Below are 144,179 nucleotides of genomic sequence, written 5' to 3' on the forward strand. Positions count from 1 at the left end.
CCATGTTTTCGTCTTTCTTAAAGAATTGGCGTCGTTGAAGCCAAATTTTTCGTCATACTCATCACCTGACTTATACGGCATTGCGTCCTACATGTTGTCACGAAGCCAAAGATGACGCAGCTGTCTTGAAGGAAGAACAAGTTTATTGGAGCGAACTTGTGATCCCCTAACAACTGAAAGAATACAGAGGCGGCGAAACAGCAGTCAACAAAATGACGTGCGCAGGCGAGTGTCGGCGAATCGAATACGGCGGTGTCTGCTCTGCAAGCATTTATCTCTTGGCGCGAGTGTTTCTCGAACTGCCGAATTAACTGCAGACCACTGTAAATAAAAGATTATTCTACGCTGGTGACGTTAGTTCGAAACACACTCCCCATAAAAGCCGATAACACGTGCGGCATAAAAAATAGAGTGGAACCCGCGTTTCACTCAGCCCTCGGATAACAGAGATAACACAGCCCGGGGAAGCCGGTCGGCAAAAACAAAACAAATAAACAAACCCAATGGATGGTTCGCGGCAATAGAGTAGTAGTCTTAAAAACGTATTCCAGGCTTGAGACACTCTTGGGTGACTTTGTCGGGTCAGGAGATATCACCGTGTTACAACGTGATTCTTATAAACAACGAAGTGGATTTATCAATGATGAATGAACAGATGGCCCGACAAAAATTGGCCTCGTAAGTTTGAGGATTGCTGCAATGTAATATGGCTGAATTGCGGTTTGCAGTGAAGGTCCTACTGCTTGTTCAAAACGCGTGTAATGAAGGGGAGGGGAAACCGAATCCCACTACACCTAGGGGACCATCACCGGTAATAAGACCGTAGAGGAAGGTGACACGGCGTGGAGACCTGCGGAGGTGACGGTTAATGCTTAGCTCCAGTCATTTTGCCCTACATGCGTAATCTTGCGAACGGGAAATAAACTTCGCATTTCTATATCAAGGAGTCAGAACAAACTGTGTAGCGCAAATAACAGCAGACAAAAAAGAAGACACAGACAGGAGCCTGTCCGTGTCTTCTTTCTTGTGTGTCATTTATTTGCGCTACTCAGTACGTTCTTAGACCTAAACCAAAACGCCCAGCAACAGGTTTTCGCGGTGTGCTATGCCAGGAGGCCCGAGATTGAGCGGAACTAGGGAGACACGAGCTCTAGCGACGCCAACGTAACGTCATAATAATATTTCGAGGCGGAGTTCAAGCGCTCTAAAAATGCGATTCATGCTATTTGCTGATTATTGGGATGAAGTAACCGGTCCAGAGCAGCGCGTTCCAAGGAGGTGCGAATAGGGCGTGGCGCATTTTCACCGCGTTCTCTCGCTCCACTGCTGCACTGGTGGCTACTGGGGGCAAGTAAATGCAGCTACTTTACTCTATCGCGCTTTTATTTTATTAATATGTATCTCACTACAAAGTTGCTTTATTTTTTTTATTTGAAGCGTTCATATGAGCTTTTTGTTTGAAACTTGCCGTCCTAAGAAGCAATTTCTGCCCATTTCTGCCGTCAGTGGCAAACAATGCGATTACGTGATTGCTGCTTGGTGCTGCTTGGTGTTATCGAAACCCTCCGTTCGCATTTCGATACAAAATTTTCTACGGGCACTTAAGTCTACTTACATGATTTGAAGGCGAAGATACTTATTACAACTGATACATTGTACTTGCGATAATTCTTACCTGATATACTGCTCTTGCATATTTTTTGTCACTTTCATTTCTTTGTCTTCCGGCATGAATTTTGGCATTACTTCGACCGGTTTCTTTTCATCTATGCTGTTTTTGCGTCGGAATCTTTTCTTTCATTTCGTAGTGAACTCGTCAGCAAGAAGACTGGCACACACAACAGCATCCCTATAATCGGGCTTCTGTGGGGCTGGTGTGAACTGGTCCTTTTCATGTGTCATCACATTCAGGTGTCATACGGCACGCACTTTTCTACAACTTTTACTTTTCCAATTCACAGTTTTGTTGAATTTTCAAAACCAGGCCCATTAGCTCACCAAACCTCCCTATTGCCGGCAAGTCCCCCAAGTGGGCATGCGCTGCCACGAAAGGAATAGCAACAACCACAGCTGTTCAAATTTGTTTCCTTTATTTCACTTTGCCCTTCGCAGCTTTTGTTCGATGAAGCTCTCTACAGTCCTTGGTTTTTTTTATGGAGTCCAATCCCCTCACCCCACTCCATCTCTTCACTCTCCTTCAGGCGTCACGCTGTTACTTTCTGATTGATTGATTGATTGGCTGATTGATTGGTTGATTGATTGATTGATTGATTGGTTGATTATTTGATTGATTGATTGATTGATTGATTGATTGATTGATTGATTGATTGATTGATTGATTGATTGATTGATTGATTGATTGATTGATTGATTGATTGTAGGGTTTAATGCACCGAGTCAACACAGGCGATGAGGCGCGCCGTAGTGGAGGGCTGTAGATTAATTTTGATCCCCTGCAAGGATCTTTAACGTGCACGGAAATCTGGCACACACACGCTGCTACTTTCGGTCTCAACTCTCCCCTTAACAAGCTTTGCATGCTCCGCTTCCTGCAAGACGACAAAGGCGCTGGACAAAACCCCTTGAATGAGTAGAGATCTCCGATAATAGATACACGCGGTTGATTACATCCTATTGTGCCAGTGACGTTTTCGCCAGAATGGTGTGACACGCAACGCCTCAAGAGAAATTGTCTGCCGCGCTGAAATGAATGAAGCGCACGGTCATGCCACGGCACGTTCGAAAATTTAGCTAGCAGGCGATAACTTAAGAACAGCCACTAGATGTAAATTTTTTTTCCATCGAACTGCCGCGACTGAAGCGCATGCTCCGGCTGTAGACGGATAAGTGCATGGCAGAACGTGTCAAAGCCATGTCCGGCTTACCACTTAAAAAGACGAAAAACATGTCTTCATTAATCCTATTGCGAAAATACCGGCAGGTAGCGGTCGCTACCAGTGCGGTAGGTACCAATACAGTAAGCTCTCGATAAACTGAACTTCAACGGACCGGTAAAATTAGCTCCGTTTAACAGGAGTTCCGTTTACTGAGAAGATTTGCGAAAATGCAAATTTGTGTTTGGACACACTCGGTATTACTATTTCATGAAACTCTAAGCACTAGAAGGTGAATGTAGCTGATAGTTTTTCAGAATTCAAGAAAGCTACAACAGGTTTAGGCACAGCATTGGCAGAGTTGATTTCGCAACAATGAGTCGCTGTGCACTACAAAATGCATCTATTATTTTTGTTTCAGTCCTTGCAACTGCACTTTCACGGAGGCCAGAGGCCTCAACTTCGCGAGTGCTTACGAACCACCGAATCTTCAAGACGGCATCTCCGTAATTATGCGCGAATAGCACCACGATGAGACGAACGAGGCGGCAGGAGCTGAGCCCTGTAACTTCGGTGTCTTGAATCTAGACCGAACTACTGAAACAAGAACTGCTATGTTGCATTCGTTGCGCTAACACGGCTGACCACTAACGAGACGAAGTTTACGAAGACAACGAGGCTAAAAAAGCCATGGAGGGAAAAAAAACGAAACAGCCGCACCGTAAAATGCTGATTCTCATGCCAATGCGTTTCACAAGTTCCATTTCTGGTTCCGTTTAGACGGTGATGCGGAAATTTTAGTTCCGATTACCGAGAGTTTTGTTACATTATCTGAATACAAGACCAACCAAGTTACGGGCTAGTGTTCCGTTTAAGCGGCAATTCCGTTTAAGCGATTTCCGTTTATGGAGATTCTACTGTACTTGTGTGGAAGGTGCCCGTCACATAAAACTGCAGCGCACACACCACTTGCTCCTCGGCAGTCATGAAGCGACAGCTGCCTCATAGTCGCCGCAAAGGGGTTGGGGCACCAGATGACCGCACAGTCAATGCATAGTACTTTGCAGAGATGAAAACGAGCTCGAAATTCCCCCTCTGCTCAAGAGAAACATCTGTCAGGATAGATATATGCCTGCTACGGCGACCTCGAACGATGATCCAAGCCGCAGCAGCCGTCACCACGAGCATCATGAGTTCAACTCAGCCGTGCTATATCAATAACGAGTCTCCTCCGGGTTTTCGTGTCAATCAAACACACCCAGCCAATACGTGGCCGCGGCGTCCCCACCGAAGCCCCACCCAACCATGGCGTTCACTTCGCTGATAGGATAGCCTCGCAACCCACAGTCGCTGGGTGTTCGGTCCGAACAAAGAGTTGTCACTAGTATGAACGATAGGAGCGGCCAAAACGACAAGATGTTCCCACGGCAGCAGTATTCATACAGGTTCAAACACAATCGATGACAGATAACACGACTGCAATGTATAAAACGCACTCTTCAATGTTGAAACATAGTCGTGACATGCTGAATATGGGTGATTTCTGATACTACGCCCGCCGTCCGCACAGAAGCAAAGTCGGTCAAGTTTGACAGAGTCGCAACGGTGAACTCCTTCGCTTACTTGGTTTTGGTTTGCGCTGAGCTGCACTGGAGCCACCCTGAAACCACGCAGCAAACAATTCAGTGCATGAACCGAACACCGAAAATATCGGAGCTGCCCCGCGCGCTTTTCGAGGGCGGAGCTTTGAAAGAAGGTTGTGGCCAGGCTGGAGGTTTGAAAGAAATAGCTGCGTTATCTACTTTACGCAACGAAGTGAATATTTTAACTCGATTCTAGAAGGGGCTGCACGCGTATGTTCGCACAAGCGGTGCTTTTTCAACGTGAGTGGCCTCAACTGGGCGCGCTGATAATGCCACGAATGCTCCGTGAGACCACGCCGGTGTCAATCGAGGTATATCGAATGCTCTACAATCACTACTTTGTCAACTCGAGCACCTGAAACTCGGAAGCGAGCTACCTCGGGCCTTCTGGAATCATCATCATTATCATTATCACCAGCCTATCTACGCCCACTGCAGGACAAAGGCCTCTCCCATTAATCTCCAATTACCCTGGTCCTGTGCTCACTGCGACCAATTTATGCGCAAACTTTTTGATATGCCCATCTAACTTTCTGCCGCCCCCTCTAACGCTTGTCTCTAGGGATCCACTCTGTTACCCTTAATGACCAACGGTTATCTTGCCTTCGCATTACATGCCCTGCCCACGTCCATTTCTTCTTCTTAATTTCTACTATGTCCTTAACACGCGTCTGTTTCCTGACCCACTCCGCTCTCTTCTTGTGCCTCAATGTTAGAACTATCATCTTTCTCTCCATTGCCCACTGAGTCGTTCTCAATTTAAGTTGAACCCTCTTAGTGAGCCTCCAAGTTTCTGCCCCGTGTGTGAGTACCGGTAAGATGCAGCCGTGATACACTTTCTTCTTAAGGAACAATGGTAGGCTGCCATTCATTATCTGAGAATGCCTGCGGAATGCCTTCTGGAGTAGTGCCCCTGATATAGGAGTAAGGATTAGCTAGAGGAATTCCAGTTTAAACTGTGTAGAAACACAATTGCGGCGAACTTTTCAAAACAATTGCGGCGAACTTTTCAATCCAAGCATATCTGCTCACGTTAGCGACTAAAACATAATTATTATATTTCAGTCAACTAATCTCCACACAAAAACAATTACCATATCATTTTGTGTCCCCCTAGTCGCATATTCTTACAGTACAGGTGGGATTCACGAAGATATAAGAGCCTAATTTGAAAAAAAAAACCTGTCGAGTTAACTTTGTCACCCTGTAAATTCTTTTTACCTGAACACTGTCCTGTAGAGCGCATAATTCAGGCGAACGTTTTGCACCTTTAAGTTATCTGAAGCTCCACGCATACTTTCGTGCCTTTGCTTTGAAAAATCGCTAAAAAGGTGAAACATGAGGGCACTCAGAAGAACTGCGAGCTGGGCGTGTTGGTACATGTCCATGGCGGGAAAAGCGCTACAGCAACAAGGACAAGTGAGTACACGGGACAAAGAGCTTTGTCCCGTGTACTCACTTGTCCTTGTTGCTGTAGCGCTTTTCCCACCATGAGGGCACTGTTGTAAACAAAACAAAAATTAGAAGTGGCTTAGCTTGGCTATGTAAGGATATACGTAGAGTTAGCTCAAGTTTAGTAATCCAATCCAATCCAATCCAATCCAATCCGATCCAATCCAGTCCGGTCCGGGCCGGCCCAGTCCAGTCCAGTCGAGTCACTGCTCTCCCGCATTCACAGCACGGCTCTCCAGCAGCCACGCGAAACGGCTATCAAGTGGCGCCGGCGCAGAGTCAGACTTGGCTACTCCGCAACGGAGGCGCACAGCTTGAAAAGCGCCGGTGCGAGTGCGTCTGCCGCGGCTATGACGTCACTCCTCTGGAGTGCGCAAACCGGCGAATGTGCAGGCCCAATTCACTACACACCCGTACTCCGATTGCATTGGATTTCCAGTTCAATCCAATACAATCTAATGTAATCCAATCCAGTCCAATGCTCCAGCGCTTGCGCAGCACGGCCCTTCAAGGTCCACGCGAAACTGCTCGACCTCGGCCAGTGTACCTTACGCTACAAAATTCCTCGGGCAAATAAGTCTGCTTAGGGGAACTCAAGGCGAAGGCCAAGAACTGTCACTCTCCACTACTACATCGTGCTTGCCGCTCTCTCTTCTCTTTCGTTTCGTCACCGTGCGAATTTTCAACATGTAGACTCGCCGAAATACACGCGGCAGTGTCCCCACAGGGAAGAGCTCTCCTCCACGTGCAGATGTTTTACTCCCGTGCCGTCCCATTCAGCTATCCCGGAGCGCAAACATTTTTCATTCTTGTTCCCCTTAACGGAGCCATGAGGACAAAACACAAGTTTGTGTTATTTGAAAAAGTTCGTGTTTCATAGTGCCCCCAGCGCTTGTTCGAATGCAAACGATGCTTTATTCACTGAGAAAAAATAATTTAGGTTAAAATTCTGATTTTCCTGCTAAATCATGCGTTTTCGCGGTCTGCAATGACATCACAGGGCCATGTTTACAGTTCGTGAACCTAGATAGCGCCACCACACCGTGGCAAGCCGTTTTCTGCCTTTGGTTTGTTTGTGAAGGTATATTTACCTGGCTTGTTTTGCTCATGGAGACAATCGTTTCGTGAAACATGATGCGCGCTCGACAAATACGGTCACGTAAGACATCGTCGCTTGCGTCAATCGGCCAGTGTCGTCTGAAACAACCCCAAAGCCTGGCAGTCCTGTGCAGCTAAACCAAGCATAGTGCACGCACTGCCAACAGCAGTACGCATCGACACTTCTATGTTTGTGTGTGCTTTCGGAACTTCCACTATTTTACCCACCATTCTTAGGGCTTAAAAAATTATGTGCCCTAAATTTAAGCGCCAATATCTCGTTCGGTAAGCTTATAACCTCTGCCAAATTTGCGTTTGCTTTTGCCGCCCTCCGGCAATCACAGAGCTGTCTGGTATGGCATCATAGGTTCTGTTGCAGGGAATGAGCTAGTGGGTCACATGGGCATATCCCTTTTGCCTAATTATGTAGCTTATTTGAGCGAAGCTTACGTTGAAAGTGGTGTCAGTAAGATTCTAACGAGCCAATGTTTTGTATGAACCAAAGTGGTTTTCTCTTCGTGGCTCCTTTAAAGGAGTGTTCACACGAAATTTCAAAGCTGAAATAACTATGTAAAATGCTCCCTCTTTACCAGGAGATATCCCCTACAAAATTTCAACAGCAACCGTCCGGCGTAACATATTTTAAATCCATTTTAATCTTCTCCCCCACCGGAAGCCCGGAGCCGGCCGACATGACATCATGTACTACTTCCCCATGCCGCCGACCTTGGGGCTCCCGTGCGTCGGCACTGAGCAGGAAGGTGGTGGAATGGCATCATGCTCGCTGCGACCAGCCTGCTGCCCGCTTGACTCCCGAATGGAGTACATAACAGGCTGCTCAGTGGCGACAGAGCATAAAAAGACGCCTCAAAATAAATGACCTGCGTCGCTTCTCTATCAAGCATTTCCCCCAACAGTAGGCCACACTCTCAAACTCTATGAAAGAACTACGCATGTGCGCAGTTTTCTGACGTGCAACCAGACGGCAGAGAATGTGTCATAGGCAGTGCGCTCAGTTGTTCGCATTTCTTTGAATCTCCCCTGCACGGTGCGGGTTAGCCCACTGGTAATATATTCACCTCCACTCTTCAAATCCCAGGTTCAAATAGCAGGTTCTTCAAACAACGGGTTCAATTATGGCACAAACGCAAATGTGTTTTTTTGCAGTGGCGGCCATTCCCGTACATTTCGTCTTGATTCCAACGACAACGACTACGGTCACGCTTCACGTTGGTGATACACCTAAGGCTTGTGCCCCCCAAACTCCAAGACGGCAGGTTAGAATACTAAGGGGAGCGATCTGAAGCAACAGCAAAGTCGTCGTATTTTGTAGCGTGAGCAACACTGGCTGAGGTTGAGCCGCTTCGGGTTGATCTTGAAGGGCCGTGCTGCGCAAGCATGAGGAGAATTGGTTTGGATTGGGTTGAATAGGATTGGACTGGATTGTATTGTATTGTATTGGGCCTCTAATTGGATTGGATTGGAAATCCAGGCCAATTGGAGTATGGGTGTGTAGAGAATCGGGTCTGCACCTTCGCCGGTCTGCGCATTCCAGAGGAGTTAAATCATAGCCGCGGCCGACAGGGCGCCGGAGCCGGTTGATAGCCGTTTCACTTGGCTCCTGGAGAGCCGTGCTGCGCATGCGCGAGGAACAGTAACTGGACAGGACTGGACTGGACTGGACTGGACTGGACTGGACTGGACCGGATTGGACCGGAATGCACTGGACTGGACTGGACTGGTCTGGACTGGACTGGACTGGACTGGACTGGACTGGACTGGACGGGACGGGACGGGACGGGACGGGACGGGACGGGACGGGACTGGACTGGACTGGACCGGACAGGACTGGGCTGGTCTGGACTGGGCTGGATTGGACCGGACTGGACTGGTTGGATTGCATTTGATTGGATTGGAAATTGTTTTAGCAGCAGAACGCATGATTAATAAGCTAATCCTAGACAACCAGGAAAGCTAAAATTAACCAGCTGAACCTCAGCTCACGCAACGTATATCCTGGCGTAGCCGAGCTAACCCACTACTAAGTTTTTTTAAGAGAAGTGTCAGCTTCAAAGGTTTTCCTCTTCGTGGCCCCAGCAAGGGTGAGTGTTTAAATTTTCGACATTTTGAAATTCCTTAGCATGTTTCAGGTCCTCAAAGGCATCACCATCGGTACCACTGGAAAATTTAACGCGGCAGGGGGAGCCCAAAACATTCCTTGGGAGGTTACGTTGTTGCTCCCTCTCTTCTTCCCGTAAAATGCGGATGTTGTAATTAAGCTGGCTGAATAGGTGTTGACCAATTTTAACCTTTCATGACTTCTGTAGGCTTGAACTCGGCACTACTGTGTTTCAGCGATACACGACCCTTAGTTGGATGTAAATACAGTGCTTTGTCCAAGTTTTCCTTCTATAGGAACGTTACAGCTTTGTTTTTAGGCGCAGCGCGAAGCATAGAACAGGTGAGCGGGCCTAAAGGTAATATTTTCTAAAGTATCCTAGTACCCATCCAAGTTGGAATGCTCGGCTGATATTTATTCGTACGACATGGGCAAGGCGCCTTTACGTATACAGCTTCTAGTGGTCCCGTCATGGCACTAACTACCATTGTGCTCTAACGACAATAACAAACCTGGAAGACCTGTGTCAAATCTGAGCCTGCGGTCAGAGCAGCACAACTGTCCTAAATAAAGAAAATGATGTGAAGTAAAAAATCTCAGGAACGTTTTCAGCTCTACAGGATTGACAGTAACCAATGCGTATTTCGTTTTCCTGGGGGACAATTTCAGGTGACCGTAACGGGAGTAATCATGTGCACTCAAGTCCCTTGCCTCGGCAACTAAAAGAGCTGTTAAAGAGCTGTTATTGAAGTGGGTGTTAAACCATACGCAAACAAGCACGTGGTTTGCGATAACCCGTGATGAACTAAATGACTTTTCTACTCAAACCGCGGCATTGCAACACTACGTCAATAATGGCACAAAACGGGAGTGGTCGACGCAGAGAAATGCAGTGCGTAATTGATGCATTCCAAAACGTAACACACTTTTTCGTACATTGTGGAACTACAAGGTACACTGAATACGTACAGAAATTCCTCACGTAAACAAGGTGTAAACGAATTATTTTAGATAAATTAGTAAACAGAAATGGTACAAATAATTCCTCTTGGCAGTCTCAAGATGAATAAACAGAGTCATATGTCCTCCACTGCGTCGGTCGGTCTTGTGTACTGCGCTCGTCAGGATCGCTTATTATTCCATAAAGGGTGCTTGTAGGGCTCGCCTGCGCTGCTGCCGTCAGCGTGGACAACATCAGCGGGAGCCATCCACGAGTTTCGTGCAGTGGTCATGATGGCCGTGGCAGTCTGCTGGAAGGGCTCCTTTAATACTGTGTTGTTACGCTTAATGAGCATGTGATCCTGGAAAGGGAAAACATGGGAATTGAAGCCTGTTAAAGCCCAACTGCACTCGATATTTCCACCTCTTGAAACACTATTCCGTATTGTCTGCTCAAAAAAAAAAGCAAGATGCAAAATACAACAGCTGAAATACGTGCGTGGAGGCCGCAAGCGGTCAGCAAAAATTGACGATTTGGAAACCGAAAACGAGGAAAGCGCGGCCATTAAATTGACGTTGCAGCTGGTAAACGAGCGGCCGGACAGTTAGCAGCTCGGGAGCAAGCCTGCGCGCAAGCTCTACGCGCACACGGCGCAGCAAATGGGTGACGCGTTCGAAGCAGAGCTCGACCGGTCTCCAGCTGCGGGTCTGGCCAGAGGAAGAAGCCCCCGTCGGCTGGAGCGTCACAGGCGTGTCATGACGTTTTACGTGATCCGCCGGCAGGTGCAGCATAGTTTGCGGCTGGACTTTTTTAAACGCTTCTAACTGATTAACAAGGGATCCACTGGGCTACCACTCGTGTCCCAGCTGATTTGGTGTTACTTACAACACATTAAATATGAATTCCGTCGTGGTGATATTTCAGTGCAGTTAGCCTATAAGTCCAGTTGGGTGATGAGTTACGGACCACCTAATAGGGTGGTTCGTAACTATGATAACGCGCAACAATTCTGTGCCTGCCTTTATGAAGCGCAGGTCTAATAGCGATTATGTGTGAAATAGTTTTGTGCCCAGCTCCATAGGCAACATAATGCTCTTCTCGCGCTGCAGCCGAGGCGTCTCCGGGGTGGATGGATCTCGTACCATAGCATCCCCTTTAGAGCATTGTTCGATAACAGACCGAGTCCTTTAGCTCTGCGTGCATGAAATTCCCGTACAGGGAAGGTGCTAAAAAGGAAACATATTTTCACATGCGGACACGAAAACAAAAGTACCTAACCGATAACTGAGGCTATTTTGAGTTTATGAAAAGAACCACTAAATGTGGCCAGTATTTGACCACCTGGTGTCTTGTTCCCGGGGTCATAGCACGCTGTTAACGCTCTTTAAAAGACAAAGCGACACCACCAGAAAGTATTGCGAAAAAATCCCGCCATCTCCATGAAGTGAATGATGATGAGAGGGGCGAAGCTTAAATGCTTCTCGGTACAACCGTGAAACATTCGCCCACACATCATATAAAGACACGACACGTCAAGCTTTCCACCGCTCCGTTGACAAGCCCGTCGACGACGTCGATGTTCGTGGTGATTATGTAGGGCTTGTTTGGTACGATCAGAATCTCCATGTCTAAGTTGCGAATTCGGTGTGTGACATTTTAGCCACCTTGGCCGTCGGGTTCTGCAGAGCGTCTTGTGTCGCGTACCCCCGGTACGTCTCTTGAGCTCGCAGGCGACGAACGACAACCTCTTCTTCTTCCTTTCCTCCTTGTTGGGTAGCAACGAACGCGTTGAACGTTTTGACCTCTTCGTCCAATCTTTGGCTGGCCAGTCCCTCGGGGATCCTGCCATAATCATCATCAGTCTGCTCTGTACGGCCGGGACAGAGCCCGAGCAAGAGGAGCTTCGCCCCTAAAATTCAAGGCCATTCGCACTGCGAACGTACGTCACTAGCGGAGCTGTATAGCTTCGTGGTGTGGGAGGGATACAAATAGAGGCCGTTGCTTCCATCCGAGCCGGGACAACACCCGCGAAGTTGTTCCACCACCAGTTGTTGTTCCACCATCAGGAGCGTACAAGTACAGAATCCCTGTCGTCAAGCGCACTTTGAACGTTATACGACAGCCTCATTTTATAGTGGTTGTGTTATGGTCCTGCTTGGTATACTTCAACGAGGAACTTTTGGTCAGTATATCTGTCTTGCCTTCCGCCCGCCGATTCAGCCGTTCGGCCAAAGTTAAAGGGACAATGACGTGAATTTGTCCAAAATTTCTTTTTCTTAGCGGTGCATAGACTGGCTAAAATAAACACACTTATCATCGTGTATCCGGACAAGAAAGAAGTATTAATTTACAAAGCCTGAAAGAAGACCAAATGTCGTGCGACGTTTGCGGTGGCCGCAATACTAACAGCAGTGAGGCGTATTGGAGTGGCGATGTGATCATAGTATTTCTTTCTCTGTGATGTGATTGCGTGATGTCCAAGATCGAAATTCAAACCAGTTTCGGTTTCGTTTCTGTGCAACGACATGCTTGCCATCCGACATTATTTTTGGCTGGGCCTTCTCGATTTATCAGGAATCGGTATACCGTGATTCTGCCTTGTTTCTGCTGTGCTTCTGCTTCGGCCTTGTTCACTAGCCGAGGCGGACGCAGTGGTTCAACGCCTCCCGCGTCACCGGAGACGCTTAACTGCGACGCGCTTCGCCCCAACCTTGGGGCTTGCCTGTCTTCTCCCTAGACGGTAAGAGGCGTTTTCGCACCAGCGGAGAGTCGGCTGTTTTGGCATTGTGCCCCCAAGCGCTCGGTGCTTATGTGAGCACCACGCCAGCAAGAATTCGCCAACATGACAGTGTCAAGATCGTTCTACATGGTGCGAATTTCGCATGCGAATTCGCAGATGCGGCACCGCTTCTGCGGCAAAATGATCTACTCCCGTTGCTGTGACAAATTTTCAAGTGTTTGAAACAGTCAAAATACTCCTGTGAACGCCGCTTGGAATTTGGCTATCGGTCGCACAAATGAAAATAAAAAATAGACCGTTTTGCCACAAGAGCGACGCCGTATCTGCGAATTCGCAGGCGAAATTCGCGCCATGCGGAATGGGCTTCAGTCTGCACGCAGTCTGCGAATTCGGTCGTGGAGCAAAAAAGCTTGCAGCGCCAAATGGTAAATTCGGCATAAAACTACTAAGTACAAAAAATTGGCGCCAATCCACGCTTTGAAGGTAATTGGAAAACAAAGCTTTGAACGACACCCACAACCACCCCACAACAATTGCCCGTGTGGTGTCACTGGAATTCACACACGTGGCTCTACAAAAACTGAATCCAGAGGTTCTGCCAACCTTTACCTTGAATTCGTTGTGGCGGCGGCCTGAACGAAGCGCCGTCGGCACGGCCGGGCTAGAGCGGCGGACGCCGCCGCTGTAGCCCGCCGTGCGTCGGCAGAAAGAAAACGAAGAGGAGCGTGTTTCGAAGGGTGAGACAGCGGAATCTAGCCATTCTGATGTGCTAGCTCGGGGCTACCAGCGCGCGACACAAGCGCAGACACCGAAACTACATGGCATATGCGCTTAGTGACTTCCATTTGTACCAATTTAAACTAGCTAGTTTTGCAAGTTTGAGCTTTGCGAGAGAGCTGAGGGAACTTTTATAATCGTTATTTATCGGAACCAGTTGCTCTTTTCGCCTTTTGTAATACCTCTTGAAACACAACCGAGTTGGTATTCCCTAATTTAGAAAACGGAGTTCCAATCATTGCAAGCAGTGCGCAAAAGGTAGCGTTTCGCTAGCGGCCAGATGTCTCTATGTGGTCTCTAGATTTTGTTTACCCGGCATGCTAACCAATCCTTAACTATCACTTAATTCCGTCGGGCGCGGGTTACCCAGGAGGTGCTGTCGAACAAGTTAATGAATCCGTGTGAAGGAAGCACGCAATGGGCGCGAACCTGCGCCAAAACAGGCCCACACGCATCCGCCCGCGAGCAGGCACCTCCGCCCGGGGAACGATGGGTAAATTTGCCGTGATATTACAGTGTGCTCCGTGAGTGACACCCTCCGCCATTACGACACCACCTCCGCCGCGTTGGGAGTTTATTGTCCCGCACGCCGCGAAGGAACCGTTGGGTGGTAGAGGTAGAAAGCTTTGCTTTAAAAAATAGGCAAGTCTTATCGGGGATTCGAAATTGCGGAACACTGCACCCAGTGATTCAGACCCCTCGGACTAAGACAAAGCGTTTTCGCCAGTGGAAATATAAATTATACAGGTATAGCCTGTTTCGTGTTTAGCGTCAGCCTTCCCAGCCGCTTAGATGACTCTTTCTTGAACAACGCTTGTGCTTTAAGTTTCCGCGAAATTCCCACAACTATATCTATCTCTACCGGCTTCTGGCTCCATCCTCGGTATTCCCTTCGTTCTGTCGGATAAAACAAGGCCAACGGCGCCAGATGACGCGTATCCACAGGAGCTGCCGCTTAGGACTTGTGCTCAAAAAGATAAGCTAAATTTGATTTAGACAGCCGTAGTATGGCTGCCGCATTGCGTTGTTTTGCACACAGAAACCGGGTTTCGGCCCTTGCGTGGGCTCCCTGATTACGCGAATTTCATGAAAGGGACCGTTACATATCCTTAGATTAGACGCACGAAACGCTACATAGCAAATTATGTAGGAAATGTCGTACACCTCATGCGGAGCGATTTCTACGTATATGATAGTCCCTGAATATTCACTTACATGTATATGTGCAGTCTATCTCTTGTGTTCGTGAAGCCTGTTTGGCGGTGATTATTTGCCTCGTACCAGGTCTGAAGGTTGAAACAATTTAAACAATGTTTTTTTGCAGAGTTTCTTTAACTACAGGAAGATATTTATTGATGTTTCAAATGTTATCTCACGTTCATTTTTCTGGCCAAGGGGTAAGAAAACACTCGTCTCGAGCATAAAACACACATTTACAAAACCACAAATTAATAGGCTTATAGACCACATGCCACGGAGGCGTTAAAACAAAGACGACTAGACCACGCAGAAAGGTCGGTTTTTTTCGGAACGCCGTGGGGTTTCTATCTACTGATGCCAGGGGCGCGCGAGCCCTCCGCCGGGTGAGCGCGCCCGTGTGCCTGCGTCACGCTGCTGCCGCTGGCACTGTGGCTTGCCGCTACAGGGCTCCCCCCCCCCTGGCTTGCCGCTACAGGGCTCCCCCCCCCAAGAGAGGAGCTGGTGTGACGCTCTGATGAACTCAACGTACATGATGGTCACGGTGGTGTGCAGCCTCAGTGGGAAGACTCGTATGGTTGATGTCGGCGGCGGTGACGTATGCCGGCTTCAGGCGCTCTAGGGCTATGGTGTCGTGAGAGCCATTGATGTCGATGACATATGTTGACGAGTGTCGTTCTACTACAGGGAAAGGACTAACGTAGTGTGGTTGCAATGGGCGGCGCACGGGTCCGTACCGCACAAACACATGTGTTGCCTGTTCAAGGTCCGGAAGCACATAAGGTCCTCTGGGTTTTCGTTCCCGTGTAGGCTGCGGTCGAAGGTGAGCGAGGATCAATCTCAGCGATTTCAAGTAGTCCGTGGCGGATGATGCTTGAGACGGTACCTCGAACAGGTCGGCTGGTAGTCGAAGCTGGGTTCCAAAAACGAGTTCTGCCGAAGAACACGTCAGGTCAGTTTTGAAGGCGGTGCGTATGCCCACAAGTGTGAGGGGCAAGCGCTGGACCCACTGTGTTGGGCAGTCGTGTGCTGTGAGCGCGGCCTTAAGTTGGCAGTGAAAGCGTTCGACGAGCCCATTTGTTTGTGGCCGGTACGCTGCCGTGCGCAAACGAGTCGTGCCGAGGAGGTGAAGGAGCTCGGCGAACAAAGCAGACTCGAACTGCCGTCCGCGGTCGGTGACGATGGATGATGGGCATCCGAGGCACGCTACCCATGTCGACACGAATGCTGACGCTACCATGGGTGCGGAGATGTCGGGTAGCGGTGTGGCTTCAGGCTAGCGTGTGAATCGGTCCACACAAGTCATTAGGTAGCGGTAGCCTTGGCAAGGGGGAAGGGACCGACGAGGTCGATGTGCACGACGGCGAAGCGCTCATCCGTTTGTAGGAACGTCTTTGCCGGTGGAAGTGGGTGCCGGTGAACCTTTGCTTGTTGGCATGGTGCACACGCGCGGACCCAGTCGCGAACATCAGCGTTTATTCGAGGCCAGACAAAACGAGCCGCCATGACTTTCTGCGTGGCTCGAATCCCAGGATGGGCCATGTTGTGCAGGGCATCGAAGAGCTCGCGACGGCAGGTTTTGGGTGCGAATGGTCCTGGCTTTCCGGTCGACAAGTCGCAAACGATCTGCTGTCCATCGAGTGCCATGTCTTCGAGCTAGAGCGCAGTTGGAGATGTGCCAAGACGCAGCAGCTCCGTGTCGTCTGCTTGATCAGCAGCCAGCCCGTGGAGGTCGGGTGACATTAAAAGCGGCGAAGTGGAGGCAAAGGTGTCGACGCGGCTTAGAACATCCGCAGCGGTGTTGTCAACGCCACGGACATGCTTGATATCCATCGTGTACTCGGACAGGTAGGCAAGCTGCCGCACTTCTCGTAGCCTATAATGTGTGTCGGGCCGGCTGATGGCATACGTCAAGGTTTGTGGTCAGTGAAGATGGTGAACTGACGACCCTCCACGTAAGCATAGACCATAGATCGTCCACGTAAGCAAAGACGAAGGGCAGCGACGCGTGGACTACCCTTCGTCTATGCTTACGTGGACGATCTGCTGGTAGCAAGTACGTCCCCAGAGGAGCATCTTCACCATTTCCGCATTCTCCTCAAGCGCTTATCTGCCCATGGCGTTGTGATCAATGCAACGAAGAGCGAGTTCGGTGTTCCCGCCTTCGACTTTCTGGTACATCGACTGGATGCGACAGGCATTCGGCCTCTCTCCAACAAGGTCCAGGCCATTCTTGACTTCCCAACACCAACGTCGGTCACCAACTGTAGAGCGCGTGCCACGCAGGCGTTGAAACAGAGACGACCAGACCACGTAGCAAGGCCGGTTTTTTAAATTCAGAGCGTTTCAGTAACTCACGATGTCACCCGCGTTGACGTCCGTAGTCGTAGTCCGCACCCCTCCCCCTACACTATATAAAAAAAATACTATCTGGCACCTGGTTTCGATCCCTCGACCCTGCGGGCGGAACGCAATGTACATGGTGTTCTAGCCACTTCGCCACAAAGCCGACACAGAATGGGAGGCTACGAACGCGCCTTATATCCTTGACTCATTCAAACTACGTCAAGAAGCTCCTGATACACGCATTCACTACCACCAACTCCCCAAACACTAAACGTTAACGCAATGCACCCACCCCCTATGCGACGCATTTACTCGAGTCCCCCTCGCGGGGAGATGGGCCCAATTTTTTCGGAACGCCGTGGGGTCTCTATCTACTGATGCCAAGGGCGCGCGAGCTCTCCGGCGGGTGAGCGCGCCCGTGGGCCTGCGTCACGCTGCTGCAGCTGGCACTGTGGTTTGCCGCTACAGGCTTAATATACGTTTAATGTGGCAAATTGGGTGTGTTGGCTCACAACTCAAAGATAGCAGCTCGATAAACAGGGCGGAGATACGACGAACAGGACAGCGCTGACCTTCCAACTGATGTCATCGTGAATAAAACATCATATATACATGCCGCTTCCATACGAGTGCATAGTTAAACGTACATCTGATCAAATTTAATTTTACGGAAAAGCTGGTCTTGTAAGTTCTACTCCCACTCCTTTTGTGGGTACCGCCTTTTCAGAGGGGAGGCGAGTTGCCTAGAACAGCTTTAAATCACCTGCTGGTATAGGCGTTCTAAACCAAAGCAATGTTTCATCGCTCAGACGTCTTCAACTATGACCATTTCGTCTGCCCTAGTTGGGTAGCTAAAAGACAGCAAGGGTTTCCAAAGAATTTAATCCCACACCCCTCTTTTCCGCTGTTGGGGTTTCGGAATTATACACGCCCCAAAAACAGGTTTTATTGCAAACCTGCCCAAAAAACTTTGGGCGAAATTCACTGCTAGAGAAATAATGGACGTAAATATTTTTTATATAGTATATAAATTGCTTGGTGAGTAAATATATGCCGGTAATATGGTAATCTGCTCATCCAAACATTGCATAAGCGGCTCCTCTTAAGAGGTAGCGCAGTGTCTCCTAGTGGCAATTTTGACCAGTTTACAACGACAAGAGCCACTAGTAGCTTGGAATATCTTGGAGGATCCGTTAATTACTGCCTTATCAACCCACACCGCAAGGGCGCCGGTTACTGACCGCTGATAGACACATGCAACTGCCGGACACGCCGCTTATACAGAAGCACATACGGCTATGGGAGGACACGCTTGTTACGGCGCAACAACCGCCACCCTTTAAAAATCAGCATTCGAGGCAGGCACTGCTGCGGACCTCACTGATTATAGCCTGTGCTACTTCCCGGCACAATCCAACATTTGAGATTTCTGTGGACGCGTCTTGGCGGCCCGAGACGAGCACAGCGGCACTGGCTGCAGCGTCCAACCCAGGCGACCATCACAGCATCCGAATTATTTCTCTGGACGCCGACCCCATATTACAGAACATGAGCTTTGTGCTATAAAGGAAGGTTTTCACCTTGCAGGCCAAGTGCCTTGTCAGTCCACCGAGGCGCAATAGCACTACCCACGCTATCAAACAGACATGCGAGGAACTGATTGTGGGCTCTGAGGCACTGGTAATGGTACGCTGGATTCCTGAACATCAATGACACCCAGGAAACGAGAAGGCTCATCGTATTCCCTTCATTACACCGCTCCCAGTTGGTGATGCCTGTGAGACCAATTGCACTCCCCACTGATCCAGATGTGCAGCGCCGCCGTCGACGTAATCTACGAGGGAGGAATTATCAGCTGCCATTCCACCCTGCGACGACCCCACACTCTCTGGTCTACCCCGAGGTGCTCAGGTGGTTTCCAACCAAACACGGTCGGGTACGCTTATACAGACGACATGGTTGCTCGATGGCGGAATTACCCACACCAGCCGACACCCGACTATGGCAGCCTCCTCAACGCTGATTCCGCCGATGCGCTACGCAGACCAGTCCGATGGTGCGCTTTCGAAACCGACGTGACACCAACAATCCGCCATTTTTTTGGAACTGCGGCGCACTAGTCTTGCTTTGCGCAGAATACCGTCCGAAGTATGTCCTCTCGTATGACGACTGGCTCAGGCCGACAACAAGATGCGTTCGCCGCGCGTGGCCCTTTGTGTGTGAGGCAGCCATGGCCGGACATTATTAACCCACTTTAACCCATGCGGTCTCGGGCCATCCGCAATGGCAAATGTCTGTCTGTCTGTCTGTCTGTCTGTCGGTCAACTTTCCACATGAAATTATACGCGAAAGTTTCAGTATCCGTGCGCAACACTAATACGCATTCGATGTTCATTTTGTTTTCTGTTCATCGTATAGCTCCCCTAAAAGGGTGCATTCCCCATAGCTTTATTTGGCAGCGAGCGGAGACGCATCAAAAGTGCAAACTAAAACTCAGCACCATCACAAAAAGAAATAATAGACCGCTTCCTTGGCGTCAAATGGTTTTTCTTAAGACACGTATAGAGTTTTCAGCAGGGCAATTTTGCACGTACCGGATTGAATTCTTCAGTGGATCCTTCTGTTTTCACGTCGAAGTTTCTGCCACGTTTTGTTACGGTGACAGTGACGCCGACATTGTTGTTGACGCATCTGAACAGGGGGAAGGCGCTTGAGCAGGCTGCAAGCTGAAAACAAATTACCCCCAGCGGGTCACAGGAAGAACCTATTCGTAGCGCTCAAACAAGTCTAGCGTGCAAATGGCAAACACTAACAGACCTCCGCCTCTTTTAGTTGCACGGAATAATTGGCCAGGTGTACGAACAATGGAACTTGTACTGCACACCAACGATGGGATGAAAGCTCTCTGTTCGTTCCTTTAAATAGTTTCGTTGGAACTCTGGCTACAGATTACAGAGGGCGGGTATTTTATTTGTGATTTAATGGTCTTAGCCATTCCATCTTGCCCTATTTGACAGGTAATTTCGACTTACCTTTCTCATCGAAATGCACGACCGTCACCACGATAGCGATTTTATCAGAGCATGCAGGTGTAGCGAGAGTCCGGCTAGACTTGGCGTTTTTAAGCATGAGTGAGAATAGCCTCAGACCCAGTGGCACAAACATAAAAAATTACACTCAATTACGGTTCGCGCAGCGTAATAAATAGCTGATTGATTTATTGATTGATTGATTGTAGGGTTTAACGCGCCGACGCAACGCAGGCGATGAGGCGCCCTGTAGTGAAGGGCTCCGGATTAATTTTGACCACCTTGGTATCTTTAACGTGCGCCGAAATCTCGTACACACGGGCGTTTTAGATGCAAAGCATCTCTTGCTCGGGGCTATGTCCTGCGTCCGTCGGTAGTCCGCACCTCTCCCCCTCTCCCCACCAGCTCTGCGATAGCTCGCGAGCGCTGCTCCTCCTCTCCTCCACTCCGCGCGCCGTTCCATCAGTTGCTGCTTGTCCGATTGAACTGAATGGACGCCAACAATTCTGTCAGAGAACTGGCGAAATTGAAGCCGCTTCGAAACGCCAGCGTCGAGCAGCGGATCCCACACTTCGAGAAAGCGAAGCTTACCCGAGATAAAAAGGTCATAGAAGATGCTTTTGTACAACTTTACACTACACTTCACTCTTCAGTCTTGCCGTTGCTAACATCGTAGACTTGAAACAAGACTTCCTTCGCTTCATGCCACGTCTGCATGACGATGCTAAAAATACATTAGAAGAACCCATAACGTTAGGCGAAGTAGAGAGAGCCATAGGCAATTTAAAGGGAGGCACGTCTCCTGGCCCGGACGGCTTGGGTGCCGTTTTTTTCCAAGAGGTTTTCAAACATCTTAGCACCATTTTTGTATAGAGTGTTATGCGAAGCGTTCGAGGCGGGCGCTCTGCCGCTTTCTTTTTCGCGAACGCATACTGTCTTAATCCCAAAGTCAGATGACCCGGCAAAACTTCAGTCTGTAACTGGGTGCAGGCCAAGGCCAATCCCCTTAGCCAATGCAGACTACAAAGTACTGATGAAGATTATAGCAAATAGATTACAGCAAATAGTAACCACACTAGTAGGGCCGCATCAGACATGCGGTATACGAGGTAGAAGCATACTAAACAATGTTCATGTCGCACGCAGTGTTTTACAGTGTTGTGATGTATTCTGTAGAAGAGTAGCAATGGTTCAGATTGATTATGAGAAGGCCTTCGATAAAGTGTGTCACGAAATGTTGTTCTGCATTCTGGACTATGTTAATGTTGGCGATGTTGTGAAGGAGAGTGGACGTATGGCGTATCGTGAATGTTTCGCAAAATTGATTGTAAACAAGCATGTATCCAAAAGTATTCCAGTTTTATCTTCTGTGAGACAGGGATGCCCTGTCCCTCCGTTGTTGTTTTGCATTTTTTTGGAACCTTTTTGTTTGCGTATAATCAATAATGATGGTTTGCGCGGGTTTCGTCTCCACTCGAGTGAGGTCAGGCTATTAACATATGCGGATGACGTGACGAAAAGGAGAGCATCAGCAAAGCAATAATGATAACAAAAGAATTTTGTCGCGTTACAACGAGTTCTGTTAACTGGGCAAAGTGTGTGGGTTTTTTTCATGGGGAGTGGGCGGCAGCACCATCAGATTTTGAAAACGTGTCATGGTTACGCACACCAGTGCGTTATCTCTGAGTTCCCCTTTACAGCTATCAGGATAGCCGCGATTACTGGGAATCCAAAACAGTGAGGCTGCGCGTAAAGACAACCAAGTGGGGAGGTCGAGCTTTGTCTGTTTTCGCACGTGCCACAGTTTGAAACCTTTTTCTGGTAGCAAAGCTGTGGTATGTGATGCAAGTCATTCATGGTTCGAAAGTTCAAGTTAAGAAAATACATCGGGTGTTCCCCGTGACTAAGCGACTAAGGCTTCCGGACTAAGGCTTCCCTATACTGGTCCCATTGGAAACAGGCCGACGCGACAGGCGCAGTTATATAAGCTGCGTTGTTTGGGTAGGGCACGCAGCTTTTTGGGGCAAAGCATTTTGGCCGCAAGCAAGCTTATAAAGAAAGAGTGATGGTATAAAGCCCCGCGCATATAAGGATTTGCTATAGAAGCGCTGCTAAATATACTGAAGAATTTTCCAGCCGTTCTTAGGGGCTAAGTTGCGGTATTACGCGTGTGAACTGAGCAGCTTAGGAACTAGGAGTCCGTCCACTGTCGTTATAAGCTACAGCCCTGGTGTCCCGAAGGCAACCTTCGGTGTACATTCTTTTGTCAGCGTCTCGAAAACGTTCAAAACAGCGCGAAATTGCGATGACAAATGTTTTTACGGGTACGCATGAGTTAAAACTCGGTCTGTTTATGCAGAATACTGTTTCGCAATGTTCATGCATACACCCGGCAAGACGGTGTCCTGACACGATGTACGCTGTATGCTGTACGCGATGTACCGTATATAATCGCATAATGAACGCAGTCGCACAATCGCCGCACCAAAATTTTTTCCCGCGTAATAAAGGCACCCCCAACTTATCAACCCTGTAGTACCAGGAATGACCGTAGTGCAGCTTTCCAACTTTACTCGCTCTCGCTTGTGATGATGACGCAAACAGCCTAGAGCCATCTCGAAGTAAAAACGAACAAACACCCCAGCGCGGTGTCATGGGACAGCCAATCACAACAACGCCCAGTCGGCTCAGTCCACTGAGCGTTTAGCCCTACTTTTCAAGCGTAAGCTACACTGGCCGAGGTTGAGCAGTTTCGCGTAGACCTTGAAGGGCCGTGCTGCGGAAGCGCAAGGAACATTGGATTAGATTGGATTAAATTGGTTTGGATTGGATTTCGGTTGGATGGGATTGTATTGGATTGTATTAGATTGCATTGTACTGGATCGGATTGGCAATCCAATTCAATTAGAGTAGGGGGTGTAGAGAATTGGGTCTGCACATTCGCCGCTCTGCGCATTCCAGAGGAGTGACGTCATAGCCGTGGCAGACGCAATGGTGCCGGCGGGTTCCCAGCTGCGCGCTTCTGTTGCGCAGCAGACAAGTCTGACGGTGCGCTGAAGCCGCTTGATAGCCGTTTCGCGGGCTCCTGGAGAGCCGTGCTGCGTATGCGCGAGGAGCAGTGACGGAACTGGACTGGACCGGACTGGTTGAATTGAACTGGGCAGGATTGGATTGAATTGGATTGGATTGGATTGGATTGGATTGGATGGGAAATCGTTTTAGCAGCAGTAAGCATGATAATCAGGTAATCCTAGACAACCAGGAAACCTGAGAATAACCAGCTGAACCTTAGTTCACGCTACGTATATCCTGGCATAGCTGAGCCATGCCATAGCCACTGCTAATTTTTTTCGCAATAGCTTTGTTACTTGCTTGCTTTTCCACTCGTCTTTCACTTTTCAGTCGACGATGGACCGAAATGTCGCTTACACGGCCAGTTTTCAGTTAAAGGTTGTGGTGTACCCAGTTGAGCATGGGAACCGTGCTCAGAATTGGCGAATTTTAGAATTGACGAAGTGAAGCCTTGACAAACGAGGACGAGTGTAGTTCAATAACAACGCTGCGTGATTGCTAATTTTGTACGCGTATATATCTGCGAAAGGTAGGTTATCTAATGCAATCTTTTGTTTTGTGGTGGCCTTCTTGTGTCACTCCTGAAGAGCTTCCGGAAAATTACCTCGCATAATACACGCAACCCCAACTTTTCTTTGGTTTCTGAGAAAAAAAAAAGTGCGTTCATTACGCTGTGCAGGGCCTGCGCCCTTAACAAGAACGCGAACCCAGATATTCGCATATCCTGGTTTGCGTTCATTCCGCTACGACAGCGGAAGCCTCAGTCACGTCGGAATAATTACAGCAAAGGGAAGCTTCGGTGCGTCAAAAGCGGCGCTCCTTATGTATAATAGTGCCTGTCGCGTCAGTGGAAAATGGTGAAAAAGCTACTATCCTTTTCCTCTTTACTGCCCTTCGCCGCTAGCCAGTCTTTCCGCCTGCTGCGGTGTAATGTTAAAAGCATGGTCTAAAGTCACTGGAACTAGGTACGTACCGCCATCAGCGTGCGGCACATGGGAGACATCAAGAAGTTCTTTCCACGTTTGGTGTAGCGCTGCGGGCGCATCGTCTGCTTCGCATGAAAATCGCCGCTCGCGGGATGGGAACTTTTCTACAGCTGCCGGATTAGCCCTTTCGGGGATGTTATTTCTGAATTCCGTGTAATATAAGAACCAAATAACAAACTGGCTTCCAGTGGTACTTTTGTTTGCACGGTAACGCTATTTACGCCAACAGCAAGTAACACGCATTCCAGCGCGCAGTCTTTCGAGCCCTGAAAATTGCACTCACTGTTTGGGTGAACATCATCTTTATCCCAAGCTGGTTGCCTTTGCCGAATGGGGCCAAAGTATATTGTCACAACACTTTTTTCGGGACAGTTTTCGAACATGCAGTGGTGCGTACGTCGGCTAACAAACAAACATCTTCGTTATGAGTATGTGCCAGGCGTACAGCGAATTTTCTTGAAGGTTTACCGGGAAATGGGTGCGGACAAAAATGAGATAATATAACGAACCCAAACGTAACAATTGAAATGAAAAAATGATTTTAAAGTTTCAAACTTAGAGAAGTGATATCCATCATATACGGCCGCAGTGGAAACGACGTAAGCGACATTACCTTGCCTATCTGCATACCGAGTAACAAAATAATTATGGCGGATACTGCGAGGGGAAATCATAGTTTCTCCCGAAGAATATCCTTGCAATCACTCAAATAATTCCTTTCGCCACAAATGAATGAAGCTGATCCTCCTTTCCAATTAAAATGCAAGGTATAACGCTATTTTAACGTAGAAATAAGGGTTGGCACTCAAGAAAACCTCGGAAAGCAAAGGGGAGAGTTTGGTAATAGATAAACAATTTGTAAAGACAGAAAAAAAGTGGAGGAAAAAAATGCCTTTTTTGGGGTATACCATTTTTTGGGGTATAAGTATGAAACAGTAAAAAATTTTGTGGGGGTCTTTAGACGTCTGTAAAAAAATTAGCAGTGGCTGGGCTATGCAATGATACCATAGCGTGAGCTAGGGCTCAGCTGGTTATTCTTAGGTTTCCTGGTCATGTAACATTAGCTGATTATTACGCTTACTACTGCAAAAAAATTTAATGGTAATTCCCTGTTTAATGAACGTCGCGAGAGTCCGGCAGACAAAATTTATACACAAAAATAGGAAGAGCTCCACGGTGTCTGTAGAGAAATATGGAATCACGTGTGCGGAATTGGGTCCACCTCACGGTCGTGGTTTCAAAATGTCAAATTGTAGTAGTCGTGCGATTACTTTCTGTTTTGTGTGGGATTTTACTAAGCGCACTTTTTAAGCTGGTTATAGATGTCCTGTAGGGTGCCGACCTCTATATGCCTTCAAAGTGTCCAAAAAACATTACGTCATATCCACGGAATGAATGATGATAAGTGGGGCGAAGCTCGAGAGGGGGAGATCATCAGTAACCGTAACTCTCCCGTGAAAGTTCGCCCATTACATCATTAAGAAAGACGTAAGACTGTGTGCGTACATTGTACAAATCAACTTTTATTTTCGGAGTCAATGCTCCTAGGCCCAGACCTGGTGAAAGACCCCGCGCCATCGAGGACTACCCCGCACCTCCACCACAATGTCACGTAGGATGGGACACAACGGTAAAGAAAGAACTTTTATTTAGGGCGAACTTGTGCCCGAACAAGACGAGAGGAAACGAGCAAAGGTCCTTGCGTCTCGTTCTATCTCCGAGAACGACTGCCTGCATTCGTGGCGTGATCTCTTGCGTGATCTCCCCGTCGCAGTGCACGTGCGCTCGTGCCTCCGTTGGCGAACACAGACAAGCTCACGCTCCCGGTGCCCAGTTTGCGCTGCCGGTTGCAGCCGGTTCTTGCGCGTGCAACGCGGCCCACTTTGGGACATCTCAAAAAGCATGCGGCGGTCACGTACCACGAGATACAAGGGATGCACAGACCCATGCCTTAAGGAGCTTCGCCCCTAAAAGTGTGTTTCCTGGGTAAGCACCAGTGGTGCTGACCACGAGTAAACTGGTTGCCCGTCTCTTGAGTTTCCTCATACCATGCCGAATCTTGCTTGTGTCGTTAACGAAAATAATGGATAATGCGAACGACCAGAAGCTAGTGTAAAGTTGGGCTTGTTGGCGATGCATTCTTGTAGGCAAAACGCGAGGCAGACACAGGATGAGAGAAGAGATGGGACGAAGACGAGCGCTCGTCTTCGTCCTATCTCTTCTCTCGTCCTGTGTCTGCCTCGCGTTTTGCCTACATGACCTGAAGCTGTTGGTGTTTGCTTCTCGGCGAGTGCGCCTTCGCATTTCTTGGGCCAGTTTGTTAACGACGATGCCACACGCAGAGGTGGCGAAACGTGTTATGAATATTTTACGCTCTTGAGTAGAGTCAGTGTGTCTGGAACTTAAGAATAAGGTTTCACCCGCCGTGGGGGCTCAGTGGCTAAGGCGTTGCGCTGCTGAGCACGAGTTTGCGGGTTCGATTCCCGGCCGTGGCGGCCGCTTTTCTGATGGAGCCGAAAAGCAAAAACGCCCGTGTGTACGAGATATCGGCGCACGTTGAAGATCCCCTGGTGGTCAAAATTAATCCGGAGCCCTCCACTACGGCGCGCCTCATCGCCTGCGTTGCGTCAATCAATCAAGAATAAGGTTTCAAAACGATGGGGTTTTCTGCTGTGCTGTACCACCGAAACAAATCGCAGGTCTTATTCTGAATTAGTCGTTCTTGTCGACGTTTCCCATTCCACCAAGGCGTTGCAAAGTTTCAGATGACACCAAGAGGTTGAACGGGCTTTTTGGCAGCGCCATAAATATACGGAGTAATGGTTGTACAAGTTTCTTTAGCGCGTAAGTGTATTATGAAGGCGTGTGAAAGCTTTCATTCCTCTTCGTATTTTGTCCTGATTGCATTGACTGCATTATGGTTTCTGTAGAAATTCGGACTGTAGGGCATTTATCTCCACATTAAAGGGTGACTGGGAAGTCGTTACTTCCACAAGAGTTGGTGCCTACGTTCAGGTTATAAATAAAAAGAATTTCGCCGTTTGCCTAATCGACTCATACGTGTTCCATGTTGCGCTGCAGTACGTTTGCTGCTCCTTAATAAAAAGATATGCTTCGGGCAACAATAAAGATCTTTCAATCTTATTAACGCCCCGCGCTTCCCTGCGCCCAGGGAACATTTTCATGAGTGAGCATTAAAGTCGCCTATTACTATGGAGGTATCTGGAGGCTAGTAGAATGGGGGCTCAAATTCTGAACTAGAAACGAGGCAGAATATTATTATTCTAACGTTGACGGCTTCAAGGGCGCACAGTTAGAAAATTGACTAACAAAGGACAACTGTCTGCGTGCCCATTGCTGCACCGATTGGGACTAACGGCAACTGTCCCTGTCGCTCCTAAATACCAGGTACCAACTCGTGAAATTTGCTTAGAGTGTAGCCGTATTTTCTAGAGACAAAAATACTTGATCCACTTTGATGAAGAATTGCGTACACATCATCTGAAGATGTGTTAGGCCGCTGCCTTTTTGTTGTACACTGCTGTGAATCGTACATCATGTGGCGGATAACATACTGGTTGATGCGTCTGGTGGTGCGAATATCAGTTGTGCTTTAGTGCTGTTAATTGCAGGCTGACGGGTTTTTTTTTTTCTGGTGGGAGTGCCGTCTCTGTATTATCATTTCTGATTCCGGCTAGGAAGCTGTTGCATTCTTGTTGTGGTCAGATGCCCTTGCAGTTGACAAGAGGTCGGGTTTTTGTTTTTCAGCAAACCCAACGTAGGTCGCCATATGGCCGGGATTCATGACCAAGGCGGAGCGGCCACGCTGTGGAAGTGATCACCCCTCCGCCCACATCCATGGCTCGCACGCTCTCAAAACTACCGGAAACGACTCAGGTAGCAACAGGAGATGTTACACATCTTGGCGTAATTGTCAACATTGTTGCCGAAGGCAGTCTGAGGGTACACCAGTGGACAGCGCGGGAGGCGCGAAGTAAGCAGTGCTGTACGGGGTAGCCACAGGCGCTTGGTGGTGCTTCGATCCCCGCCACAAGCAAACTGCACTGGCGCAAATTCCTGAAAAAAATTATTGGGTGTACGTAACACGGTACCAGGTATTATATTTACGAGTTTAATATTTTATACTTGTTTTCGAACCTTGCGGTATACGATTACAACGCCTGAACTGTGTGGTTGTGCACTCGTTTATTATGTGTGCGTGTTGTGGCATTTTTCACTTGTTTCTTGTTATTGACAGTGCGGCTACCACGGCCGTACCTACGACATTCGAAGCAACATCCCGGTTTGTGGATGTCCGTCCTCAAAAGAGAGTGAGGAAAGTACACTTTAGCGATCATGGTAGCTCTCTACGATAATTTTCAGACGACTTCTTTGGATATAACATTTTTGTCATCCCGGCTAATTCATATTCGCGTAATTGGGGTCGCTCTACATTCGCTCAGGGTTCAAGGACACCGCCATTACCTTTATTTCGAAGTTCATCTTCGGAGATCACGCCTCGAGAGCTCTTGAGTGCATATAGTGAGGTGTTATAATGATCGGCAGTTGGCCTTGGGTTCCTTGCGTTTGAAGTAATGTTCTTCAGTTGTAAAATCAGTAGGCATGTAGCAAGAAATCTGGTTTTTGCTTCTTAGATAGTTGTAACCCGTGTTTCGACATAGTTTGCGATATTGAACACAGGGCTACTGCTAATTGGCGTTTCGTTGTCCAATGAGTGCATGAGCAAAGCCGAGAGAGGTTAGAATCACAGAAAGCTGTAGGATTTGAAACGGATTCATGATTAAAATCTAACTACGCAACAGGACGGGGAAAATAGAGTGCAAAAACTCTGCGCGTTTGTGCCCTTTCTTGTCCTCGTCCCGTAGCGCAGTTACAACTTAATCATGAATCCGAGAGAGGTTGTCTTGAGGCTTGAAACCGTCTTAAAACTAGCTTCACTGCTGGCCCTTCTCGAGGACCGATCAGTTTGAAAACGAGATCTAGAGAATACAATGAGCCGCACTATAACAGAAGGCGATCGGAGTAGACTCCAAGTGGTCTGTCTGTCCTTCTCCCAGCAATATCACGGAGTTCCCTGCCTGGTAGAAAAACAGGGAGCACATCGACCGGAGCGCGACGAGGGTCCCGACAGCTGCCGTTGAGACGCCTTGTTATCACCTTTCTACTGTCGGCAATGGTTCGTACCGAGGCGAGCGAGAGGGGTGGGGGAGTGGCTGGGGTCCACGGTTTTGCGCTTAACATCACCAAGGTCCCTCAAGGTGTCCTGTGCGAGAGATTGCTTTCCATCGTCTTTGTTGTTTTCATTTGTAGTGTTTTTTGGCGCGATATTGTAACACGAAATGTTTCATTCCGGGATTCACGAACATTTCACTTACGTCATATCCGTCACGGAAGTGACGCAGGTACAACTAAGCAAGCGGCCTGTAAAGGATGCTCCCCTGCACACACGGTGTTCTTGCGGGGAAGTAACGTATCGTATTAAAGAGTACGTCATACTTCGGGTTGTTCGTTTTCGGGCTTTATATTTTAACACGAAAGTGTTTTATGCCGGGAGACACCAAGATTTCTTTGGCGTCATATCCGTCACGGAAATGACGCCAGTACAGCTTTGCCGAAGCGACCCGCCAGCAGGGCGTCGCTCGCCAAGCCCACCCACAAGACAGCCTTCGACCCGCAAATAATGCTTAGCTGCAGATTTTGGTGCACATTTCACTTTCGTGTTTTACCAATTCCAATGACAGAGGAATCAACCACAGTTTTATTGGTTGCTGAATGTCGAGCATCTCGGCTAGTAAATTGCCGTCCTGTGGACGTATTCCACACTGTGCTCATGGGCGCTATTAAAGCTTCAGTACAGCCTACACTGCCCTCAAGGGTGAGACAAAAGCTGCTTAAAAACTATCTGGTGACGAGGCAAAAAAGCGTCCGTAATATAAATATGAGCGCACACTCACCTGGGCTAGGGCAGAGATTGCGGCCAAGCCCCCTGTAGCACCCATCACAGCATGCAGTCTGGGGCCTTTCTGGTTCCCGTTGAGGATGATGGTTGGCATCAAGGACGTTAGGGGTCGCATGTCCTTCCCTGGGGGGTTCTTTGTGATGGGATCCTGTTCAGCTGAGAAAAATCTGCCTTTTTGGGGGAAGGCGTCCATATAGCTGTTCATAAGAATGCCATTGGATGTCCAGAACTTGCTCCCAAACCTGTAAAAAACGCAACACAGACTGATGCAAGCGCCTAGAACGTTTCTACTAGTAGCTGGTAGGGCAGTTAAAATGAAGCTATTAAGTCTGGAATGCTGTGTGAAGATCATGGATTCGAAACATTTTAGACAATGTTGCCCCGACACAGCCAAAAGGCTTTTGTATCCTCCATTTTGAAATCATTATTTATGAAACCGAGAAATAAGTTATAAGGAGGATTGTTGTTGCTCAATTTGAGCTACAGTTGAACCTAGATGTAACGATCCTCTATGTAACGAGTTCCTGGATTCAACGAATGTTTAATTCCCCATCACCAGCCCTATACAGACCTATGTGTTCGCGACCACTATGTAACAAAACGTCGCCGCGGTTAACCGTGATATAACGACGTCGGTGAACTCATCAGTCATTGTTTTCTGCTTTTTTGCTGAAAAATCTGCCGGAAAAATGCACTATTTTAACGAATAATAGCACTACCGTAAGGAGCTAGCACCAACGAAAACGTCTGGAATCGTCTTAATACGACATTCATGATGATGATGATGATGATGAACCGAGGGGCTAGCACCATCCCGTCGCTAATGTAGCAGTCACTTCTGGTTCTGCTTCTGTTGCGTGAAACCGTACCACCTCGAAGGACTAACTAACGTTCACGGTTTTTTTCTCCCGCACCGCGAACTACTGTGCGTTTCCACGTGGGAATACGGTTTCGGTTCCAGATTGAAGTTTTCAGGTGCTAGGCCGTCCTGTCGGTGTGCACTCGCGTCTCAACTTTTACCCGTGGTATCAGTTCGTTGGTTATTACTGCTGCTGCTAGAAACTGAAAATTTTGTCTTTTCTAGAAAAAAAGCACAATTTTAAATGCCGTTTCCGCTGGCGAGAAAGAAGAATATTGCTGCCTGGTATAGTATCCTAGCTAGCACCCTCTCAACAATCTTGAGTCCGGTAAACAGCATCAGGTTCGCAAAAAGGGACCCTGTCAGAAAAGTTTGGTTCTTGTAACGCGTTAAGGTGCCGAAAGTGACCAAAGGAAACGCGGTACTTCAGCTACGTTTGTCAATACGGGGTTAAGTGACCTAGAACGCCGTGCAGTGCCTAAGCTAGTGCGAAAGCAGGAGCCGCAGCTCACGCAGTTTTTCTCGGTGAAATAAATCCATGAAGGGCGAGTTCACCTTCACGGATTTCTCGCATTTTGGCTTCGTTTCTGTTTCATTCCCGCGATCCCTAACTCGAAACCTGCCTGTAACGAAAACCTGGATATAACAAAAAATTGCGAACTTTTGTCAACTTCGTTACGTAGAGGTTTAATTGTATATGGAAGTTTGCAGGCGAAGGATGAATGAAGTGAGTCCGAAAAGAAGCCGGGAAAGTTGAAGAATGAACGAAATCAATTCGAGTAACCTAATGAGATGTAAAGAGGAGAAGAATGAACGAGAACGAGAAAGCCACGGGGAGGACAAAGGGTGAGTAGACAGATGATCAAAAGGAAGGGAAGCCTAGGAGAAGGATAAAAGTTGGAGGGGGCTTCAGAAGAGATACCTTGGCCGGACGTCGTTTGAAGTTCGAGAGGCTGGGAGTAATATAGGTTATCAGGACATGTTAAGAGAAATGAATCCACGTAGACGGACAGGTATTTCAGCAGAAATCGTTGGCTGGCCGTGAGAAACGAGGCCAGAAAGCGAGGGATGAATTATGTAAAGTGCCGTGGAGAACCAAACACATCCGGGGTAGCTAAGAAAAACGAAGTAGGCAAAAGACTAAGTACGGGAAGAAATGGAATCAAAAGGGTGGGCAGAGACGTACAGGTCAAAGAAGTATGACATAACAAAGTCGAGGCAGCTCTTTTTTTCTCCGGTATACATGCACACAAACAGATGCAGAAGAAACTCAAAAAGCCTTACATCGTGCTCTGCATAAGCGAACGCACTCAACTCCGTGTGCTCACCCAAGTTAAGCATGTAAGAAAGCTGGGGAGCATTAGACGTATTTTTCGAGAAACAGCCTAAGCTGACCGTCTTTGAATACGGGAGGAAGGGGCTAGGTAGCAGTGTCCCCCTCTACCGTGGTAAAGAGGGCACATGGATTCCGGCAAATAGGAAACCACCTCCACAAGGTCTTCGAGTCAGTGTCTTTGATAGAAGTCGTTCCCCGTCTCGAATACGGACTCTAGTTGAGGAGTTTGTGCTGCGCTGCCTGTAGACGCGTGTAATTGGTGACGGTGTCTATATCCCACGCCGATGGTCAGGGCCGGGTGCGAACGGAAAAAGTTCACCTGCCTGATTATCAAGGAATATGCTGTAATCTAGACGGAATGGAGGGTGCCACCTGGTATTTTTACTTCGCATCTATGAAACCTCTTAAGGACTAAGCTGTTTTTGTTGACGCTTTTAATGGACCGAAATGGGGTACCGTGGTCGCACCGATGTGGAGAGGCAATAGCCTAGGGAGGAGGATAGCAAACGCCAAGCACACATGCAGCAAGTGGAAGAAGACGCTCATATAGGCAAAGGTTTTTCTGATCTACTAAATATGGTGTCCATGTGTATACTTGTCAACATTGTTGAATAAACAGAAAACATTAAGCATACCTAAGGCAAGGCATTAATATATAGGTGTATTGGCATTGTTCTTTTAAATGCGAATACGTGACTGCTTCATTTTTTGCCATACCAAATAAAACGTACGCCTTAAAAAACAAAAAGCGCGAGCGGCGCCCGCTTGTGGCAGTGTTCAGTAAATAAAATGTTCCAGTGGGTGGTGTGTGCAGTTAAGACGGCGAAAATGAATGGGCGCGAACCGGAATCGATCTGCTGGATTTGAAAATTTTTATGAAGCTTAGCCTTGCGATTTTTATTTATTTATTTATTTATTTATTTATTTATTTATTTATTTATTTATTTATTTATTTATTTATTTATTTATTTATTTATTTATTTATTTATTACTGCAGGCCATAGGAGGCCCAAGCAGGAGTGGGGGTGTGCAGAAACTGTTACATTTACAGTAAAAATAGGCATCAAGGGTAAACATATAGAACTGCATTGCACAAAAATGCAAAGGTTATAAAAAAACAGCAAAAGATGCAAGTGTGCTAAAACAGGTCAGAGAAAAAAGAAAAAGGTGGGGTTGGGGTAAGGGATCTTAATACAAATCTAGTAAAAGAACTAATCTTTTAACCGTTCAATAAAGGAACGTGCATGTCTTGAGATAAACGTTTCGGAAGCACCGTATTCCAGTCCCTTAAGTGACTAAAATGCGCTGCCTCTATAGTTCCTCCCTTAGTGCTACCTCCGTCAGTTACTTATAGTGACTGGAATGAAAGTACCATGGGGCAGCTTCGCTGTTTTGCATTAGCGTTAGTGATTTTAAGTCGGTAAAAATGGGTTAGTTTTTTGGCCCTCCTAATATTTTAACATGGTTTTTGCAAATATCATTGGGGTCAATCCCGACCCCGATGAAACGCGACAAAAATGTTTTACCTGTTACTGTGGACCTAATCGCGTTCAGTGGTCCAAGAATTGACTCGTTTGGCGTGAGCCGCCTAAACGTTCACAATTTTCTTCGGCTTTCAGCAGACTCATTCATTCCTCGCTTAATATTTCGAATTGCAAACGGCAATGACAGTTTTGCCCAAGCTACCCACAACCATCGCGAAAAAGCAGCGTCCCAACAGTTGATCGAAAAAATTTCTGAAAGCGTTCCTTGAAATACAAACATCCAAGAATTTGGAAACAAACTAGCAAAAGCTTGATGCGAATTCACTGCGCTGCCTCCAATAATGAACTCCGTCGATGCAGGCAGTAATTTCTATTCTACAGTGGTGACCACGTTACAAGAATTCATAAACGTAAGATCGGCTAACGCATTTTATTCGGTTCTGAGTTAAAGGAGACACCAAGGGCTCCTTCTCCGGCTTGAGCAGATCGAAAGAATATCGGTTTCTCCTTCTTTTCTTGTACTTAAAGCATTGGTGTGACCTTCGGGGCGGACCGCCCGTGCATGTTGAAAAACGGCATGGTAGCGCCATTTCTGTTAAACCATTTATACTCCTATATTGAGCAAAGCGTGCGAGAAAAAATACCCAAGGCGGCCCAATACTAGTATTTGTTAGCTTTGTAGCGAGCTCCCGGACATCGCGTTGCCTGCTTCGATGGGCGAGCTCTCGTTCCTCACCACCGCCTTGTCGCCTTCGTTGTCGGAGGAGGGAGAGGGTCCACATATTGAACACGCCGGCATTCTCAGTGTCCAATCAACGATAAGGTAAGCAACAACACGTGTATGCTGAGCTGTCCCGCCGAATCTCGGCAATTTCAAAATAGCCGTTACTGCCCCGGCGTGTTCTTCTGCCTACCAGGAATGCCGGAAACTGTAACGTGTCTGCAGCAGTGTCTACCCCAACCTCAGCGGTTAAAATTACCCGCCAATCTCTCGGCGGCTACTGACGATTGCAATGTGGTAACTCTATTGGGAGAACAACGCGTTTCCTATCTGGACGCGAACGCACAAAATGAAACCACTTTCGCCAATTGCACGACCCGGATCCCCACTGATTTAAAACAGAAGATCGGAATCACGATACTAAGCCTCAGTTTACCTGGCTGTGCCCCTACCCTACCATCGTGCACCTGTAATAAAGGTTTATCGCTGACAGCTTACTGGCGCCACTGAATGACAGTATTACTGTTGTCTAGGCTCAACGGCGTCGCGTCATGACAACAAAGCGTAGTTTGCGGCACTCCCACAGTTCAAGAAAGTCTCATGTCTTGACTTCTTGTATTTTTAACTTAGCCCTGGTCGTATTCTTTCATCAGGACGGTCGAACAGTAACATCTGCACATATTGTAGGAAAAAAACCAACGCAGAATTTATAATACCTGTCTTAATTTTGTGCACAAACCTCCCAGTTCCCTGTGCTGGTGCCGCTCTTCAACCACTCACAACACTCACATAACATTTTTTTTTGGATGCACACAGACCACGCACAACACAATCACTCGCGCTATGACAATCAATAGCCCGACTGCCCGCAGTTCTCCTCGCGCCCCTCGCCATACCACTCGAAATTCGGCGACGTACATACAGGCACCGTTTTGGCTGTTCTATAAACAAGGCATGCCAGAACAATGAACGCGCTATGGCAAGCCAGCGCAGAAGATTCCTGGGGGGAAAATGCTCGGGCAGCACAACGTTAGGCACGCCGAACTATAGAAGTAGAAAGACCACCGCGGAAGAACAAATGTAAGACATCAAGAAAGCGTAAAGAAAGGAGGGAGGGGAAACGAATCGTCCGCCTACAGTACCTATCGCAAGGTATGTCCAAATTTGCAATATGTAAGAGCACATCCGCTGATTCGGAATCGTTACTTAAACTGGGGAGTTTCGGTACCCGACTGTACTGAAAACTAGCTCCCTTTTCTCCGCTTTTCGCACTTATCTTGCACTTATTGCACACTCATTCCGTACTTAACCCAGAAGACACAGTCCTAAAGGGCAGTGCCTTTTGCTGTAACCATTATACCAAGTAATAACAGCTTGAGTTCGAAGCCTGCCAAGGAAAACGACGCTTCGGTATTTTGACGAATTCATAGCGCAAAGAGCGAGGGCAAGAAAGAGGACACACAACGCAGCGCTAACTTCCAACTCAGGCATTATAGCGGTAAGAACGCAGCAACAAATACTGACACTTTCATGCTTAGCGAAGGAAATATACAGACGACTGCTAGTGTCCCTGGTGCGGTGAAAGAAATGTTAGTGGCACTTCTTAAGTTAAAACGGCTTTTTTATACGAAAGTGAGCAAATTCATTCTTTGTCCACAAATTTGCAACGGAAAGTGAGATTGCGCGAAAAAATCTGAATTTCAAATTTACCGCGTTTCACCTGAATTCAATTTTTAAAAGCAGTGAAGCCACGAGCTCATTAGCCTAGGTAAGAAAAAGCCGCTCATGCACAGTTAATGCTCATGCTCATGCACATGGTGACCCAAAAGCCCCTGGCTCCGTTTTCTGCAACATCAAAGAAATGCTGCATCGCAGGCCTTGATCTTCTCGTTCCCGTTAGCAGCTTGCATGAACCATCATAAAAGCACGTTGCGGAAGAAAAAGTTGATGGGTGCAAAATCTTTGTAAGAAACAAAAAGCACTTACTCGTGGTTAAGTCCTGAAGTTATAGAAAGTGCGTTGCCTTGAGCGTCCCGTATCGATAATTGCGCCCCCCCATAGTCCGGGATCAGGCCCAAGTCTAGGTTGTAGTCCTTGAAACTTTTGCGGCTGGCCCACTCGAGGAAGTCTTGTTTGAAGCTTCCTGATATTTTATCGTACAGGCGGTCTTCTACCTGTGGACCCGAAATGTTATTTATTGTTTAGTCTTCCGCGTGCACGTTCCGTGTAAACCATAAACTCTAGGGAAAAAAATAATGCAGCGACAATTTTAATTTATATGTGGCCGGGTGCGGCACGGAAGCACCCGCGAACATTTATGTTTAGGTAAGGAAGGTGTGCCCTTCTGATTTTTCCGTCTCCGCGCTGACCCACTTATGCTGTAGTACTGAATAGGACCCGCCTTCCTACCGAACATAAAGCCGTGACCATAATGATGGTAGAAACATTGACAGCTATGAACAGGCAGTACCTACCGACTTCACGTCAACGCAAGGAGATTTCTCCAAACATGGCCTCGGCACTCCACACTTTATTCTGTACAAGTAATCTCATTATGTTCGCAAATCACTTCAACGTCCCTTAAAGGCAGGCTTTACATGCGCACAGAAGCAACATCGAAGTTCTAAGCCATGAAACACTTGTATCTCACCCCACATCACGTTCTGAATCGATTACGTGAAAAGCGTTCTCGTTTTTCTATTTTATGTGCATAAAAGATAGCGAAATCCTTTTCTGTAACCGACATGGTTTGCGCAGATCTGATAGTAGTGTAGTTGCTGGGTTCGAGGTATAATGCGTGGACTTACAAATGTGTTATCTTCGATGGTCTGTCTTTTCGCCAAGGCGAACTTCACCTTCTCCACGAGCCTGTGAGCAAGAAAACGATATTTGGCCGTGAGCGATATACGTTACGGCGATATCCGTGAATACGGATATACGTTACAATATGTTTTGTCTTGTGCTACGCAAATGAGCTAACGTTTTCCCTATAAACTTTCAATGTCAAACTTTGTTTCTGGAGCGCTAATTTTTGTATTCCTAAATGCAATTCTGATGTTTAGGCTTTCGAATTATTCCTCTCTTTTTGTGCATGCAGCCAATGTGAAAGCGCTCCGTCGTATTGAGCATTGTGGCGTACCATTATGCAGGCATAAATTGCGCTCGCATAGTTAATAGGAATCAGCAAAGATAGGTTCACTGTAACCCGGTAGCGCAGAAGCATAACCATTATAACTAACTACAACACGCTGATACACGCACATATCAGCATGGCTAAGTGGGCAGAGCGGCGACATCATCGTCATCATCATCACCAACGGCAGCCTACTCAGGCCCACTGCAGGAAGAAGGCGTCTCCCATTGACCTCCAGCTGCTGCTGTCCAGCCCACTCAAGTCCACTGTTGGCCACCGAATTTCCCTATTTCCTTCCTTCATCGTGTTACTGACCTTCTCCTTCGTATAGACCCATCTCTTGGTATCCGTTCTGTTACCCTAATTGTCCACCGGTTCTCGGTTCGTCTCACTACATGGCCAGCCCAAGTCCATTTCTTTTTCTATACTTGAACTATGATATCATCTACTCGAGTTTGTTCCCTGATCCATTCAGCTCGTTTCCTGACCCTTAGTGTTACTCCTATCATTATTCCTTCCATTGCCCGTTGAGCCGATCTACGTTTACTTTCAAGAGGTGTAGTAAGGTGCCACGCGTCAGTTCCGTATGTCCTAACCGGCAGTATGCACTGGTTGTCGATTTTTTTAGTGACAGACGTAGCTCTTTTTTCGTTATTGGATAGTGTTTGCCGAGTGCTCCCCAACGCATACCTATTCTGCACCGGATTTCTCTCTCGTGGTTGGGGTCAGCACTAACCATCTGCCCAAGACAGTTCTATTCTTGTACTTTTTTGGGCGTTTCGTACCATAGGCTGAAGAATGCGTTTACGGCATGCCTATTCGTCAATACTGCAGATTTATTCATATTTATTTTTCGTCCATGACCACGCTTCGTCTTTGTAGTCCCTCAAGCATTTTTTGCAGGCCTTCTGTGGTCCCACTCAGCAATACTGTGTGGTTTGCAACCCTGAAATGAGTGTAGTATTCTCCATTTATCCTTAATCATGTGTTTTCACCATCAAGCTTTCATCCTTAATCATGTGTTTTCCCAGTCAAGCTTTCTAAATACCCCCTTCAGACATGCTGTGAACAGTTTTGGCGAGAGTGTATCTCCCTGTCTTACTCCCTTTTGAATGGCGATTTATTCATTGCTTGTGAAGTGTTATCCTGCCCCTACATCCCTCACATATGCCGTCAAGAAGTCTCATGTAGTTCTCTTTTATCCTTGGTCGTTTAAAGCTTTTAGCACGGCTGCGGTGCGTACGGATTCAAACGATTTCTCATAACCTAAAAACACCATAAAAAGGGCTTAGTGTACTCTGGGAATTTTTCTATTGCCCGATTGAAGACATGGATGTGATCCATGGTTGAGTACCCTCTCGTAAACACAGCCTGCTCTCCGCGTTGTTGGCAATCCAGGCTGCAACCAATGTGACTGACTAACTTTGGTAAACGTCTTGCAATCAAGTAAGAGTAGGCTGATGAGTGTTTTCGTAAGATCCTTGAAATCTCCCTCCTTATGAATCACAAACATTTTGGCGTTTTTTCAAGCTATGGGCACTTTTTTGGGTCTTGAAGTATTCTGAAAATAGTGCAGCAAGCTCTTGTAGTACCACATCTCGTCGCTCCTTAAAAAAATTCATGGTTACGCCATCGTCACCAGCAGATTTCCCTCTTTTCATGTCTTTGAGAGCCGTTCCTACTTCCTCTTCAGTAACTAGTGAGGCAACGCAAGTTAAGCCTGTACTCTTAGTGGTTTCTCCTGATCGAACGTCGCTGACATACTGTCTGGTGTAGAATCATTCTGCTGCCTTTATTATCTCGTCCATGTTGTGCATGTTACCCACCTCGTCTCTGATTGCACACATTTTCTCTTTGCCAATGGGAAGCTTCCCCTTAGTTTCAGCGTTTCCTGGATCGCGGCCATGTTGTATGAACCAATGTTGTTTATTTTACTTTCGTTAATTTAGACAGTTTTGCTAACTCGGTCGAATGAACCGCACCTGACACCTTCATGTCCTTACGTTTCGGAATTAGTTCCTGTGTTTTCTTAGTCAGTTTCCCCATTCATTTCCTTCATGTTGCTTCTCCCACAGCTGCTGCAGATTCTGTGATTGCCGTTGTTAGGTTGTCGTTTAGCCGTTATACCGTGCCCTCATTTTCCTCGTTTAGAAGCGCAAACTTGTTTTGGAAAGTTACTTTTAACTCCTCCGTCCTGGCTCTCACTGACCCGATATTGGTTTCTTATATTTCACGAGTTTCCTTTGTCTTTTGAGATTCAGGCTTACCTTGCATCTAACCATCCTACGATCGCTGCTTCGAACCTTACTTGAAACTCTACGTCCTGCAGAATACCTGGGCTGTCACTTAAGATGAAGTAAATAAAAATTTTTGTTGCACACTTAGGACTTTTATTGTCCATTTCCTACTCTTTCGCTGCAGAAGAATGCGTTCATCAACCGCAGTTTGTCCCCATGCCATGACGTGGGAGCAAATCACAAAAACAGGGTAAGGACCTGTCGTATAAAAAAATTGGCACAGCTTCCACTATTGGTTCAAGGCTGCAGAAACAGCAGAGATGATGGTCGACCTAGCTTCTACCTACACTGGCCGCGGATCTAGGAGAGAGGGAGCTGCCGGACCCTAGCAGTGCAAAGCCATTTCGGGCGGTACTGTAAAGCAAAGACTAATAAAGTATGTGGAGTGTTTTATTCAGCACCAACCATTGTCATTCTTTTCGTCGTCGTCTTCCGACGGCAATGGCATGTAGGGCAAATCCTCTTGTACAGAGTACTCGCATGGGTAGACCTACACTTCGTCAGCTAGCCCAGTGGCCGTTTTCACGTTTAGATTGTGAAGGCATGGCTTGACAGATTCGCCGTCGTCGCCTTTGGCGCGGCGTGGCGCACCCGTCGCTACACGACGACGAAGGCGTGAGCTCCTCAGGTGGGGCTAACCCACGAGCAAGCCTGGACGACGCCGGGCGGTCGCAGTGAGGCATGTGCTCACGTGCGCTCTGGGTTTCTGTCAGCACTGGACGCATCTGTGTCCGCCTAAACAGCTCTGCTGTTAAAATGCATAGCAGCTTCCGGTTGTAGGAATTCCCTGCGCGTGTTTGGCCATGGTATGTGCCGGGTGCTGGTGAACATGAAACCCTTATTCAAAGTTTTGGTGGGAGACGAGAGCGTATACCCTAACAGTGTCTGGACAACAGCTACTTTAACAGCAGTCTCCATTCTACGTCCTGACAGCAGCCAAGCAGCTCAGATCAGTAAACACCGTCGTACAAGTTATATAAACTATCATGAAATTGGGAAGGACTGGGTCGTTGAATGAACTGAGGAAGTAAAGAGTGCAGCCAAGAACCCAGAACGGGGAATTGCGGAATGAGTTCGTGGATTGTGGGTGTCGAACTACGTTCACTTTTTGATAAAATATAGAGGAAGTGGAGACCACGAAGTCACCCCAGTATGAACCAAACACACTGCAGGCCGAAGACGCATAACATGCATTACGAAGTACGCTACCTCGTATACTGGGCTCTCCTTCACGTTCTCTAGCATTAAGCTGAAGCGATCATATCTTACGCCTGTGTTATAGGAGGCTCATTTGCTAGTTGCAAGCTCCCAGCGTGCCGTCTCAGACTCTGGAGTCACAGGCGGGGGGTTAACAGAGCTGTACGGGATATAAATAATAGAACAGGGGATGTCTTTGTCGATGGTAGCGGCAAAGCAACATATCGTACAATAGCTAATTTAGTGATCCCTGGACGGACAACTTGATCTCGTCGAGGGCCCATGTGGTGATTTCAAGAAACCGAAAGACGAATTCCCCATTCCAGGATCAGGCCTATTGGCAATCGGCAACTTAACTCCTAAAAACGCTACTTCATTTTCGGTTGCGTATTTACCGTTAACGGTTTTATTCATGAATCTTTTTACCTATATGTGTATTGTATTCCTGCATCAGATGGCCAAAAACTCAATGAGAAATAATTTGTGTGCTTTAGCCTACTTACGTGCGTTGAACTAAAAAGCAATACGGCAATGACAACTGGTGAACTGGGCGCGAGCGTCTAAGGTATCTGCTATTAGCACTGAGAAATCCTCCTGAGTGCGGAAAAAACTTTATGCACTCGCTAATCCCCTTTAGTGGGAAGCAACACTTTCTGTTGTCCATTTCCGAAGCATACTCTACCTGAACAGGTGTTTCTACTAAGCGCATAGATGGCGCAACGTAAGGCTGTGTGGTGCATTGGGGACGTGCTGTATCAACTTCATTCACGGTAAATGCCAAGCTTTCTCTCAGGGCTTCCCGACATTCGAAGTTCTAAATGTAAGACTGGAGAGTTAATTGCTGATGAGCTACATGTCATCGCTATTGTTTTTCCTCCCTCTGCCACGCATGCAGAGTCTACAGGTGATTACGTTGATCGCGGTGTTTCAGTGAACAGAGAGAAGTCCCTGATTAACCGTTATGTGTTACACATACACAGATCCACGAGTCTTTCGGTAAGTGGATTGGCTACCAATAGCTGTGCCACTCACCACTCTGTGCTCTTCCACGCTGTAGAAATCCCATCATTCTCTAAAAAGACCACTGTAAACTGCGTATCTGCATTCGTAGATAGAAATAACCCTGTCTTGCCTGATGGAAATTCATGCTTAGCGCAAAAGCCGAATAAAGAAAACTACCACAAGCATGAACAGATCAGTTCCTGCGTGTAGATGCCTTCTACTAGTAAATTGCCCAGGGAATTTTTTTTAGTAAAAGCACATGTCAACAACGTGTACACCGTGTTCAATTGCGAAACTTTGTGTTCCATTTAGCAGGATTCTCTGCCAAGTAGCTGGCTGTTTATTAGTTTTTTGAGAAAACGTGATATGGCACTCTAACTTTTCCGAGTGTCTGAACTCGGAGCGTCACAATATGTGACACTTTTTGCAGCTACCACCATCTAGCCTACTGCGCGCGTTTTTTCTTGCCGTTATCAGCGGGTGCGGTGCCTTTATCATTTTGTCATTCACACAGACACACACACAAAGCCAGAGAGAGAGAGAGAGGGGGAGAGAGAGAATAACAATTATTTAGCGTAGGGGCTAATGGCAGGGCACTGGCCTGGTGTAGGGCATCCTTATTTCGGGATACCCAGGCTGACTACAAAGGGTGAGCACTAAACGAACTTCTTCCTCGGTATCAAGATAACTGTGGGCAATTTCCTCCGTGGTTCAAAACAAAACTGGTCACTTCAATCATGCACCGCAGGCACACTTGGATTCGATTGGATTGGAAAACATTTATTGAGCACAAAAGTGGCTGGCTTTCTCAGTCCAGATAGCAGCGAGCTAGAGCAGATGCTTGGGCGCGAGTGATGACGCGTTCTTGGTCCTTGCCCTCACGCCTACGGGTCGCACGGTACTGCATAAACTAGGCTAGCCCACTCCTCTTCCTTTAGACACCCCCCAGCGTATCCCTCCGTCACTCCGCGCTTGTATCTTCGTGTCTCCCATCCCCAAACACGTGCACCCTACCTTCAATCAAGGCAGAAGACAGGCAGCCTCACCCGCCTCCGAGCCGAATATCACAAAAAAACCGGACACCCGATACACGGACGTCGCTCCGTATACATCCGGCCCTGCTCACGTACTGGTTTTCGTCGACTCCAAATCTGTCTATGTTACCTTGCTAAGCCTTCTCCACGCAAGCACCACGACGGCTGAAGAGACAGCCATCGCTCTAGCAGCGACCATGGCTTCCTCTAACTACGTGGCAATCCTGACAGTTTCGCAACCGGCTTTCCGCAACTACTGTACAGGCCGCGTCTCTCCCTCAGCGCTGAAGATACTATCCTCAATCAAGGATCCCCCCCCCACCCCCACATCCAAATTGTATGGACACCAGGCCATTCTTCCCTCGAGGGAAACGAGGCGGCACCGCCGCTGCCCGCGCGCTTACATTCCGCAGGCACATTAACATTTGTAAATAACGTTCTCTCCAAAAAATCATAGCAGAGCTCGACATAAATCACTAGAATATTCCACGTGATGGTTGCAAGGATGTTTCAGCATTGGTTCTCTGTGCTATTCTTGCCCATTTATTTGGAAGTGCCCACCAACAGCACTAGGCCGTATTGGGTAGAGCACTAAATAGTACGTACCTACAGGCAAAAACAATGTAATAAGGGCACTAGTTGCGGCGTTCACTGAATCGCGAATTGCAGCGTAGCCCTACACCACCCCCCCTCCTACACACACGCGTAAATACATATACACACACATTACACATGTACATAAACATTACGGTCGGTTAGATCGGCACTTAAAAAGATGGGGTTCATACAAAATTGCAGGCATCTGCATAAACTGACCTTCTGTAGACTTGCATTGAGCGAATGTATAACGCGTTGCCGAACTAACGTAGAAACTCGTGGATATTTTCTATCGGCAATGCTGTATCTGTTTCTGCTTTACTGGATGACATGTGACCTAGCAAAAGAAGGCACTTAGTTACCTGTGCAGCTCTTTCTCGCCCATTGTAGGATATGATATCGAATTTCTGCCTTCAAGCACTGACGGCCTGCAATAAAAGATATCAAACATATCAATTCATATATTCCTCGTCTACAATTACGCAACTTGCTCGGTTGATTAACAAATACAGTACAGTTTTAGGCAGACTTCACCCCAAATTGGCTGCAAATTCTCTGAAAGAACACTTCTTAAAGCTGATCCCTTCAATAACAACACGCTGAAGTAAATCCCCTTGGTTACAATGCAATACAAGAAGGACTTTTCGTGCTGCTGTAGAAAGTTCCCACTTGTGCGCAAGGTAACAACACAGAATCAACTGCAGTGCAAACAAGAAATACCGAAATACCCCGAGGAAAAATTTTTTAAGGAAGCTTTGTATTGCTAGGCGAAAAGAAAATCCTGAGGTTTCATTTACGAAGAAAACTCCTAAAACACGTTGGAGAGGAGTTAGAAGTAAGGAAGAGAGATTGGTTGGGTTTAAAGATGACGTAGCCACAGTCCTGCATACACCGACACTGGTTAGTAATAATGGCGCACAGGAGGGAGCAAAAAATTGGCCGCGTACCTGCTCCTTTCGTTGAAAATGCCGACGCAAGACGATAGTCTACTCGCGCCCTTGGCAAGTAAATGCATCTCGTCTCTTTCCCCCTCGCCTGTCATGGCGTTCCTCCCCAGTCTCGTTCCTTCCAAGCTAACACGCTACAGGCTTGCTCAAGTCAATTTAAATTTACCGAGTTCCACTGCTCCAAGTCGGGTGCTCGATGCCAGCACTGCCGTACGGCGGAGACGCGCGTGAATCGAAGCACCCCACTAAACATTCATAGAACCACGATGCCCCACTCCATGAGCGTTCCAAGCGGAACGCGCAACCTATCTTGTGTAGCCTTTCTTTGCTGTTGCCGTTTGATTTTTCACGATTCCACAAGGTAGCGCTGGAAACAGCAGGCGACCGTTGTCTGGAGTTGATGTAGTATTTTATTTGCTATCGCAAAAAGCAAGCATGCGTAAATTTCCTAATAAAGGAACACTACTGTCATGAATGAAGGTTAATCCCCGGAATGACGCCCAATGAAGAAGATGGAAGAAAAGAAGAGGGGGAGAAAGAGACAGGTGCGGGAGGAAGACCCCGGGGTTCGGAAACAGCCCGGGGTGCCGCGACCCAAGCTACCGACGTCGCCACACAAGCCTGGGCGGGAGCGGGCCGACGACACTTCGGCTCCGATCTCCCAACGTTCCGCCAACCCATGTCTTGGCGGCTCCAGCGGCGACGGGCGTGTGTCTGCGGTCAGCATCGTATCGTCGTCCTGTGCTACGACGGTCCCGATAATGGGAAGGTCCTCTGGAGTACCAGCCTCTCCACGCTAGCCACCCAACATCGCGACGACGGCACGCGGGTACCAGCTCTTCGTGGCTGCTTACGTCAACCACCAGATCCATAAGTCAACACCCCCGAAATATGTAAGCCTCACCTGGTGCAGCGTTCCGGGACATAGTTGTGGCTGTTAGGGAGAGGTGTTTTCGGACAGTCTATATATTTCATCGTGGACAGTTCGATAGCTTTATCTCGTGTATGGTTTTATTAACTCGGTTTTGTTTGCTTCGAGCTTTCCAGTGTCATAACTGTCTTTTGTTAACCTGGCCTTGTTTCCCATTTCCTTCTTCTCTGCCGGTCGAGACGCGTGACAACTACAAATATCACTCATGTATCTATTTTCGGGTTTATATTTGCGTAATGTCTGGTTCTTGTTCAGCAATGTTGACAAGTATGAACATTAACACCGGACTTAGGCGCTTAGATTTGGCTGTGAGTGTATAAGACTATTGCGCAGGTATGTTTCACTTTGGTCGGCTGGCGCAATCGAGTGACAGACGGACAGACATACAGAAAGACCAAAATTTTCCCGTTCAAGTAGCTAAGTTTCTCTCGCCGCAGAGCGGGCGCGCAGCGAGCTAGTGCGGGAGGCACAGCTCAAGTCACAACAGCGGGCAGAACGGAATCGCTGCAGGCAAGTCAGCGTCAACGTCGCAGCGGCAGACACCACCCGCGCGTTGGTTTCAAGTGGACAGGCCACACGTCATACGCAGAACACCGGCCGCATGCTACCGCTTCGCTTGTTAGCCATATTTACGGAGTGCATAGCCACAGTGTTGAAAAATGAAGTCTGTCTTGGTATATCTTTATAGGAAAATTGTATTTTGTCTATCTGTCTCTAAGTCCCTCGGTTAGGCATCCGGCCATTTAAAAGAATATTTGAACGAGAAAATGATGAGTGGAATCTTTTGCAAACTACAAAATCTGAACATACAATTTAGTTGTCAACATTGTTCAGCAACAAAAATACATTAGGCCCATTTGAGGTAAAATAATACAGGTGGTATTTGCAGTGTTCTTGTTACTAAAAGTACTAGGGCGCTTGATCTTTGCGATAGTAAATAGAAAAATAGGCGTGTAAAATAATGTTTTGACCCAAAAATACAAGAAAGCCCTCGCGCCCAACCCTACAGCACGGAGCGGCATTCGAAGAAGTTGAGCAGTAACGAACGGCTTCGGTAGATGACGCATGAGCAGCGGGACGCGGTAACATTGAATTGACTTGAGCAAACTCCACTGTGTTATACGGGAAACGATGAGCATCACAGCAGAGAGGGAAAGAGAAGAGGGGCATTTACGGGGCAGGAATGGCAGAAGACTATTCGAGGGCATTTGCAAAAAGGTAAGCAGAAGCCCGCCAGTGCTATTTTAATGCGAAGCTCGTAGCTTGCACTGACGCCAGTGTAGCTGCCTGATTCGGGCACGAGTGCGTGATAGACGGCGGTTAACCCATGAGCCGCGTTTATCTAGAACAGCGCCGCGAAAGTTGAGAATTGCAGCAAAACGTACCATGGTGAGGTTAAATGGAAGCCATTTTATGCTCCTGAAGTAGCTGTTTTTTTTACCCAGACGCTAACGCCGTATGCCAGCCTTCCGGCACAATGTCATTTATGGCTTCCGCTTTATTAGTTGGCCCACAATTACCCTTAACGCAACTCTAACGTTGCTACACAAATAGTCAGCGAAATCAGCACCATGTATTCATGGTGTTCTCGAATATATCACGAGAAGGGCGCAATTTTTTTCACAGGCTGCATAATGAGATTATAGCGCCGCTTTTTTCTTTATTCCACCGTACGGGTAGCAGGGCTGTTTTCACGTGCAGTTAACCGGATGTCTACTATATTTTTTTCCTTGAAGCATGGTAAAACAGTTTTAGAAACTATATAAAACGTCTTTTTATTTTGTATAAAACAAAACGTGTTTAATATTCCTAACTTATGCGCGTTTGGATTACTGTACGTAGGTGTTTTCTTGCACGTACTAGTATTAACAATGAAATTTTTCAGACATCATGCTGGCAAAATTTTCTTCGTGTACATGAAAGAGGCGCCTTCTTGCATTCCTACACAGCAATAGTATTTTCATTGCCGCGCGTTGGTCTCTGGCGCAGGGGCTCATTGCAACAGTGCGAAAGAACGCGCTCTTACGGTTTCGAATCATAAGTTGTTTGCATGTATGTACTTAGGTGTGACGTCTTCATAGAACGTGGCGTATTGCTATGTTACGAAAACGAACATTTGTTTACGGGAAATCGAATTAACAGGAACGCGGCGGCACTCTGTGTTTGCAACTAATAATTTTATTCAATGATAAAGATCTTCCTGTATAGATATTGCGCTGTTGAGATAAACAAGGTGCACCTGATGTGCGTAAGCCCACAGCATCCCCCTCGTAACAGAGCCCGGTATCGAGGACGTCCGACATGAAATGATATTGTTACGTGGCGGCAGTACCGATTACACGAACGATGGCTGATGGTGAACTGTTTTGTTTGCATGGTGCTAATAGCGCACAGCGAAGCGACCTATTTACAAGCGGCTAGGATAGCTCTAGCAATGTACCTGTGCCATACAATGCTTCATCGTCACCTCTGGTCGGCCCCCAGCGCTATGCGCCAGTGTCCGCTCCTGCTTCTTGCAAAAATATGTAAAATCCAACAAAAGACAAGCACCTGAAAAAGTGTTCATAGGAAGACATGCGTTCTGTAGGCAAAGAAGTGTGCGAGTATTGGTGTGTGATTAAGCAGTGTTTGGGGAATGCTTGAGTCCATGTCAGGTTGCCCGAGAGGAAAGTGAGCCATCTTCTACATCTCCTACAGCGCCGTTTTCTGTTCCGTTCAAAAGCTTTTAAGTTCCGTGTGTTGAGGTTGGCAAAATAAATCTTGACTAACCTCAGTCAGTCTCATTTGGTTTCAAACAGTCATTGGTTTGGTCGGTGTAACTGTGAGACTAGCATTGCGTTGTGAGGTTAAGCCCGAGGAATCGCGAGACTGCGTGCGACTGAACCGTCGTGAGCACTTGAGACTGGGAAAGCCTGAGGCTGCGTGAGACTGCTTGGAAAACCAGGGTAAATGAACTGGGTCCGTGTAGATCCTATACTCTATCGTGACTGGGAGAGACAATAGTCTGCAGAGAACGTGCCGCAAACCCGGCCTGATTAGTTCTCGCAAAAGGTAACGCCCCTTTACAAATTGTCAGCATTGTCTAAAGACCTGGTCTTAATTCTGTACATGGGTACCGACGAGGTGGGGATTCTCATGTCTGGCGGCTGACAGGGGAGCCTTCATTAAGGTTACCTTTCTCTACCATTCTTGCGACCCGATAGAGGCAAATGAAAAATGCTGGCTGAAGGTACATGTAATCATTAGGCTCCCGCCTAATTGGAGAAGAAAAGCACCATTAGAGCTTCGGTGGCAGCTTGGAAATGTGGCCGATAAATCTAAGCGGATGACCCCCGGGGCCGTGGGTGTGAACACCACTGTCTTCAGGCTACAAGGCGTTCTTCCACACAACGCACGTACCTCGAATAGAGGCCTCACGACGTGGATACTCCAGACGCGCGGTACATGCCATAAGATGGGGATGTATATAGTTCCATGCGGCCACGCAATAATATGATTCCCGCGTGTAGCTTTTGAACGCCTGCTCCCTCCAGATCAGAGGAACTAAACTTGTCGTTTATATGGCAACGACGTGTGGTTCAGCGTGATTTGACGGGCCCAACATAGAGTTAAACGTATGGCTCCCCAGGAAGCTTGGCAATTTCTTCATCATGTCCACTCACACGAACAGTTTTTGGAATGAAATTTTCGACACGGGATCAAAAAATAACAGGCAGTTCTCTGCTAGGTTGAAGCAGCCTAATCCCCGTCTCAGTTCAGATGAGAAGTAAGAAACATCAAAAGCTTGGCAAAGGTACTTACGTGAACTTGAGGCCGTCCAAAACAGCTCCCACCATGGCGCCGCTGCCTGGAAAGCCAACGGAGTAGATGCTCATGTTGGAGTCAATTTCTGTTTTTACTGGGCTGTCCTCTTTGGGTTTGTAGTCTGTGATGTCACCTATTGTCATGATTCCTCCACCTACCAACATAATGACAAATTAAGCAAATAGCGTTTGATTCCTCGGTACGATGATTGGTGAAGCACAGAAATTAATGATAAGGCTAACACTAAACGTGCCCGAGAACCGCCTGAATGTAGGTTTTGTGTTAGTGAGGAGGAATAAACTTTATTGCAGTACGCAATTTAGGGGCGGGCGGTGACCACTCGGAGAAGACTAGCGGTCAGAGTTTGCTAGACCCCGGGGTCAGAGCCGCCCAACGCCACCTCAGATTGATCAACCGAGGGTATTAAGGGTACGGGGTTTTGATGGCCCGCCCACATACTGTGGCCGATGGTGTCGACATCTCCGCAGTGCGAGCGTAGGGATGATGGGTAGTGGGGCAGTGACAAGCGCTTGACACCGGGCACTCTTTTAGGCTTCAAGATCACGATTTATTCTTTAAGATCATGATTATATTCCCCATTCTGATATTGTACTCTTCTTGCTACACCTTCGGATTTACTCCCGAAAAAATATTGTTCTTCATTTCAAACAAGCACAATCAAGCAGGCCAAGAGAAATTGAAAAAAAAACAAGTGTCGTCAATGCAAAGGCGTGTAAATGCACGCCTAACTTACGTAAACCATAACCTGATCAAACACATTCAGTTTTGATCACTGCGAAATCAGCGTATGCTACTTCACCATAGCTGTTCTCACTAAAAGACAACTCCAAAACGTCGGCGACACGCACTAACTCTCCCCATTGAATGTTCGGCACGCTACTAGGCAATGACATTCCCCATATCCTTAAAACTCCTACCGGACTTTCACAACATACGCCCTAAACCTTCATGCTGGCTTCAACTTCAGCGATGTAGCGGTTAGCATGCGCACAGGTTTAGCAGGGACACCTGCAAGATCGCTTTTCGCAAGTGCGCGTACCGTGCAAGTTTTCGCAAGCAAATGCAGACAGAAGAAGGTAGCCGGATGGCCTCACGACGAAATCACACTTGTTGGAACATGAATTAACGTAACGCCAAATACATATGTACCAGTGACAACCAGTCAAGGAGGCAGTTTTAGTTATGAATTTCCTAGCCGAACCAATTTTCAATAGTAATCATACTGCACACACCGCAGATTGTACACGCATTTGTCCTCTTCACTGTGCAATCCCGTATGCGGCATACTCTCCCGAAGTCAAATTCTGCAACCTGTGTCTCGCCACCACGCAGACCACCGACCACCTCCTACGAATCGGCGTAGAAAACACTGAACAAGCTGGTAGAAGCCATCCTTTCAATCAGTAGGGTCATCTAGCGACCATCAAAACGGACGTCATCAACTAACTGGTCTACTACACAATACTGGAAGAGAATGATGCAATCTAGACTCTTACATACTCCAAAGTATCGGGCTTAACATCGTTGTGGCTCTCATCATCCGCAGCATGCAACTGCAGTCGCATAGCTAAAACGCGTGGTATGAACAAAACCGCCACAGAGAACCCGCAGACCTAACGTTTTGCCGCGTACACAGGCGTTGCAGACTAGGCCGGCATCAACACCCTGAAGGTGTCGTCACAGCGGAAGTTAAACGCATCGCCTGTGTTACCATCATTCACATCAACACTCTCCGAGCATTGGAATCAGCTATCGCTTCTCATCGCCCACATCTCTGTACAGAAATTCATCACGGGCTAATGAAGAGAATCTCGAATCTGCTCTAACCGGTGAGTGTTGCGACTGACTGCAAAGATTCGCCAGTGACACGCGTAATGCCGATCCCCCGGTTTGGAAACGTGCGTGCTCGTCCCATCCCGGCGGTGTCAAGGCCCACTCGAGCACCCGAGAATCAACTAACTGGTCTACTACACAATACTGGAAGAGAATGATGCAATCTAGACTCTTACATACTCCAAAGTATCGGGCTTAACATCGTTGTGGCTCTCATCATCCGCAGCATGCAACTGCAGTCGCATAGCTAAAACGCGTGGTATGAACAAAACCGCCACAGAGAACCCGCAGACCTAACGTTTTGCCGCGTACACAGGCGTTGCAGACTAGGCCGGCATCAACACCCTGAAGGTGTCGTCACAGTGGAAGTTAAACGCATCGCCTGTGTTACCATCATTCACATCAACACTCTCCGAGCATTGGAATCAGCTATCGCTTCTCATCACCCTGTAGTTACCTATGAAAACTTGACTGAGCACTGCAAGTTCGATAGACGGCAGTGACGACATAGCGAAAACTTGCTCGTCGAGGATAACACGCAAAAAACTGTAGCTGACACAAAGTACCCATCCTCACTGTTGTAAAAAGTGGGGGGAGCCCACACGTAGGTGGTAGACGACTAAAGTTGAAGCGAAGCTTTGTGCCTGCGCTTGTGCACTGGAACACCCAGCGGAATATTTCTACGGTGAACGTAGACTACTTTATTTTCGGAAACTTCGCGCCCAGGAGTCGTAACTATGTGGCCCATCTAGACCGTTGCGTTTACATTTGGGGTTTGCATTGGCAAGACGCTCTTGCAGGTGCGCACGCTGTTGATACAGCCCCAGATGCAAGCGTAGACAACAAGACACACTCATGCATTGGGGATCACCGCCGCCTGTGGCTTCCTGGACCCGTGGGAGCGATACGCGAAGTGCGGTCTTATCCCGTTATTTGGTGCAAATTGATTCACCAGAAACTCGCCCCCCCCCCCCCCCGTCACTTCCCTGGCCCCGCGGTCACGGTACGCGCAGGCCAGCGTCATGTGCTGTATAATGAATCTCAGCAGCGCGCCCTGCTGGAAAGCAGCAGCAGCTCCCAGAAAACACGGAGGGGCAGAAACGGAGGCTTCGCTTCAGAACCCTACTCCACTGGGCCCACCCTCGGCCACCTACAGCAGTGGAAGTAAACCTTACCGCACGGGGGGCTCCCCCGGCCAGGACATCAACTTCACAGATCTCAAGTCTTTCTTGTGGGGAGGGTGAAAGACTACAGGTAACATTCCCGGCTATACTCATCTTGGACTGATGGAGTGTGAGAAAAAGTTAATACGCTGCAATGCGAAGCTGAATTAAGAAAACCGGTCACGTAACGATTTTTTCACTGATTGAAGGTCGCCGTCTCCCCGCCACTACCTGCTTATCCTACTCTCGCGAGAAATTTGATTTTTACGCCAGTGGAAACTTTGTACGCACTCGTGAAGAGCAGAATAACGTTCACTGCTTACACCTGCGTGGTATTGATTGAGAACATTCTTCCGCAACCCCATGTTTGTCAGGAACCCGACAACCTGGTTTTGTCTAGTGAACCATTTGTCGTTACTGTAAGGCGTCCACTTGAGCTTTTCACTTGAAAGGTGTGCAGAACTGGTGTAAGCAACAAGATTGATAACCATTGGCCCCTGCTTTTTGCTAAGCCTTTCGCAATTATAGCAGCTTGCAGTGCACTACCACAAAATTTATTGAGGACCCAAATAAAATTCTTCAAGCTCTTATTCCTCCTGCTAATTTCTTGGGCTTCGTTGGTTTCTCTTAACGTCCATATAGCGCCGTTCAATCTTTCGGCACAAATTTATTTCGAAGAAGAAAAGCACACTATCTTACAATGTCATTGCGCATTTTTATTTCAATATTCCTTGTTTTTCTCTGGCGCCAGTTAGAACTCATCGCCTACAGTTTTGCGTTGAACACTCACCGCTACTGATGTCACTGGCAATTTCGTCGCCGATCTCTCCCCCGTAAAAGATATCCCCGTTCTTCGACGTATCTGCTGATAGCCTCCGTAGCGTCTCAGCGAGAGTTTTCTGCAGCAACGTGTCATTCGCCTTTAAAAATTGTCCTTTTTTGTCCATGAAGATCTCCCTGTAAGAAAACTTGACATCAGTTTTATGCTAGAAAGACACAATTTTGGCGTGTTTGGCTCTGCCAACGATGACGCAACTTAAAACAAGAAAAGGGTTGACTACTCCGTCAAAAGCGCCCGTATTACCGTGAACATTTCGAACCCTGCACGGTTACAAAAAAAAAAAAAAACTGAGCGCGTAAGTTAGATGCTACACGACAAAACACATCATGCAGAAATGTAACACTGTCCACGGCTGACACCGCTATGAAACCTCCAGAAGATAAAAATGAGAATGCAGTAAGACATTACGTTGAATGAGTAGCGCTTATCCCGCAACGACAAAGAGGCCATGTTTTCGGTGTCGGGGTGATGGAAAGTTGCCTTATCACCGCGCTAAAATGCGAAAATTCTCGGTGTCGAAGAGGGACACCGGATACGACATGGCTCCAGCGCCTTTTATTTACTGCAACAGCTATGTCTGCACCGTTTAGACGCAAGAAAATAACCACCTTGTTTAACGCAAAATTTTAAATGTTCATGGCTACGACAAGATGCTAAAGAGTGAAACGTAAATTAAATGGACAGAAGTTGTACGCAATACCTGTGATATTTTTTTACTGCATATCCATAGGTTTCAACGCGAATGTTTACAGCCGTGGTTGAAAATGTGTTTTTCTTGAATTTAAACTGATTTTCATAATACGTCAAGCAAATTGCTTATTTCGGCCTTCTGAGATGAAGGGCCCTAGAAGAGCGCCCGTAGAGGCTGTTGGTGTTGAAAACTGATTTGATTGATTGTAGGGTTTAACGCGCCGGCGCAACACTGGCCACCAGGCGCGCCGTAGTGGGAGGCTCCGGATTAATTTTGACCACCTGGGTATCTTAAATGTGCGCCGAATTCTCGTGCACACGGCCTTTTTCCTATTCGCCTCAATCAGAAAAGCAGCCGCCGCGGCCGGGATTCGAACCTGCGTCCTCGTGCTCAGCAGCACAACACCTTAGCCTCTGAGCCACCGCGGCGGGTAGGTGTTGAAAACTGAAGCAAACATCGTTCGAAACAGCGACTGAAGGCGGTATAAGGATGCACCCAAATTCCTTTATGCTAACAGTACATTCTTCGCAGACAATATCTATTTAATACGTTATCGATGGCCCCCATAAATTCGACTACTACCTTTTTCTCGGAAGAACTATGAAGTTAAATCTGGTTGTTACGAACATTTATGTAACGAATTCCTGCATTTAACGAAGTACTACAATTCCCCATTGCCAGCCCCATTGAAACCCATGTTTTTGCGACCTCTCTGTAATGAAGGTGCTGCGTCTCTTCACCTGGATGTAACTAAATTGCTACGCCAATGAGCCATTGTTTTGTTAACTCTTTCTGAAAAATCGACTGGAAAAATACACTAATTTAGCGAATATAGCCAGGACCACAAACTAAAGTGTGGTTCCACATGCGAGTGTCGTGTCGGTTAGGCGCTAGGCCTGCCTGTCGGCGTGTAGTCGCGCGTCTGCGCTGCTGTCTGTGGTGTCGGTTCGTTGATAATGAATTCTGCTGCCAGAAAATGAAAACTTGACTTTTGAACGCAAGCTCGCAATTTAAAATGCCGGCTCTGCCAGCGAGAAAGAAAAATGTCGCCGTCCGGTACAGTATCGTAGCTGGCGCCCTCTCACCAATTTTGAGCGCGTAAAAGAGCATCAAGTTCGTTAATAGGCGCCGTTGCAGCGCACGTTTTGTCCTTGAAATACTTTAGGGCACCGAAAATCGTCAAAAGCAAAAGATACATTATGTTACGTTTGTGACTACAGGGATAAGTGACCTTGTTTCTTTGGAGTACTGTGTAGAGACTAAGTGCGGGGGAAAGGAGCAGGCGGAAACTGTGAAATAAATTCTTCAAGGGTGACTTCACCATCACTGACATAAAGTTAAGTTTGTGACTACAGGGGTAAGTGACCTTGCTTCTTTGGAGTACTGTGTAGTGACAAAGTGCGGGTGAAAGGAGCAGGCGGAAACTGTGAAATAAATTCTTGAAGGGTCACTTCAGTGTCACTGACATTAAGTTACGTTTGTGACTACAGGGATAAGTGACCTTGCTTCTTTGGAGTACTGTGTAGTGACTAAGTGCGGGGGAAAGGAGCAGGCGGAAACTGTGAAATAAATTCTTGAAGGGTGACTTCACCGTCACTGACATTAAGTTACGTTTGTGACGATAGGGATAAGTGACCTTGTTTCTTTGGAATACTCTGTAGTGGCTAAGTGCGGGGGAAGGGAGCAGGCAGAAACTGTGAAATAAATTCTTGAAGGGTCACTTCAGTGTCACTGACATTAAGTTACGTTTGTGACTACAGGGATAAGTGACCTTGCTTCTTTGGAGTACTCTGTAGTGACAAAGTGCGGGTGAAAGGAGCAGGCGGAAACTGAAATAAATTCTTGAAGGGTGACTTCACCGTCACTGACATTAAGTTACGTTTGTGACTACAGGGATAAGTGACCTTGCTTCTTTGGAGTACTGTGTAGTGACTAAGCACGGGGAAAGGAGCAGGCGGAAACTGTAAAATAAATTCTTGAAGGGTGATTTCACCGTCACTGACATTTGGTTACGTCTGTGACTACAGGGATAAGTGACCTTGCTTCTTTCGAGTACTGTGTAGTGACAAAGTGCAGGGGGAAGGAGCAGGCGGAAACTCTGAAATAGGTTCTTGAAGGGTGATTTAACCGTCACTGACGTTACGCTACGTTTGGGACTACAGGGGTAAGTGACCTTGCTTCTTTGGAGTACCGTGTAATGACTAAGCGCAGGGGGAAGGAGCAGGCGGAAACTGTGAAATAAATTCTTGAAGGGTGACTTCACCGTCACTGACTTTAAGTTACGTTTGTGAACACAGGGGTAAGTGACCTTGCTTCTTTGGAGTACTGTGTAGTGACTAAGTGCGGGGGAAAGGAGCAGGCGGAAACTGTAAAATAAATTCTTGAAGGGTGACTTCACCATCACTGACTTTAAGTTACGTTTGTGAATACAGGGGTAAGTGACCTTGCTTCTTTGGAGTACTGTGTAGTGAATAAGTGCGGGGAAAGGAACAGGCAGAAACTGTGAAATAAATTCTTGAAGCGTGACTTCACCGTCACGGACATTAAGTTACGTTTGTGACTACAGGGATAAGTGACCTTGCTTCTTTGGAGTACTGTGTAGTGACTAAGTGCGGGAGGAAAGGAGCAGGCTGAAACTGTAAAATAAATTCTTGAAGGGTGATTTCACCTTCACTGACATTTGGTTACGTCTGTGACTACAGGGATAAGTGACCTTGCTTCTTTGGAGTACTGTGTAGTGACAAAGTGCAGGGGGAAGGAGCAGGCGGAAACTCTGAAATAGGTTCTTGAAGGGTGATTTAACCGTCACTGACATTAAGCTACGTTTGTGACTACAGGGGTAAGTGACCTTGCTTCTTTGGAGCACCGTGTAATGACTAAGCACGGGGAAAGGAGCAGGCGGAAACTGTAAAATAAATTCTTGAAGGGTGATTTCACCGTCACTGACATTTGGTTACGTCTGTGACTACAGGGATAAGTGACCTTGCTTCTTTCGAGTACTGTATAGTGACAAAGTGCAGGGGGAAGGAGCAGGCGGAAACTCTGAAATAGGTTCTTGAAGGGTGATTTAACCGTCACTGACGTTACGCTACGTTTGGGACTACAGGGGTAAGTGACCTTGCTTCTTTGGAGTACCGTGTAATGACTAAGCGCAGGGGGAAGGAGCAGGCGGAAACTGTGAAATAAATTCTTGAAGGGTGACTTCACCGTCACTGACTTTAAGTTACGTTTGTGAACACAGGGGTAAGTGACCTTGCTTCTTTGGAGTACTGTGTAGTGACTAAGTGCGGGGGAAAGGAGCAGGCGGAAACTGTAAAATAAATTCTTGAAGGGTGACTTCACCATCACTGACTTTAAGTTACGTTTGTGAATACAGGGGTAAGTGACCTTGCTTCTTTGGAGTACTGTGTAGTGAATAAGTGCGGGGAAAGGAACAGGCAGAAACTGTGAAATAAATTCTTGAAGCGTGACTTCACCGTCACGGACATTAAGTTACGTTTGTGACTACAGGGATAAGTGACCTTGCTTCTTTGGAGTACTGTGTAGTGACTAAGTGCGGGAGGAAAGGAGCAGGCTGAAACTGTAAAATAAATTCTTGAAGGGTGATTTCACCTTCACTGACATTTGGTTACGTCTGTGACTACAGGGATAAGTGACCTTGCTTCTTTGGAGTACTGTGTAGTGACAAAGTGCAGGGGGAAGGAGCAGGCGGAAACTCTGAAATAGGTTCTTGAAGGGTGATTTAACCGTCACTGACATTAAGCTACGTTTGTGACTACAGGGGTAAGTGACCTTGCTTCTTTGGAGCACCGTGTAATGACTAAGCGCCGGGGAAAGGAGCAGGCGGAAACTGTGAAATAAATTCTTGAAGGGTGACTTCACCGTCACTGACATTAAGTTACGTTTGCGAATACAAATCGCGGCGTTCGTCTAGTACGACTGCTGAAGACTGAGCAAGAACGACTTCAGTACGCCTAGTATATGCATTGTTAGCAGCCTCTACCGCCTCTCCCCTAAAACAACTTGAATGCAGCAAATACAACGAAGCCGTCATGCGTTCCCAGGCCGCGTAAACAAAAATAACTGCGGCAATCAACACGTGCCGTAGGAGTAGAGAAACTGTGGCCGCGTAGCCCGCCCGGCCGTCACCCCCTCTTTTTTCTCTTTTCACCGTAACCCCTTAGCAAGTGACCGATGAAAAACGCTAACAGCGCCAAACAAGGACCGGAGAAGTTCACTCTGTTGTAGAGTGTACATATGTTTTTCTCTGAAGGAAGTGCTAATTCCCTTCATTATTGAATTATTTTTCGAGGACTGTGCAGGAGAATTATTTTGGACTGTGCAATAGAAAAGTGCCGTTTTCGTTGTCTGATATTACCATCCTTGAGAGTTAAGCGGCACAACGGCACCCCTAAATGTTTGCGACTCGTACACGCTCTTTTGAACTCCAGTTTCTGATAAAACTTCTTTGAACTACTGTACTCACGAGTGTAAGCACTCGTAAATACAGCACTCATGATTCTTTGATTGATTGTAGGGTTTAACGCGCTGACACAACGAAGGCGATGGGGCGCGCCGTTGTGGTCGGCTGCGGATTAATTTTGACCAGCCGGAGATCTTTAACGTGCGCCGAAATCTCGTACACACGGGCGTTTTTGCTTCTCGCCTCCGTCAGAAAAGCGGCCGCCACGCCCGGGAATCGAACCCGCGACCTCGTGATAAGCAGCGCAACGCCTTAGCCACTGAGCCACCGCGGCGGGTACAGCACTCATGAGTATTATACTGCTGAATACTATGTACTCACGAGTACTGTACTCATGAATACTCTGCGCTCATGGGTACTGCATACTCATGAGTAATGTGTACACACGAGTACCATACTCATCAGTACTCATACTCATGCGTACTATATACTCATGAGTACTGTGTACTCAAGAGTACTCTACTCGTAAGTACATATTCTAATGGGTACTGTACCCATGGGTACTCACACTCATTATTACTACACTCATGAGTACTGTACTCACGAGTACTGCACTTGCGTCATCGTACTCACTTTTTAATCTGGGTGTTTACTCACGCGTCATCGCACTCACTCGTGAGTTTGAGTAAAAATCAGTATACTCATGAATGAGTACGCCGACCTATGATCATGCATGAGGGAGATGACGACATTGGTGGATATGACGATGACTGCTACTACAACAGCCAGTAAGCGGCAACGGAACATGTAAAAAACTAACTCGAAACATTATGCTATGCATGGGGGTGTGTCCTTCACTGCTTATATAAAAATAAATCCTCAAGCTCCACTATTTTTCAAGTCCTACGCGACTTAGTGCGAGCTCCGCCAATTGTATCTTGGTATTTTTTGCTGAAACCAAAGCCCTTATATTCGAAGACGGCAGCTGTGATAGCGGATAAATATATTGAGTTATGTGGGGTGACCTACGATATTTCTGAAATGCACAAAAATATTTTGTTAAAATTATGTCTTAAATAATTTACATGCATTTCTTTCGGGTCAGTTTTTATAAAGCAAGAGTTAGGGCCGTCTTCCGCATCCTTACCACCTCCATAGACGGTCACGTGTTTACAGCAGAATTATGCAAAGTTTCCAACTTCACTATAAACAAGCTAATGGCAAGTAAGAATTCTGTGCTCTGTCAGAGTCATGTTAGCGGACAATTTCAATACACCTTTTACAAAATACCTACATTAGATTGAGCGCTTCACAGCATTTTACGTTAGCTCCACAGCGAGCGCGTGCGATTCTTTGTCGACGTGACCTGACAGACCCACCCAATTTAACATACGCAAGACAGCTTGGATGTTAAACGAAGGGTGAGCCAGCAGAACCTAGTCATCCTGATGTACTATCTCGGGCTACACCACCGCGCGACACAAGCGCAGACACCAAAACAATTCGGCATTGGAGCTTTGTGATTCCCATTTATACCGATTTAAACTAGTTTAGCAAGCTTGAGAATTCAGAGAAAGTTGAGGCAACTCTTATAAAAGCTGTTTATCAGAATGAGTTGCTCCTTTCGCCTTTTGTATTGCCTCTTAAAACACAGACGAATTTAGAAAATGCAGTCCTATTCGTGACAAGCAGTGCGCAAAAGATAGCGATTGTGTCTGTACGTGGTCTCTACATTTTGTTTTCCCGCCCTGCAAACCAATCCTAAGCCTATCTCTGCAGTGCGACCACTTAATTCCGTCGGGTCCGGGTTACCCAGGAGGTGCTGTCCAACAAGTTCATCAAGCCGTGCGAAGGAAGCGCGCAACGGACGCGAAGCTGCGCCAAAACAGGCCCAAAACAACCGTCACTAAAGCAGACGACAAAGCTGACGAAATGGTTCCCACCGCCGCACCGGCAACCGCGCAGGGAACGCTGGGTAATAGCTCGCGTTCACCGCGCCATCTACACTGTGCTCCGTGAGTTAAAACAACCCTTCCCCTCTTAAGCCGCGTTGGGAGTTTCTTCTCCCGCACGCAACGAAGGAACCGTCGGCTGGTAGAGGCAAAAAGCTTGGCTTGAAAAAATGGCCCTTCAAATGACTGCCTAGACAAGGGCGCGGCAGAGGCTCACTTAGCTTTGTCCACGCTCCCGAGGTCGCCTTGGTTAACCTGCAGGGCGAAGGCGAGGTGTGCGCCGATTTTAAACCCGGACTGCGCAAGCTTGATGGCGGGTTCGAACAGGTCTTTCCACTTCATCTTCCCGTACTTCTTGTGCAGGAGCTTGTACCCCGCGTATGCGCCGGGAACAATTGGGGCCTTGGCACCTGAAAAAGAACACGCACGGCAGATTTATTGTGGCAACATTTAGGCAGAGACCCCACTGTTCAGGAGCGAGCAGTTGTTTGCAGAACTTCAAGTGCATTGAAGGCACAACATACTTTTTGGCAAATTATGCGGGGATTGCAACCTTAGCATGAATTTCCATGCATCAGGGTTTAGAAATCCATACAAATTCACGCAAGCATTTGAAGCTTGAAGGTACTGGTAATTATAGATATCAGCATTGATTGCGTGGTTTTGTACAAAGGGGATTAGAAACAATATCCCACTCAGTAAACCAAGCGCAAAACTTTACGGGACCCGGGCTAATTTCGCTGCCTTGAACACACCGCGTGCGTTCTTTCACATCTTCTTTCTTTCTTTTCACGCTACCGCTCGACCATTCTTGGCCATAATTTAGGTGCCTAACTCAAACCTACGCTCATACGTACGTTAAAAAAACAAGAAAAGCACCACTCTTCTGATTTGTTTTCCAATAACTAAACCTCTGGCTGTAAAAAAAATGAAGTGAGGCTATCACACCTTAGGAACATCGGGGCGATGTGATGTGTATTCGTTGAACGCGCGTAAGCCCGATAAAAATTGTTTATTTCCGTAATCAAGAGAACTGAGACTGCTGCCCCCTGCTTTTATACCGTGTACATCACACTCTGTACAAGGTTTTGCTGTAGGATTACTTTTCATTATTTTTTGTGCGCCGTCGCATGGCACTACCAGTGCGCTCTGCGCCTATTTTATACCGCACTATCCGTCCTCTATTTCATCCGTTACCGTCACTTTTCTGTGTCTTAGTGCCGTCAATGTTATGTTTTTGCACCCACATTTGTAACCGCTTCCTTCAGGGCAAAACCCAGAGGATTCACGAGATTCTGATGTTCCGGAAAGCGCACAGATCTCCACTCCAGAACACTGACCGCATTCACACTTGCAAGAGAGGGGGCAGAAGAGAAAAGGCTGAGATTTCCAGACAAAGGTGTAACTTTATGCTGCCACGTGTTTCTGAAATATGCAAGCATATCTCATAAAAAGCTCATGCTGCCGAAATCGGCCACTGAAAGCCTGCATAACTTGGCCTTTCCCTTTCCAGCCTTTGCAGCCGTGGCAAAAGCTTTACAAAGCGTTACCACAGACGAAGACAAATCTGCATTTGCAGCGAAGGAGCAGAGCAGCAGCCAAGTGAGCCTTCTCGGATGGTCGGGCAATCGTGTTCCTTCCCTGAGCAGGACGGCCGAAGTAGTTTGGAGACGGGTGATTTGCTACATCGACAGAAAATGGTCAAAAGAAATAGTCAACGGCCGCCTGAGTGTCGTTTCTTATGTGTGCAGGATTTCGTACCTGCTGAACTAGATCGAAGACAAGGCAGGCATGCGGGCTGTTCTTTTTTAGCGCGAAAGAAATCTTCTTCGTGCGCCGGGATAAAGAGTGGAAGCTACTACGAGGTAAATACGGGGATAGAAGACATTTTTTTAAAAGCCAATTTGCAGGGTAAAAAAAAATACTAATTTCTATGTTTTATATTCTTGTGCAGCAGGTACATAGAGAGTAATAAGAGAGTCAGGAATTAAGGATACGATTGAAAATAAATAAAGAAAAAGAGCTAGCAAAATGTCCTTATTGCGAAGTGCACTACAAAGAAACTCTGGTTAACAACGTGGAAAAAGGAAGGAACAACCGGATAGGAAGCAGAGAAGAAAAAAACAAATACAGAAGGTGCTTCAAATATAAACGTTCGTCACAAATGTCCGTCTGGAAGTAGCTGTTTCAGAATGAATATCCAGTTGGGGTATTTCCGTTCACGAGAATACCTAACTGCAAGGCCCTGCTGGAACACCGCACACATTATGTTCACTATTTACAAAATACAACGGGAGACACCGCAGAGGCACTCTAATGTTAACAAATAGAAGGTCACTCGGTCCAGCGTGAACAATGAAATTATCACTGCCACGCATTGTCAACATGGTACACACAAAAGAAAAATAAACGAGACCACGTTGAAGAAACCGCGTGGTCAGGCAGTTTTTTTTAAAACACGGAATTCTTAAAAGGTAAATGTGGCAGCAAACACGATAAGGGAGTCGGGAAGTGTGTGAACTGCCGATCGCATAGAATTCCACACAATTAGGACAACTACATGAAGGCCAGAGTGGCAAGTGCCTCAGCGAACGTCTTCGAGAACACGAGGCGCCTACGGCACCCGGAGAGGCGGCAATATTGCTACTCAGGTGTGCATGGGCTCGTGGCGACCAATTAACTTTTCCCGCGGGAACGGCACGGACCCGTGCCTAAATAATTATGCCTAGGTAGAGCCGGACCGGGCTGACTGTTCTGGTTGGGCCCGGTAAAATGAAGCGATACTAAGGTTCGAACAAAACTTGTTGCTTCAGTTTTCTACAATAGCACACAACGAACACGCTGATGACGCAAGCTAAACACCGTCCACATTTCTGACGTTGTTTGATACTTACCGCTCGGTCCTGCGACACATATTGGTGCTTGACAGGACGGTAACTATTCAGCATATTTTGAAAAAAAAATGATCACGAGAGCCATCTGCAGGTGCACTTCTTGAAAAGAACTGAGCGACACGCAGCCTCGAGAATTAGAATGAACGCAAGCTCAACTAGACTTGTTTCCGGCTGCAAGATAGTCGCGAAAAAATGTCCGAAGATGGAACACTTGAAACATCAAGCACTGTAGTCAAAACCTGCCGCTTCATCTGTTTCCTGTCGCAACGCTCTATTCATAGTTGCGCGCCCTCCCGTCAGTCAACAACAGCGATTACGTCAAAAGGTGCGGTAACAATTCGCATTTAGGGTTTGCTGTTGATGCTCGGCCGGGCTCGGCTGGGCCTATAGCGGTAACCAGCGGGCACAGGCCTGGACGGGGGCCTTCCCGCGCGCAGGTTTCTGACCCATGAGTAGCTCTAATGGCCATCCACTGCGAGAAATGCAATGGCTACACCAAGCTTATCATTATTATTCTTCTACTTTACTTTTAAAGGTAGCCCAGCTAAATAAAACCTGCCCCTTGACACGATATAGTGAAGCCTGCACCCTTAAAGAATCTCTGCCACACTTTTTTCAACTTTTTCTTGAAATCCTAAATCCTTGCAGAACGTAGCCACCAAACACACCCAGTACTTAGATTAGGGGATAGCAAAGCACCACAGCTAAAAATTACTGCTCCATGTCTATCAGATAACTTGTAAACTCTCTCAAAACATTTTTCTCTTTTCCCCGGTCTTGACGTTCTTCGACGGCTCGAATTACGTCACTAAGGCCATGTAGCGGCTGTTGGCCGGTTTTTCTTCAGTTGCAGCAATGAACTCTTTACGATAACAACATTAAAAAGTTACAAAAACAAAGCAGGAATGGAAGGCGTATCTGCTACGACGAACAAATCACGCAGTGCCGCTCCGTGCTGGCGATAACTACAGCTTTCGCAGTGCTTCCAGACACGAAGGAAAGAGAGAAAGCGCTTATCGAAAGGGTTGCAGGGTCCCTTTAAAATCTAAGGATTCTGCTACTGAAATGTACGGTGAGGAAGTGTCAGTTTGCCTAGAGTGGCAGTCTGTCAGCAAGAAACCGCGTATGTCCTCCAAGTAAAAGGAAAAGAAAGTGGAGTTGTTTCAGATGGCAGCCTCCGTATCTCAGTTTTCTCGCGGACTCTGGATTGTTTCGCCACTGTTGCGCACTTTCGCTTTCTGGCACCGACGCACGCTGAAGTTTCGCATACGTCGTGTAGTTCAGCGCCACTAACCTTTCAAGCAAACTTTCGTCAGCGCTCGTGTATGTCTGCTCTGCCACCCTTGTTTTTTGCACCGATTGTGTAGAAATGCGTACCCCGCCAACCTCTCGCCGCGACTTCCTGCAGTTTGGCGCCCATTAGAACATGGTGGTGACGACGGTTTGGACGCATACCCGCAGTTTCAAACAGCCCTCAGGGATAAAGGTGACGCTGAAGTGCAGTGCTCTGGATGAGTACAGCCGCAATGTGTGGCTGAACTCCCACAATCGTTCACATGCCTATGAACGGAAGTCTCCCATATTAGCTTACTTGTAAAGCCACGAAGAGGACAAAGCACACTTCGTACGCCCCCCGCCCTCCACAAACCAATGCATTCTCGCCACGCTAAATTGCAACATTCTGGTTTCCCATGCAATTGCACTCTACGATAGCTTTGAGGTAATGTCGACAGCCTTGTGCCACGAACAGTTCTGGCTGGCAAAACGCGCTCTTAGTCGTGGCTATTAGTTCAGTAAATTCTGTTTAGCCTTAGTGTCTGTACCCTCACAGTCGAAAACGCCATATGGGCACGGGGAACGCTGCGAAGTGTCCGCGTTATGACGGCATTTTTTCAAACAAAAAGTACACAAAAATTTGCCGACGTAACTGTAAATACTGGCAAACTGAATAGAATAACTTAACCGATATAAACTGCCGGGAACAGATGTCTGGTTTGTAGTGTTAACTTAATAAAAAATTAACTTTGCCTTGGTAACGTAACCACACAGTGCTTCTAAATCGCCCGTCACTTCAGCAGTTTTTTTTTTCTTTGAGGCTTCTTTCCTTACGCTGCTTACGCTTTCCAGTTCATAAAATAATACTAACCAATTTCGGACCCGGACTTGTTATTCGTGTACGTGTCTACAGTCGCCGCTGCCGGAGATGCTCCCAGGGCGTCCAGGCCTTCGATTTCACCTGTTGATCTGTAAAAATTATACGCCTTTAAAGCGGAAGTACGAAACAGCTCATTGATCAGAAATACCGAACATATGACATCTAACCCCCACTGAATCTAACGTTTTCGATAACTCGTTTAACAAAAAAAAATTCAGTCATCTCCACGACGTGAATCATCACGAGTTGGTGAAGCACTGGGGATCATTCTTAGCGTAAATCACCCGTGTGAGTGCTAGCTGCTGCTAAAACAATTTTCTAACCAATCAAATGCACTACAATTCAATTTAATTTAATCCAATCCAATCCAATCCAATTCATTTCAATGCAACCCAATTCAAAGCAATCCAATCCAATGCAATGCTGCTCACGCATGAGCAGCACGGCTCTGTAGGAGCACTCTCACTCTCTCTCTCTCTCTCTCTCTCTCTCTCTCTCTCTCTCTCTCTCTCTCTCTTTCTCTCTCAGACACATACACACGCACCTTTTGTGAACCCTTTATTTCAGTCTTGTTAATGGAGAATACCTCAGTAACCTCAGATTTGCTGATGACATTGCCTTGCTAAATAACTCGGGGTACGAATTGCAAAGCATGCTTTCCGCACTGAACAAACAGAGTAGAATCGTGGGCCTGAAAATTAATATGCAGAAAACCAAAGTAGTGATCAATAACCTCGGGACAGCACAGCGCTCTGAGATAGGTGGCGAGGCAGTGCAAGTGGTAAGCGAATATATCTACTTAGGCCAAGTTGTGACCCCGGATCCCCACCATGAGGCAGAGGCAATTAGAAGGATAAGAATGGGGTGGAGTGCATACGGCAGACATTCTCAGATAATGAATGGCAGCCTACCATTGTCCCTGAAGAAAGTGTATGACAGCTGCATCTTACCGGTACTCACCTACGGGGCAGAAACTTGGAGGCTCACTAAGAGGATTCAACCTACATTGAGAACGACTCAGCGGGCAATGGAGAAGATGATAAGTGTAAAATTAAGGGACAAGAAGAGAGCGGAGTGGGTCAAGGAACAAACGCGTGTTAAAGACATATTAGTAAAAATTAAGAAGAATAAATGGAGGTGGGCAGGGCATGTAATGCGAAGGAAAGATAACCACTGGTCATTAAGGGTAGCACAGTAGATCCCCAGATAAGCTAAGCGTTGCAGGTGGCGGCAGAAAGTTACATGGGCAGATGATATCAAGAAGTTTGCGGGGATAAATTGGTCGCTGTTAGCACAGGATCGGGATAATTGGAAATTAATGGGAGAGGCCTTTGCCCTGCAGTGGGCGTAGATAGGCTGGTGATGATGATGATGGTGATGATGAAGCTTTTGTGAACCTTCGTACACAGATGTTTCGATTTGCATGGTCCTGTGCGTCCCTCTCTCTCTCTCTCTTTCTCTCTCTCACTCTAACCGTTTGTGAACCTTTTATTTTATTCTTGTTAACCAGTTGTGAACCTTTTCTTCATACATGTTTCGATTTACACGGTGCTGTGCGTCTCTCTCTCTCTCTCTCTCTCTCTCTCTCTCTCTCTCTCTCTCTCTCTCTTTTTTTTTTTCTTTCTCCCTCTCTCTCTCTCTCTCTCTCTAACCTTTTGTGAACTTTTATTTTTTTCTTGTTAACCTTTTGTGAGCCTTTTGTTCACAGATGTCGCGATTTACACGTAGCTGTGCCCTGAGCACGGACGCCGGACGGACGCCGTACGGAGAAGCCTCGGCGCTAAGGTGCTTCGACCCTAAAAAATTAAAGTCAGAACCACCCACATATTGGTTGGAGCGATTCTTTCTTTAGTGGGTTGCACGCGTTACCGAGTTGCGACTTCGAAAGAAAGCAGATGCGCCCTGCTTTGATGACCGAAACGCCTTGCTTGTCGCGTCACGTCGTGCTGCGGAAACTTGGGTAATCTGGGGCCTGAGATGCTTTGCCTTGCGAACCACCTAACTTCTCCAGAATGGCTTCAATGTGCCTTGTTCAAGCTGAGCCGCTTTGCGTTTCTGCCGCGTCCGATGAAACATTCGACGAGGAGGACCAATGTTGCAGCTTTTCTTGGCCCGTTTGGCTGCGTTCCTGCGCTCCGTTTAACTACGGTGTAATGACGCGGACGGCCGGGTATCGCTACTGCCGAGTTCAGGGCTCACGCTGTGGAACGTATTATGCTATGGAACGCGCGAAACAATTTGTCGCGCATTCCCTTGTTACCACTGCATCCGAATACGCATTTCCTGGCTTAGTAAATGCGTACTCCGAAAGTGCATACCCTCCCCTACTAAAACGCATGCATACCGCGGTATCAAAATACAATCCCTGCAAGAGCACAAAGAATTGCAACCCGCCCATCTCTTGGAAACTTGGCTATGGGCCATCTTGACGTCCTTATTCTCTAGGAACGCTGCGCAAAGGAGCTCGGTCTGGAGTGGACATTCAGCAGGTGGGCTTCCCCGCGCGCAGAGCTTAGCCAACATGCCGCTGCCCCACGCATTGGGGCAGTTCTTAACCAGTTCTTAGCCAGTTAGGTAGGGGACTATGCGCGGTGCGGTCAGGCGCAAGCAGCGCCGCATACCTCTTCGGTAATTGTACGTGAATGGGAGCACTTGGGTCTAGTTGAACGCAAGTTCAAAAGTTCAAATCGCCGTGAACTACTTAGCGGCGTCGACTTAGCGTGTCCGCCAAGCGGCGTAAACATGCTCTGCGCCCAGCTTCGCACTGCAGCTAGTGCTTCAGACAGCGTCCCACCTAGTGAAAGCGCCGAAATACCGTGTTTTCGCGATTATAAGCAATACCCGGTTCTAATACCCCCTACTTTCAGGACAAAAAATTGGAAAAAGTCTGTATGCGAATCTATGCACCCCCTTTTCCGCGAGGAAGCGAGCTTTGCCAAGGCTATAATACGGCCCATACGGCCCATGCCGCCAACAGCACTTTCCTGCTTTGTTCTAGAGCCTTCCATTGCACTTGAGTCATTTAAAATAAATATTTGAGAGAAAAAAAGACAACATGCTGTGAGATAGTAAGAGCAGCCGCTCACGCGGTGCTACACACTCGAGTGGTATTGAGAGTGACTGATTATGAGACATAACCGTGTGAATTCGCTGTCTGTGCGTGGATATTTTTCTTAATGTTCGCTGTATAAATCATATACTTCGCGCCTGTCTCATCCAGCTTCCGCAGCGTATGTGTGGGTGTGTGTTGGGGGGGCGGGGGTGCATTTTAGATTTTTAGAATTTAAGCACCCCCCTCACTTTTGGCATTGCGATCTTGGAAAAAAGCGGGTGCTTAGAATCGAGTAAATACAGGTCTCGCATATCGATTCGCCATTCGGAACTGATTTTTTTTCGCATTCACCACTTTTAAGAGCATCTTAGTCCGGTAAGTTTTTAGTTGGACATTTTGACGATCATCTATAACACCGTCGACTATAAGCGAGAGACCAAACGCGCGCTTCCTCGATAAATTTTGCAAACGTAAACAGAAAAGCGTAGTAGCTCCACCGATTTTCTTGTAATAAATTGATACGGCAGATGGTTAAATCTGCGGATAAATTAGGGCCGTTACTGACGTCGTTTGCCGCTAAGCCACCATTGCGTGAGTTAGTTACCCTTCTACAAAAAAAAAACAAAAATACCCGAACGACTTAAACAAAAGCGTCACAGCACTGTTTTGCCTTTTTCTGGCCGGGGAACATGCAACAGTAAAGTTGTATTCAGAGGAAATTGAAAAAAAAAATGAAGCACTAACACGTAAGACTTCAGGGTAGCGAAGCTGTACGCAACCTTCACGACCATCACTAACATCAAAGTCTAAGATTGCAGTCGATGTGTTTCTTCTTCGCTGCCGCAGTGACTTATCTTTATAATTGTTGGTATAAGTGTGACCTTTTATTTAATTTTTGGAAATGAAAATGATTTGACATCATCTTGGACGGGCGTTCGCTATGACGCGTCTTTCTCGTTTTGACCAAGTGTTGCCACGATTATGGCGAACGCTGGAGCATTTTTCTTTTTGGCCAATCTTGGCCCATCTACTTAAGCGGGTATGCTTGGCTTGAAAACGTGCGCCCGGGACGATGGGCGGTCGCCGCGAGGTAGGCACACACGAGCTCTAGGCATTTTCTTGATTTGGTTAACTGTCGGGCGGTCGCCGTGGCGGCCACGCTCGCGTGCGCGCGCTCCAAAATTTCTTGGCATTTTTAACTGTTACACGGGAAATTATGATTTGCTAAACAGCTTCACTCTTGATAATAGGCTGGATGTTCGGGCCTTTTAGGCTAAATTTCTGCAGGGCGTATTGGTAACCCCTAGGGCCACCCTCATAAAAATGGACATAAAGTTTTAATATACCCCCTATTGAGTTCCTATAGAGTCAATAAAAAGTCAATTAAAACTCATCGCTTATAGACTGTGCTCTTTAAAAAGTCAACAAAATTTGTATTGCGCAAACTCAACCAACATTTTATTGCCTTCAAGACACTGAGTTATAATACACTTCATATTGCGTTTCTTTTGAGTAAACCAAATCTCCCATCTTAAGGACTGCGGCCAATATAAAATCAATTAACTGTTTATTGCAAAAATGCAACATGAATTTTATTGCCTTCGCTATATTGAGTTTTAACATACTCTGTATTGCCTTTCTATAAGGCCGATCGAACTCGTAATATGTGGACTGTGGTCATTAGACAGGTAATAAACTTTTTATAACGAAGACGCAGCGAGCATCTTATTGCCTTTATTATGTTGAGTTTCAATAGACTCTGTATTGGGTTTTTATAGCCCACCCACGGAGGTCTGGTAGCTTATCGGTGCATATATGCGCGGTGCTATAGCACCGCCTGCCCCGCCTCACCAACCGAGATCGCGTGATGGACGTCTCATCACTACGTCTTGGGAGCAATTGGTAGCGGTGGCGCCTGGTATGGTGGACATCACCGCCGGACTGTTCGAGCCCCTACAAGGCTCCTCTGTTAAAACTTGCCAGAAAACCTGACTCACAGGCAACAGGATATTACGACTATCCTCAATAAGAATTTTATAGAAAGCTAACAGAGATATATTTGATAAAACACTATCAGATATTCTGTTCAGACTTCGCTCATATGCAACAGGTTGTGATGACTGGGCACTATAAGAATTTTATAGAAATCTAATTCACATAAATTTAATAGAAACCCATCAGAAACTCTACTCAAAGCTGACTCACACGCAACAGGTTGTTACGACCATACTCAAACCTAATTTTAAGAAAGCTAATGCAGGAAATTTATTAAAAACTCATCAAAAAGTCCATTCAAACTTCATTCACACGCAACAGGATGTTACAACTATACTGAAAAAGAATTTTATAAAAATTAATTGCCATAAATTTAATAAAAATCTGCCAGAAACTGTATTCAAACCTGACTCCCATGCAACAGGCTGTTGCGACTGCACTCAGTAAGAATTGCATAAAAAACGTATTGAATTTATTTTCAATGAGTTTCTCAACCCCATAAGAAACTCATAAGGAACTAAATTCAGAACCGATAAGGTCTACTGACTTAGCTCTATAGACTTAATTAAAACGCGGTGGCTAATTTGTAATGGAAACTCAATAGAGATATTCTATAGAATGTTGCCAAAAAGTTTATAAAAATCTTTTGAGCAATCCCTATAACAAGTTTATTAAATCCTGGTAACCATTTTTATGAGGTCACTGCACTGTGTGCTATGTTTTCCACTCTCCTCACAGAAATTAAGGCCGGCAGTTCAAAGTTGAAATACCGCTGATATGGTGGCAAAGTTTAGTAATGGCATCGCCGAACGCTTTTAACGCGAAGCTTTCTAGGCCTAAATGGCGCCATATATATAAAACCAAAACTCACTGCATGAAATCCAACTTCACACAATGGGTGTCCACAAAAATCACCTGATTATGATAAGAATAGCGGTTATGGTGGTGATTATGCTGATGATGATAATGATTAACATGATGATGCTAAAACGCTCGAGCCTGGGTCTCTTGCGTTATGAAGCTGGCGTCTATCCGTTTGCGCCATTCGGGCACGATCGAAGCAGTTTCGATTTTGGGCTTCGACTTTGACATGGCACAAAGCTTCGCGTTTTAACCATCTTTCTTTTAACAAAAAGGCTGTAATTTTATTATGTAATGCCGCAAAGTCGCATGAGAATGCTCCCATTTTTATTCGAAGTGATTAAGGCCGCGTGACCTAATCGGTCGCTCTTCATAGCTTGGAAGAACCGAGCATTATTGCCCTGGTTGGAAAAGTGGATAGAGTGGACGGACGTTCTGCGCTCAGCCCCCATAACGCCTCCACTCACTCTACGCATGTCGGTGCCAGAGGGTAGATAAGAAAGGCCATTCCTGAATTAGCTACAGAGGCCAACATTACTTTGGCCTTCCTATATACTGGGGGCTTTATCACAAAGCTCTATCACCAGGGCCGACATATTCGCAGTAAGAACCTAATTTTCTCGTAGCGTCCCAAGTACGGAAGCTACGATTCCCAAGATCCAAGAGGTGTAATCACATGACCGAATGGAGTTCCAGCGCATTTCATCCTGTTCATCACCCAGAGGGCGAATCGCCGCTATCGCTAAAGACTACCGAAATGCATCATTCTTAGATTTGTCAAGTAGTATGTTATGTGCACTTTTGCGATTCAGGAGGATGCTATTTCTCTCGTGCTATGAGTAGTTTTAGACTATTTTGTCATCGAGTTTTTACTATCATGTCTTCTGACATTCCCCGTTCTATCCCGCCAGTGTTTGGCCGTGTGTTTGTCCGCCATGTTTCTCGTCTCCAAAGAAGCCGGCCGAGAGTTTCTAATCTTCCCATTTCGACTCACTTTTCTGCGCCAAAACACTCTAAACACATAGTTCTACATTGTGGTTATCGGAAGAGTGGCTAAACTACACGGCTCTGTGCATGGAATTCCGGTCAGCGCAGGGACAGAAAACGAAAAATCCCGGCGCTGTACGAAGAATCTTGAGAAGGACAAAAAAGGGGGAATTCTTTGACAATAACCGAAATGAGGAGAAAAAACTGCTGGGAGGAAATTTGGAGAAGAGCTTAACACGCAAGCCAGGAAGAGCACGGTAGACCAGGTGCCGTGAACACACAAACAAGTGCCAGGTGAAGAGGCAGAGGCGGTCAAAGCCTTCCATTTGGTCACTTCAGTTCTCTATCCCGCCTGCCAAGAATTGCGTGACGACGTTTAGCTCTGGTTCGGCCGCAATGCTGGACACGAATAAGGTCACGTGATAACACATTTCTAGGGAGGTTCCGTTAATGGTCTGTCCCTGAGAAATGTCCGCAAACTCGTTATTTATATTAAATTGGTTCTCCCGATTGTGTTTTTCTATCTTAATGAGTCGGTATTAAAACAATGGGCTAATCAAGAAAGGTCCGCAATAAAAAACACAAGCCTGGTGGATCTTCTGCCGCATATATCCAGCAAAAAGCGGGCACGGTATACAGGCTTTCACAGCATGTTCTACTCACTGGTTGTAGTAAAGGGCCATGAACCCTCCGCCGAGGCCGGCCAAGTGTGGAGCTGTGACGCCCATGCAGAGGAGCGCAGCCACGGCTATGTCGCCAATGAGGCCGCCTTTGTCGTATATTTGCCTGCAAGGTCACAAGGACAAGCTGCAACTGGAACTGCGCTTACTTATAACGGAAATGTGATGATAAATATCGAGCCAGTGGCGCGCGAAAGATTTTGTCTTGTGAGGTGAGAAGAAAACGAACGAACACAAGACAGGAAAATTTACACCATCTTCCCGCGAGGGGGACCATGGGGTTGATGCGACGCATCGGGGGCTGCCGTTGCGTTTCCGTTATGTTAGCGATGTCAGCGTGTGGATTGCTGTTGTTGTGTATCCTATTTACGCAACATGTTCACCCCCGATGCGTCGCATCTACCCCATACTTCCCCTCGCGGGAAGATGGCGTAAATCTTTATCGAGCGCAAGCTGCGTGCTAACGCACAGCAGGCACGGCGACGGGAGCGAGCGCAGCCGAGCGCAAGCTGCGCGCTGACCGCGCTGACGCACAGATGGCGCTGCGGTGAGAGCGGCGGAGCGCGCAGCTGCCGCGGCGAGGAGAATGGGGGAGGGATGCGGACGACGACGCGACAACGACGCGGGACAAGGCGAGTTAAAGAGATGCGTTGCATCTAAAAGAAAACAATCAAAATGAAAAATTATAAACGTAAAGAAATAAAAATATGAATGAAGTTACACGCTTGCAAAATTGCTGAAATAGCGGAGCTGACTCCGGCACGCTAGCGGCCGCCTACCGCACAGGCGGCGATCGCCGACAATGCCACTCTCCGCGATATGTACGCACTAAAGCTCACCTTCGGAAGTGTGATAATTTATGAGTGCGTATATAGGGTACCTGCCGCCGCACAAGCCGAGTTCGCGCACTGGACAGATGGCGCCACCGCCGTCGAGGCGCTAGCACAATCTGTAGGTGGCGCCATCGGTCGGCCTAGCCGGGTACCTTCGCATGGCGTCATTGGCATCAACGGACATAGTCAGACCATAAACAGCTAAACTCTTTAAAAGCCTTAACAGAAATCCCTCCGAAATTTCAAGAACAACTTGGGAATGGCGCGGGCTTTCCGTGATGTGACCTTTGAGTTAATTATTTACTTCGCGGGCAATAAGCCTGTTGATCCTCCTTGTGCTACCAGACCTAGAAATCGCGTAAGCCTGCGGTTAAAATGTTATGGGAAGTCATTTCTTAGGTAGTGTTGATGACCTTGTCCATACCTACTCCCCATAATGAGCTGGAAAGTTGCGGGAGTGGGGGGCGGCCCGTACTTCCCTGAATACCCTTGCGTTCGTCAGGTCACCGGCACATTACCCTGTTAATTACACACCGAGAGAGATAAAACATGCGCTCCCCTTCCTCCAATTTGCTTTGCATAGGCTGCAGCTGTCTCCGAAATGGTGCCGGACTTTAAAAATACATCGTGACACTATGAACTAGCTTATATCGCAAATCTGCAATTCGGATCCGGCTGTGAGCAGGAGAGCATGATGGTGTTCTTGATTCACGCGTGGCAAGACGTTTCGATCGACGCCTCACACGTGCAACGACATGATTTTCGTCCACGCCAGCTATCACTACACGATTTTGGAATGACGTGCCACACACTGCGCAGCCATATATCCTCGACATGAAACATTCCCGATTGGCGCTCGAGCGCGTTATTCTTGAGGTCACTCGCGCCAGCTGGGAACTACCTTCCTGCTCGCAGGGGTCGTTTTGTGACAACCTGCTGAAGCTTGTCAAGGATTTACCATTTTTATATTAAACCTCACCCCCTATGCTATCGAGTTCCGCATCACGGTCATGGCATGATGGGGGCTTACAGTTTATAGAATTCGATTGTGCAACAGGCCCGATCAGAGTGGTATATTCTTTTGTAGCGTAAGCTGCACTGGCCGAGGTTGAACAGTTTAGTGTGCACCATGAAGGGCCATGCTGCGAAAGCGCGAGGAGCATTGGAATGGATTGGATTGGATTTGGATTGAATTGAATAGGGTTGGATTTGAAATCCTATTCAATTGGAGTGCGGGTATGTAGCGAATTGGGTCTGCACATTCGCGGGTCTGCGCATTCCAGAGGAGTGACGTCAGAGCCACGGCAGACACACTGGCACCGGCGCGTGCCCAGCTGTGCGTCTCCGTTGCGCAGTAGACAAGTCTGACGCTGCGCCGGAGCCGCTTCATAGCCGTTTCGCGTGGCTCCTTGAGAGCGTGTTGCGCATGGGCGAGGAGCAGTGACTGGACTGAGCTGGACCGGTCCGGACTGGATTTGATTGAATTGGATTGGATTGGATTGGATTGGATTGGATTAGATTGGATTGGATTGGACTGGACTGGACTGGACTGGACTGGACTGGACTAGACTAGACTGAACTGAACAGAACTGGATTGGATTGGATTGCTGAACATTAGCTCACGTTACGTATATCCTGGCATAGCCGAGCTAAGCCACTGCTAATTTTTTCTAACCATATTTGTAGCATCATTATCATTACACTTGCGTTCATTTCTCCCTTAAAACTCTTGAAATTACCGTGTTCACGAAACGTGTGTCCTCGCTAAAAATATCTTCCACCCATGTGACTTTCCTTTCGTTTCACGCCTCATAAAGTTACAACTATTACACGTATGTACGATCCAGCTCCATGCCTCACTGGGGTAATAAAGCCGGGGTCATTTTCTTGATCCCCAAGATATTGCTCAGGGTATTTGTGCAATAGGACGATAGTCTTGCTTCGCTTTCCGCATTTTGACAATATGCCGCCATGCATTATCACTTGCACCAAGGCAACTTTCAGAAACATCGATACTGGATCTATCCATTGTTGAAACGTTAGCGTGGAAACTACGATGGCTATTAAAGGGGTCCTGAAATAACTTCCGCCGATGCATGGATGTACAATGACCCAAATAAAGCAATGTATTTGCAATCTCCTCCCGCAAGAATTTTGTTAAAGCGATGAGTATTAGCTGAGAAATCGTAAATCAAAAACCGCGCATTATCGTCGCTCCGCGTTTCCTCCTCCTTTCGACTTACTCTCCGCTGTTGACGGCGCGCGAGCCTTGCCTCCATGGAGGAAAGAAAAGTTTAGGAGGGAGCGTCACGTGACAATCGTGAAGCCTAGTCATAAAAAATAAAAAGGAAAGACTGATGGGAGGTGTTCTATTCACGTGACAGGCAAGCGGTAGTTCTTTGCGCCTCATGTGGCCCTTCGCCGACGCTGCGTGCGTGCGTCTATACGTTTGATTGTCGGGCCGTCCGCGTATTCGAGTTTCGGCGACGAGCCGTTGCGCGCAGCTCTGCCTGCAACCCGAAACGCGCAGCGGCCTTATCGCGCGGGCAAAGTGGTCGGACGGGAGAGGCAGAAAACATCTTTGTTTACTGAGCTTTCGGACCCGTCGAAGTTCACGCCGCAGTCGGAGAGTTTTGTGCCGCCGCCGCCGCGTGCAGAAGTGGAAATGATCTTTTCACTTGCCGCTCAGGCAAAGTTGAAAAGATCAACCATTTCAACCGTTTCTTTAACCATTTATTGGCAAGGCGCAGTCAGTCCACAATTCAGCAAGGTCTCTCCCAGGCGTAATCTAGCATTCGCTTTTTTTGTTTTTTTTTTTTCATATACGTATCGCACCGATCGAGCGGTCCTCAACGGACAAACAGCCGAAGTACTGCTTGCGGCGCGAGGTGGTCACACCCAACATAAGGGTACTGAACCCTTTGTTTTCCAGTGCACTGAAGTAGATAAAAACGTACCATCACGCCGGAGCACCGGAAAGGCAAACGTATGCAAAGGCGCGCGCGAAACCAAAGCTAGTCTCACCACCTCCCCGCCAACACGACACTCGTTACGCGCGATAACTCAGCAGAATGCCAAACGCAATCGTCACAGCACACCTGGCAAACACCGCGCAGCTGTAGGCCGCTCCATGCTTGTGAATGTTTACGGCGGCGCGTTCGAGCGATCCAACGTCAGAAGTGAAATTCGGCTTGCAGCTCGTGAGGGTGCTTTGTAAGAAGGCGATCGAAGTTTCGCCTTGCTTTGAACAGCGACAGCGGCAGTAGTTCCACGATACGAAGCTTGGAGCGCAACGCTGGTGAACAATCTTGTACGGCGCCTTCGGCGACAGCGCTCGCCTCCATCTCCACCGGCAGCCAGCCGGAGCCACTAAATGCTACCGCGGGCCTGAGAGTAGTGCTTTTTCCATAATGCATTGCGCGGGAGGAGCCCGAGGAGAGGAGAATGCGGCGTCAGAGGAGGTTGGCTTGCCAAAGCTGTGCCGCCTGACGTCATGCTCCCTCCTAACATTTTCTTCCTCCATGCTTGCCTCCCATGATGCTGCGCTCCGCAGCGGTGACGTACTTCCGCTATTGCGCTGCTCAGACTGTCGTCTGCTACGGGCAAGCTGTGTTGACACCATGAATCCCTCAAGGCTGGAAAAGCGAACGAAAAATCTGGCCGCATGTATGCGGCGGCCTGGCCTTGCCCTTTCGCGGTGTACGTTGCTGGCGGCACATGACTTTTTATCGGCGGCGATCTCGCAGCCGCACAGGGAGGGTCGTGCGCTCGTTCCCTTGATGCACCGCGCACTGTTTATCCAAAAAGCGCCGTATCAGATGTGGCCCCGCTGGTGCCGGGTCTTATTTTGCGGCGGTGGTAATTCCTGCCGGCGGCATGTGAAAAAGAAATATTAAACCGATACAGCACCCGTGCACAAAACGCTTCAATCATGTGACCAGTTTAAGGTCCCTAAAATTGACCAGTTCAGCTTGGGGCGACGCGTGGTGGAGAGCGGCAACGTTGGCAAAACAAGCTCCGCCGTGGCTCTGAGCTTTCTAGCGCAGGAGCGAGCGCCATTTCTTTGACAATCTCAAACATCGGTTGCCTTGGCAACAAGGCACAAACCGCTCCAGAAGTCAGTTACGGTTGCGTGATCCCGGTTCAGATTGGGGACCCACTTCGCGACATGTGGGCACTGCAGGCGTACCACTCACTCCCATTGGGAAGTGCGAGATGCGTTTGGCATTACAGGAGGCGATGGTGTGTGTGTTGTGGACGCCTTTGTTTCGCGATGAAATGCGACGTTGTGCTTCTGCGGGTCGATAGTGCTTCCCATGGTCTGGATTATCTTTCTCGAGCGACGTACAACTGAACCTCGCATGGGGTATGTGCAGTGTGCGTGGCTAAAAGCCATCTCGGCTTGTGCGCCAGAGTTAAGTGACTTGCTGTTCGTCCCCGCAAAGCCCGCGCGAGGTGAGTACCGAATTTACGACGGGCAGGAGGCAACCCATCCTCTGTCAATCGTGGTTCAGGCTTTCAACGCATGTTGTGACGTTGTGTTCGTTAGAAACGCATCTCTGGATTGTTTTAAAGTTGAATAAAATGTATGCGTCAAACCCGGGCGTTCGGCTCAGGGCGTTCTCTGCGATTGCACGAAAGAAGTGCCACGGGGCTTCAACGCTTTCTTTATGGAACGTACTCAGGTAACAGAATATCCATGTCGTGTTATGGCCGTGTTTCATTCAATACAAACGGTTAAGCGTTTGTTTTACACTTGTTTCGTTTGTCGTAAAATGCCCAAGCACTCCGGCACTCCGCTGGCAGATCAGCCGGCGAGCCGACGCTGAGCAGACGACTCATCTCTTTGCCGGAAGTGCGTGAAAAAGCCGCCCAAAAGCAGGATGTCTAGCTCATGACGAACATCTGGGAATCGATGATGTAGACATGTGAAGATGGCGGCGTCCAAAAACACGAAGGAAAGGGTGAGAAAAAAACGACAAACTTTGCAACAAAAGTGTGAGCTTTCCGCTGCGCGTAAAAGAGTAATACTTGGCACAGAGGACGTTGACGACCCAATCTAACGGTTGCACTAGTTCATTTAGTGTGCTCAAAATGCCTTTCAGGGCCCCTTTAAGACCATATTTCTTCATAAGCATCCAAGGGCATTGCTGTGTGGCGCGGATGGTTCTTTCCTACAAGTTTTAGGCATTCTGACGAGTTCGTGCCATTCGAAGGGAACAAACGTGTGTTTTAGTATAGGGCGCCAGCAATATACCCATTGGCCAAATGCAAGGTGTGGCTACTTTTGAAGGAGAGCAAAATGTACTGGCATTCCGCGCTTGATGGCTGCTTTACTTTTTTACGTTTTTTTCTACCAATATTCCCGACGCAATTGTATTATATAAATCTGTCAACGGGGGCACGTACCCTTTTCTGTGATGATAAATGGCGTTATATATGTACACTGGGCGCTCTTCCAAATTTTTAATCGTGTTCCCGTTTGCGCCTACGGGGTTGTTCACATTTATATTGGTGGTGAAAGTCCAGTGTATGAGATAGACAGGTTTACATGCGGTATTTCTATTGTGTATTTTTATTTTTATATGTCTTCTTGTTATTGTCATGAAAAAATAGTCTCTAAACGTTTGCAATATTTAAATGTGTTTACTTTGTCAATTACACATTTTTGCGCAAATATTGGGCCTTATAAGGACTGCGAGGTACATGGTCGTTTGTTTCAGTTGATAATTTCGTATTTTTAAAGCAAAAGGTTTCTAGCTCTACCAGCCAACGTTTCTTTCGTGGCGCGCGCAACACAATCTTAACGCGTCGGAGGCGCGGCGGGGGAGCGAGGAGGGGCGTAGGGTTTCACTCACGCAGCACACTAGAGATGGCGCCGCGAATTTACACAGCGTTCTTCTAGAGGGAGTGCCGGCTCGTTAGTGGCGGCGTCCACGGTACAACTTTGTCGTCTGCTTCAGCGGCGGCTGTTTTGGGTCGGTTTTGGCGCAGCCTCGCGTTCATTGCGCGGTGCCTTCGCACGGCTTGATTAACTTGTTCGACAGCACCACCAGGGCAACCCACACCCGACGCAATTAAGCGGCTATACGGGAAACATACGTTAAGGATTGTTTTTTTTGGCGGGAAAAGAAAATTTAAAAACCCCATACAGATATCTCGCCGCTAGAGAAACACTACATTTTGCGCACTACTTGCCACGAAAGTGACTCAGTTTTCTGCATTGGTAATAACCAAGTTGGTTATTTTTTGAAGAGGCATTACAAAAGGCGAAAGTAGCAACAGGCTCTGAGCAATAGGAATATTAAAAAAATTACGCCCACTTCCCCTCGCGGCAACCCTGGTGTGGTGCGACGCTGAGGTGGGTTCAAGCGCAAGCGGAGAGCAACCGTCGACCGAAAGGCCGCCGGAGAGCGGCACACCGGTTATATGCGCAGCGCGCCCGAAGGAGAGGAGACCGCGGAGAGAGAGAACACTGCACTAAGGCGTTGCGCTGCTGAGCACGAGGTCGCGGGTTCGATTCCCGGCCGCGGCGCCGGCTTTTCTGATGGAGGCGAAAAGCAAAAACGCCCGTGTGTGCGAGATTTCGGCGCACGTTAAAGATCCCCCGGTGGTAGAAATTAATCCGGAGCCCTCCACTACGGCGCGCCTCATCGCCTGCGTTGCGTCGGCGCGTTAAACCCTACAAGCAATCAATTCAGAGAGTACTGCACATGCGCAGCACCGCGCGCAGCACCGCCCACCGCGCGCAGCACCGCCCACCGGCGCAGTTAGAACGCGCTGGGCCGCACCACGGCCTCCGCGATCGGCTGCCGGCGGCGCGCCGTTGCTCAGCGCGCCGCCGGCAGCCGATCGCGGAGGCCGTGGCCGCACACCCGCAGATGTTGAGAGAGAGCGTTCGCTCTCACCTGGGCACACGCCGGTGGCAGTGCGTCTGCCGCAGCTATGACGCAACACAATCCACTTTAATCCAATCCAATCCAAGCCAAGCCAAGCCAAGCCAATCCAATCCAATCCAATCGAATCGAATTCAATCCAATGCCCCTCGCGAGAGAGTGTTCGCTATCGGAGAGGAGAGGGGGTGGGCGGAGGAGAGTGCAGACACCGACGTCGACGATGACGGACGCACGCAGGAAGGAACAAGCCGCCGACAAGAGATGCCATCACTGTCGCGTCTAAAAGTTCCCTCAGCTTTCTCGCACTTCTCAAATTTTCTAAACTAACTAGTTTCAATCGGTATAAATGGGAATCATGAAGCTCACATGCCGAATTGTTAGGTGTCCGCACTTGTGTCGCGCGGTGGTGTAGCCCCAAGCTAGCACATCAGGATGGCTAGGTTCCGCTGTCTCGCCCTCCGAAAGACACTCCTCTCCGTTTTAGGTGCGACTGCATCTCATTCACTCGCCTTGTCTATGCAGTGTTGTCGGCATTGTTGTCGTCCGCCCCTCCACCACTCTCGTCGCCGCGCGAGCTGCGCTCTCCGCCGCTCACCCCCTCTCCTCTCCGATGCCCCTCTCTCGCGAGGGGCGTTGGATTGGATTCAAATGGATTGGCTTGGCTTGGCTTGGCTTGGATTTGATTGGATTGGATTGGAAAAAAGTGGATTGTGTTGCGTCATAGCGGCCGCAGATGCACTGGCGCCGGCGCATGTGCAGTATTCTCTCTTCCGCGGTCTCCTCTCCTTCGGGCGCGCTGCGCATATAACCGGTGTGCCGCTCTCCGGCGGCCTTTCGGTCGACGGTTGCTGTCCGCTGCGCTTGAACCCCCCTCAGCGTCGCATCACACAGGGTTCCCGCGAGGGGAGGTGGGCGTAGTTTTTTTCTCCCTCCCGACTCACGGCCGGGCTACAGCGGCGGCGTCCGCCGCTCTAAATCACCCGTGGCCGACGCTGCTGCTGCGTTCGGGACGCCGACCCGCGAATCCCAGGTAACGGCAGGCAGAATCTCTGGTTTCACTCTTTGTAGAGCCACGTGTGTGAATTCAAGTGCATTCACATAGGCAATTGTTGTGGGTGTCGTTTAAAGCTTTCCAATCAGTTTCAAGGCATGGATTGGCGCCAGTGTTTTTTTTTTATCAATTTTGTCTTCATAGTGTGTAAGACCGCTGTACAGGATAGAAACTTTGGATTTCTTGGTTTTAACGTTTTATTCCAGAAATTCTACAATGACGAATACACCTGCGCATTCGCCCTGTCTGACTTGCACGACATGGGCGCCAACCAACGACTCGACCCATGGCTCCGACAGGTCATAGAGCGTCTTATCTCGAAGCCGTCAGATGCATCTATGAACACCTTTATACTGACTGTGTGGTGGCGTCTTATTTCTCCGAAACTTCTGGGCGGATGGGCCTGACTTTTATCTCGCCATGCCAAAGCACCTTCGTTCTGACATCCTCCTCAAGCTGCATGACGTGCCGACTGCAAGACATCTTGGCGTGACTTGCACCTACGACCATGTAGGTCGACGCCTTAACTCGCCCGGCATTACCGGTCTGCGCGACAGTACGTCGCGGCTTGTGAGCTCTGCGAATGCCGTAAAACACCTCGCTCACTTCCAGCAGGCCCTCTTCAGCCGGTTGACGTTCCTCCTGAACCACTATTGCGTGTTTGATTCTACTTTCTCGGTCCTTTCTCCTCATCCCACTCTGGGAACAGGCGGATAGCCGTCGCCAAGAATTAAAGCCCACGTAACGCCATCAGACGTGCCTCCCTACCAGCTGCGCCACGGACGTCGCCAATTTTGTAGCGTAAGCTACACTGGCCGAGGTTCAGCAGTTTCGCATGTACCTTGAAGGGTAGTGCTACACAAGCGCGAGGAGCATTGAAATGGATAGGATTAGATTGGATTGAATTGCATTTGGATTGGATTAAACTGAATTTGGATTGGATTAAATTGGATTGTATTGTATTGGATTGGAAAACCAACCGAATTGGAGTACGGGTGTGCAGAGCATTGGGTCTGCCCACTACCCAGTCTGCGCATTCAAGAGGAGTGACGTCATAGTCGCGGCAGACGCACTGGCGCCGGCTCGTGATCTGCTGTGAACCTCCGTTGCGCAGTAGCCAAGTCTGACGCTGCGCCGGAGCCGCTTGATAGCCGTTTCGCGTGGCTCCTGGAGAGCCGTGCTACGCATGCGCGAAGAGCAGTGACTGGTCTAGACTGGACTGGACTGAATTGGATTAGATTGTATTTGATTGGATTGGTTTGGATCGGATTAGAAATCGTTTTAGCAGCGGTAAGCATAATAATCGGATAATCCTAGAAGACCAGGAAACCTAAGAATAACCAGCTGAACCTTAGATCGCGCAACGTATATACTGGCATAGCCGAGCTAAGCCACGGGTAACTTTTATTACACGCCTTCATTCTGCATCACGGTGCTCCTCGTCAGCTGATCACGGACCGGGGTCGGTTCTTCTTACCCCAGGTAATCGACGACCGCCTTCGCTCCTACCGCACTAGGCCCAATCTCACCCCGACCTATCATTCGCAGACCAAAGGGCTTACTGAACGTTTTGACAAGACACGGACATGCGCGCTATGTACGTGTCCACCTACCATAATGACTTGGACGTTCCTCTCCCTTACATTACTTTCGCGCGCAATTCATCGCACCTCGGCACTGCCGGCTGCTTTCCTTTCTTTCGCCCTTTTTGGACGTGACCCTGCCTTGGCATTGGACACCGTGTTTCCTTACCCGACCACACCAGGAACGGAATGAGCACGCGAAGTCACTTCCCAGGCTAATGTGGCCCGCTAGTTCCAACGGGGTCATTATACATTTACACCATTATGAGAATAAAGGTATTATATTCGCCAATTATGCATTTTTTCAGCAGATCCGGGCACAACAAGGTTTGTGCTATTTCCCCCTTGTATTGTCTCTCTATTTGTTTATGGGGTTGTGTCTTTGTGAGTCCTCCTGTGAAGGTGGTGCACGAGATATATATTTTGGATATGTTGAGCTGATTTCTTATTTTTTTTTCAGCTCTTTTCTTTGCTTCGACAAATTATCTTTATCTACGTTAATATAACGATTATTTTGTGTTTGGATACCCCGAAACAGATTTACTCTATATAGGAATTTCGAAACTCCCCATAAGCCACATGTATCGAAAAGGGACCCTACGGTTGGTCCACTGTTTGTATTTTGCCGTACAGTGGCGTCGTCTGTCGGTCACCAAATAAAATATACAACGTGCTTCGCCGGTCGACGACCTGGGCGAAAAATGGCTTTTGGGTGCTAACGAAAATTTGTCTTGCCTAAGGAGCCCAATGTGTTCAAACATGCAAGTGTTTTATTATATTCTAAGCAGGAGTGGTAACAAAAATGAGACCATGTGGTCGGAGATGCGCAGTCGCTTGAGCATTGTCGTCTGCTGCGCGTCAGCTGCGGTGTTCAGGCGGTGAAATAAGCGCAACAAATTCGCTTCTACGGGATTACTCAAGCTTGAAAGGTTTATTTCAAGCCACTTGATCAGCTACGGGAGTAGTCTCGGCACAGAGTGCGGTGTAGGCCGAACGACAACTGCAAATTTAGTACTTCAAGTCGGACCTATGTTGAGCCAGAGTGCCCACACAAACGCCAATTGCTCGAGGCAGTTGCGGAGGCGTAGAAACAATCGCAACACAAAATCCGGAGTTAATAAAGCAATGAATACCTTCCGAAAGTACAAAAAATTAACAAGGATGCACCTTTACAGTAAGTTTATCGGTAAATTGTAAAATTAAAGGATTAGTTTTTTTTTGCATCTTACGTGCGGTGGTCACGTTCTTCCCCCCCTAAGTTTTTTTTTTTTTTTTTTTTGGGGGGGGGGGGGGGGGGGAAGAAGGAGAGTTCTGGTGCGGGCCCAATTTTGAGGCGGAATTTGACAACTGGCTTCATCCAAGAGCTCTGACCGGGAGATACGTGGTTGGCGCTCAGACTAGTCAGGAAAGAACACGTATGCACTAAAAACAAAGCCCTCATTTTCTTCTTTTTTTTTTGCAGCATGTTTCCAATTCGTATAGCAGTTTGAAGTTTCGCGAAAACAAAGCGAAAGGCATCCGTGCCTACATCACAAATGTAATATTTGCTCCAGGAAGTCCTCGAAGCGAATAAAAACTCTTTTGTTTCGTAGTACTCGGAATCATGCAATCTATTACACTTCCAAAGATTTCGAAGCTGACGACAGAATCAACCTATTGCCTTGACCCTCCGTCCCCCCACCCGCTCGAAAAAAAACGCCTTGACGCCACAACAAACCTTGGGGAATCGGTTGCTATTGTCACCCAGCTCATAGCTCGCCAAAGGAGACTGAGATATCAAGGGCACGGGCTCCTTCACATCTGTTCAGTTGCCACGCCTTCCAAACGAACACTTATAATAAACTTCAATAGAAAACATGGATAATTTTTCACTTCTTTTCTACTTAAAGCAGGCCTAAAGTGTATATTGCGCATTCAAGCTCCTACTAGCCCTCGTACACTCGGTCCCGCTTAACAGTGTCCGCCGCAGCTGCTAACAAGGTTTGATCTAACAAACAACGTACTAATGCTCGTGAGCCCATTTTCATCCCCACTGGGCGAGAACTGCAATTGGTTTCATTCGTATGTTTGTATATTCCCGCCTTCGCTCGCATGTTCCTTCCTTCGGTCATCGGCCATCGTGCGATCTCACACCAAGAGCTCACTTGGCCACGCCTGCGCAGAGCGGGGCGTCGCAGACGACGGCGAAGTCCTTGTACTCCCAGAGCTCGGTGGGAAAGAAGTAGGCGTCGGCGATGATGGGATACACCAGGAATGCCAATACACCCAGCAAGGTTGCGATGATCAGCACGCAGCACAGGCAGACCACGCAGCACAGGAATATCGGGAAGCCGCCTTTAGCCGCGGGGGGCTGCGAAAAAAGGAAAAAAAAAAATAAAGCCATTCCACTCAATGTGAAATCTGTCGGATGGGCAGAACAGTGTTTCGCCATAATGGGCTGTAGCGCCGTTATCGGCTGACTGCTACCACCCAATACTAATCAAATTTCCCGCCTTCGCGGTGCTCGGGCGACCCCTGCCTGAAACTGCGCCAGCGGGAGTTCTGTTTTAAATGTAGAGCATTTCTTTAACTCACAATGTCACCCGTCCGTTGGCGATCGGCGTCCGCAGCCAGCCACCACGTGCGCCCCTCCCCCGCTCCTCCTCGCTCTCAACAACAGGTGCGGGCGCGCATGCGCGTGCTCCGGCGCTGAAAGAGGCGTTGCAGCAGCAGGTGCTACGTCCTCTCCCTCTACTGCGTGCGCTACGAATATAAAGCGGGTATCGGCGCGGCTCACTCCATTCTACTCCTGCGCTCTGTTCTGCTTAAAGAAAAGAAAGAAAAGAATAATAATAAACACCCAACCGATTGCCCCGCAGAGAGGGTGGGGTGCAAACGATGGCAATAAATAACACGTTACGTACTTAAGTCTCTCTCTCTCTCTCTCTCTCTCTCTCTCTCTCTCTCTCTCTCTCTCTCTCTCTCTCTCTCTCTCTCTCTCTCTCTCGTCTCGCAACCCAACCCCTACGACAACAACAACTACAACTACCACAACCTACTCCACGTGACCACCCCCAATGCTCTGCATTTACTCGTGTCCCTCGCGCGGGGGCATGCGACGGAGGTTTTTTTTGTGCCTGCTCTTACTCCCGCACGTGCCGGCGTTGCACTGCCAGATTATTTCGCTTACTATTGTAAATCCGACCCAACGAGCGTTCCTAATTAAATGAACGCGATCGCTGCCGGTCAATTACGTACGTTTTGCTTCAAATGTACCTACAGTTTTCTTCGTTCTAAATAAAAGGAGATGTATGGCAAGCGCCAGCGGTTCCACGTTCCGAACGCTTATCTATACATAGCTTGCACATGACGTCACGCCCGCCCGGTCGTTGGCCCGGCGGCCATGTTTGTGAATCGGTTGTCGTTCGGTGCGTGTGTCTTGCAAGTGTTGCGTCCGAATTCGTGGTGGCATTCTAACGCTACTCACTGACTTCTGCATGCGATGGCACGACATGAACCTATGAACGCTGGATATTACTCGGGGCTCATCGGGAGTGTGCGTCTCCGTTACGAGGAAAAAGTTAGCTGTGTGATGGCAATGACCCGTACGAGCTGCGGCCCGGAGTGGACACATGTTCCGATCTGAGTGGCTTCCCCGAGGTCACACACGGTGACATAGTGACATATCTTGTGTTTTCTGCGAGCTTCGTTACGCTCGAACAGATGAAAGCGTACAAAGCGTTGGAATCGCACAACTATTTCACCAGCGGCTGGGTAAAGCACCTTTCGGCGAAGCAACTGCAGGACGACAAAGTCATCGTGCTTGGCGAGGTGAGCACTATGAATCCATTTCGTGATTGTAAGCTTTGTTAATCTCTCTACGATTTCGCGAAAAAAACGTCCGTACGCCGTCCTGAGCTAACAGCCTTGTGTGCGGCGCAGCTCAAACGCACCATTCGGTTGGCTGTACGCGAGCGAGTGCGTCAGCTGCCCGCTCAGCGCGAGGAAAAAAAAGGAAACGTAACCGACGGGCTTTATGGGTCCTCGTTTTTAATTCGCACACTATGGGTAACATTACTTGTGAGCTGTTTAAAACAAGTTCTGTACACCCCAACCCTTGCAAAAAAGGCCTGCGTATGCTTTTCGTGTCCACGATGATATGCCCATGCTAAGTGTAACAACATGTCAGTAACACCGGTATTTTTGTTGCCTTCGCAGGTGAACCACTCGCAGAGACTGGGACAACGACCTCTGCAAGTGTGGATTCTGTGCCACAAGAATGGTACTGTTGTGGCTGCACATTGCACTTGTATGGCCGGAGCCGGAGAAGCCTGCTCCCATGTTGGAGCCTACTTGTTCGCAGTCGAGACAGGCGTCAAGATCATGAAGTCAACGAGTTGCACGCAGAAGGACAATTTGTGGCTGCCCGCTTATGTTGAGAAGGTTCAGTTTAAGCGACTTAGGGACATCGACTTCACGTCATCCAGAAGCAAAAAGCACAAGCTTGACAGCATCGCCACTTCAACAGAAGCAGGACCAGTGAAGGAGCGAGCTCCTGTCCCACCCCCTTCTGCAGACGAGCTTTCTCAGCTTTACAGCTCAATTCAGGCAGCTGGTGTGGTGCCTTCAATTTTTTCACTGTTACCTGGCTATGACGGACACTTCGAAAATCCTGTACCAACGCATGATGCTCATTTGAGGAAACTGTACGCGGAGGAAATGTTGGCATATGACTTGGATGTTTTAGTTGAGAAGGCCAATGATGTCATGCCGTCACTAACTGTTAGTGAAGGTAGCGCAAAGGCTATTGAAGCCATGACAAGACAGCAAAGCAGCTCGCCGAGCTGGTTTACGTACCGTGCTGGTAGGGTCACTGCTTCTGTAATGAAAAAGGTGTGCCACACAAGCATTGATAACCCTGGTGTATCACTGCTGAAGTTAGTGTGCTATCCTGAGAAACAAGCATTGAAAACTCCTCCCATCACATGGGGATTGGAAAATGAGCGCCATGCCTTTAGAGCATATGAAGCCAGCGAAGCTGGAAAGCACGACGCATTCAAGTGCACAAAGTCGGGACTGCACATCAGTACGCAGCACCCTTTTGTTGGAGCAACACCAGATGGTCTTGTTTGTTGCACTTGCTGCGGAAAGGGTGTGCTCGAACTGAAGTGCCCATTCTCGATGAGGGAAGTGAAGGATATAACCGAGATGGTTGGCGCGGGTTCCTGTCTAGAAACTGTCAATGGCGCAGTACACTTACGCCGGCAACATGATTATTTCTACCAGGTGCAGACGCAAATGGCTGTATGCAATGTGCAATGGTGTGACTTTGTTGTGTGAACACCTAATGTGTTGCATGTCGAGAGAGTATGGAAGGATGAGCACTTTTGTGAGGACATTCTGGCTGCTGCGAGAGATTTTTTCATCCATGCAATCCTTCCCGAGCTGTTCAGCAGATATTTCACTAGGCAAAGTGCTGGGCCAGTGGTAAACTCTTCCAAGGATGTTTTTTGCTTTTGTCAAGGACCAGAAACTGGAAAGATGGTTGCGTGCGACAACCAATACTGCTGCTACAAATGGTTTCACTTTTCTTGCGTTTCACTGAAGCGGGCACCAAAAACTGCACAGTGGTATTGTCCCGAGTGCAAAGGACATAAAGACCAAACAGCCCGTGACGACACCTCTGCGTAAAGTTGTACACGTGAAGAGCGTCTTGAAGCTGCAACAGCATTGGCCCGTGTTTGAAATTGGTCCAGTGTCACGTCGAGAAATGACGATCAACGGCAACAGCAGATTGTGTCGAGAAATGACGACCAACGGCAACAGCAGATTGTGAAATTGCTTTATTGAGACATGATGGAAAAGAATTCACAATGACTCTTCTACTCTGACTGATGCCTGCTCTTCAGACACACCTTTGAGTGCAGCAACGGTTGGAGGACACAAGTGCGACAGTACACTACAAACAGTTTTGTCAACTGGTGTGACCACATCATCTTCCCTGAATGCAACATAATCAACCAGAATGAGAGAATTCAGAAGAATGAGCTTATGTCTAATGAGTTCAATTACTTTTTCTACATGAATTCTTACACTTGCAAGCTTTCTTGTGCCTTGCACCTCATCTGCTGAAAGTTGTTTTTTCCCTTTTCTGAAATGTTGAAGCGAAGCAAGAGGTCAGCATTTTCAGGTTTAACTTGAGCTTCATCATAAATAAATTCTTGGGATCTAGTGAGCTTATTACTTGCGTTGTGTGAAACAGTGCTTGCTAGTGCCTTGAACACAGCAAATAAAACAGCAAAGTTTATCAACCCAGTGTACAGCCGTACGTTTTCCTCTGAACTTTTAATGCGACTTCAGACACCTCAAGCTGCTCTTTTACTTTTTGTAATGCATACAGTCATTCGTTTTCCACTACACAGCAGTGCTCCAATGTCTCTACAACTTGCATGCTCATGTCGGTCTGAACAGCAGTTTCTGTACATTGTCTGCCATAACTGCGTCCACATGCTACGACAAACTGAAAGCAAGTATCGCACATTGTGTGCAACCACGGTAACAGGCCAGTGGTACCTGCAGCTGCAGATGGAACTTTGTGTCAGTCCTCATTTTCCTCACTCCGGTTCTTTAGTGCTGCAACTATTGGGGGACACAAGTTGCCAAGTGCACAACACACTGTCACAATCTTGTCAAGCGCAGTCAGTTCATCCCCCTCGCGACAAGCAACATAGTTAATAGGCACAGTAGACTTCAAGAACACGAACTTATTTCTGATCAGGCCAATAACGCGCTCCACATGGATCCTAACATTCGCAAGCTTCCTTGTTCTTTCCACGTCTTCAGGGGACAGCTGCTTTTTCCCTTTTGTGTACGCTGGGAGATGGAGGCGTGCACAATAAAAGCCAACACTGTCCTCTATGTTGAACCCCCTATCTGCGAGGACAACATCACCAGGAACCAAGTTGTCCAATAAGCCACAATGCTCTGTGATGTGCTTATCGCTGACACGGCCCCCCCAGCCTTCTGAAATGTATGTTACTACACCCTGTGGTGCAATTGCAATAAGAAACTTTGCAGTGTTGCTCCCTTTATACGTTGACCATGTTTCACTTCTAGAAAGCAGAGACGACGGCCTTTCAATCTTTATTTCGAAGCAGTCGATAATTACGGCGACTTTAGTCCCAAACGAATCAAAGAAAGCTTGTGGCATGGTACGCTGCAGTTCCTCACGCCCTGGCCAGGTTATCTGGGATTTAAGCCGACAATATGCAACGTGCAGCCACTTGTCAAAAATCCTTGATACCGTTGCTTCAGAAATATTGAAGCGGAACGCAAGGTCGGCATTGAAAAGGTTCACTTTGATTTTCATCATAAACAGGATGAATTCCTGGAATTTCGACAGCCTGTTGTTGATGCTGTGGGGTACAGCACTCTCCAGAAATTTAAAGACGGCTAAGAGAACAGCAAAGTTGGCCATCCCTGTGTAAAACGTGACCTTTCTTTCACAACTCCTGAGTGAATTTTCTGAGAATTCGAGCTCTTCCTTCTCGATACGGGCGGCATAGAGGCGCTCATTCAGTGAGGTGCACTGTTGCTCCAGCAGTTGAATGTCCTCCATGGTCATCTCTGTCTGCACTGCAACACCTGTACGAAAAAAAAAAAAAGCCAGATATTTAAAAGTGGCGCCATCATTTCGGCTATCCACAGATACGTTGAACTTGCACAACACGTTTGCAAGGCATTCATTCGTCATTATGTCGGGAACGGTCCCGAACTTCACTTGCCGAAGCAGTTTTAACTTGCCTGTATCACTCTCGTCGGCGTAGGTTTCTCCAGTCTCGTGCGGCGAGATGGGCTGATCGGAACACGGCTGGATCCCTGTCGCTACGGCGTCGGCCTCGGCACGCCGTGTCTGGGCTTCGGCTTCCCGCTTTTCGGCGTCCGCTTGGCGCTTTTCGGCGCGTCGTTTTTCGAGACGTCGGTGTCGTGAGGGGTCCGTGTTCTTGGCGCTGTAGCCGAGCAGAAGCGACGGGGCCCAGTCAGGGTTCGTCTCGTCGAACAGTTTAGCTGGCTTTCCTAAAGAACGCAAAATGAGCAACGTTACAAAGTTAACCTTTCATTATATCGCCGGTATCACGCTGTTAAAGTCGAAAACAATTGTTTACCTGTAATGAAGTGTGCGCCGCAGACTCGCAGGTTGCGGTTCTCGGTGTCGAAGTTGGTGCGGTTAATGCGCGCTAGCCATAAGCCACGCCGCTTCGTGCTCAACGCTTTCGTGCGCTCGCACTGATTCTCCACGACCTTCGGTACTGAATAGAAGTGGCCGTTTGTTGGTTTTTTTCTCCCGCGGGTGTCACTGCGGTTGGAACAACCAAATATAGCGCACATGACCATGATGCCAACACCGCTTGCGAGGCTAGCAACGAGTGCGTGAGAGCGAGCGGTTCACGGTAATGGCGGACGCATATCCCAGAGTTCCTTTCCCTGACGTCAGTGCAAGCTATGTATACGTATAAAGAGAGGTACCCGACTGATCGACTGACTCAGTCATCAACGCCCAGCCAAGACCGGTAGGTCTAGAAACTCGAAATTTCGCGAGTACATTGACGTCATAGAGTAGGGGCTCACAAGGGCAGGTTTTTCGAAATTGCGCTCGTAACCGAGGAAAAGGGCGAAGTTGTGTTTTCACAAATTTGTGATTTTCTCGGTACCCGTTCACATATCGAAGTGCTTTTTTTGCTGATATGTGCAGCCTTTAAGAACATTTAAAAAGTAGTTTAAAAGTAGTTGAAAACCAACACTTTCGAGGTGATTCTGCATTCCGGAAAAAGAATGGGTGTTCCTAAAGATTCTCAAAGAAATCTTTCACCGATTAATTTATCCAACTGATTTTTGCCAACATATGTTACTCATACAAATGCAGACAACTATTTTTAAGGACTTCGCCCTGCGATGCCGGGAAAGAGTCCAATTTATTTTCTTTTTTTTTTGCAAATGACACAGCTGACGAGCCGAAAAGTCCTAACAGGGGATGTCCACTCCTAGCCAACTACTCCTTCAAACTGCTTCAAATTTCAGGAGCTCATTATGGTTATGGTGTTGGAGGGTAATATCGCTGGAAATTCTAAAAATGAGCATGGAGAGAGTGAAAAGCGGTGAAAGAGTTTTTCAATTATTAATTTTTGATCGCACGCCATTTGGGATATTGAACTGATTTTTGTTGAGATAGGTAACTTGCTCAAGTATCTAAACACTGTTCAACAACATTTTTCAATGAGACTCACCCATCAGAGCAAGCAGGATTTCGAGAAAACTGTTTTTACATATTCCTTCGTAACCACACATCCCGTGGTATATCCAATTCGTTATTGCTTGCACATGCTATTGCGTCAAATTGCCGAAAAATCGATTTCACGATTTTGTTCTAACATGCGGATAAAAAGGCAAGCTAAGTTTTTTTTTTTTAATTTACACCCCTCTGGTGGTGGAGTTCATTTGAATTTTCCCGCTTTCGCATAGCGCTCGCCATCTGTTGGGACTTTCTGCAACCCCACACATTCCGTTTGGAGCACATGTTACTTCTTGTAAAACTGTGACCGATGAGCATCTTCCTTACTTGGCGAGGTAGCACTTCAGACGGTATAGGATAACTTTCCTCACCCAGTCGGCCTCCATCGTATGTTCCAAGCGTAGACTCCTGCCGAACAACCTGGAACTCTTCCTCATACCACATCAGATGCAAGCAAAACACCAAGTTCCCCCCTCTGCCATCCATTGTTCCCACCCATGAGCTGTGGGAGTACCTGGTGACTAGAAGCGATCGAGATTTCCAGACACTTTTTCCTCCACAGCGAAGGCTGCCCGTTCATCACACGGCTTTCTCGAATTGGGAACCACTTCCACTTCACTGGCTCAATAAAACGTTTTTCACTCACTCACTCACTCCCTCACTCGCTTGAACGAACCATCTCGGAGCAATTTGTTTAGCGAGAGTTGCAGTATAAAACTCGAGTGCCAGACGTTTCGCATTACCACGATGTGCCTGCGGTTGGAGCCCATGTACTGACAGCAGGGAGGAGTTCTTAATTGTTTACCACTTCACGATTAACCAGCCAACGATGACAACTAACAAATAAGTTAACACGTGTTATACCCGGTAATATCATTAATATAATGGCCCATCCGGGCATTGCCGGGTACTACCGATAGTGACTATAAACCGCTTGGCTCTCGAAGCCTCTGGGTTGCGTCGCTACGACAGCCACTACGACGGAACGCCATATGGCTCTACTTGGGTCCAGCGAGCCAGCTACGACGTCAAGGCGAGCCCCTAAAGTACTTCGCCTTTAAAAAAGAAACATGTCCATGCATTCGAGCGAAGCTGTAACGTTCCGCCGGTGCTTACACGGGAGTTATTACCCCTTATGTTTTAATAAACTTTTTCGTCCCTTTCTTAACGGAAAATGCAAAACACGAAACATAATGGCAAGCATGCAATGCACAACAATTGAGGCCTTCGACACTTGTTGCCCTCCACGTCCGCATGACGAGCTTCGGAGTACTCACGACGCTCGTCGGACCACTCACGGGCACGATCACGATTGCGCTCAAGAGCGGGTGCCCACATAACCGCCTGCTCTTTTATCATTCGTGGCCTACCCTTAGACGTAAATGCAAGTAACAGACATCATCACGCTCCTTAAGGAGTTATTGATTGTGTGGCGTGATTACACACTTCGCACGTTCAAGTCGGTTACTTCAGTATTTATTATCGGGATTGTACAAACAAATTAGGAGGCAGTCAGGTTATTCCTACAGTTACCCCGAAATCCACGCACAGGACTTGTACAGGATTGAGTCGTTGGGCTAAGGTAGGTTCGGTTATATTGGGTTGGGTATGTTTAGGTTAACATACGTTGGTTACTTTAGGTTACGCCAAGTCGGTTACGTTATCTGATGTTGCATTAGGCCGCGTTAGTTTACGTCTGGCCCTCACTCATTTCAGTGCTGGGGATCTGCAAAAGGTTTTTTTTTCTTTCAGGGAAATGTTCCGTGGTTGCATAACCCAATGCGAGGCGACTGCGTGGACGAATTTTCTGCGTCATTTCCGCCGTCTACCTGCTGAATAGACGCTGCCGTAAAAGTTAGTCTGTGGTGGCTCTGAACTGGAGCGTGGCGTCTCTTTCTGATCTGGTGATTTGGGGCAGCCATAGCTACAATGGCGCAGATAGCAAAGGCAGCAGCTCCTTGATGGCGGAGAACCAAAACAACCATATCGGGAAATCAGGATTACACGATGCCTAACTTCTATTGATTGCGCAATTACAGTAATATGGTGGCACTCAACAACGGAAGCGGAAAAAAGTATGGAGAGAATGAGGGCAATGCCACAAAATTACTCAACATCTCTCCTTCGCGATATAACGCAAGGGAAGGCAGCAGCGAAAATCCCGCTTCCTCTCGGCGTCAGCCGCATTGAGCTCACCGGTAGTGGGGATGGCCGCACGACGGAAGGCGCCGCATCTGGCTCCAAAGATGGCCTCCCGTATGACTCCATACCTGGCTCTATATCTGGCTCCTCGGTCAGCATTTATTCTCGAGGAAAGCACTGGATGGTGTCCGACCTGGGAAACGCAACGTCTGCAGCACCAGGAACTGCTCGTTCTTCTACGCGAATGGTTCGCGCTTTTCTCACGTGACAGCTTCAACTACGTCTTCCTCCCCTGCCCGCATGGTTTGAGCGGGCAGCATTCCATTTTCTTGTTGGGTAAAAGTACGCCGTGTATATTTTGTCGTCGCCCACTACTTTGCTTTTAAATCAAAGCTTTCTACCTCTACCAGCCAACGGTTCCTTCGCGGCGTGTGGGACAAGAAACTCCTAACGCGGTTGAAGAGGGGGAGGGCGGTTTGCCCTCATAAGCACAGTGTAGATGGCGCGGCGAACGCGCGCTATTACCCAGCGTTCCCTGCACGCTGGCGGGTGGGACGGCGGGTACGATTGCGTCGGCTTTGTAGTCAGCTTTAGCGACGGTTGTTTTGGGTCTGTCTTGGCGTAGCTTCACGTCCATTGCGCGCTTCCTTCGCAAGGCTTGATTAACTTGTTCGACCGCCCCTCCCGGGTAACCCGGACCCGACGGAATTAAGTGGTCGTACGGCAAAGATCCGCTAAGGATTGGTTTGCAGCGCGGGGAAACAAAATGTAGAGACAACGTACACACATCTGACTGCTAGCGAAAAGCTACCAATTCGGTTGTGTTTTAGGAGGTATTGCAAAAGGCAAAAAGAAGCAACTTATTCTGATAAATAGCAATTATAAGAGGTCCCTCAGCTTTCTCGCAATTCTCAGACTTGTTAAACTAACTAGTATAAATCCGTATAAATGGGAATCACTAAGCTCACATGCCGAATTGTTCCGGTGTCTGTGCTTGTGTTTGGCGGCTGTGTAGCCCCAATCTAGCACATCAGGATGGCGAGAATCCGCATCTCCACCTTCGAAAGACCCTCCTCTCCGTTTTCTCACTCCCGACTCACGACCGGGCGACAGTGACACACCACATGAGCTATTTCCGTTCTTAACTTGTACCCGACATAGTAGGAAACTCTCTGACTTGGGAAACTGCTATAGGAGGGCCTCCTTGCAGCTGCCCCATTGAAAATGCGAAACATTGTTGGATTTGCTGTGGCCTGACTTTAAGCCTCATCAGGTTTAACTATGTTCTGCATTTTTAATTTTCGAAACGATCCCTCGCATCATTTATACGCGTCATTTCTGTAATCAAATTGGCGTAGAACCTTTTCGAGTAGGTTCGTTTAAGGAAGAGTGCACAGACAATGACCGCGTATAATAAACGTCCACCATATCACCGAATGTGCCGGTCTCGTACGTATGTGGGAACAGAATGTCGCTTGGTTGTCAAGTCAACATTAACCGCCTACGGCTGGGGTGGAAAATCCCTTTACAATGACAGCCATCTTGGCAAATTTACGGCCAATTCGATTCTTGATGACTTGGCTGCGACGGCAAAAAATCAGCTCTCAATTCTACATAACCATGAGGGATATTTGCCAATGGCGAATGGATAATAGCTCATTCTGTATCAAGTTGGCATCCACGCGGACACTCCCACGCTCGCATATGTTTTTACAAATCAAAGACAGGCGTCGATCACGGGTTTCAGCACCGTAAGAAAACGCTTAGGTTTCCCATAACTTCTGTTTGAATTTGTACTCGCGGCGCAGCAGGTTGAGAGAAAACCTGACATTAGGCTTAACGTAAAGATTTCGGATTCAACGGCAGTATTGAGTGCTCGTAGATTTACGTATTATCGTTTATCGTTGCTTGTCACGTACCCGTAAGTTGGTATGCAATGTGTAGACCTTGGTTGGCCCATTATTACGCTTAACCCTAGGACAACCCACACTTAGTCTTAAAAAGGGTTAATGACATACCCTCGATGGATTGGTCGCTAATGATGAATATTTTTAGTTTCGTACATGTACCAGCACTTCCACCGATGTGAGTTTTTATCTACTGCGAGTTACATTACCATCACAACGATGTAAACATGGCACGCAGAGTTACTTTGTTGCAGCAAAACAGGGCCGACACCAACGCCGTCCAAAAGCTCCCACAGTGTGGATTGGTGTCGCATTTTTTCGATGAGAGAAAATGCAGCCAGAAAACGTAACGACAGTTGAGTTGTTTGGCCTTGAAGATGTAAAAATATTAGAATCAAGCAGTGTTGCGGAATTACCACTCCGGAATTGGAATGACTCCGGAATCATTCCACATTTTCGCCACCCCGGAATGGAATGGGAATGGAATGGTGGTAATACTTGTAGGAATGGAATGGGAATGGAATTAAGATCATTTTGCTTGGAATGGAATGGGAATGGAATTACACGTATTTTGCCAAAAATAAACCGCTTTTCTTCCATGCGTTGTTGTTCCAAAAAAAGCAAAAATAAGCAAAAGAGCCCACTAGCCCAAGTTCAAACTTAGTAAGCCAGAGCATTGAATTTAACAATAACGCTGTACTGTTAAAATGGGTTGGCTGATTACACTCACGGTATATTTATAAGCTGCGAGCCCACTACAATGGACATTTTTCCAGTACCGGTCCCTCTAGCGGCGGCCACGGCGAACTAAAAATGGCAGTAAGGCACGCCCCCGAAAAAGTTTGCCATTCGGAGAATTTGGGCATAAAATATCCTGGTCCTGCAGTCCCCCCCGCACTGACCCGTCACCCGTACCTTTCACATGAATGTCACGGTAGCAGGCGCATGTTCTCGTGACTAATCTTCAGTGTTCGAAGCACCCCTTTCTGTTTTTCTTTTTTCATTTTGGTTACCCCCTCACTGACAGCCATGTGCTGGCAGAGTGGTCAGCCTCAAACGTCCTTGCGACTTTTCGTAGAAAGCCATTATTGTGGGCACGTACGAACCCACCACGAGGTGTCGAAAGAGGAAAAAAAGAAAACGAGCATCACTAGACCGTATAGCCGCTCCCTAATCAGAGAACTGAGGGGCGCCCTTTTGTTTATTTTGCCCGAGGCGCCTGCCAAGAATAGCGGAACGGCAGCCCGTGCATGCGCAGATCGCTACTGGTAGAAGGTCCATTCTGTCCTCAGACAGCGCTGCTACGGAGTTCGTCGCGATTCTCCGCGTAATAACCGCGGCTCTAAGCCGTTGGTGTCCGTCGTGGGGAACCATGGCGGCGGTATCCCCCCTCTCCCACCAACTGCACCTTGTAAATTATTTGCCTTGGCGGCATCTTCGCCCCGGCCGCGAGCTGTCTCCCCACACTTCAATTTTCTTTTTTGCTTCTGGAACCTTTGGCAACTCGCATCACACCTCGCCGACAGCGAGACGCTGGCGCGATGCGTGTGTTCGCCGCGAGCTTTCGCATAACAGCTTACGCGACATCTCACCTCGCGCTCCCCCCTCCTCCCCCAGGACCTTTTGCAACACTATCCTTTCTGTCTAGACACTCGGACGCCTTTGCCCGAAGCAGCGTCGACGAAGGCCTAAAATATTGGTTCGGGAATTCAGCCGAAACAGGAGAGCCCATGTAATAGAAACTGCGGCCTCGGCTGCGCCTCCCAGCTCAGGCGCGGCGATTCGCGGACGAAGTTTCCAGATGGACAAAACTTCCAGACAAAATTTCCAAAAACAAGAAGGTCGGTGCTACCACCTTCCCCAGTACGGGATCACCTAGAACCAGATGCCTCTTCGAAAAGTTGTTCTATCACGAGTCGGCTGTTCCCTTGGGGGGTGCCCATGCCGGCCGAAACAGTGAAAACGGGGACGCGGTTCCTTTGTGGCCCCTTTTCAAAGAACTTTGTTTGGCTACGTCCCTGTCTCACTTTCCTGTCTAGAGTTGTTAAACTCGTATGTATATTCTTCTCCAAACACGTCTCCCTACTTGCCCACTCTGGCTTGCATTTTTGCTGGTTTTCCAGATGTACACCCCCCCCCCCCCAAAAAAAAAAAAAAAAAAGAACTGCTTGGCTTCTCTCTTTAGAGTCAAACCGTCCTGCCTACTTTACGGAGAGCCAAATGCGTTACAAAAAAAAAGAACACGTGGACATTCATTTCGTGCACCTGTGACGAACTTTCTTACCAGACAAACTGGCCTATGACTAATGATCCTATGTCACCAAACGGACGGCCTTTTACGAAATGTAAAATGTGCTGTTGGGCTAGTTGGTGCATTACGAATTACAAAAATTGCACTAAATGGGCATAGAGAGGAAGGAAGACAATGTGCAACTCACAACTGCGCATTGTTTGTCTTCCTTCCTCTGCATGTCCCTTTAGCACAATTTTCGTAATTCGGCCTATTACGAAATGACCTATGACGAAAGGCCTTTCGACGAACGGGCTGTTTCCCCCTTCGATTGGCCCCCTCGTCGGTTTCTTTAATTCCTCTGAGGCCGTAAGTGACCGCTCTCCCCTCCTGTCCGCCAGGGACATGAGCCACTTAGGCTTTCACAAAAAGGTGCCGCGTCGCCGATCCTTAGAAGTTCAATGCACACACGCGCACACACATGCACTGGCCGTGTACAAGATTAGAACCAGTGCTAGTCTCTTTTAGGGCCGGTTACCAAGATTGGTGGTGCTGGCCGGATGACACGGTACCAGTACATTTCTTCTTGAGGCCCGTTACCTTCCGAAGTCTTTTCAGCGAAAATGAGGCGTCACAAAAAGGGGGGGGGGGGGGATCTTGTTGGCAATGCCTCCGCGCTGGCGCATGTGGACGACTACAAAAGCCCAAAGGTTCATTTAGGAGCACAATCGTATATAAGAGCTGGGCGATGCTCCCCCCTTGACTTTCTGTGCTACACCCCCCTATTCTTCCTATCTTTTTATGGCAAATAAAAACCGCTTTCAAACCGCACAGTAGTCGCACATTGGCTCCTGCGCCCAGCGGCTCACGGACGCAGTAGTCCACCAACATGGCACATTGGAAACAGTTTTTTGATATTACCCCCGAAGAAAACAAACAAGTTGCACGCTGCAAGCTCTGTTTCAAAACGGTACATGCTGCAGTCGGAGTTTTGTCTAATTCGGCACCTAAAAAGAAAACACGAGCGCGAGTACGCGCAATGAGAGAAAGGGGTTTCAAGCCAGTTGAAGATAACATCGTCCTCCACTTTATAATAACCCGATAAAACTACCAACGTGACTTTCCTACGTTGAGGAATTAGAGGAATGGAATTGAAGTGCCCGGCAATTCCCGGAGTGGGAATGGGGAAGTTTTGTCATTCCGCGGAATTGAAAGGAATGGAATTTAGGCAAATTGCCATTCCCCGGAATGGAATTGGAATGGAATGGGGACGCCCATTCCGCAACACTGGAATCAAGTATCACTAAATAATAAATTTCGTTTTCGCTCTTTATTTACTCTGCATCATAGACTGGAATTCTTATTGGGCTAACATCTCAAGAACGCCTAAAGAACAGGAAGACGTGGCGGACGTTATCACGTAGGCAACGCGCGAATCCATCAAGCAGTTACAGTCATCAGAGGTCTTGGCTCCTGCTGCAGAGGCCCCGATTCTTGAGTGCTCTGCTAGAGGGCTTGCAGTTCGGCTTTCTTGTCGTTGTACTAACTAGCGCATTATCAATCCCACAGAAATGGTTAATTCTATGCCAGTCTCATCTTTTGATATGACGGAGGCCTGTGCATCACGCGATCTGGGCGCCGCTGCTTAATGGCGTTTCTATTGGTGTTATTAAATTTTTAGGCTGAGGGATTCGAACCGGTTTTATTTAATGCACTAAATTCATCCCTCAAGTTTTGTTGGATTCCACTCAACTGGAAAGTGACCAAGATAATTTTGCTCCAAAAAAAAAAAAAAACTAGGTCAGGGTTTCGATTTACACAACTTAGGGCCGATTGCTCTGACCTCCAACATGGTAAAATTTATAGAGTGAACAGTTTTTAAATGGATGACTTTTTTCGTACAAGACCGGCAAGTAATTAGACCTGCTCAGATTGGTTTTAGGCCATGATGTCCTATATGGAATGTCATGGGGACTTAGAGGCGAATATCCGCTTAGCACAAAAAGGAAAAATGGTGTCGGCATTAGTGACATGCAGCAAAAGCTTATGGCAGTGTCGAGCATAGTATCCTATTTAACAAACTACCCCGCATAAAGCTGTCTGCATACCTTTTTGTTTGGATTAGGGAGTTTTTGGCCGATCGGGAATTTTTTTCTACGACGGAAGGCTATTTTCAGGCATATTTCCACAAACTAGAGGTGTGCCTCAAGGATCGAGGATCGGTTTCAACACATTTACTTTCCAACATCCTTACGAGTGACATTCTCTACTCCCAGATTTAACAACCTACGTTTATGCGGATGATTTAGCGTTCTTTGCGGCCGCAGTGAACATTCATTCGTTATATGAACATTTGCAGGCCTGTTTGTCTCTCTGTTGGAGACATGGCTTGACAGCATTCCTTTAGCGTCAAATGTGTCGAAGAGTGCTCTACTTGTCCTCCCGGTTTCAGGGCAGTTTCAATTTATCTCGCTTACAAAAATCAAGTCATTCCGCAGGTGGATTCGCTGAAGTATCTTGGTATTCATACACTACTGCGCTTGATTGGGGTACACATAATAACGCACCAGTGACGAAAGCAGAGAGAGCATTTGACCGCATGAAAAGGCTGTGCGGGAAACGAGCAGGAATGCGCCGGGACACACTTTTGCTGTTGTACCGATTTTTCTTCCGGCCAGTTATTTGGGCTGCGTCTTGTTTTGCAGTTGCCCTATCCACAAACTGCGACCGTTATACCTGTTACAGAGGCGCATTCTTCGCTTTTGCCTGAGCCTCCCCCGATTCGTCTCGAACCGGGTTTTGTACTTAGAAGTACGCGTTCCTGGACTCAGGGTTCGCTTTCTCTTCCTGTCGGTTGAAACTTACCTCCGCATGTACAAAGCCCCCCTGGAGCTGCCAAGCCTGTATTTACGTGTCATCCGAGTTTATTTTTTTATATCCCCGTGGCCTAAACGCATTTCGCCCATGTGCTATTCGGATAAAGATGCCTCGATTGCCTGGATTGTATTTCTGTTAAGTTATATCAATTTATTCCGGTATCCCCTATTGAGGGAGAAACTGAGTTTTTTCTTTCAAAGCCGCTTCCCTTCGGCTACAAAACTTCTCCCACGCTCTTTTAAATGAATATTTATCCAAGTACTTTGCTTCTTCTGCAATTTATACGGATACATCTCAAAGTTCCGAGAAAGCTTGGATTGGTATTTTTTTCCCAATCTCCAGTTTGGAGTTATTCGCTACGAATCCCGCACTACACACCCATTTTTATGGCAGAATTTTAACACGTAAGTGTTTTATGCCGGAGTCCACTAAGATCTAACTGACCCCATATCCGTCGCGGAAATGATGTCACCAGAAAAAAAATTAGCCCCATCTTCCCGAAGGGAACGCTGAGTAGATGCGGAGCAGTTTGTGGAGTGGTACTGACGCTTGCTTGCGGCAACCCGCTAGCTGACGGGACTGTTGCTTCCATCACACTTCATCGGAAGAACGGAGTGAAGTGGAGTCAACAGCAGCAAGCGCTGAACTGAACGCGCGCAGCGCGCTAACCGATTTACATTCAAGGTTGAAGGAGAGGAGACGAGAGGAAAAGATATGCGCAAGCGCCGAGCATGCGCCGCGAAAGCAGAAGTGAGAACGCGGGAGAAGCGAAAGCGAAGTGCACGCAGCTGGTACGAGAGAAGAAGTGGCGGGAGTAACCCGCAGCTGTGGGAGAAACGGAAGGAGAGTTGCGCATGCTCAGTGTGAGTGCGGACGCCGACGCGGGACATGCCCAGACTATAAGATGCTCCGCATCTAAAACTTCGATTGACGCGGCGGCGCCGGGATTAGAGCCACGAACTATTTCGCCGCTACGGGAGGTACGAAACGTGCTGCCGACTGCGCAATGAAGAGACGCGAGAATAGGACAACAAACGCGCCTTATAGCCTTCCTTTCAAGGAGACGCGAAGCAAGCAGTGCATCATGACGCTAGAGCGCCGACAGTTGGCACCTTGATGCCATCGCCTAAGTGTACGGCGGATGCGCAGCGTAAGCTGCGGGGAAGCCGACTTGCAGATGTCGCGCTCGTGACGCGGTCCGCTGCTCCTATAGCTGCAGCGGACCATGTGTTCAGGAAACGGTTAGCTGACAAACTGTTCGGTTTCGTTTGCACGGGCGGTTTACGGGCGCCGGCGGTTCCAGTCGGATTTACGCAATGCGCCTACGCGTGCAACCCACTGTTTAACGTTGATGCGTCTAACGGTGCCATACCAAGGAAATATAAATAGCGACCTGCAAATTCATATCGATGCAGAATAAACATTCAACTGCTCCTGCGAAGGCACATTTCGCTTTCGTGTTTTACGGGTTCCTATTAGTGTCACTAAATAAGCTATGCTTAAAGGCACATTCCCAATGGCGATTTGCCTCGTCGCGTGACGGCGCGCGTCGCGCGATGAGGCCTCGAGGTGGTGTTCGCACTTGCGATGAGCGATGATGCGACTGCGTTCAGCGTAGCTGCTTCCCGACATGTAAGACCTCGTTCCTCGTTGGTGCGTCAACCATTCGCAGTCAAAAATAATGCATTATGTTACGCGACATAAGCAGATAGAAATCAAACTAAAACACATGCTACTAACCTGGAGCAATGCCCAAAGCATTTGCGGGTTGCGGGAGGAGCAGAAAATAACAAACTCAAGAAGGCTCTTTTCAGCATATTATTGCACGAAGAAATGCACAAGCTTGCTTTCACGCCCCAACACCCGCATCACGGCCCCCAAAAATGTCGCTTCTTTTAACAGGCGCAAAGTTCTGACGCCTCCGAACTCTACGCGTGTTTACCAGTCGCCGATAGAACGAAGAGGCTGCAAGTCAACCTACCGTATCGCTGTCCACCTAGCTCTTGATTACTTGCTTTTACAATCCATACATGCATCTCCACACTGATGAGTTCCACGCTATTCGTTGATTAGTGCACGCGTACGCTGAAGCCACTGACCAAAGAACCGATGCACTCGGGAAGTTGCTTGCCGGCCCGACCCGGCGGGTACAGCGATAGCGAGCCAAGCGCCTGGCCGAGCGAGCCAGCGGCGGTGGCGGCGGCGGCACGGGGCGGCCTCTCTAGCATCCACCGTGGTCCCGCTTAATTCGCAACAACAGCGCCAAATCCTCCCCTAGTAGTACGTGGCGTCTGAAAAACGTTGCACTTATCGTCATGGCAACGAGTGGCGAGGGGAGAAAGGAGGTTGGTGACGTCGCGGACGCTGCTGACGTCATTTTTCCCGCGGCAGCCAGCCGCGCGCCGGCCCCTGAAACCGACGCTGGCCCAACTTTCGCGCCTGCCGCCGGTCGCTGCCTCATGGGCCGCTCGGCAATGGCACTAGGCGCGAAAGTTGGACGAGCGGCGGCGATGACTCGAAATGGCCGCTGCCAGTCGTTTATGGTTGAAGTAACGTGTTTAATAATTGAACAAAGAAAACATGTAGGTGATAGTATGTTTTCTGTTGTCGAATTGTTGTCTTTGTGGCGATATTAATTGGAGTGTTACACAAAGATTCTTTTTGCTTTGCGTTTATTCAAAATTCATATGAGGACGTCTTTGATTCGAAGTCATGAAAACACATGTACTACAATCATGTATTTCACATACATTTTTTGTACACAGTATTGGACTAAGCAAAAATATGACAGATGCAAATTTAGTCATACAATATTGTACAATAGGAAAAAAACGTGCCACATACACATTTACAATAACACGGTTAGGCGGGCTAGTTGGTATTCTGAATTCATGGCTGTAACTTTTGCGCAACTTTAGACGGAGACAGATATAGGTCTTCGTGTCCCTTTTTGTATCTGTCTCCGTCTAAAGTTGCGCAAAAGTTACAGCCCTGAATACACATTTAGGTACACAATACTTGATTACGAAGGAAGAACTCCGAAAGTTTTAGTCCCTACACAGATTTTTTTTCTCGCGCACACCTCGGCGGGAGAAGAAAAGAACTTGAAAGTTCCACTCAGTGCATACTTATTTCTTTGGCTCACCTCGAGACAGGAATGTTCCTTAGACATTAAAAAAAATTCGTTTCAGTTCAGAGACACAATAATTGGGAACTTATATGTTAAACGAAAGCACGCACACGTATGCTTCAAGCCCTGCTTTTCGGGTGAGTTAACGCAAACTCTGAAATAAAGCGTTGAACAGCCCATTAACCTGCATACACTTCCGAGAAATCATGTTCACACCAACAAAATGCAGCCATAAAAAACTGTTGCAACACAATGACCGCACTGTAGACACTCATGGCTGGATTATATCTACGCAAAAAACAATGCGCAACCATGTGCACGTCGTAGAACACAGAACACAAATCGAACGCACCCATCTTTTCTTTTAATGGCGCGTGAATGAACAGTCTGCTTACCGCGGGTGGGAGGGAAGGTGGGTGGGAGAAGACACCCAGAAATAAAAGCTTTCCTGTATTGTAAGCCGCAGATATCGACCAGGTTGTTACAACTACCCTCTAGCTCGGGCAGTGCCTCTTATCTCATCCTGGCCGATACGGCATGACCATTCTAACTTCAGAACTATGGAACAGCAAACCCACTCGCGATAAGATGAAAAGGCGCGGGCGCGCAGTTTAGATTGAACAGCAAAGCGGGCAATGCTACTTGGTTTTATCTATTTATTTTTTAATGAGCGAAACGCTTGCAATGGCGGCTGCAGACAACGCATGTATTTCGGTTCGGCCTTCCACTGCTTTATGTGAAAATCGACTTGCATTGAACACCGCGGTGTTACGTCGGGTTTTTCGGAGCACTGAAGCAACGCTTGGCCGTAGTTTCGCCGCAAATATACGTTTTGGAGCAAGACGGCGGAGGAAAAAAATGCTTAGGGCGCAGCGCCTCCATGCCACCAATCGCTGTGGTAGTAGGTACGCCGTGAAAGGCAAGAAGCGCGTACAGTTGAGCTTGCCTTCTTTGTGAGCAGGTGCGTCGTGATGACATTAGATGGATTGAGGAGAGTCACCGGAGGAAACGTCCAATGAAGTCGCAAACCGTCCTCGACTTGGGGCCCAAACCTAGAGTCATACCTGCTGCACGAAACAAAAAATACCTTGATAAGTATACTGAATCGACATTCCAGCAGTTACTAAGGCAATCAAAAGACGGCAATGCCACCACAAATTGATCTGGCGAGCAAGAGTGTGCGTGCCAAAGACGCGTTTACTTCTACCAAAACTTTGCGTAGTTGCACAGCTGGGATATATTTGCACATTAGTTTCCACTCCAAGACGAGTGACATGTCTCATTAACTTCACGTTACATGCGCGAATTAATTTGAAAACCGAAGAGTGCAATCGGTTGGCTTTTAAGGAATTCACTATAACTTGTACAAAGCTAATTTGCTTACCTGTCGTCTTTGGAGAAGGCGAGAAACTTGGCCGAACTTTACCGCCCTGTGTTGCTGCACCACAGAGCTGCGCAGGAGTGGTAACGCTCCTTCCTCCGCTGCCCCATATTTAGAATACATTCGAATGTATTTTATAATGCAGCGAAACTTTCAGCCCGTGGAGGCGTTTAGGCAACCCGCGCAACCCTTCGCATGCCGGCTCGCTCAGGCACGCATCGAAGTGGCCCGCGAGAAAGAAAAAAAAATATTGGCGCCGGTGAGCTGTTGCGCATGCGTGAGGAGGCACGGAAGCGTTGACGGTGTGGAAAGAAAGAAACGCCGAGGGAAAGGGAAGGGCCACGCCGCAGCACCGTGCCGCTAGGATCGCCACAATTTTGGAAACCAAAACTAGCCAAAGTCGCCGACCAGTGGCGGCGGCTCGTCCCCGCAGCGTTTGCATACCGGATGTAAAGAAACGTTTCGTTTCCGGCTACGTCAGCCTACTCCGCGGCCATGATTGGCTTACCGGTTTTGCGGGGCCGTCGCGCGACGGGGGAATTCGGACCGAGAGCGATCTACTCCGCCGTCGCAAAGCGACCAAAAGCGACGACCGGCTCGTCGCATTGCGACGTCGCTTTTCGTCGCGCGACGAGGCGAATCGCCAGTGGGAATGTGCCTTAAGAGTACCGCCACTTCGTGCACCCGGAAGTGTCTGGGGGCCATTTTGTTTGTGGCTTGCACTGTTGCCATCTCTCCCAAGGGAACCGCCGCCGGTTGTCACGGGCAGAGTGTGACCCGCCGCTCTAGCGTCCGCGCAGCAGAGAGAGAGAGAGCGAGAGAGAGAGAGGGGCTCCCAGAAACAAAATGGCTGCGCCCATATATACACAAATATCACGTGGTACCGACCTACCAAAGAAAATCCTGGCGGCACAAAACAATGGGAGAAAAGAAAGAGAAAGCCGATAGTCTCAAATACTATATTTAGTGACGCTAGTTCCCATGGAAGAGTGGACAACCACATTTTTTAGCAATAGCTTTCGCTCTATGCAAAGTACCGCAGCATGTATCAGAAATCATCATATTATCCCATTCGATATCACTTAAATCGATATCACTCTTCTAACTCTCCATTGTACCGCACACTATTGTTTTTTGTTCCAAGGCACGTGAAGGTGGTACGTTTGTCTTGGGTCCCTGGCATACAGACATCAGGGGCAATGAGCTAGCCGAACATTTAGCTGATCTGATCCGAACATTTAGCTGATTGAACATTCCGTTCAATTCGGCATACCTAATCTGTCTCTTTTTGCATCTTCGAGATTAAGACGATACTGGCATTTAGACACTTCTCGTTCAGATTCACTTCCATCATTAGAAGTTCATGGACATTTAAAGTTCGGATGGAATGTTCATTTTTTGTGGTTCTCGACAGTGAGAAGTGATCTTGACCGAGCTGCGCAGTAGAATTCCAATGCTTGATCTGTTCAGATCTGGCGTTTCACCTGCGGAACTATCTGTGCGGTGCCAGGTCCCTGAAACGATCGAACATTGTTTTCTCGACTATCGCCGCTTCTCAGGAGCTAGACAGCTGCTTTTGAAGGACCCAATTGAGCGTTTGGGGTTGACTTTATCGATTCCACTTATATTATCTATAAGCATAACAAATTTGGGCTATGCAAAAAGCGATATAAATGTAATTGCATTCAAGATTTTTCTTCTGCTTCAGGTCGTTTCGATTGCTGAAGGGTACTAATTGGGGTGTTATTCATTACGAAGTTTTCTTTTACGGCCTCGTTCCGGAAATAAATTAGTATTTTGAGGTGCTCACGTATTTCAACAACCGATTCAGCCCTGGCCGATCCCCCCTTGTGGGTACGCCCCAAAACCTTTGAGGGCATCATCATCATCATCATCATCGTCGTCGTCGTCCGTTCGGAAGAACGAGCAGCTTCTTGCACTGCCGACGCCACGTCTCCCAGGTCCCACGCAAGCCCGCGCTTTCCTTGGCGAAACTCAGGGAATTCGAGCAATTCTCCTAAGACCACGACGTCTAGAACACGCCGCCGCCTTCCGCCGCGTTCACAAAGCCTTCCACCGTGTTCACGAAGCCTTCGTCCGCCACTACTACACCCTCAGGACAGGTGAGCTGAAAGTTCACGGAGTCGATCGGAAACATTAATTCCCTTTCCGATCGAACGCGCCGACGCAACGCAGGCGATGAAGCGAGCCCTAGTAGAGGGCTCCGGATTAATTTTCACCTCCTGGGGATCTTCAACGTGCGCCGAAATCTCGAACACACGGGCGTTTTTGCTTTTCGCCTCCATCAGAAAGGCGGCCCCCGCGGCTAGGAATCGAGCCCGCGACCTTGTGCTCAGCAGCACAACACCTTAAGCCCGTTCTACATGGGGCGAATTTCGCTTGCGACTTCGCAGCTGCGGCGCCGCTCGTGCACCAAAACGTTCTATTCTCGTTGCTGTGGCGAATTTCCAAATGTTTGGAAGAGTCGAACTTCTCTTGTGAACGCCGCTTAGCATTCGGCAATATGTCGCAGCAGTGAAAATAGGAAAATAAATCATTTTGCCGCACGGGCGGCGCCACAACTGCGAATTCGCAGGCGAAGTTCGTCCCATGTAGAACGGGCTTTAGCCACTGAGCCACCGCGGCGGGTCCCTCCTTTGTGTTGCTGCCAAGATAGATAGGATTTGGAGTGGAGTACTTTTGTAGTGTAAGCTACACGGCCCGAGGTTGAGCAGATTCGCGTGTACCCTGAAGGACCGTGCTGCGCAATCGCGAGGACCATTGGATTGGATTGGATTGATTGGATTTGGACTTAGTGGATTTGGATTGTATTGGTATGAACTGGCATGTATTGAATTGGATTGGAAATCCAATCCAATTGGAGCACGGGTGTGTAGAGAATTGGGTCTGCACATTCGCCGGTCTGCGCGTATTTCATAAAAGTGACGTCATAGCCGCGGCAGACGCACTCTCGCCGGAGCGTGCCCAGGTGTGCGCCTCCGTTCGCAGTAGCCAAGTCTGACGCCGAGCCGGAGCCGCTCGATAGCCGCTTCGTGTGGCTCCTGGACAGCCGTGCTGGGCATGCGCGAAGAGCAGTGACTGGGCTGAACTGAACTGACAGGACTGGATTGGATCGGATTAAATTGGATTGGATTCAATTGGATTGGATGGGATTGGATTGCTGAACCTTGGCTCACGCTACGTATTTTCTGGCATAGCCGAGCTAAGCCACTGCTATTTTTTTGTGGTCAGCCGTCGCAGTGGCTCAGTGGCTAAGGCGCTGCGCTGCGAAGCACTTCACACGTTCGATTCCGGGCCCCGGTGGCCGCTTTTCTGATGGAGGCGAAAAGCAAAAATGCCCGTGTGTACGAGATTTCGGCGCACGTTAAAGATCCCGAGGTGGTCAAAATAATCCGGAGCCCTCCACTAGGGAGCGCCTCATCGCCTGCGTTGCGTCGGCGCGTTAAACCCTACAATCAAACAATGTTTTGTGGTCTTGGTACTCGCTCTTTCTAGGCAGTGTCTATTCTTACGGCAGGCTAACCTGACTTGAACTAACCTAACAGAAGCAAACGTGACCTTACCTGACCACGCCCGTCTACACAAAAAAAAGCCCAAACCCAATCCAACCAAACCTAGTATAAGTCGTGTGCGTCTATCTAGGGGTAATTGTAAGAATAAACCTAGTACAAAAAATCGCTACCTATATAGCCTGATGAACAAAAGGTTGTCAAAATCTCAAAACCGCAACAGCTTGCGCTGTTCCAGATTCTAAACACAGAACTCCCATCTCAAAGCAGGTACTACACCGCAGTGCCTCTAGAGCAGTCAGCAGAATGCGTTTTCGCGGAATATTCAACCAAACGAAGCTCCATATGGCGTGCATAGCAATCACCCCGGTCTTCCGTGAGAATTTCAGGAGGGTGATTCTCCTGGCTGCCGTGAGAATAGACACTGCCTTCTGTTGTATACTGCTGGCGCCATGAAATATTCAGTCGAGTGCTGCTTCATTGTTGATTGATTGATTGTGGGGTTTAACGCGCCGACGCAACGCAGGCGATGAGGCGCACCGTAGTGGAGGGCGCTCCGGATTAATTTTGTCCTCCTAGGGAGTCTGTTGAAGTGCTCCGAAGACTCGAACACACGGGCGTTTTTCCTTTTCGCCTCCATCAAATAAGCCGTCACCACGCCCGGGAATCGAACCCCTGTCCTCATGCTCAGCAGCACAAACTGCCTGATCTTTCAAGGGGTCTTGATGGCTCATCCTGTCTCCATGTCTTATGGGGGCGTTATTCGGGATGGCGAAGGGCAGAAAGTTTTCCCAGTGTAGATTTCGAGGCATACCGACTTCTTTACACTTAGTTTCAAGTACTTCAGCCCTCTTTGCGATTGTAGTGCCAGTAATTCTGATTACCCAATTATCCTGATTATCTCGCTTGCCTGTTGAGATATCAAACCGTTTTTTTCGGATATATGTGCCCCATACAATTGTCTAAAACATAGTTTACGTGTTCGCCCTAAGAAGCCCCCTTGGTGCAAATGTAAATTGGGGAGCGGATTGGCTGTTTTTAGGTCCTTAAGGTACACTCATACCTTCGACAAAACGTACTGTTCTTTGCTGAAAATGTTACCATGAAAACACGCATCAACAAATTTAGGCATTTTGCCCTGAGACGACTATGAAGGGGTTGTTAGGATCTTTTGAAGTAGCGCCCCTTTGGAAGTGAACACGGCTGAGATGTGACAGGAAGGCTCCGCCAAAACGAATGAACATTGAGTTTTCAACTTTTGCAGGTACAATCTTAGAGGCGGAGGAGCTTAGTGTGGGTCCATTTCTAAATTGACCCTCAAACAGTGATAAAACTGCCAATTTTGTTAGTGCTACTCTCAATTATCAAGAAAATTAGCTTTTCCGCGAAGTGTATTCTGTCTGCTTTCGTCCCACAGATGCTTTGCACGACTGAGCCAATTGGGGTATCGGTGTACTTCGCCGCTGTCGAAGGCTTACATGCTCATTTGAAACATTTTTAACCACGTCGCTTGCCACTTCATATATAAAGTGCAGAGGAGTTGTCGTCATAGCTCGATCGGTGGACACAAGTGGAGCCACAGGGCTTTCCGTCGTTGTCGCCGCGCCGTAACCCAGAGGCTCCGAAAGCCAAGCCGTTTATATAGTCATATGATTTCGAAACTCGCGAACCACTGGCGCTTGTCATACATCTCTCCGTTGTTTAGCGCAAAGGAAACTGCAGGTACTTTTGAGGCAAAATATACGTAATTAAACGGGAGCACCCACGTTCATTTAGTTAGAAACGCTTGTTGGGTTGGTTTTTACGATAGTCAGCAAAAAAAGTTGGCCGTGCAACGCCGGCACGTGCGAGAGCAAAAGCAAGCACAACAGGAACAGAACGCCTGCTGGTGAAGTTTCAGGCAGGGGGCGCGCGAGCACTGCGACGGCGGAAAATTTGTCTTGCATTGGGTGGTAGCAATGAGCGGATAACGGAACTACAACCCATTAGGGCGAATCACTGCTCTGCACTTCCGACAGCTTTCACATTGAGTGGAACGGTTTTAATTTTTAAACTTCATTTTGCTCTAATGAGTACCGTTGTTTTGTGGGCGCACTGCGTTTGTGCGCCCACAAAACATAGCATCTGGAGTAAAAGAAAAACTGGACCCCGAAACGGGGAAGCACCTCTTATGACTACGGAGTAATGTCCAATAAAATGCAACTGAGCTGTTCTTCCAATGTCGCATTGAAAGTAATGTTTTCAAGTTTTGTTGCAGGGTATCTGCGTGTACTTGAGTGGGAAGCCATCTTTCGATACTGAGGAGGCTACAGTAATCGACAGTGTTGATGTTTTAGTCCCTCTAGCAGTGCGGTGACGTCATAACGCCTAGAATAGCCTTCTGAAAGCGGGTGCGTAGTGTGTGCAATGGAACGTGTCGCCGCCAGGCTTTTAGGAGTTTTTTCTGCTGCAAACGTAGCGCGGCAAGTTTTATAGAATATATATAGACTTTTTTGGACCAATTAAACCTGCAATTTCTGTCCGTCCGTCCGTCCATCTGTCCATCCGTCCGTCTGTCTGTCGATCCAGGAGCCCGGCCAACTGTTAAAAGAACTCTTTAAGGAGAAGTTTATATAGTGGCACCCTTCCCGTACCCCTTTATCTGGATACATACTTCGTACTTGCTTACATTGCTGAGCAAAAAGAGAACATTAGGCATATTTGAAGTAGCGCACCAATGTACAAACGGTATCAGCAATGCTATTTTAATTAAGAACAAAAATGTGTTTTATACTCGCGGAAGGAAATAAAATTACGCGTTAAAAACAATATTTTGTCCCCAAAACACAAAAACAGCACATGTGAGCCTCGACCTCGTAGCAGTGTTGCAAGTTGAACTGAGAGAAGACGTTCTAGTGGATTGCGCGAGCAGTGGAATGCGGGAGAATTGAATTGGTTTCAACAAACCTCCTACGTGTTTATCATTGGAGGATCTAAAGGGAGAAGAAGATCGTGAGAGGGTGGAAGGAAAGAGAATGGAGGCATTTACGTGGCCAAGGCGCTGAAGGCTAGTCTTTTCGTGTCATTTGCAGGAAAGTGAGGAGATATGCGGCCGTTTTTCTTTTTTCTCTGAATGGGCCATGTAATGTTTCTGATGCGTTGGAAAGTACCCCTAAACCTGTATTTACTGTTTTAACGTTGTTTAATACACCTCCGAGGTTTTGTGCATTGCGCCGCAGCCAATCGTAGGTGTTGGAGCCGTTTCTCTGCTAACTATACCGGAGGCCGTGTTCTTCTTCTTAACAGCATTGCCTTCAGAAATAAACAAGGCGTGTGCATGTCAGTAAATGTAATGGTATAAAACAAATGTGTACGTTGAGGGATTATGTATGAAGCAGAAGCCTCAGAGGCATTAAAGAAAACTTGCTTCAGCCCAGCGAGACACCCCAATACCACTTAAGAGGTATAGGAAGATTCAATGGCAGAATTTTACAAATAAACGTCATTATTCTCCTTAAACAAATTAAGGCCCAGTCAGATGCGCATGCCTTAGCAGCCCGCAGCATCGCGTTTCTAGCGTGCTCCTTGCACGTAATTGCAACTTCGTTTTGCGTTCTAACCTTGTTCAGTGGTAGTGTTTGCTCGCTTCGGCAGATAGAGTGGCTGCATGACCATTTTTCACCAGTATCGGTATTTCGTCGTTGTCAGTCGCCCTCCATCCTCTTTGCCGCCTATTCGGCCTGCAGCGTCACCGCTCCTCACCTTTGCAACGCGTTCAAATAGGAACGAGATCCGTGCAGGCGGTGTGGGATGGGAGCGTAAAGCGAACAGGTGTGCCACTTTGAAGACGCATAATGGATCTTCGAGATTTTTTCTTGCAATAAAACAATCATTGGCCATCTGGGCCGTCGGTTGTCACTTAATGAAGTCAATTATCACGGCACTTCAAAGTCCATTTCGTATAATTTCGTTTGTAGAAGAATGGGTTCGTCAATCGCAGGATATTTCTCTCCGCTAATCCCAGCAGTGTATCCCCTCGACTGTTGCGATTGACCATTCCAAAGTTTCCCACTGAGCTTTATCCTGTAGTGGCGCAGCACCATCTGCATTTAGTGCCACTATCATCATCATCATCGGCATCCTCCTACAATCTCATCAGCGGTGCCTAGCCAGGTCAGCAGTGCCACGCGACACAGAGGGGTTGGAACGCGACTGCCCTCGAGGGAAGGTCGCTCGTCTTCGCCGCTCCCGCTTCTGGCTCGGCCTACATCGAACCCCATGGTCGATGGGACCAAAGGACTACTGCAGCCTGTTTTTCCGGCCCTATACATTGTAGGGTTTGGACAATTTATTGGGCTTTGTTGACATTAACACAGCGAAGGAAATGAAGATAGCTGATTTCACATCAGCTCATTTCTCATTTGATAGCTGATTTCACATTTGATAGCTGATTTCACATTTCACATCAATGAAGATAGCTGATTTCATAGCTGATTTCACGTCCTATACGCTCTCCAATCGTGAACTGTATTGTTCCATTCTTCATAGGTGATTTCACGTCCTCGCCGAAACCGTCTACGGTTTCATCATTGTAGCTGGTAGGTGGCGCATATGACGGTACTCTCTCTAAACTGCATCACTTGTATAGCTTGATTACAATGGCTGCGACTGTTTCGTTAAGGCTGAAGAATTCTTCCAGGTTGCCGCTATTTCTCTATGGATTAAGAATCTTACCCCGCGTTCTTTCTCCTCTTGGAGTCCTCTGTAGCACACAATATGCCCGCTAGTCAGTTCCATGAAGCCCTTTCCTGTTGTTCTAACTTCGCATAATGGTATAACATCCCACCTGATGTCCGAGAGCTCCTCTAGTAGTGCGGCTAGACTTCAATAGCTAGACAGGGTTCGTGCGCTGAACGTCGCCATGGTCCAGTTCCAAACGCGGCCAGTCCGCCCCCCGAGAATATGCTGCTGTATCGCTAGCTTGCCCTCCGCCGGGGTCCTGTGCTGTACAGCTGCTGGGGACTGAGGGCCGAAATTGGCTTCGCCAAGTCATTTCGCCATCTGGCTGTAAAATGGGTTCATGCCATTAAGATTTAAAGGAGCCATGAGGAGAAAAAACAACTTAGTTTAATTTGAAAGAACTAGGATTCAGTATCTCACTCAGCTCCATTACAGCCACAAAATATGTTTTTAATGAAAAAAAAGCAAGAAGTATTTAAAAACTTTCAAATTTTGCGGCCCAGTGACGTGTTATGAGCACGAATGACGTCACACGGGCCAACAGTAAAACATAATTTTTAGTGCGTTAACTGCACGTTAGCATTCAAGTGATGCGGTCAAATAGAACTAGAGGCACCATTACAGACGTTCAGTCATGTGTCGTCGCGACAGGTCAGTTAGGCGGCCGACAATCGCACAAACGTGACGTCATAGAAAAGTTGCGGGAAATTGGCTAGGGGATCGCGACTGCTTCACACGTTTTCTTTAATATCGTCGTTATTTGTTCGAAGATTGCGATGATATTGATATCATTGTTATTGGGACTAAGCAGTATTTCTAAACCCAACTTGTATTTATCTTCGTGGCTCCTTTAAGGAACATTCCTACACGTACATATTCCTTGCCCATCGGTCGGTACCGGTACAAACACCGCCCCCACGCACCCAAATGTACCACCTCTTCTGGTTCCATCCCTCCTCCCCGCACATTCTTGATCGTTCTATGTCCTTATGTCATCTTCTTTCCGCCAGTTGACGGTCAACATCTTTGCCGAAATGCCCTATCTGTGTCTCACGCATTAATGAGTAACGCTTATGAATAGGAAGAAAGCATTTTGAACTAGGAAACAGAAACTTGGGGTAAACGCATCCTAATTCAGATGTAAAAAAGGGCGAAAGTTGGACAGAGTGCGTAGCGTGGATGACTAAAACGCGGTGTAGCATCAAAATAATAGAGCCTGTAGAGATACTGGGCAAGAAGTCGGGGTAGACAGACAACTCAACGGGGTATGAAACACTGCCAACGCGATTCAAAACCGTTGCGATTACCATTACTCTCTCTGTCCACCTTCAGTGGCAAGAAAGCAGAAATCGTAAATGCAGAAACTCCGTTCTAAAGCGCTCCCTTGGCATCCAAGTAATGGCATCGCATCGTACATATTAAGACTTAAACGTACATGTCACTTTCTACTTGATTTTATTTTTCAGCATTCCGCTGCTGAAGCGGCCACTTCGACGGTGGAGATCGGCGCAGTATGCGTGTGGTGCTTGCTGCTGATAGCCTCTGGGCTGATAGCCTCTGGACTTCCTAGTGCTTTCCAACCGATCGCTGGGAGTACAAGGACTTCGCCGTCGTCGGTGACGCCAAGCTCTGCGCAGACGTGGCCAAGTGAGTCCTTTGTACAGGATTGAACGGTGGATAAGATTCGAACGATTTCAATTAAGGACGCAGCCACGTGCACTTTTCGCGCAGTTGGGATGAAAAAGAGCTAGCGTACTTTAATACGCCGATAGTTACATTAAATCTTGTTATAAGCTGCGACTGGAACTGCTGTGCATGAACAAAGGAAGAAGGATTGGAATGGAAGAAAAATAAACACGGGCTATCCCAGGACTGTTTATGCTACTAGATATACAAGTTACTATAAATTACAAGTTGCTGAACGAGTTTTATTACTCAAAATTTGTCCAGGCGTTTTACTTGCTTGAAGTGACTGTTTGGTAGGCATAGCAGGGGATAGCCGAGAGGTGCCGCGTGCCCTCTGCCTGACTCACGCTGTGTTACTAGCAGGGTCACAGTATAAACAGATTTAAGAACGCCTTTTACGGCTTTAATATGCTTTCGGGTGGTCTCAAGGAGATAGGCAGGTCGGCCTCCAATTGGTAACCCTATAACAGTGTTTTCGCGGTTAGAAGTACTTGCGACAAAAAAAAAAACATTTTTAAGCACTCGAAGTATTTTTGGCAGAGCGCAGTTTGATATAACCACGGGAGCCTTCGCTCTTGTTTTACATAACATAAAACCGGTTATAAATTTGAAAGGATCGATTTCGTTTAATGAAAACTATGAGTTATTTTTTTTATGCGTAGCCTTCTCCTCCGAGTTCCTCCGGAGCACCAACCGTATATCGCGGCGTATTTGCACAAAAATGATGAACTGGTGAAGTTGATACTTTCATTCGTTATAATAGTGTAAATAAAAATAACTTCCCGAAGTGTAAGAAAAAAAGTCACATGTAAAAATTAAAAGATTAGAAAATACCTAACCAAAAAAAATCTCATACACTAGCCTCACAGGACGAGTGCAAATGTAAAAAAAACACCATGAGAAAAATGAAAAACGAATAACTAAAGAGGCGCGTGTCTCTAGACATTTGCTCAGTGGCAAGGGTAGCAAATGTATTCGTTATAAATGTTTAGATAAAGATCACTGCTGGCGGAGGACTAAAAAAATCAAAAGCGAGCCAATGCAGGTAGCAAAACCAGTTGTCGGCCTGTACACCTCGCTCACATAACGAAGACATAGAACCTCCAGAGAAACAATGCGGAACACAAAAAAAATTGTGAAAGACACCAACGGCATTGCGATCTTCGTCGGCGCAAAAACCATGTCTGGACAAAGAAAAACACTTGAGACAAACATAAGCGGCTGAGCAATGCTTAATTATTCATGGGGAATTCGCAGAACTACTGCACATGTTGTCCTTGCTTGATGAGGGAAAGTTCCCAGTATCTAAATTGCCTACGCTTTGAAAGATAAAGCACACGTACTTTAGTATCAAATCACATGAGGGACTGAACCGAAAATATGCTGCACTGGACGCACTTTACGCATGTAGAAATAGGCTCCCCAACTTGACGAATCGAGACAATATAATCTCAAATGACCTAATATTCTGCACTACTGTTTGAGCCTACGATACACCTAGTTCCTGTCAGTGATAGTCTCGGTGACACTCGGGATAAGTGGTGGTGTTTGGAGGAGCCTTGAAGACAAAATACAAGTTTGGTTTATTCGAAAGATTGCCCCGTTGGAATCATGCTGATACCACTACTAACACACTCTTCACTCAAATAAGCTATAGAATTAGGAAAAAAGGGGATGGCCATGCGACCCACCAGCTCATTTCCCGCAAGTGGACCTATGATGTCAAACCAGCCAGCTATGTGATTGGGGCAGGCCGACGAAAGCAACCGCCAATTAGGCAGAGCTTATAAGCTTCTGGAACGAGCTATTTGCGCTTAAATTTAGGACACATTCATTTTATAGCAGTAAGAATGGTGGGATAAGCAGTGGAAGTAACAAAAGCACACGTAAAAATACAAGTACTAATGCGTAATGTTGTTGGTACTGCCCGCACTACCCAGCAGTCAGCCGCTTTCGAATTGTCTTACACGCACTGCTCGATTGGCGTAAGCGGCGTTATAGGCTCCGGACAGCGAAGTTTGCCGCGCGAGCGCAGCGCCAGCCGCGACAGACACCCGCAACTCTGGGGCGGTCCCGCTGCGCCGACCGCCTTCAGCGCCAGTGAACGCAACTTTGAAAAAAAAAACACTTGTTATAACGTTATTTGCGCGTATATGTCCTACATAGTGTAGCAAAGTCATGCAAAATGTTATACAGTCGGGGGAAGCCTCCAAATAAAACGGGGCACTTATAAAATGCTGTCGCCTCGCTGCCGAGCCGTAGGCTAGCACAACTGGGAAGCATGTGTTCAAGGCTTTACATTCTCCCGCGGTTTCTTCTTCTCTGTTTTTTTTTTCGCAGATACCCAGCATGGTTACTGAATCTTGAAAGGCCCACATTAAGCGAGCGGATTACATGCTGCCTTGGTGTACGAGCAGCTTGCTAGTAGGGTGGCTAGCAGGTGGTAAATACACACAAGTGCGCATTAAATTTGGTAACAAAGAGGGCCCCCGAACACAGGTATAGCAGAGTAGTTTATCACCCAGCGGTTATACTCTGCTTCATCTAATATTCCACGTGCTTATACTGCCGAATTAAATACATATAACCACATATGGGGCGGGGACACTTATTGGCGTTAATGTTCCCAAATGTTTCGCGAACATTTGGATAGCATAAAATCACCGCCTCTTCTAGCAAAAGGAGTAGGAGGAGGAATAAACTTTATGCGAGCTGCTGTCTGGGCACCCGCCTGGTGGGGGGTTTCCTCTAGTCCGGGATACCCTGGCCTGCACTGGCCACCCGGGCCCTCTCTACCAGGCTACGCTGGAAGGAGAGGTCAGCTGGTCAGTTGTGCCACCCACTGCTCGTAAGCAAAAGAAACAATGAAATTGTTGTCTAAGCCACTGAAAAGCAAAGAAAAATAGAGCTAAGACGTGCCGCAATCAAAGTTGGACCAATATATACGTAGAAAAAAATTTTTCGCGTTCGGGGAGGAGGAGGAGGAGGACAAACTTTATTTATCCCATCCGTTGTGATTGCGGTCACTCCGGACCATTGAGGGGTGTACTCAGGGTACTAATTTTTTTCTCCCGTGACTTTTGTTGCAAAAGTGTTGACGGTAATAAAAGCGCTACTATTCCTTCCTAAGGGAGGTCTCCTGCCGAACCCGTTGACGTGGAGAGAAAAAAAAAATCCGAATATGAATATTCCGTAATTTATTCCGATACGCCTATTAGATGTTCTGCTTACCCCTCCCCCATCCCATCCCTGTCCAAAGGAATTTCTTGTGATAGCCTTCTCGTGATGAGTTTCTTTTTTGGGGGCGTGTTTACATATTGCAACTAACGTAATGGGCTACAACTGGAAGCCCAAACGTTTTTCGGTGAAGCGGGCACTTATTAACGTCCGCACTTTCGCTATACCCCAACAAACGTGAATTTCATACTGTTACATGTATGGAGCATCACATTCAGATCAAAGACCTATATGTAACTCCCGCGTGGTCCAGAGTCGCATGCAAGTGCACTCACATGGATGGAATACCCCGCGCGGAAACATCGCGCAACGTCTGATATATTTGCAGACAAAGCCTCCTCTTTTGTGGAGTGAACAATATAAATTCCGTTTTCTTTTGAAGCGAAACATGCTGATCTTCAGAAAGGTTTGCCCCGCAGTCAGGCTGTACAAGCGTTTCTCTTCTGGGCATCACGCCTATGCGGCCTTTGTATGCCTTCTCATACGCGAGTTCAACCGAATAAATCCTTCTCAATTCACATGCACTATGTGGCAGGATTACTTTACAATCTCTTACTTCATTTTAAGCTCAAGATGGACGACTAATATGCTTAATCCGTGCTGCAAAAAGAAGAGCGCCCCCGAGCCAGCAGCGTACCGGCTTGCGGGGACCGACCCAGTGTTGCGCTTACTGCCGAAGGGGGCGCTGGATGTCGCGGGCTCCGTGTCGCCCTCTGGGCGCTGTCCGGAGCCTATCTTACGGGCCCCTGTTTGTCGAGGATATTCCATGTTTCACGAAACGATTACTTTCTGCAGTAACAAAAACAAGCCAGGAGCAAATACGATCAAAAAGCAAAGGAACGGCAGACAACAGTCCATCCATGAATATGGTAACGCCATCTATGAAGACTGACGGCAAGCAACGCCGCAGTCGAATCATGCAGTGGAAGTTAGTTCGTATACGCGTGCTTATGGCGTCAGACATTCCGAAAACGCACAATTTGGCGGGAGAATCAAGATGTTAACCTAAATTGATTAATTTCTCTGTGAATACGGCAACATTTGCAGTCGGACAAACGCTAGGAGCACTATAAAACACGAAATCTTTAGAATAAAACAAACTTACATTTTGTCCTCGTGGCTCCTTTATTCCAGAGCCGTATAAGAAGAAAGATTTCCAACCTATTCCATAATACGACCACCAATACCCTGGGCAGCACAAAAATATTCGTCCCCATGGCACCCTTGAAACTAAGTGCGAAGCTGGCACGGGAGGAAGTTCATTCTGTGGACCCGAACTCATGGTTCTTGAACATGGCAAGGTGCAGTGTTATGTGTGCAAAATGAAAGGATAGGTCGGGAGGATAGTGGCACAAATATGACAGGGAAAAAATCGGTCGTATAACTCAGTTTTCGGGCGACAAAACAATCTACATGATCTACGCTGCCGTCATGTCCGTGAGGCTCATAACTGTATAGCTGAACACAGGCAGCTTACGGGTACAAAGGTAGTGAGAAGTTGGAGAGAGATACCACAGTATAATGTACGTGAGAGCCAATCGCAAATGTATTATGTCCAGGAAAGACGTCCACGTGGCTCACTCTTCACCGATTCAGCAGGGCGCAGCCATAGGTGGCGTGACAAAAAACACTCCTGAGCATGTCTGAGACGGCGATCCAACGTCTCAAGGTATCAAGATATTCTTGATATCAAGATATCATGATATTCTTCTCCTGGAGAAATCCAAATTAAAGTATCGCGTTAAAAGACTGCTTCATAGCACCGCCTTGTTCGTAACTTCGCTCCATTTTGGAGAGAGCTGCAACAGCAGCAAAGCAAACTGTAGTCTGTGGGAGGTGTTTTATGCCCCTATTTGTATCTAATTAAAACCCTACGGTGCCCAGTGCAAATGCAACGCACGAGTAGAGGGTAGGTGCAGGCCGTTCATTTTATTTTCTATGGCCACCAATTCGACCTACTAACTACATCTGATAACAACTTTTCAATCGCTTGCATACGCGAGTTCTGAGTGCGTTCTGGCTACAAAAATAAGTCTTCATATTACTGCTGAAGCAAAAACATTACAAAAACAGTAAGACCATCTTTAGTAGCGCACTACATTGCCAAGTTAGTCTTGAAAACTTATAAATGACCTAGTGGCATGGCATTTTTTGAGCATTTGATTTTATCACTAAGTTTCTTTTCGTTATTGTTTCTTTTTTAATTTTCTTCCTGGTGTGTTGTCTCAAATTATATTAACACCAGCGTACAGGACAGTCTAGATATTAAACCTCTTTTTTATTCGTGGACACGCAAGCGCAGAGCCAGTTGCAGCTTGTCCCCATGACCTTGCAGGCAGATCCACGACAAAGCCGGCCGCATTGGCGACATCGTGGTGGCTACGCTCCTCTGCATGGGCGTCACAGCTGCGCACTTGGCAGGACTCGGAGGGGGCTTCCTGGCCCTCTACTGCAGCCGGTGAGTTGAAGATGCTTGCAATGTCTAATTATTGCCAACGGCTTTTTGTTGCATATTTGTGGCAGAGAAACCACCAAGCGTGCATTTTGTACTGCCAAATGTTCTCCATTTGGGCGTGGTTTTAATGCCCAGTGTGTAAACTGAAGAAAGGCAATCCAGAGGGCACGTTTGATGAACACTAGCAAACAGACAATTTTAATCAGGAACAGGCGATTCACGAAACCGCCTTAGTTGCTGAAAATCAGGGAATGTAATCGCAGCACTCATTAAACGCCGAAGAGTACGACTCTCGACTGAAAACCCTTTGATTTGTGGGATTGCCAACTGCACGTGACCACCATGAACACTCTGACACCCGCGGCCTCTTCCCCTGAAAGCTGTATGGCCCGTTCACTGTGTCCTGCCTACTACGCTCTTCGGAGTGTCCGCTTTTCTCTCCTACTCCTAGCCCTGCTATTGGTCATTTTCTCTTGATTTAGATTGTTGTTGAAAAATTCCTCCATTTTGTCTGGTTCTTCGGCATTCATCGTACAGCACCCGGTTCTTCGGCTTGCACTCACCCGCCGCTCTGGCTCAGGAGTGAAAACGTTGTGCTGCTGAGCCCAAGGGCGTGGGTTCAATCCCAGCCGCGGTGGCTGCTTTTCATGTGGAAGTTAAAAGCGAAAGCGCCCGCTATCGAAAATTCAGGGCACATTTCCAGGTCTACCTTAGGGTTAATAAACAGTTAGAGTTTCTGTTTTTTGAAATTCGTTTTCCCTCTCATTGCTCACTCGACGTTCTTGCTGTACTTGAAAGATCTCCAGGGGGTCAAACTTCATCCGGAGTCCTCCACTACGGCGTGCCTCATCGCCCGTCATTCGATTTGAGCCGTGAGTTCCACCTTGATTATTCCCTAAATGAAACTGAAACTCACGGCTCATACCGAAATTCGCTAGATTTTCGCTTGATGGTGGTGTGCGCGCGGATGGACGCGGACGGACATTGGGAGGTCGTAAGGTACTCCGCACCGTTACAGGCGAGGGAGTGAGCCGTTTGATTATCGGGTACTAACTCACGGTCGTAGCCCAAAGTGTAAAACGACTGACACTAACTCTGTCTGGCCTACCAGACACAGGCTGGAGTCCTGTCGGTGCCTGTGTGATTTTTTGCGATTCTAAATGTTATGCGCACAGACGCGGACGGACATTGCGCGGTCCTAAGGTACTCCGCACCTAAAACGCTTGGCCGGCCTCTTGGGAGACGAGAAGGATGTCCACGGGTAGGCTGTCACTTGAGCGAGAGGAATGTCAGAAAACTTAACCCCAAGAACCCGAAGAGAAAAAAGTCCAAAAAAATCACAACAATAAAAACTGCGAAACCAGATGGGCACGTGCCACAGGAGCCTTGTGGCAGGTTCGTGGACAATAACGAATACAAGAAGAAACTCTGTTAACAAGGCTATGCATATATAATCCGAATCCCAATAAAATGCACACGATGAACAGAGACAAACTAAATAATAAGGAGCTGCGACAAAGAGGTACAGAAAACGGTAGCGTGTTCAAAGAAACAAAAAAGAGTCACAGTCGGTGAGCGAAGATGTAGGGCACAGTACGGGGTTGTTACCGGCATAGGTCCGTAGCAGCGCTGAAATATCCAGGTAACGTGTCGTGGCCGTGGTGGTAGAGCACTTACCGAGCTCTCGTCACCTAGGAGCAAACGCGGCGCTCTTGGAGCGTCGATGGCTTCTGCCGATGTCCGGCGACCCGAGTAACTTGCGGAGAAAAGATCTTGGAAGTTTAAGGTGATGGCAGACCTTTTGCTTTGAAGTGCGCTTGAAGTTTTAAATGCAGAGCATTTCTTTAACTCACATGTAGCGTCCGATGACCGTCCGCAACAGCTCAGCGCGCAGGCGCGCCCTCTCACCAACTCCTCATCTCCCGCATCACGTTACCCTCCTCGCTCTCAACAACAGGTCCGCACCCCTCCCCCTACACTATATAAAAAAATAATACTTACCGGCGCCAGGTTTCGATCCCACGACCCTGCGGGCGGAACGCAAGGTACATGGTGCTCTACCCACTGCGCCACAAAGCCGACACAGAATGGAAGGCTACGAACGCGCCTTATATCCTTGACTCATTCAAACTACGTCAATAAGCTGCTGATACAACATTACCCGTGGGCGGAACGCGAGGTACATGGTGCTCTTCCCACTGCGCCACAAAACCGACACAGAATGAAAGGCTACGAACGCGCCTTATATCATTGACTCATTCAAACTACGTCAAGAAGCTGCTGATACAACGCATTCACTACCACCAACTCCCCAAACACTAAACGTTAACGCAATGCACCCACCCCCTATGCGACGCATTTACTCGAGTCCCCCTCGCGGGGAGATGGGCCCTTTTTCGATATCATTCACCAACTAGCCCAACTTGCGGTATTGCTTCAGACCTTTTGGGACACAGCACGGGTCCGAACGCGCGACCCCTGTGCGTCCCGGTCACACTACAGACTTCTCTGTGTGCCGGTTCGTTTTTATAGCAAAGCTTTACTACTTTCGTCCAGTGGTTTTCCTGCGGATGCAGAAGTTCACCTTTGACCTCAGACACACGCCCTGCTACATACCCCTTGAAGCGCCTCGCGTGCTTCGCCCGGCCCGGATTTGGCGTTGCGCACAAGGCCCAGTTTTCAGTCGTTCTTCTCATCTAGCGGCGGCAGCCGCCGCGGTTGCGGGCGCTCAGCTGATCGGCAGCGGGCCTAACCACGCAGCGTCGCACGCATGCGCCACTGGATCGTCTCGGGCTACGTGACTTTTCGCCCGAAAAAGAGGAACACCGCGTTCGCCGCGAAAGAAAGCGAGGCGAGCCTCCTCCTGTGATCGTTGCACGGGACCGAACGGTGTCGAGCCATGTTCGGCAATACAGCTACATCAAAGGTTAACCAAGCGAAACCAAAACTCAACCAGACTAAGCCGATCTTTTGCTTTGCATATCCTACGTTGGCTGGGCTAAGCCGCTGTTATTTTTTCCTTGGTATTTCCTTCGCCTCCGCCGTCGGCGTTGGCAATGTCTGATTGGGCAGTGTCTTACTGAGCACGAGCTCAGCGCGAGCTCGTGCTCTCACTTGGTGTGCTTGGCGCCGTAGCTCGGATGAACGAGCTATTAAATTGGGGCACCTCGTGTGTGTCAGATGCTCTCTTATTCTGCTGCTCTGTAGACGAAAGGTACCACCACCCCACCCTGGCCTGACCCGAGAGGAAGCAGTGACATAACAGCAACTGCATACGGTGTCGCTCCTCACACCGGTGATTATGAGGAACGTGCGTCCGACCGTGTCGAAACTGACTTGTGCGGAGTGTGCCAGAATGAGGGAGTCACCACGGCTCACATCCTTTGGGACTGTGTCAGAAACACTCGACAAGCGTCGACAGAGGCTATGACCCCACCGCACCTCGAAGCCGCAGCGGGGAGCTACGACCAGGAACAGCGGACAAAGGTCGTCCAGCATAACTCGGCGGCCCTCGAAAGACAACTACCCAGCAAAACCGACGGAACGTAACCGTCCCGAGAAGGGGGCAGGCGAAGCCGGCCCAAGGGAGTAGCGAGGCCGGAGTCAAAGTGGAGGGACAAGAAGTCGAGAAGACAGCACGGCCGCGTCACGGAAAGACACCCCGCGCGAGGGGGATGTAACCGAGCTGCAGCCACTCCATTAAAGTGTTTCTCTCTCTCTCTCTCTCTCTCTCTCTCTCTCTCTCTCTCTCTCTCTCTCCTCTTATTTTATCTCTGTTTCTTTTCCTCCGTGCGATTTCTTCGCATAATACTGGAATAAAAGTACTGCGTGGCTAGTTTCTACATGTTCTGCTTAACACACTAGTCTACAATCCCTACGTTTCCATTTCATAGCTTTCTGAAACGAGTACTTTTGCCCTTCGAAGCAACGTTGCTTCGAAGTTCACCATTGCTGACAAATTCCCAGGGGGGTATGCGCCAGGAATAAAAGAACCAATGAAAGTATTGTATACTCTCAACGTCAATTTAATTTGCTTCTAAATTTTTCTTCCTAAATTACCGAGAGATATGGTCAATCTTCATAGTCAGCACTACAAATGGTTTATTATCGTAAATGTAAAGACGAACCCCGAACGCCGTTTTTTTCGCGTAATGGGCCCGTTCAGGCTTTCGTCTTAAAGTGATATTTTAAGAAATGAAGAAATGAAATAAAAAATGAGCATATTGTAAACCGACACCATAAAACGAAGTCCAAAATAGCACTACTTGAAAAGATCGCAGAAAAAAATGAAAAACAAAATGGTGAGAACGAACCAACCGTGTACGCCATACAGTTGCCCAATAAATGGCTGCAGCGGAGCTCAGCTAACCATGGATATGCAAAGCGAAAGGTCAGTCTTGGTTTCAGTTGGTTAACATTTGATTTATCTGTAAGTATTATTAGTCGTTCAAACCTCACCTTGACCTGCGGTTGTGGTCCCTCTTCGGCCTTTTTCTGAGCCGAACGGATCGACGAGGCATATCCGCGGGGTGGTCAGATGCCGCTTGCCGACGGCGGCTCAAACCCACGACTAACCAGTGTAGTTGGTCGCACTCAAAGTCTCCAGCTCCCGCGCAACGCCCAGAAAAGACGGCCCGGCCTCGCTCTCATCCATGGCCAATCCCGCATGCCCGTTACGAGTCACGTGGTCAGTCGCGAACCTGCTGCGGAGAGCGCGTGAGCCAAACAGGCAGCGGCGGGGTAAGCGGTGAACCCGGCTGCCCTCGGCATAGAGTTTCTTAGTAAGTATACTAGAGAGGAAACTGCGCCTGGTAATTCATGTCGTCGTGGGGGTTTCTGGGAAAATCCGCTTACAGCCAACACCAACAGCTACCGTTTCCGCATTGGACTATCTCCCGATTCCAGGTGCAACAACTGCGCATCGCAAGCCACAATTGAGCATCTTTTACTCTACTGTCCTGCCTACGAGGACTCTGGATCAACTTTGCTACAGAACATTGCACGCATAGGGAATACGCAAGGAGCAGTGACTTCAAAAACCATTGTAGGGCCCTGGCCTTATTCTTCTGAGCAACGCCTTGCCCTAAAATTTCTGTTTTCGTACCTTAGTGACACTGGCTTAATTCAAAAGCTTTAAATTTCTTCACTCTGCGACTTTTGCGTTTGCCTTTTTTACCTAAGTTCGTTGGCTCTCTCTCAGCTTGTATCTCTTTTTTCCCTCCTCTCTCTTGGGCCTTTCTTCCTTTTCCCACTCCCCTAACAGAGTAGCATGAAGGCGATTTTGTACGCCGGCTAAACACACTGTTTTCTAATAAAGAGCTTCTCTCCGCCTCCCCCCCTTTTTTTGGCTTGAGCTTGTCATGAAAATTGGTTTCTTACGCGGTTCTGGCGATTTGCTTTCTTCACTATGCATTAACACGTTTACGAGCTACGAGGAAGCCGAAATCCTCCCTGTTCTGTGGTAGCCGTGTTCGGTGAAGCAGCAGGCAGTGCGTGATCGCACCTGACATTGGTCATGCCGCAGTCGAAGGACGTATGACTGAGCGGGAAATATGCCGCCGCGAAATTTGTAGCCGACGAAAGAAATAAACAAGAGGTACTTGGACGAAGACAAGATACGACAGATACGGGCGCCTGAATCCATCCTATCTTGTCATCGGCCACGACTGGTAGACGCACGTTTTATTTTTTCTTGTTAAACTGTAGCTGACGGCCGGCGTACCGGTTCACCACGAATGTGACGTTTTCATAAGCACGCTCCAAAAACTTACCAAACTTTTCAAACTTATTATTTGAAATATAGGTAAAGTTAATAAAATAGGAGTCTCTAATGAGTTTCTTCATTGTTCGTAACTACCACCTTGGCCTGGAAAATAGCAGAAACCAACGTTCCGACAAAAATACGCTTTGCCTGCTTTTTTCTTAGTTTTAAAACAGCCTGTTTTATTTTCCACTTACATAATTGCACAATACTTTACGCGTTTTTGTGGAACTTTGTTTAAATTTGCAGTCACTAAAGCGTTTCAATCCAAGCCAATAATGAAACTTACGCGAGCGCATTATTTAATGGTGGCAAATGACGACACAGACGGCCTTGGTGTGAGCCGCATAGACGCTAGCGCCAGATTCCTCTCTAGTGTATAATTGGTCCGCGGATCTCGGCAAGAAGAGTCAGGTGCTGCGCTGCCTAGAATACGGCGCAGCTGCGGTCAAGTGAAGGTCAAATTCACCGCGACGGTGAGGTCGCTCAACGATGTTGCTAAAGCATTCTTTAAAATGCATAGTTTGCAAACTATCGTTGTAAGCGCGTCAGTGCAGATGACCGGTAAAAGGGACGTCAAAAACGCACATACAAAAACGGAAATTACTAGAAGAATGAAGCACCAAACTATAAAATATTGATCTCCAATACCTTTCCCACAAAACGATGACAAAAAAGAGCCCCGACAACGACGTCGGAAATACGAACAAAAAGTATTTACAATGGACGAACGGTTTAACGAAAAGTACTTGCACAAAATGGCATAACGGACTGCATGCATTTAGTGCAGTAATAGTGCCCCGAACCATGTATGAGTTTGTTATTTATTGTTTTTTTTTACGGCCGGGCCACGCCCGGCTGTGTTATCTGCGTAAACAAAGCGGGTCTTCCGTTCTTTACTTTTATGCCGCATGGGCTATCACATTCAGATAAGCAGACTGTTTAGCCATAACGTCACTAGCCCAGAATAATCTGTGATCTACAATGTTCTGGATGTGAATCGACGGTTCAAGAAACACTTGCACCGAAAGATAAAAAGGGCCCATCTCCCCGCGAGGGGGACTCGAGTAAATGCGTCGCATAGGGGGTGGGTGCATTGCGTTAACGTTTAGTGTTTGGGGAGTTGGTGGTAGTGAATGCGTTGTATCAGCAGCTTCTTGACGTAGTTTGAATGAGTCAAGGATATAAGGCGCGTTCGAAGCCTTTCATTCTGTGTCGGTTTTGTGGCGCAGTGGGAAGAGCACCATGTACCTCGCGTTCCGCCCACAGGTAGTGAATGCGTTGTATCAGCAGCTTTTTGACGTAGTTTGAATGAGTCAAGGATATAAGGCGCGTTCGTAGCCTTCCATTCTGTGTCGGCTTTGTGGCGCAGTGGGTAGAGCACCATGTACCTTGCGTTCCGCCCGCAGGGTCGTGGGATCGAAACCTGGCGCCGGTAAGTATTATTTTTTTATATAGTGTAGGGGGAGGGGTGCGGACCTGTTGTTGAGAGCGAGGAGGGTAGCGTGATGCGGGAGAGGAGTGGGGGAGAGGGCGCGCCTGCGCGCTGAGCGGTTGCGGACGGACATCGGACGCTACATGTGAGTTAAAGAAATGCTCTGCATTTAAAAGCCTGCAAAGAAGTCGCCGCGGCATTCCGATCGTCGACGCCCGCCCGCACACGTCACTTCGTTGACTGCTGCTTCGCCGCCTGTATTCTTTTAGTTTTTAGGGGAGCACAACTTCGCTCCAATAAACTTGTTTTCCTCGAAGACAACTGTGTCGTCTTTGCCTTCGTGACAATAGTGTGAATGAGTCAGAGAAAGTAATATTGTTACGTGGTGGCAAAAAACTCGCCGATCGGTACAGCGAGGTTCGGAATACTTGGCCCGCCATTTTGACTTCGTACAGTGTAAGCGACCAGGATGCTGGACTAGTCCAACAATAGGCCGCTGACATTCTGCATTGCAGCGTGCTTTACAAAATGTAACTGAACGACTCGTGGGATGGGCAGCCGCCACAGCTTCACACCGGCCCATAATTTCTGAAGCGGTATCTGCACAGGACCTGCGGTCCCGGTCCCATGTGGCTGCTGAGCCGCTATTTTAACGACGATAAAAGACGATATTTTAAAGACTATTTTAAAGACGATAGTCTTTCTTGGGCTACTTAAACCCAGAAATTTTGGTCTGTCTGTATGTCTGTTTGCCTGTCTGTCTGTGACTCGATTCAGCCACCCGGCCAAACTGAAACAAAATCTGCGCAATAGTCTACTCACAGCCAAATCTAAACGTCTAAGTCCGGTGTCAATGTTCATAATTGTCACCATTGCTGAACAAGAACAAGACATTACGCAAATATAAGGCTGAAAATCAATACATAACCGGTGTCAATGTTCATAATTGTCACCATTGCTGAACAAGAACAAGACATTCCGCAAATATAAGGCTGAAAATCAATACATAAGGGATATGTGCAGTGTTCCTTTATTAAAAAATTCACGGATGCTTGGTTTTTGTGATAGCAAATGAAAAACAACATAAACGGCAGAAAACCATCGCCTGCTGTTGCCCGCGCCAACTCCTGGCGGCATTTATGAAATCAAAGGGCAATAGCAACAAACGGTTTCACTAGATAGGATTAGCGTTCCGCTTGGAACGCTGTTGAAGTAGGGCAACGTGGTTTTATAAACGTTTAAGTAGGACGCCTCGATTCACGCGCGTCTCCGCGGTACGGCAGCGCTGGTATCGAGGCACCAGGCCTGGAGAGTGTAACGCGGTAAATTTAAATTTATTTGAGCGAACATTTAGCCGGTTTACATTGGGAGGAGCGCGACGGTAGAGGAACAGCATGAGAGGTGAGCGGGAAAGCGATGGGCGGCACTTACATGGCAAATATCGACAAAAGTCTTTTGTCGACATTTGCAACGAAAGGAGCAGACGCGCGGCCAATTTTTCGCTCCGTAATCGAGCTTGCCGAGCAGTCCAGCAATCTGGTCTTCCTGACGCGATGCAGCGCCAAGGACATCATTCCGCGGGACTACCGCGTCCAGTGCCGGGGCATCAAGTACACCCGCCACATTGGTCGCATCCTGGACGAGTGCAGCTACCGGATCATGCTCGCCGACCTGGACTACAGCCGGCTGCTCCACGTGCTGTTGCGGCGCTCCTTGGTGGACCTGAAGGGAAAGCTGGAGAATATCCTGTCCCCGAAGGACATGAGCCGCGTGGCTTACTTGGCCAAGGCCAAGTACGCGAAAACATTTACGCATATTAGTTGTTTAACCGATATAATAAAAACGAGAAGGTCATTGGTCGTGGGGAATCTTATTAAAAACCCAAAAGCAGAAAAATAAAAGGTATTGTAATAGAGGTAACGAAAAACCAAAATGTGCGTTTTATCCACACTCAACCCCAACATCATGGAGAGAAAATAAAAATTCTAGAACAGACCTACAGAAACGGGAATAAAAAATGTAAACACGTCTTAACAGTGCGACTCCCCTGCATTGCACAAAAATGAATAATTCGCTGAGGTAAATAATTTATTTTTATGATAGCATATATATAAAGACAACTTTTGGAAAGAATTTTAAAAGCCAAAAAGTTAATAAGCGACGAAATATAAATTTGAGGTTACGAATTAATATATATGCGTCTAATGCACCCCCCCCCCCCGCGAAAATAACGCTTGAATAAAGATCCGCCAAAATAAGGATGGACACATGAATCAAAAATCGCTAAAACGGACCAACTGTAGCAAGCTGAACCTTGGCGCCAAAATGCATGACTGGCTACATGACCACATTTATTCGTTATAATAGCGTAAACAAAGACCGATGGTTAGGCAAAATTTGACAAAGGGAAAATACAGAAACACAAAATCCTACAAAAAATCAACGGATGCAATAAAAATATTCATCGTATGCAACACCCCGCAGACAAAAACAAAAATGTAACGTCCCGTAAAGATACACGAATAAAAAATTATGAAAACAGACGAAAGGTTTTGCGCCCACCATTTGCACAGACACGCATGATTTGTACATATAACTGGCTGAGTCCTGCAATGACATTAGTGAAGATAACTGTCAAAGAAATTTTAGGAAGACATATAATCACAAAAGGAATGGTACATTAAAATAACCAAGAGAAAACGAGAATACGCTTCTTAAATACCTCGCCCCCCCCCCCCTTCCAAGAAAAATACGAAGACAAATTAGCCCGCGGAAAGAACGGCGAGAGCACTAAAAAAATCCAGTAACCTTGGTACCCTCTATGCACCTATGCGGCGGGTTAGATGACACGAACCGCACCTTCAGCAAGCCGAGAAGTGCGCGTCCACTACATCCCCCCTTCCGAGAGAATTGTGCTTAACATATTCCAGCCTTTTCGGGTGCTTCACCAGTCGGCCGGATCTGGTCACTCATGGGTGGTCACTGTGGCACTTAGTTGATGGCGACATCGCTGTTGTTGCAGCCGTTGCTTCTGGCTGTTCGGTGCGCTGATTTGAAGTTAGCTCTCCACTTTGATCCGCGGAGCTTTCGACCGTCACTGTTGGTGTTTCGTGTGTGCTTGAATAACTGTCAGACGCAAGGCCATCAGGCATGCCTGCACCGTTGAATGGCACCAAATGACGACGGTTGCGCTGAATGATGCCTGTCGTTGTTTCAACAACATATGATCGCGGTCTTCTCGCTAGGCTAAGCACCTTTGCCGCGCATGACATATCCTGCACCCTCACATCCTCCCCGTCAGCGATTGGGCGGAGTTGCTGGTTAGCGTGACGTCAGTTGAAGTCTCTACTTTTTTTGTTCGGTTAGCTTTATCCTTAGCTGTGACTTCGCCGTGTGGCGGCCCCTCCGTTTGCAGGGCGTCTGGCTTCTTCCGCACTGTCATTTGCAGGCGTCGGCCCATTAGGAGCTGCAACGGGCTGTATCCGCTGACTGCTGGCGTGTCGCGGCATACCAGAAGCGCCATGTGTGGGTCCTTGGATTTTGTGAAAAGATCCTTCATGGTACGCACCATGCCGTCTGCCTCGCCGTTTGACTGTGAGTATCCCGGGCTGCTCGTGATGTGATGAAATCCGTAGGTCTGCGCGAACTCGGCGAACATCCGTGACGAAAATTTCGGGCCGTTGTCGGCCACGAACACATCAGGTATTCCATTTCGGGCGAATGTCCTCTTGACAGCCTTACAATGACAGCTGTGGAGGTGGTCGACGACAAGCTGATTGCTTCCGGAAAACGAGAGTAGTAGTCCACCACGATTATATAGTGAGTTCCGTCGAGTTCAAACAAGTCGGCGCCTACACGCTTCCATGGCTGATTTGGAGTGGCTCCGAACACTGAACTCTCGTCTGAGGGCATTTCTCACACGATGTTACGAGCTGCTCAATTTCGCTGTTAAGGGTAGGCCCCCAAGCTACGTCCCTTGCCATTGCCTTGCACCGTCCAATGCCCGGGTGGCCTTCGTGAATTCGCTGAAGTACCTCACGGTGCATCAGGCTTGGAATAATGATGCGGCGATCTTTGAGCAAGAAGCCATCGCACACTGTGATGTTGCCTCTTTTCTTCCAGTACTCCCTTAGATGAACTGGAACCGTTGAGACGTTTCCTGGCCATCTTTTCTCACACAAGCGGAGTAGCCCAGAACAATGCCGCTTCCGCTTGGTGCTTGCGTAAGGCATCCATGCGGGAGGACATCATGTTGGCAGCTGCTGTAACGACTTCACCGACGAATAACTCGATGGCGTCTCTTGGAGTCATGGTTTGCAGAGACTTGGTTCACGGAGACTTGGTTTGCAGAGAACGTGCATTTCTGGCGGTTCAGCTTGATTCCCGCTTCTTCCAAGCGCTGTAACACCTGCTTGAGACGTTGCTCATGCTCTTGCTGCAATGCTCCAAAGACAAGAATGTCACCCATCACGCCCACAACTCCTTCGAGGACTTCCATAATTCTGATCATCTGCCGCTCAAAATATTCTGGCGCTGAGCAGATTCCAAAAGGTAGCCTTTGGAAACCGAACCTTCCCATTGGTGTTATGAACATCGTGAGTTCTTGACTTTCTTCGGAAAGTTTCACCAGGTGAAAGCTAGCGATAGCATCGAGCTTAGAGAATACATTTGCTGATCCGAGGCGTCCCAGGATGTTCTCGACTGAGGGTAGTATGTGACGCTCCCGAAGCACGACTTCATTTAAACGGGTGAGGCGAACGCATATTCGGTAGCCTCTTCCTGCTTTTGGAACAGCTATCATACCGGAACACCATGGTGTGGGACGGTCCACCCGCCGGATGACTCCTTGGGATTCGAGCTTGCTGAGCTCCTCTCGAATTGGTTTGTGAAGCGGAATCGATACTCTCGGCACGCTGAGTGAGAACGGTTTGGCGCGTGGTTGGAGACGTATCACGTATTCGTCTTGCAGCTCGCAAAAACCATCGAGGAGACCGTCTTTCAAAGTGACGGTAGTATCCGTTACACTGTCCTCGAATCGTACAACTCCAAGAGCCTGTATCGCAAGGAATACAAGAAGCGGTTGGTATTGTGAACGCACTACGTATAGTTTGCACTGTAGACCTGCCTTTCCAGCTCAGTTTCGCTTGGAATGTTCCGATAACGGTAAGGGAGTAATTTCCTTGGCCCGTAAGCTCACTTTCTGGCTTTTGCAGCTGTTTCGGTATACCTGGAAACGAGTCCGGTACCACTGTCACCTCCGCACACGAGTCAACCTTGAAGTTAACGTAGTGACCGTTGACGGCCACTTTTACGAATTTAGCTCTGGTGAGGGCTGCTACGGAGTGAAGTGCAAGAGCTCCCATGTTCTTCTTGCTTTTCGTTTCGCAGACTGCTTCGAAGTGTCCAATCCGATTACACCCTTTGCAATTGGCTTGCCTAGCTGGGCAATCTGCTCGAGGATGCGTTAGTCGGCCGCAGTATCTGAAGCTCGTGGTAGCGTCGCTTCTGTTGGACTTGGTAATACGCTTGCCGGACCTCCCTTAAGAATCCGAGCCATGTTTCGGCTTTTGGAAGCGCTTTTAAACTTTGGACTCAGCGACAACGTCAGCAGGATTCGGCTCTTTTTGGAACAGCGCTGCACGGGCCTTCACGGCATCTTCAATGATGCGAGCCTGTAGTCTTGCTTCTTCAAGGGTAAGCTTTTGTGTTGGTCACAGTTTGTCCGCAAGGTCAGAGTCCCGGAGACCCACGACGAACCTGTCTCGAACGAGTCGTTTTTCCACTTCCGCTGAGGCGCAGTTGCACTTTTTGACAAGTGTACGAAGCGCAGTGTAGAACTCGCCTACGGTCTCGCCTTCGCCTTGGGTTCGACGGTGGAAGCGGATAGTTTCGTAGACCTCGTTGACCGGGTGGATGAAGTGATCGGTGAACTTCTTCTTGACTGCTTCTAGCGAGCTCCAGTCTCCGCTGGAAAATGCTGAAGTGTCGAGAAACCGGCGGGCGTCTTGGGAGCCCATGGCGTAAAGAAGCGTTCTGACCTGTACTTCTTACGGCGCTTGGTAGAGCCCAGATGCTTAGCAATAGTCATCGAACTGGTAGACCCATTCTTTCCAGAAGCTTGGGCTCCCAAAACCAAATTTCGGTGGCGATTGAAGCCGGGGGCCACTGAACTGGATAGAAGGCTTGATCTCTCCATCCATCATAGCGTGTTTTGCAGGCTACGCACCTTAGACTGTTCGCTAGCAATAATTAATCGAAGTGTCGGGAACTTTATCCCAATTCTGACACCATGTCTCCTCGGAAGACGAGCGACGATAAAAGCGTACACACCGATCGGTTGCTGAAACTCAAGTGCATTTATTAAGCGCAGAGAAATTACACCCCCTCCCCGGTCCCCGATGGCGCGGCGGCGCAGGCGTGGAGCACGACAGGTCACGCGTCATACATACGGCGGGTCAGGTAACGCGCACCGTCCGAGCAAGCGTGAAAAAGGCACCTCCAGCGAGCCGCGAGGTGCGCGTCCACTACACCAGGAGGAGCTTGCGTTCTTCGGTCGCTCTCGAAGCCAGCGAGACTGCACGTGACCATGGCTGAAGGGAAACCTGCGGCTTGTTTCCCAATACACAAGATCAACTACGACTACGACGATCGCTGAGCTGATTTTGTAGATTTGACGCACCGTTCGCAAGAAATGGATAAAGCAGGCAATCGGGAAGCGTTTTCTGCCTTTGGAAACCGTCCGCGCACACGACGGCCGCGCGTGCCCGCTCGGCCCGCTAAGCGGCTCGAAGGGGCGCAGACCATGTTAGCTTGTCGCTGCTCTTCCGAATCAATCTGATCGCTAAAAAGAAGTTCCCCATGCGAGAAAGTATGAGTTAGGTGAAATTCGTGCTAGGGATTGTTATCAGCGCTTATTTTACAGCGGCGATCAGATACCTGCCGCGAAGGTAAGCCTACGCTGACCGGCCGCGGAGGTTCGGCAGGCCGACAGGTCACCGCGGCGCGCCGTGCGCGGAGCGGCCGAAAGAGAGAGCTTACTGCGCGATCGAAAAAAAAAGGTCCTGCGTTTTTGCAGCCGGCCCTTTCCATAGGGGCGATTTCCCGTGCAAGCCGGCTGAACTTCCCAAGCGTTGTATTCCCACACTAGGGCCGAGCGCCAGGCCGGGGAGTCACTTGTACCTATTTGACCGGTAGGTGCCCGGCGCCACTAAGGAACACGAATTCACATGGTGCCTTCCACAGCCACGATGGACACTCAACTTGCAACCTTCTGTGGCAGGACATGCCGCCAGACTCTTTCACCCCCAGAAATGGCGCAACGCGGCATGATGGCCGGGGGCCCCGCCAGATGGACAAGCGTCAGGAGCCATACGATAGGGTAAAAGCAACTTTCGAGACGTGAAATCCCCTTTCGAGGGTCCGCACTCGACCAGGGATGCCTGTACCTATTAAAGAGACCGGTGGGTGTCCGGCGGTACCAGGATTCTAACCCAGTACCTCCCGCATACGAGGCGAGTGCTGTACCTCAGAGCCACCGCTGCGGTTCAAAAGTTACGACCCTTTCCACCGGGGCATTTCCCGAGAAAGTCGGGTAACTTCCCAAGCACAAGATCCCCTGTGCATGGGGTGCCTGTACCAATTTTCACTGTTTGGTGCCCAGCGGTACCGAAGTACCTCCCACATTCTCGTACCCCATGGTACAAACCGACGTGTTGGAACGGTTTCTAGTACACTGGATCCCCCGTACGGGGGGCGCCTGTCCCCATTTTTATTCTGGTGGGTGACCAGCGGCTCCAGAGGAACCTACCACGTCTGCCGCAGTGGTAGTGCGTGTCCAAGCCCTTCATCCCCCGCCGAGACAGGGGGCGTTTGCACCCTTTGAACTGGTGGGTGCCCAGAGGCCCCAGACCCCGCCCAAGGGGGTTCGAGGGACCTACCACATGGCCTCCCACGGCTGCTTGTGGTCAAGCTCCAAGCGTTTGTTCCACCATCGAGACAAGCTACGGTACGGGGACGCTTGTACCCTTTAAAGAAACCGGTGGGTATCCGGCGGCCTGGGATTCGAACCTGGTACCTCCCGCTTACGATACGAGTGTTTTACCAGTCGACCATCGCCGTCGGTAAAAGTTACGACCTCATCCACTGGGGCATTTCCCTCGGGTAACTTCCCAAGCACTGGATCCACGGTTCAGGAGGTGCTTGTACCAATTTTATACTGGTTGGTGCCCAGCGGTACCGAAGTACATACCCCTTTCTCGTAACCAATTATACGGTACGGCGTGATATTACGGTTTCCAGGAACCACCGAGGTAGGCGCCTGTTCCCACTTTCAAACTGGTGGGTGGCCAGCGGCTGAAGTCGCGGAGCAGCAGCCTCCCGCGTATGCCGCAGCGGTAGAGCGGGTCCAAAGCCCTTTATCCCCTGCCAAGGCAGTACAGGGGGCGCTTGTACCCTTTTGGCTGGTGGGTGCCCAGCGGTTCCTGACCCCGCGCGAAGGGGTTCGAGGGACCTCCCACATCGTCTCCCACGGCTGCGTGGTCAAGCTCCAAGCGTTAGTTCCACCGTCGAGACAAGCTGCGGTACGGGGACGCTTGTACCCTTTAAAGACACCGGTGGGTAACTGGTGGCCCAGGATTCGAACCTGGTACCTCCCGCTTACGAGACCAGTGTTTTACCACTGGACCATCGACGCCCAACAGGTCAACATCCACTCGACCAATGCGCCCAGCAGGTCAACATTCATCGGGGACTGAAACAGGGATGCCCTTTGAGCCCAATACTGTTCAGGCTTTACATAGCAGAGTTAGAAAAGAAACTGGAAGACAATCAAGTAGGGTTTAGCCTAACCCATATGCTGCAAGGCGAAGTGGTACAACAGCATATTCCGGGAATGTTATACACAGACGACATTGTTCTTTTAGCAGATAACCAAACCGATATGCAGCGGCTAAGAAATATTCGCGGCCAGGAAGCCACCGACCTCGGGTTAAATTTCAGTGCAGAAAAATCAGGAATAATGGTTTTCAATGACGCTACCACTGACATAGTGTCTATCCAGCAAGGCGAATTACGTAGAGTGAAGGAATATAAATATTTGTGAGTGTGGATAAACGAAGGGGATAACTACTTAAGAACTCACGAGGAGGAACTTCAGGTTAAGGAAAAGCGAAACGCAGCTACAATGAAGCATAGAACTCTGTGGGGGTATAACAAATATGAAGTAGTAAGAGGAATGTGGAAAGGAGTAATGGTTCCGGGTCTCACGTTTGCGAATGCTGTACTCTGCTTAAAATCAGACTTTCTATCAGGCCTTGAAGTAAACCAGAAAACGGTAGGACGTTTGGCCTTAGGCGCGCATGGAAAAACAACTAACGAAGCAGTTCAGGGAGATATGGGCTGGGCGTCGTTTGAAGTTAGAGAAGCTCAGAGTAAAATAGGCTTTGAGATGAGGTTCAGGGGAATGGATCAACGAAGGTGGGCATCTGAGGTTTTTAGGTACCTATACTTGATAAGCGTGAACACGCAGTGGTTAAGAAAGACTAGAAGGCTAACGATGAAATACGGAAAGAACAGTGGCGAATCCAAAACAGCCAAGGTAACCAAAAAAGAGGCAAAGCAGATTGAAACGAATAAATGGAGGAAAAAAATGGAAGCTAAAACGACGTTAGAGATGTACAGGGCGGAGAAATTGAACATCAGAAAGGAAAATTTCTACGATAATTCCAGACCAGTGCTTTGCTTTTTGAGGCTAGAGCAGGTTGCCTGCAAACTGAGAGTTTTGTGGGGAAGTATTCACAAAATGATGGGGTATGCGTGGTCTGCGGAAAAGAAACAGAAACTATGCGGCACATAGTGTTAGAATGTGAGGGTATCCATCCAAATCTACATGAAGGGAATACTGGGCTTCCAGAGGCCGTAGGATTTAAGGGCATCACAGAGGAAGTTAACTTCAAGGCTGCCGAGGGGACGAAAAGAAGATTAGAATGCTGGTGGACGAAAAGCAGAGAGGTGCATATTGCCTAGGACGGTTACCACCTGTAACAGGGAAAAAAGTATTTCATGCCTAATACGCTTTAGTGCCTGTGCTAAGCAGCGCTGGTATTAAACCAAGAGTGTAAAACATGGTTATATTATTCCTTTTTGGTAAGATGACATGTCATAACCCCGCTTCAAAGGGAAAACCAATAGCAATCATCAAAGAGGTCTTGGTCCCGATCGCTCAAACGGCAATTATAGCTGAAATAAAGTTCCACATGCGAGGAAGGGGATGATAGTGGGTGAAAAGTTGTGCTACGGATTGCCATTCGCAGTTGCACATATAATGGCGATCAAATATCCGCCACGAGGCTAAGCCTAATGTTCTCATCACCCAAGCTCACCCGACCGACGCAAGCCGGTTGCGGGCTGTTGGGGTCACCCCTCTTATAAAACTCCCCGCACGCGAGCGCCTTGCGTTTGGGTTCATAGATTTTTTTTTCTTGAGCAGAAAACCCGACACATACCTCAAGCTAATTCTTGGTGCGTTCTTCCAATGTACTGATAAAAAAGCAATACATTTGTTCAGCTGCAACGACGTTCATAGCGATGCCGCCGTTGCCTGTTGCCGAAACCACCTTTTAATATGTGCCTCAAGAAGAAGCGCATACGTGGTTATGGAACACTAATGTCAAATGTACCTTTATAAGTTGCATTGAGGTTATGAAAAAAAATTGGGGCAGCTTCGCACTAGTGGCGCGTAGACTGCGCAAACAGCGAAGCTGGCTGACCGATCTAGCTCGTTCTTGGTTCGGCTAAGTTTATGCGTTGTTGTCCATCAAGGCTAGGTCAAGTTTTCTGCGTGCTGTCATTTTTAGCCCCCGAAAAAGCAATAAACACTCGGTCATTGAAATATTTACACTGCACGCGTGCTCATCTGGTTTGCGGTGAAGCTCCAAGAGTAGCGCAGGGCGTCGTGGGACGAGCACGACCTTCACGTGTAGGTGGCGGCACCGTCGCGCTGGTATAGTGTGGATGCTCCGCAGAGCGGCTCGAGAAAATGCACCCTGTGGGCGCGCTTCGTGCCTTTCTCGAATTGTATGTGCGCACGAAAGAAGCAGACAAGAGTGGTATGCTGTAGTTCGGTTCCTCAACGTTCAATCTATAGCAAGGAAGCGGCAATAAGATTTTAACAGTCCGCCAAAAAAGCGGCTACCCATCGTAAATCTCGGAACGGCCGCAATAGTTTCAATGAACTTGTACGCCGTGGCTCGTAGCAAGCGCGATATTTGCAGACTGTGGCTTTGAGCCTTCAGTAAAATCATAAACAGAAACAGATCAGGAAGCCTTGATCTCTGTAATTCAGTTGACAATCACAGTTTCAATCGCTTTCGCTGGTTGCATGACGCATTCTTGCATTTGTGGGGTGCCCTGAAATGGTAAATTGTAGCACGTACCATTTGACTGACCCGGCATTTTTTCTGTGTGCTTACGATATTTTTTGTGCATTCGAAAAACAACATAAAATTACTGAATTTTAACCACCGCAGAGATATTGGTTGATTGATAGGCTTTAATGAGAAAGAGACAAGAAGCCCTGGCGGGGAAAAGTGAATAAGGGGTGGGGGTGGGGAGAGGGCTTTCATATTATCGAAAGGTGATAGTATTCAGTTCTTGTGTAGTGCTCTTGAGTAAAAAAAAGCGCATTGAAGGGCAGTACAGTGAATCTGCAGAAACTGGGCAACAAGTTGCAAATCTTGCATAGGGTGCACTGAAGAAGGGACCGGCGTTCACGTAGACAATTGAGTTTGTAAGAGAAAAAAAAAACACACTGAAGGGCACTACCGTGAATGTGCACAAACTGGACAAAAGTTCTTCCAAAGGGCACATTGAAGAATGGATCGTCGTTAACGTATCAGACAACCTTATACAGACCACTGTGTAGTGAAAACCGCACAATTCCTTCAAGTAGGGTGGTGTCACTGCGAACTCTTAGTAAGTGCTCTTGCACATCATTTGGGAGGGCATGGGAGGCGAGAAGTTGTTCTCGACCCCGAACAAAGTGAGGGCATATCCATATTAAATGAAAAACGTTAGTGTCAGTGGGTTATTGACAAAATGAACATTTTGAGGGAGAATCCATATGTAGATGAGTCTATTTACGGATGATATCTGGAGTATAGGCAGAGTTCGCGTAGACCTTATTAGCAAAGATTTCTCCTTGCCTATTCGGGCAATTGAGAGTAGAAATGAATCCTGGTGGCGATGCGTCAAACAGCCCTTTCCTACTCATCACCTTGTCCTGTAGGTATTTCTGGTGCCAAATAGGAAGGGATGCATCCGGTTGTGGAGGAGCAGGCTCGTTATGTGGTGGGACCGAAGAGGTAGCCATGGGAGGGTTGAAGATACACTCCCGGGCAGCAGTGTGTGCCATATGGTTACCTGTCGTCCCTAAGGTGTGAGCCGGGGTCCTGGCCATGCGGATTTGAACATTTTCGCAGCGTAACTCTTTAATAGTTCGAAGTATTGTAGTGGCCGTTGAATTTAATGAAAAGGGATGGTTTAGTTCCTGAAGTGCAACATGTGAGTCGGTGATAATGCGGTATTTTCCAGACGGCAGATTACAAACACAATTTTGTAGCTGTTGTAAAGCTCTTAGGATGCCGAGGAGTTAGCTTTTTCATCAATACCGTAGACATTGGTAATTGGCACTCGATTCTCACACTACAACAATTATCTCTTACCAAAATGTAGGACTAACTACGGCAAACTAACTGCGAACTTTTTGGCGACTTCATTCTGGAATTCAATACCCCCAACCATCAAATCATCTCCTTCAATTCATTCTTTTAAGAGGCAGCTTCGCCGGATCATTTTGGCTTAACGATTGTTATTATTTACTTGTATATGTGGTATGTAGATGAATATCCCCATTTAATTACCTTTTTGTATAATACTTCTGATTTTAGTAACAATATTTGGCTCGATTGTGTAATCATGTTCTTCGTGTTTTTTAAGATTGTTAGTGCTGTTAACCGCGTTTGGTGTACTTTTCGTTCGTACTTGTTGGTAGGAGGTCCCTCCCCAGTCTATGACTACGGGACCTCCTAGAGTTATTTATGCACTGTACCATTTCTACTGAAACAATAAACTGAACTGAACTAAACTGAACTGAATTTGTTGTGATCCGCTAAGCAGAGGCACATCGGGGCATCTCCAGGCGATGGCCACTGCGCTTTCATAGACGGCTGCGTCAGTGTAGATGTCTAATTCGTCTTCTGCCTTTTACACCAGAAGTTCCCTGCCGTTACGATTTACACGTAGACGGGGGCGTTGTCTCATTACTCCTACAGGACGACGTTCCCATGGAGGAATGCTTCCGGAGAAGGACTCTGGATCGAAGACGCTGTTTAGCCCGTCCCATTTCACAACTGCTCTCCCTTGCGGAGAGCATTCTAGATGTTTGTGAAAACGTGAGACCGTTTCGTCATATAATGTTTGAAGCGGAGGAAGAGGTATGGCCTGTTCAAGAAGGTCAATCCGAGTGTGGCGTGGGAGACCCGCAATAGTACGGATCAAGGATCTGTTGAGGATTTCTAAGTCCTGCAGATGTCGAGGACTGAGGTCGTAAATAGGGAACCCATAAGTAATGCGGCCATGAGCCACTGCTCTTGTGAGCACTTGGCATGAGGTTTGATGAGGCTCATCACCCCGCTTCAAAGGGGAAACCAATAGGAATCATCATCATCATGAGCACCGCCGTATTTGTTGGATATTCGACTGACGAGGTGCATCGTGGCAGGCCAAGTTGTGCGGAGATGCCGAATCCAACTGCGGGGGCTGTTACAGCTTCGAAGTCTCAAGCCAAGGAGACGTATAGTGCCATTTTTAGACGTGATATTAGCATCTTTGATGCAGAGAGTGATGGTCTGAGACGGATTCGTGTCTCGTCTGCCATCAATGCTGATAAGTTCGGTTTTCTGAGGAGAAATGTCCAAATTAAAAGTAGATAACGTCTGAATCAAGCTAAAAACTGCAACTTGTAATTCAATTTGCACCTCTTCTTTGGTTTGATAGTCCTACGCTACTGTCCAGACAACAATGTCGTCAGTGTACATGGCAAACCGAGCAGATGAGTCAATTTTTAGTTGCCGGGCAACTCTGTTTATGGCAAGGTTGAAGAGAATAGGCCCGAGGAAGCACCCCTGAGGGTCCCCCGGATCAAGGTAATATATAGTTTGATCACGCCCTGGGCAACTTAGTCGTATTGGTCTATGTTGTAGAAAATTTCGAATCCAAGCGACTTGGGAATGCTAGGGCAAGCTCCTTCAGGACTCCTTTTTGGTTCACGCTATCAAAAGCTTTATGCATGTCAAGAGCAAGTACAAAATCTGGTAAGTGCCTTCGGGAAGTGCGATTAATGACTCTCCTCAGTAACCATAGATAATCATGGGTCCCTAAATTAGGTAGAAAACCCGTTTGTGATGGGTGGAACCAGCCAGTTCTTTCAAGATGGTGTTGCATTCGATTATGTAGCAATCTTTCAGTTAATTTGCATATGGTCGGTGTTAAGGTAATAGGACGGAGATTTTCGGGCTTACGGGCATCTTTTCCGGGCTTTGGAATGGGGTGAATGATAGTTATCTTGAGGTGTTCCGAAACTTGGCCTGTATCCCATGAATTGTTCACGATGTCAAGAAGTTGTTGTCCAGTATGCGGCAGATTTCGAAGATCTTGTCACGTGACGAAGTCGTTACCGGGGGCTGATTTTGGTTTGCCTTGACTCAGTGCAATCTGAAGTTCTCAAATAGTAAAAGGAAGGTCCAGATTTTCAAGGGGTTCTTGAATGTCGATTATAGGGAGGGGTTGAAGTGAGGTCCGATCCGTAGTCGCGTGAGGAAAAAGGGTAGTGATAATGACCTCAACGTCGGGGTAGTCATACTGAAGGCAGAACTCTTCAACAATGGGAAGCTTTGCTTT

General features: G+C 47.9%; 2 protein-coding genes across 2 annotated transcripts; both read right to left on the reverse strand.

Moving 5' to 3' along the window:
* Window positions 1-10,205: 10,205 nt before the first annotated feature.
* Window positions 10,206-86,959, reverse strand: LOC144153367 (glutathione hydrolase 1 proenzyme-like). Its single transcript, XM_077685019.1, has 9 exons — window positions 86,933-86,959; window positions 85,611-85,816; window positions 73,087-73,209; window positions 65,520-65,617; window positions 60,697-60,889; window positions 37,421-37,481; window positions 36,600-36,787; window positions 30,209-30,455; window positions 10,206-10,447 (listed from the first exon to the last, which is right to left on the reverse strand). The coding sequence occupies exons 1-9, from the start codon at window positions 86,957-86,959 to the stop codon at window positions 10,268-10,270; spliced, it is 1,323 nt and encodes a 440-aa protein (XP_077541145.1). The 3' UTR covers window positions 10,206-10,267.
* Window positions 86,960-89,286: 2,327 nt separating this feature from the next.
* Window positions 89,287-91,938, reverse strand: LOC144151917 (uncharacterized). The gene is made up of 3 exons (XM_077683087.1): window positions 91,611-91,938; window positions 91,249-91,521; window positions 89,287-91,089 (listed from the first exon to the last, which is right to left on the reverse strand). Exons 1-3 carry the CDS (start codon window positions 91,837-91,839, stop codon window positions 90,044-90,046), a joined length of 1,548 nt encoding a protein of 515 aa, XP_077539213.1. The 5' UTR covers window positions 91,840-91,938; the 3' UTR covers window positions 89,287-90,043.
* Window positions 91,939-144,179: the final 52,241 nt, after the last annotated feature.

This window comes from Haemaphysalis longicornis, unplaced genomic scaffold (genome assembly GCF_048455015.1).
Source record: "Haemaphysalis longicornis isolate Haplotype H1 unplaced genomic scaffold, Haemaphysalis longicornis Haplotype H1 scaffold_9, whole genome shotgun sequence".
Classification (NCBI taxonomy): Eukaryota; Metazoa; Arthropoda; class Arachnida; order Ixodida; family Ixodidae; genus Haemaphysalis; species Haemaphysalis longicornis.

What these genes read in the sequence shown, in the direction of transcription:
- LOC144151917 (XM_077683087.1), bottom strand. Translation starts at nt 91,839, where the DNA reads ATGGTCATGTGCGCTATATTTGGTTGTTCCAACCGCAGTGACACCCGC. An exon ending in CGGCGCACACTTCATTACAG is followed by an intron (nt 91,522 to 91,610) that starts GTAAACAATTGT and finishes TGCGTTCTTTAG; the next exon opens with GAAAGCCAGCTAAACTGTTC. An exon ending in CGCCGACGAGAGTGATACAG is followed by an intron (nt 91,090 to 91,248) that starts GCAAGTTAAAAC and finishes TTTTTCGTACAG; the next exon opens with GTGTTGCAGTGCAGACAGAG.
- LOC144153367 (XM_077685019.1), bottom strand. Translation starts at nt 86,959, where the DNA reads ATGTCGTGCCATCGCATGCAGAAGTCA. An exon ending in ATGGCCCTTTACTACAACCA is followed by an intron (nt 65,618 to 73,086) that starts GTGAGTAGAACA and finishes TAATTTTTACAG; the next exon opens with ATCAACAGGTGAAATCGAAG. An exon ending in GGGAGCGTGGACAAAGCTAA is followed by an intron (nt 37,482 to 60,696) that starts GTGAGCCTCTGC and finishes TCTTGCTCACAG; the next exon opens with GCTCGTGGAGAAGGTGAAGT.